Source organism: Struthio camelus, chromosome 1 (genome assembly GCF_040807025.1).
Source record: "Struthio camelus isolate bStrCam1 chromosome 1, bStrCam1.hap1, whole genome shotgun sequence".
NCBI classification, from domain to species: Eukaryota; Metazoa; Chordata; class Aves; order Struthioniformes; family Struthionidae; genus Struthio; species Struthio camelus.
Window position 1 is genome coordinate 126,791,210 of NC_090942.1, and position 131,372 is coordinate 126,922,581.

The 131,372-nt window shown below is 40.9% G+C and overlaps 1 protein-coding gene and 1 long non-coding RNA gene across 12 annotated transcripts; one reads left to right on the plus strand and one right to left on the minus strand.

Moving 5' to 3' along the window:
- Nucleotides 1–11,188: 11,188 nt before the first annotated feature.
- LOC138065802 (uncharacterized) lies at nucleotides 11,189–19,619 on the minus strand. Its single transcript, XR_011138870.1, has 3 exons — nucleotides 19,448–19,619; nucleotides 16,534–16,685; nucleotides 11,189–11,480 (listed from the first exon to the last, which is right to left on the minus strand). It is a non-coding gene; the product is annotated as an uncharacterized lncRNA (long non-coding RNA).
- A 102-nt stretch (nucleotides 19,620–19,721) lies between these two features.
- Nucleotides 19,722–82,687, plus strand: EFHC2 (EF-hand domain containing 2). Of its 11 annotated transcripts, none has more exons than XM_068916000.1 (16): nucleotides 19,879–19,957; nucleotides 20,294–20,393; nucleotides 29,311–29,499; nucleotides 36,004–36,154; nucleotides 43,534–43,757; nucleotides 46,076–46,327; nucleotides 47,904–48,014; nucleotides 48,315–48,453; nucleotides 56,683–56,848; nucleotides 57,824–57,966; nucleotides 62,868–63,064; nucleotides 66,948–67,081; nucleotides 71,114–71,311; nucleotides 71,922–72,014; nucleotides 79,695–79,800; nucleotides 82,370–82,687. In XM_068916000.1, the coding sequence occupies exons 3-16, from the start codon at nucleotides 29,368–29,370 to the stop codon at nucleotides 82,463–82,465; spliced, it is 2,142 nt and encodes a 713-aa protein (XP_068772101.1). In that variant the 5' UTR covers nucleotides 19,879–19,957; nucleotides 20,294–20,393; nucleotides 29,311–29,367; the 3' UTR covers nucleotides 82,466–82,687. The 11 variants fall into 11 exon arrangements, 10 of the variants coding, with proteins under 10 accessions (XP_068772093.1, XP_068772129.1, XP_068772171.1 ...); XM_068916010.1 differs by having other exon boundaries at nucleotides 19,900–19,957; nucleotides 20,279–20,393; XM_068915992.1 differs by lacking the exon at nucleotides 20,294–20,393 and having other exon boundaries at nucleotides 19,722–19,957.
- Nucleotides 82,688–131,372: the final 48,685 nt, after the last annotated feature.

The window sequence follows — 131,372 nt, forward strand, 5'->3', positions numbered from 1 at the left end:
ATTTCAAAAAGCCAGATATCCCCGTGCAGTGGGAGGGATCTCAGCAGCCACAGCATGATGTTGCTGTCAGCCTTTCTCCAGTGTTAACTGTTAAGATTGTCCTGCTCTTAGGGTGACTTTCCTGGTCACTCTTTCAGCCTGTTTTAAACCTTGGAATACTGTCTATGGGATGGTAGTACTGCAGTCCCTTTTGGGTCAGTTTGTTTGGGCATCTTCAGCCAGGTACAAGAAGGATCTATGCAGTCTAAAAATATAACACAATTATTCACTGCCTATCACACGCAAAAGATAGCTAGGATTTAACAAGCTACTAGGTTAAGTATTCGCATTCCCGTTGCCCATGACTAGGCACCTGATGAGCCTTTGCTGGCCAGGCAGGCGGCAGTCAGGCCGGGAAAGGTTGGCCTCTGCAGCTCGGGGGAACGGCGCCTTGGTGTTGCTGAGCTGCCTCTGCCACCGGCTTCGACAACAGAGATAACACCAATGACTCGACCCAGCGATCCCATAGTCCCTGACCAGCCCCCAAACAGCCTCATGATCTTTCCTTTTCTTAATTTAGAATTCAATACCTTTCCCTGCTGGTGTTTTCCCTCTTGAATCCTTGAGCTGCTAGCAAGCCCATCTCAGCAGTCTTTCCTCTGACTGTAATTTTACCTTTCTTATCTCCATGCAGACTTTCTCATGACTCTTTCTCAGCAGCCTGACTCAAGGTTACGCAGCTGTGCCGTATCGGAGCTGGGCCTTGGATCCTTGATACGCAGGCAGCTAAGCTCCCGGGGGCAGGTTAAAAAGATAGCGGGGTACAGAAGCCCATAATCTCTGTGCTACCTGTGTCGCAGCATGCTATTTTGGGAATGACAGCTAAGTTTACAAAAACATGTTTTACTCCTCAGGTCATGCAACGGATGGGCATTGCTCTCATTTCCTATTGACTTGGGTTACAAGTTAGTGCCTACCACTATCACCCCTCCTCACTATTCTGAGGAATTACAAAACATACAAAACTCATGTTTTCGGAGAGAAACTTGAGCACAAGTGTTTCTACAAAAAGGCTAAAAGTGATGTCCTTGCTGTGCAACTCGTGTTAGTCTTAATTTTGGTATTGACTTTCTTTCAGGCCCGCTCAGCTTGTTCCCTGAGCTCTGTAGAGCATTGCTGTGAGGCAGGTGGCTCTGGGCCCTGGAGAAGCTGCTGCCAGCCACCCCTCATTTTTTGCTGAAAATGCCACCAGTTATGGCTATAGAGCCATAGCTAGAGCTCCTCAGCTGCTCTTTGAGAGCTGGTCAGTTCTTTTTCCAGAGAACGTAGAAAAAGACAAAGACAGCTTGCTCAGCTGTCCCAGCTGGGAGATATACGCTTTTGTTTGTTCTTTACTTCTTTCTCAAACTGATCCTCTTCAAGATAACAAGCAGTGACGGACTTGATCTCCCTAGCTCAATAATCTAAATTAGAATGGTAGCATTAAAAATCCACAGTTCTCATGTTGCTTTCTAAAGGCTGTCAGCGCTTCTCCAAGATGAATGGTAATATTGCAAACTTACTCTGGATTTAAGACAAGGTTCCTGTTCCTTGACAAACAGGTTTCATTTTTCAGAAAAGGTGAATTAAGTTTTGTGCAAGAGGTTTCTTTCTGAAGAGAGAAGGACAGACACCCTTGTACGTGCATATGTGCAGCCTGAGGTTCATACAAGGAGCTAAATACACGTTACTAAAGTGGCAACATTGACTCTGTCTGTACGGCTGAGAAAATGCTGGCTCTATAGCATTTTCTCAAATAGGTCTGTTTTGATTTTGTTGATTATCATCTGCATTGCCTGTCTTAATCTCCAGCTTTGCAGGAAGTGGGAAGTCTATTGTGTTAATATCCAGATTACCTAATATAGCTTTCCTCGGCTCAGCAACTAGTCATATAGGCCACCGCAAGTTCAGTAACGGATCAGAGGCACCAGTCACTCAAATTCTCCAAACACTTTTGTTGGAATAAAATTGCAGACCTTTATCTCACTGGAAGGATTTACAGATTACACGTGGCACTGATAAATAAGAGTATCAGTTTAATGTCTGACAGGTCGCCTCTCAGAGGACTAGAACTCCTGTTTGCAAGAGGGATGGAGATGGTTATCAAATGATCTTTCCTGTCTCTTTCTTTTAGGAAAACTGGCTATTTTGTGGCCAAGTGGAACAAAATGGAAGTAATTTGGAAGAGTTATTCTAAGGCCAAAAACAAGTTGTCAGAAAATCTGTCTCCTAGTCTTCCAGTACAAACAAGGTTGTTATAAAGAGGATTATGATCAACTGCTCATCATGTCCACCAAAGGAAAGACAAGAAGAAATCAGCTTAAACTGAAGTAAAGAAGATTTAGGTTAGGCAATAGAGAGAACTTCCTAATGACAGGAGTCATGCAACACTGGAAGAAGTTCCCTAGGATGTTTTTTTTTTTTCACCTTTTCAAAGAGAAGATCGAGCAAATATCTGGCAATGATTGATAGTTCAGAAATGCCCAGCCCTGCCTGAGTGCAGGGAACTGTAAGGGTGTCCCTTCCGGTTGTGAATTCCTATGACCCTAGGACGTGCTAATTTAATGTAACAAGAGGCTTTTCGGGTAGCCTAGTGCTGCTTCAGGCATTCTGCTTTCTTAAGCATACTAAATTTTCACCTGGTGGATCTCTTTTGTAAAATGTAATATAGGCCACTGCAGGCCTGCAATTATTTGTCCAGGATATTGTAGATCTGGGTGCCACCTAATTCTCTGGTGAGGCAGGAGAGTGGGCAGGACTCAGGTGCCTGAACGCAGGGGTCCAGCACCTTTGGGATGCCTCAGGATATTGGTGCCATCCAGATGGAACCCTACAGGGTCTTTTGTCATCTCTGCCTCTTTATGTGGATGAGCTGGGTACTGAAGGGTGTTTCACATGGGACTGGGCGTCTATGTTCACATAAGCCCTGAGAGATCCAGCTTGTCTCTATGGCTGGGACTCACACCCTCGCTGCTGCACATCCTCTGTTTGAGAATAAGCAACAAACTCCTGGCCTGTCTTGTTCCAAAGTGCAGAACTGCTGTGGCTGAAACGTTTATTTAAAGTGAGTCTTTTTTTCCCTAATATCGTCACTGTTACTCAAACCTCCTGCAAATAACCTGCAGCAAATAATGCAAATGTTGCACGCCAGGGAGTCTCTCAGCTGGTAGCAGCTTTCAGGAATCATGGCTCCACAGACGACCATGCTCCAAATGGTTTCATTTGGATGCCGCTTTCCTTTCCCAGTACCTTGCTTTGGTATGATATGATATCATCTGAAAGACAGACACTTTCTGTGCCCAGCTCTTGCCAGCAGCTTGGCTCTGCAAAAATCTTGCTTTAAAGTACTAGTTGCACTACGGCAATCCTGACCACAGCTGAGCTAGCATCGAAAACACAGAAATCCGTGGTCAGTGGTAGCGCAGAACAGAACATGGCCTGTTTGTAACAGACTGACATCACGCTATGAGCGACTTGTCACTTGATGTACAGACTGTGAAGCTGTGATTAACGTTATATTAAAAAAAACCCTCACCTTTCCCACTTAAGAAAGAAACTTGACAAAAACCAAAAAAGTGTGATTGTAAAACTATATAAATTAGCAGAGGGATCCCAGGATCTGTCAGCTCCTGAATTTATTTAGAATGATTTTTTAACTGTCTAATTTCAGTTTGATGGGTCCCTTTTTGACAACTAAGCAGGTCATGTCGCTAAACTAAGCAAGAGCTTGTCTTCTTTATGCACTGATTGTGAGTCATGTTTATACTCAAAGGGAATAGTGCCATGCATTAATTGAGTCTCACTGGCTTAATTTTCGATTGATGAGTAAATAAGCCTGGTTCTTTAAAAATTATGCAACAGAAAAAACCTCTCAGTAATACTCTGATGACAATCTTCTCAGGTACATATTTTTTCTTCCCAGATCAGCACAAACTGCAAATGCAGTTGATATTGCATCATTCTGTTTCAAAGGATGTTACTACATCCTTTGAATTAATCTGATAATACTGAGTTTTGGCTCTTATTTACAGATAAATTAATTTTACTTATCTAATACAGCTGCATGTTTAACACTCAACAGAACTGCTAACCATTTCAGTAAATCTGATTCCGTCCCAAGGCAAATTTCGTGAAATCTGTCAAACTGCCAGCTGAGGAATCCAGAAAAAAAAGCAGTATGGACATAGTTTAAGGGTCAGTCTTTCCCAGATGTTTACAGATGCAGAAGACAACGTAAGCCTCTTGATCTCTACCCAGGGAACAAGAAAGTGGGTGTGCTTACTTCCCTGATTATAAAGCCTGCAGAAAAATCATCCTCTTCTTTTGCAGGTTATGAGCTCCATGCTAGGGGTAAGGAATGCTGGTGGAAGACTGGATGTGAGAGGGGATTGTGGTTGGGATCTTCGGTGTGTAGATGTCCATCCGTCACCCTGCCTGGGTAGCACAAACCAACGCAGACCACTTTTGCCTCACCTGCATATTTGTTTCATATTAGGAGCAGCCAGGACAGGGAAATTCATGAGATGGCATTGCCCTGAAAACAGAATTTTTGTAGAAGCCTTGTAGGAGGGATATTTAAGGAACAAAAGTATGTGTAAAAAAACAAAGTGCCTCTTCGTTGGGGTGCTTGGCTCCAGAGAGCTGTGGGCTAAGAGAGAAAATCTTCTGCTATCTCCCCTGTCCCATCCCATGCCCAGCATAGCTGAGAAAAGATTGGCAAGCAGCAGTGAACATATCGGCTCTGGGAACATCCTGGGCTCTGCACAAATAAACTCCTTGCTAGCAAACACGAGGTCCCATCTGTGCATATATCCAACTGGTTGTTATTTTATTTCAATATGGCATGGCTTCTAGCAAGAAGACTGCTTAGTTAATCATGAACTTATTTATGTGCTTGGGATGGGAGTCTCACTGTAGTCTGACTCTATTTGAATAAAACAGCAAATGGCAGTGGTCATAGCGTACAGATTGCTGCTTCCTGACATCTGTCTGTCCGGCTCCAGTCAGCTGATGAAGAGAGAAGGCTTTGGATACACCTAACAGCTGCCTGCCTGTACTTACAGGGATGCCATCAAGAGGAAGGAGCCAAGCTCTTCACAGGGGTGGGAGGACCAGAAACAACAGGTGTAAGTTGAAACAAGAGATGTTCAGGCTGGTTAAAAGGAAAAACTTTTTCCTTCCGAGGACAGATGGACGCTGGAGGAGGTTACCCAGCAAGGTCATGCAGGCTCCGTCCTTGGAGGTTTTCGAGACCCAGGTGGACACAGCCCTGAGCAACCTGGGTTGATCTCAGAGCTGACCTTGTTTTGAGGTCAGCAAATCCAAGATTTGATTAGACTTCCAGGTCCCTTCCAGCTCCTCCCTACGTCCCTTCCAATGTGAATTATTCTGTGATCCTATAGTTACTTCAACACCTGCTGCTGGTAATGGAGTTCCCACAGGTGGGATCAGGCTGATTGAAGCTCTGCTCCACTGCCCCTCTGCCTGTGGCTGCAAGGCAATATACCCAGTGTGCCTATTCCTTCGCTGGTGCTGCTGTGCAAGGGGAGACCCTGATAAAAGAGCATTCAGAAAGGGTGTTCAGAAAGAGCCATCTCTGCTCTCTCTCCACCAGAGAAAAGTTATTCTCAGGCCTAGGTCACTTTCAAGGGCACTTGGTGTTGTGTCATAACTCTGCTGTTTCAAGGTTGCTTACAGGTTCTTGGTGAGTAGCAATACTTTGCATTTTAGCTTAGAATAAATAATATTCAAATGTCAGCATTGGGGGGAAAATCCCAGTTAAAAATTTATGGGTATTGGAACAAGATATGAAAGCGGAAAAAAGTATAGCAGGCCAAATCTAGATCCTTGTAACTTCAACCCTGTGATTTTAACCTTCAGTAAAACACAAACCTACTTCTCCTTGTGTATTTTATGTCACTGTGGAACATGTTTTGCAGGTCATCTGTGGGGTGAATTCCATTATGTCAGTGGAGTTGCTCTACTGAGCATATAATGGAACTGTCTTCTGCAAAAATAACAGAACTGATTATTGGCAAAAATGCCTCTGATTAGGGATATTAGTAATTTACTTCACAGTAGCAATGAAGGATCTCAGTGCTGTTTAGGTATATATGACATTCATCTCTGAAATTGACTGTTTTCACACCTCATTTTCCTTAAACAGCAGACTACCAAAAAATAAGAAACCTTTTCTAAAAAAAAAACCACACACTTTTAAAACATTTTGCTTCACATAGAGCATGTATGTTAATTTACTAATCTGTATGGATTATGTTCATGTAAGTTACTCAGAACAGTTCAGTATCTAGATTGATCATAATAGCTTAACTACGATGGCTACCAAGCACCACAAATTTTTACATTTCCAGATCTGTTCCAAGGATGAAGCAAACTAAACACAACTAGTAATTTTCCACTTTATTAAAGAAGAAGGCAGTTTCAAAACTCATCTAAATATGTCCCACATGTAGGGGTCTTTGAAACATTGCCTCTCTCCTCTCTTCTTCATATTTAATAGAAACAAAAATTTTATTTTTAAGTCCAAGAGAGAATCTTCTTCTGCATCTCTAAATCACTTCTACATTGTCTGCCCAGCAAGCTAGGACCGTTTGACATTTCATGGATCAGAAATGATACTACATTTTCTCTGTGCCCAGGTGGTGAGAGTACGCTTAATTAGAGACTGCATCCTTGATCAGAACAACAGTCCCACTAGTCCTGAGTCTATACTGACTCCTGAATGAGAAGGGGGTCCAGTAAATAATAGTCTATATACCCGTGACTAAAACTTGCATTGCTGCACAAAAGGACTTTAATTAGGGCTACATAAGGAGCCTTCACTAAGACACCCCCTATCTTTGTAACTTCAATGCTTTTCAGTCTTTTTCTTTAGATGTAGTATGAATATTATTATGTCATTGAACTGTATAACATGATGAGTGGTATTTGCAGTACTTCTTCATGACCTAAAAAAGAGGTGGGGTAGCAACATCTGAAGGTGACACAAGATTATTCAAGTTAGGCAGAACCAAAGAAGAGAAAGGAATTCCCAGAAGTTCAGTCCAGCCTGAATGTGCAGACAGTGAGGTGATAAAACTACGCTGGTGTTCATAAATGCAAAGTCATGTCCATTGGGTGGATCAACCTGAAGCATTCTGCACAGTGTTTGCTCCTAAATTACTGAGAACAAAGACAGAGAAAGATCACAGAATCACAGAATCGTTTAGGTTGGAAGGGGCCTCTGGAGATCATCTAGTCCAACCTCCCTGTTCAAGCAGGGTCACCTAGAGCATATTGCCCAGGATCACATCCAGACGGGTTTTGAGTATCTCCAGCGAAGGAGACTCCACCACCTCTCCGGGCAACCTGTTCCAATGCTCTGTCACCCTCACAGTGAAGAAGTTTTTTCTCAGGTTTAGGTGGAACTTCCTGTGGTTCAGTTTCTGCCCGTTGCCTCTTGTCCTGTCGCTGGGCACCACGGAGAAGAGGCTGGCCTCATCCTCTTGACACTCCCCCTTCAGATACTTGTACACGTTGATGAGATCCCCTCTCAATCTTCTCTTCTCCAGGCTGAACAGGCCCAGCTCTTGCAGTCTTTCTTCCTAGGAGAGGTGCTCCAGCCCTCTAATCATCTTGGTAGCCCTCCGCTGGACTCTCTCCAGGAGTGCCATGTCTCTCTTGTCCTGGGGAGCCCAGAAGTGGACACAGTACTCCAGGTGAGGCCTCCCCAGGGCTGAGTAGAGGGGCAGGATCACCTCCCTCGACCTGCTGGCAACACTCTGCCTAATGCACCCCAGGATCCCATTGGCCTTCTTGTCCACAAGGGCACACTGCTGGCTCATGTTTAACTTGTTGGGACAAGTTAAATTGGGACATTCACCTGGAAGCTCAGTGTAAAACAATAATCAAGTCACAAACAAGGTGCTGGGGTGCCTAAGGAACGGGCTGGAAAATACACCCAAAATTACAATATTGCAGTGCCGTTACAGTTTAATGATTCACCTAGAATATTGCATTCTGTTCCGGTTGGCATAAAGTGCTACAGAGACCTATTCAGATGAGCTAACTTTAGCCTAAGGAGGTTATTCTCCCTAAGCTTCCTCTACAGACAAGAAAGAGCTTTGGGCTCTCTTAGCAGGCATTTTAAGCACCTAGTGATAGGCTGTTGTTCTGCACCATCCTTCAGAATACTCTGTTTTTATCCATTTGGACAGAAGCTAATGTTAGCCCTTTCTCTATCAAGACACAGAGGAATGTAAGACACAGTTAATGAAAACTGCTAAAGTTGTGAAAAAGTAAATTACGATTAAGGAAGCTGTTTGATTTACATAGGAGAAAATCAGAAGTATACAAGCTAAGGAAGTCAAGAGGAGGTAGATCTGGCATTTCTACTGACTTTTTCATAATATGAGAACAAAACTCACAGATGACACTGAGAAGCAGGGGATGAGAGAGGAATGCCATCCCACACAATGTGGGGATGAAGCTTCATTGATTCAAGAGCCTCACAAGATTAAAAAATTATGAACTCCTTAAGTGATGAGAATACCAACGGTTATGCTAGTAAGAGTTAAAATACAAGTAGTCTAAGGCCTTAGGTAGTTGTGCTTCAGGTCCTGACTAAATTTCTTAATGAGAAAGCTGGATTTTCATATTTGCACTTCTTTCGCTAATGAGCAGTTTACTCACTGGTTACCCACTCATAAGGTTTCCATATTTCTCCCTGAGAGATCTGGCACAGCTATCCCTGGAGACAAAATATCCCAGTAGCTGGATGAGTCTTGTAATCTCCTATGCAGTCTGGGGTAAGTATACAGTTGGTAGCTGTGCACAAGAAAAACAGACCACAGAGACAAGCCTGAATGTGCACCTCGGAGCTGAGAGTCAGATCTTTGCCAGCGAAAGCCCACTGATTCCATTACATTTCCACAGGGGTTCCTGCCCAGCCATTACTGCAGATAAACATGTAACATCTGGAGTGAGAAACAGAGCTGAAAGAGACTACACAAACTCATTTACACATTTTCACTGACCCAAGGGTGGATCAATACCTAGCCTAAACCTAGAGATAGCAGGAATTTATCTAGCCTGTTCTTACAGGCGCTGGAAGATGGGGATGCTCTGGTCTGCAGGGGTGTTACACTCCTGTCCCTCACTGTCCTCACTACTAGAGTATTTTTCCAGTGTAAATACATTACTTCTTTTCTTATCCATTACGGCCTCAGAAAACAAATTATTTTCTTACTCTTTGCAACATTGTTGTCTATATCTGAAGACCATTACCATGCCTTGTGTTACCTTTTCTGAGTAAGCCCAGTCCCTGCAGCCTTTCCTCACCAGTTTTTGATAGGGCCTTGCAGCCAGAGCAGGGGGAGAGAGTCCTCTTCAGCAGAATTGGTCAGGGGCTTGGAAAAGGATTTAAACAGTTTGGCAGCAGCTTCCAGGCGAGGCGAGTGAGGGTATCTGACCAGAGAAGGACAGCTAGGGACATTACTCCTATAACATCTGAATGCCTCAAGATTATTTCTAGGAGCTTCTCTTCCCCTCTGCATTCTGATGACTCCTGTGTTTTCTGGGCCTTGCAATGATCTGGCTCTTCTCCATCCCCTATTCTCCCCGCTGCTGGGCCACAGGCGTCTGGAAAGAGTGTGCCAAGCACTGGATGCAGTGCTGCAGATAAAGCCTGACCATCACTGTAGAGAGTAAAAGATTAGTGCAGGCTGCAACATGCTGGCCTGCTTTTGAAAGTGTCATATGAGAAATTTTAAAAAGCTCTAATAAAACATAAACCACAAAAAAACCCCACAGCTCTGGGGAGATCTTTCAACCTTGGGCTTTCCTGCAGGCACCATCTTTCCCCATGTTGGTGCTCCCTTCCAGGCATTACGCCAAGTATCTAGGGTGTGGAAGCAGAGAGAAGTGCTGTCTGCAGTGGGAAAGTCGGCTTCCTCTTATCTACAAGGGTTTGGGGGTCTTTTCCTTGGCCACATCTTTTTCTGCTGTCCAGCTCTGAAGCACAAACATACACACACAGTTGCCTAATGCATGGCCCACACTGTTTCTCTTATATGTACAATGACTATTTCCTAATCACAGAAGGAAATACGGGGGTTTCAGTAAAAAACAAATCATGCCAAGCTGCATCTCATTTTTAAATTTAAGGGAATTATAAATTGTCTGATTATTTGTTTTAGTCTTTTCTCAGGAATTAAGGCGATGGTAATTATTTCTAATTCCCTGGCTCCACAACTCCCTGCCCCTACTTTTAACAGAGGCACTCACTATATTTGTCCTCTTCTAATCTTCTTCAGAAAAAGTACTAGGCTCTCTGAGCTTCTCAGCATCATTTGTCAATTTTCCTACCCATGGAGAAACTCTTCCTTTTGTTTCCAATTTTGATACTAATGTCCTTAATATACATTATTAGTACAATCAAAGAATATTAGAAGTCTTCCGTTTTGTGCCTCAGATTTTCTAATTTTGTCTCTGTATGTTCCTGCTAAGGGTTTTTTTTAACATTCATTTTTAGATATTTGACCTAGTTTCTGTGTTCTGTACACTCCCTTCTTGCACTCGAGATCACTGAAGAGCTTGTGACTTTACAGATATCTCTTACTGCATATCCTATCCTTTCTACACACCGGGTTAATTTTGTGATTCTGCTCCCAGTGTCATTTTTTTTTATGAACTACCAACTATTGCTGGAGCTTTTTTATTCCATAGATTTGATTCCCAGGGGAATCTACCTACCAATACCCTGTGCATTCATTGAAGTCTGCTGTCTTTAAAGTCCTTTGTATTCAGATTTATATTCGCCATCCTTCATTCCCTGAGGCTTACAAATGCTACAATTCTCTTACCCACGTTGTCCTCCACCTTCACACTCTCTGGCTGTTCCTCTCTATTGGTAGGAATTGACTCTAGAAATGCCACCTCGGAAGCTGCTTTCTGCACCTTCTGCATGACAAAACGCTAGTGACGCATTCACTGAGCAGGCTGTGCCCTAGTTTATCACTTTCCTCATATGTGTCGGGATAGTTAAAGACCCTCACAACCAATCATCAGCCCTGTTTTTTAAATGATTCTACTACTCGCTCACAAAAAAGCCTCGTCTACCTGAGTTTCTTAGTTAGGGGAAAGAAAATGAGCATAACAGACTTATTTTTTTACTGTTTTATTTTCTACTCCTAATTAGAGATCAGGTCTCTCTCCTTCTACGTTCTGTGTCTGAGAAGAAATGTATATATCTGTTTCTTCCTTGCCAGTTCACATTTCTTCAGTTCACTGCTTCCCATTTCTCCCTTACATATATAGTTTCATGTAGACTCTCCAGCACATCCTAATGGGAGGGGAGGGCAAAGCTGTGGTAATCACTGAACCTTCTCTGCATACAAGAAGTGAGAATCACGCAGAGAAGCGCCTCTTCACAGACAAGATGTTTAAGGTAGATTCCATCATCCCTACAAAAAATCAAGATATATAAATATTAGGCAGTAACATTTTGCCCAACCCAGCAGCTATAATTTGACTATTACGACTGTTGTATTCCCTGTTTCTATAACAGGCAGCTCTTCTTGATTCTAGACAGTTTAAAATTTGGTACTGAGAACACGTCGCATCACTAAGTTTAGTCTGATTTGATCTTGTCACTTTCATTACGAAGAAACCCTACCATCTGAGACAGAAACATCATAGCTACATTAAATATCGGTAAAATTACATGCAAATGCAAAAATCAACTCATTCTAACTTGACTTTTCCCTGCATGATCCCATCCTCGTCATCCACATAAAAATTATTCAGTCGCAAAAGGCCCTGGAGCATAACATGACATTTACAGCATCTATGAGTATTCCTTGTTTATTTCTCATAAATTTCCTTTGGTAATAACTTAGTCACTCAGAAACACTCTACAGTATACACATACATTACATGATTATCTCATATTTTGTACAACACATGTTAGAGTAATTAATTTTCCCAGGCAAATGTCATACCATTTAGTTCATCGTTACCAGCCAAATATTTGTGCAACCGTTTGTTACAAATATATGCATAACCACAGAATACTTCAGCTTTGTTGTATTTAACACATGTAATTTAAAGGGACACTCTCAAGGTTATTAAAGTCTCAACTTTCACATTAGTAGTTGTTCCACTTCCAGTTCCTTTAAGGATCCAACGTAATTATTTTATTTATTATTAGTTAAATACCCTGGCCACAGCATTTAGCATGCACAAACAGATGTGGTCTTATTGTGGTGTGGAATGTGCTACCAGCTGATCTTTGTGCCCTAGGATGATAGAAGGGTTTCATCTTTCCCTTAGACTTCCTTTATCCTTTTCATTCACAACATCTTGACTGCCTCAACTTTAAGGGAGAGCCATAGCAAGTAAGAATAGGTATCTGCTTCATAAAAAGAACTGAGTTTAATTAGAAGTAACCAAACTTCAAGTTAAGGAAAGAAATCTCTTTCTGTGCAACCACAGCTAACCTTAAAAATGAAACAAACAAACAAAACCCCACCAGGAGAGAAGCCCGATCCTCAGCAGATGGAAGACAAGTTAGTCATATATTATCTGGACTGACTCCCTTGGAAAATTACATCTTAAGGGCATGAAACCACTTGTGACAGATAATGAAGTCTGCTTCTCCCATCCCCTAAATTAGGTCTTTCCCATACTCCACACACACCACATACAGAAGTCCTTCATATTTACAGAGAGGAACAGCAGCAATGGAGCTGTGCAGTAAGAAACTGTGCTCGGAGACTTGATAGGCTGAATCAGACAGCTCCATCCAAGCTTACAGCCCAATAAATCCTACCACCTGCAGAGAGGTTATTCTTCAGCATGTTCAATCATCAAGTTTGGAAAGGGAGACCTGACACTTTTCTCACTGTTTTTGGCCTTCTATGAGAAAAGCAGCAGTGAAGAAAAGAAGCAGAACCAAAAGCAGTAAAAGAGGAACTGAGAAGTGGTAGGAGGAAGTGAAAAACTAAGAAAGCAGGAGAAACAAATATTGAGAAGACACAGCAGAGATACAGCAGAGAAAGGAGTAAATGAAACTGCAGAACACCTTGGTGAGACTTTCTTTAGATTACTGTGTATAGTCACCTGTATTCAGGAAAGATGCACTCAGACTGGAATGGGCATAGAGAAAAGCATACTAGGTTGTTCAGAAGAAACATGAGCTGTCATACAAATGCAGTGCCAAAAAGTCTGGTTTGCTAAACTTAGCAAAAAGCTGAAAGAAAACGCGATTACTATCTAGAATTATATAAGGAATAGGCATTAAATGGTAAAAAAGAGGCACATTAGTTAATGGACAATGAAAACACAAGGATGAAAAGAATAAATTGCCCATGAATGTATTTAGGCTGAAGTTAAGCTCCAACCCAGTAAAGCTCCTAATCAGTAAAGGAATTAAGTTTGGGGTAAATTTTAATTCCTAACTTATTCCTTGTTGACTAATTTCAGCCAGTTTTGAGAAGCAAGTATTGACCAAGGCTTTTGATCAGTACAGATGACCTCACTAACACCAAGACAGAGTTTGATTAGTTTATGAAGCAATTTCTCCTATGGTGCCTGTAGTGGCTAATGTATTGGGCTCTGTGACTGAGGGGATCACTGTCACTCTTGCACTCTTGTAGATTTTCTGTTTTTATTCTTGCAGGCTTCACTAGTATTGAGACCATCGCTTAGAAACTGAAAACGTACTTTCTGCTTTGATATCTTATACTGCCTTAATTTTTGTATGGACAATGTGCTATCATAGTTGAAGCAGAATAGATGATTTCTCAGAGCAGCTTTGATCTGTACTAGATCCTCAAAGCAACCCGCAAGGATAGCTTGAAAGCTTTTTATTTAAAAATGAGTGGCATTTCCTCCCCTCTCTATTTAATTGAAAAAGATGCTGAATCTAGGGCAAACTATATTGTAAGCTTGACTGCAGAATGCAAGTGTACTTTTAAATTAGCCTTGATCAATAGTAGTTTCTTGTAATTGACTGTAATCTAGCTACCTATTTATTGCCATGGGAATGTTAAAATTTGTTTTTTTAGTTTTATCCATCAGCTGAAAAGATTAAGTTGGAGAATGGAGAAAGAGAGTTGAGGGAGGAATTGATCAGTCAACTGATGGTATATCCTCAAGGCAACTTGCAAGACTTGGAGAAATGCCGACAGAATTCTCCTAGGCAGAAGGAAACAGACTCTTCAAGTCTTGCTAAGCAGAGCCAGCTCTGGGGCTTTAAAGTATCTTCTGGTGTCTCACTGGCTAGATGTGATAGGTTTTACAATAAATACTCAGGCTATAGGCAAATTAAACCACTGGTAGATAGGACCAAAAAAAAAAGTCTGTTGACACTTTTGCTGAGCCAAACCCCTCAGTTTTGTCAGGAAGAGAGCATGAAAGCAAAAAGAGGGAAGTCGGAAAATGTCAGCAATGGGAGTGGGTTTATCCCATGAATAGAAGAGGATACAGGTCAGGAATTAAAGTAAGGGAAAATATCCCTTCTTTATTGTTGCTATAAGTGTGGCCCACCGTACTGCAGTGTCCGATAATGTCATAAGGTTTTTGGACGATCGGGGATCATTTTCCCAATTCTTGCAGGACTGTTGGGGGGATGGCTGCCGGTTTAGATGGCTAGTGTTACAGTCACAGTTCTCCCCCTGTCAAGGTGACTTTATATTCCCTGGTGATTTTTCTTCAGTTTAAAATAGATGTTACCTACATTGAAGAACACATGTTTTGTTCTTTGTGCACTTGACAACGTAACTTGGAGGCCTCAATTGCATTTTGACGAATGGTTATATTGTTGCTGGGTGCTGTATTAATACTTTCCTCCTGTGGGTTTGTGTTACATAATGTGGGGTTTTCCTACTCTTCCCAGCAATTACTGCATGCTGTATTAAGCATGTGTCTATAGTTTAATTGCAAAAATCTGCATTCCACTTCTGCATTTAATTAGAGACTTTACTATCGGGTTCATTTTACTAGCATGGATGCATCTCAGATCAGGCCATGCTATCAGGGTGAAGAGGAACTCAACAGCTACTGTAAACTGCAGATGTCACTGAATATATGCAGCAGGGGCAATTCAAAGTTATCTACCAGGCTGAAAACCTTTCTTTTTCTCATCCTTTCAGTAGCGTGTGGAGGACTTATGAAAGCGGCCCCTTAGATTCTCCCTGACTTCAATGACAGGGAAGTTAGGCCAATACCAGTCATCCCTGTAAGGCTCTCACCATATGTAAAAGGGCTGCATATCAGCTGATGAGGAACTCCCAATCTACTGAAATGCTTTAAGCAGGCCTGGCAAAGTGAATCATGCCAATTCAGCTTGTTCTGTGAGCTAGTGAACTTTTTCCATTAAGTTTTCAGAGACTGATGCATTTGTGAGATGACTTAATGGGGTGGGGACAGAAGGAGAGGAAAACCTACGTGGCCTTTAGCATGCAGGCTACAGCAGGTAGTACCAATGGGAGTACTACAGTTCCCACCCTTCTTCCCTGTTCTTCACCTCACATTCCCAACGGGCACTGCAGGAAAGCCGCACAAGGCTATTCACATGCAAGCATGCCTTCAGGACTTGTTGAACTGGAGTATTAGCCACGGGCAGGTCATTCCAGCTAAGGAGACCTTCCAGTGAGACCAAGCTGGGACTAACTGCTTCTCTGTTCTCCTATTCTCTGCAGTATAACCAGAGAAAGAGGTTATGGGCCACGTACTGCTTGATACCTCGCTTTCTTGGGGTAGTGGAAAACTGCAGCAATGGTAAACTAAGTGACCTTGTGGTACGTGGCCAGCACAGACCACATAAATGCCACACAGATGCTGGATTTTTCCTGTGTGGGATGTGTGGGTTGTTTGGAGCGCTCCACAGCTGCAGCTAAAAATTATGGTCAGAGTGTTGTTTCGTGCCCTTTGAAGAAGTATTTTCAAATGCTACATGTTCATTGACTGGTGAAAACAAAATGAATGAGGTAATAAAAGAGATGGCAAAATATAAGGAATCAATATTTCTAAGGATCATTCATTGATTGTGATGGCACTGTGTTTGAAGAATGATAGTATGAGTTGACCCATATTACACTGCAGTGAATAGCCACTTCAGGAATTACCCTTTTTTCTCTTAAGTTAACTAGCTATCGTTAGGGCTGCAATTCTGCACGTGTGTGTGCGCGCGTGCACATGCTTAATTCTTCTATTCCTATTTCTGTGTGATTTCTGCGATGACTGTTTTGTGCTTGCCATTTTTCTAAGGAAGAACGTATCAATAGGCAAGAATTTTCCATTCTTAATTTTTGTTACCTACTTAAGTGTATGTTAGTTTCAGTTATGTTTAAGTCTGGGTGTGTGCTTGCCTGATAATCCATGCATGGCCATAATTCACTTTAAACTAGGCAGCCTGGGAACAACCTATTTTGGGCAGCCCAGCCTCAGCATGGCCTGTAAAACCAGTCCCAGGAAGAGGATGAAATAATATCTGTGACCGAAGCACAAACATACCTTTACAGTGAATAAAATAATTAAATAATGCTGATTTCAGTCAAACTTTCCTGGTGTATGCAAACTGACATAACTCCAGCAAAGATAAGTCTTTCCCCTTCACACTCTTGAATGATGTCCATTCCTGATGCAAGCGCAGATCACTGTTTGTTCTGAAGTAAAGGAAGTACAAATTAGGGAGTCATGTTCTGAAATATTATGTCATCCTAACTGAAAAACAAAGTGCTTATCACAGCTCCAATCAATACATGACTGGAACAGAAGTTTCAGTTCCCTGAAGAGTTCACAGAAGAGAGAGATATGAAACGTACTTGTTGGAGCTGGTCTTCCTCTCAAGTCAAACAGACTAAGAGTCCGGAAGTCTGGAGCCAATGACATTTGGTCAAATCCATACAGAAAGAGCAAAATGAGGCCTTTTCTGGAAAGTTGTAGTTTGCTCAGAAGTTTACAACTTGAATTCCTTTACTGATTTGGAGTTTGCTAGTAAATGTCAATTCCAATAAAAAGAGATTTGAATCTCTTTTTAACACTGAAATAATATCTTCCATGTTTTCTACAGCTTTAGCTTCCCTCCTGCTTTCTTCCTTCTTTAACTGTACAACTAATGTTGTCTTATGTACTTTCACCATTGTAACTATTATCCTTAAGAGTACTGTCAGAATATACAGTTAATTTACTATTGCCTACTGCTTGCCTTTGTTGTCATTAACAATCTTCATTTAATAAAACACTTTTATCAAAAATGGTTTTCCTGTAGGACTTTTATTTTTCCCAGAAAAGACATTAAAATTAATTTGTTTTCACTTGGTCTGTATTCTTGAGTGAATACTGCAAGGAACAAAAAAGATAACAATGCGAGAGAAACCCCAAAGGGAAGGTAATGTAAGAGAAAATGACTCAGTAGGATATACTTCCCCCCTCCCCCCACTTCTGAAAGCAAAACTTGATTGAAGTCTGGTAGAAAACATCACATTGCAAGCATGCTGTTGTGTACTGGGAGGATGCTTCCCTTCTTCACAGCTCCCTGTAGCTTCTTTATGGGATGAAGCAGAAGGTACTCCTATGCAGGAAAATTTGACCCACAAGTCAGGGACGATTCATGGGATTTTCTGTTGAAAATGCATCATACTCTCTGCTGATGCCATGTATTTCAGTATCCCTCCTAAAAAACTGCTGCTGTTTCCCTTGTACATCTTTCATACAGGTAGCCTCTGGCAGTATTGCCTGAAATCTTATTGCAACTGGTTATTATTGATACCAGAGGAGGACTCGGGCATTTCAACTGCCCTGCTATGTAATGAGAAACAAAAACTAAACAGGACATACTAGTTCTACAGAAAGAGTGAGGTGCAAAGATAGATACACTAATTTTTCACCACTGTGTGTTGATGATGGTTATTTTCCCAAATGAGAAGCTGTACTATTAGTGATATGGGGCTTATGGGGATTCTGTATAAAGAAGTAGCTATGCTGGTTCAAAAATCTCCAAAAGACATATACGTACACGCACATTCTAAAATGCTTTGGATCCATTTTATGAAGATCCTTTCCTTCTAATGAAAGCTGCCAAGCCGAAAGGTACTTTTTATGACTATGCCAGCAGTCTCCTGTACGACGTTTGTTAGATACATAAAGACATATTGGAAAGGATATTGGAGGATCACATGAACATACAAAGAACATCAGGAAACGCAGAAGTGGTCCACTGCTGAAGTACAGGAAAGTGTTGCATGCCCTGCAATAAGCCTTTCTGAATTTGTTTTTGCTCCTTCCTTTCTTCCTCCTTTTCCTCTTTCTTTCTCACTCTCTTTCTCTCTCTCTCTCTCTTTCCTCTTTTTGTAACTTATGGCAAAAATTGAAAATTTTTAACCGAAATTGCAATTTTTGATATCACAATATACTGACCACAGAACAATTCTGCTAGCAAACGCTGCACAAGTGCTCCATGGGAGCTTTAGAGGGAGTGCCTCCTAGACTCATTTAGACTGAATACGTTGCCCATGCTGTTCCACAAGCCTCTCTTCCAGGGAGGAGAGATGATATGTTATGGGAATTTCATGGTCTGATGCATCACAGAGTATGAAATATGGCAGGGGAGAATCACTCCATCTATGAGAATAAGGACATTAAGTAACTGAAGTATGGCTCCTCGGAGACAGCATGATGGCATATCAAAATTGAAATATTTGGGTTTCAGCTAACAATTTTGTCCATAAACTCATTTTTCTGTTAAAAATACTTCCAGTAGAGAAAAATATACACAAACAGCTTTAGGCAAAATGGAAGAACTTAACATAACGTGGTTGCTGGTCTCTGGAATATGCTTTGGAGGTGATCTGGAATGTATTTTCCCTTATTAACAAGGAAAATGTTAGTTCTATCAAAGAAAAAAACAACCCTCCCTTCCAAGCCATCCGTGAGGAACTCTCAGTATATTTTCTCTTTGAAATTTAAATTTGGGTGTAATACCACCCACTATATGAAGTGCATGTGATTAAAATGATGGTTCCTTTTATTTTCAATTAAAAAGTATTTTAAATGTTTACCTTTCCTTACTACAAATGCAAATGCAGGTGCATAATATAGCACTGGGAAACCAGAAAGTGAAAACCCACTGACCTAGTTTCCTGCTCTCAGTGGACTAAAATGCAAAAAACAAACAAAAACATGTAAAAGCATCTCCCCTCCTCCAAACCCGCCAGGGCCCCGAAGTCAAACAGGCGGTATAAAAAAGTCATGCAATGAAGAAGAAAAAAAAAAACACAAAAACCCACACATTAAAAATTAATCCATGCAGAAAACGGCAAACAGGGTGGGATCTGCCCCTCTCTGTGACCCTAGCTGCACAATTCTTTCGGGTGGAGGTGGTTTTTCAGCCAGACACGATTGCCCAGGGGAAGGAGGGGTCGCATACCTGCGCAGAGCATACACAGCTTTGGGGCGGAGGTAAGTTGGGGGAGATTTTACGAAGAAGCCGGCAGCGACATATGCCAAATAAACGCGCAGTCAGAGCCAACTCCGGCCACAGGCCGGCCGCGAACACCCCAACGCCCCCCCGGCGGGCCAGAACCGCCACCCTCACGAGCGCGGCCCCGCCCACCCTAGCGGCCCAACGGTCGCCACCGGGCAGCCCCGCCGGCCGGACAGGGGTAACGGCTGCGGGGCGGGGCGATCCCGGGCGGGGCGGGGATGGGCGGGGCCAGAACAAGCACCTCCCCCCGGGCTGGGGCGCGGCGGCCCCCTACCGCCCCCTGGCGGCTGGGCTGGGCGGGCGGGGGGGAAGGGAACTTTCTTCCGCTCCGCCCCTCGGTGACGTCGGCGGCCGGTCTCCGGGCAACGGAGCCCCCAACAGCGCGTGGCGGCGGCGGAGGAGGGGGCGGCGATGGCGCTGCCGCTCCTGCCCGGGGCCTCCTTCGACCGGAACGTGAGTGACGGCGGCCCCCGATCCCCCTTCCCGCCGCCGCGGGGAGGGCGCCGGGCCGGGCCGGGCCGGGCCGGGCGGGCGAGCGAGCGCTGCCCGTGGGGACCGCTGTGGCCGGGAGGCGCCGGGCTTTACCCCTCGGCGGGGAGCGGGCGGTTTCCGGCCCGCCCCGGCCTGTCCCGGCCCGCCCCGGCGGTCACGCCGCGGTTCCCCGGTGCTCCTGGCGTCCGGCGGTGCCCTGCGATGATGACACGCACGGCCTGGGGGAACACACAAGTTTAAAAAGCCGTGGTTTTTAAAAGTTTTTTTTTTTTTTTAAATCAGGCTTTTTTTTTTAAGCCTTTCACACATCCAGGAGATGAAAAGCAGGATATTGTTATACATATAAAATATCAGAACCCTCTTCCTTAATTTAAAAGTGGGAATACGTTGCAAATAGGTAAGCGTTGGATGTCTGGAACTCCTGCCGCATCTCTAACAAAGTGAAGTGGGGAGAGACAAGTATGCTGTAAATAAACTGAAAAGTTTCTGCAAAGCGGAAAAAAAATAGAAGTGATGATGTGGTTTTCAGAACTGCCAGTGCTATTAAGTACTCATAGCAGTGAATATATGAGAAGATTGTATTTTTATCGTGAGCTGCAATAGCGCCAAAAAAAAAAGGTTGCTATCACTACTTCAGGCTTGTTCAGCAAAAATAGCAAAAAATTTGCTGAATAGCATCTGCATCATTAAATAGTGCAGAAGGTAAGGAAGAATTTGGGCATGGCACTGTGGTTGATGCCTATGGGAGACAGATGAAACATAGTAGGCTTTCTTAATAATCTTAAAATGAAAGTATCCAGGAGGGAATCTCTTGTTCTCACACTTTGATCATGATGTGAGCATCGGAGCCCTAGTTTCTGCAGCTTGGCTGCTGAGGTGCTGCTGGCTTCTGAGTCTGTTCTGCTCAAAGAGTAAGATTATAGGGGGCAATAAGGTAATTGAGGTGAGATGCAGAGGCAGATAGAGTTTCCAAAATGATTTGTCAAGATGCATGTGTTAATGCCAATGATACCATGAGCGTGTCAGTACCCCTTTAATACGAGATGTCCCCGTGCTGTTAGCGTAGCTGGGAGCCCACTTTATGAGCAATGAATCCATCCACGTTAAGTGCAGTCCGGTGTAAAACCTCTGGCAGTCCTCTCTGCCAGCTGGGGGCAACCGTAGCTGCCCAGGTCACTGCTGCACAGTACTCATACAGGGAACGTGCAACTGTGTAGACACATGTGGACTCCTCAGCCAGATTTGGTGTGTCAGCATTGCATGGATGCACCCAGACACAGGTCCTCTTGCAGCAGAAGCCCAGCTTACAAGCAGTGAGGATCTTTCAAGCAACTTATTCCCTACAAATAGCAGGTTGGGTGCTGTTGATTTAGAAGAAAAGGCTGCTGGTAGTTGCAGCCCTCCTCTTGTCTTTTTGTTGCTATGTCCACATGTGGTTAGAAAATGTGTATAAGAAAATTTCACTCCTGTGCCCCTATTTTCCTACCCATTTTATAATGTTCTTCTCTTACCTGAGGTACTGAATCTAGTTGCTGTTCTGTTCTGTTCTCGATTCTTTTATTTTTTTTTTTTTTACTGGAGAAGACGAGGGGATGCTCTAAAAGCATATACATTTCTCACTTGGCAACCTTTGTTAAGTCACTTCCTCTATCTCTCTCGCTGAATTCAATTCTGTACTGTAACAAATTGGTTGTGTATATGATGCTTCAGGTAGTGGCCAAGTGGGCACATGAGTAACATTGAAATAGATGTGTACCATTGTGAGGTGCTGGATGGAAGAAGAATAGCTCAGCTGTGTTACCCAGGACTTTATTGTTCTGCAGACTTCATTTGACCTTAATTGATAGGGAGTTTATGGAGTGTGATGGAGTTGTTGCTGGAGCTCCACAGCAGCAATGAGTTGGTTTTGTCTCCATTATGTCTCTATTTCTGGAGGTATGGCTTAGTGCTTGGCTTCATATGCTTGAGAAAAATTACTTATGTATAGTGAAGGACACTCCATGCTGAATTACATAAGTCTCAAAACATGTATGTTATGAGAGCTAAAGGTACTGTAAAACCATGCTTATACTGTTCTTAGGGCTCCAAATTGCTCTTTTTGTGCAGTCCTTGCTACAGTAGAGTTAATACTGACCATTGCCCTCTCTTGAAAAGCATTTCTATTGCTTTCTTCAGTTGTTGGCTGTTGGATTTTTTTTTTATATTGTTCCACTAATGAGGGTCCAAGAAGTACACATTTAAAGAAAAAAATTTTTGTCTACTACAGATACACTGAATAGGAAAAAAGTATTTACATCTGTTAGTAATCTGGGCATTGCCATCAGTGCCTCATATATAACACAGGAGTAGTAGTGGCAAAGTATTCCTTTAAGAAGGAAGGGCAGGGGACAGGTGACTGCTGTTCCTGTCAGTTCTCGCTTTATAATTATGAGTATTAATTCCACTCTAGCTCTTATCACGGCGCCTACTACTGCCAAAATCTTTGTTTGTCTTCCTCTAATGCTTCCACCTGCCTCTTACATAGGCCTACAAAGAAGGAGGGCCTATGAAGAAGGAAGGCAGGGGGAGAGGTGGATATATCCATTTTGTCTAACCTGGAGGTGCTTAGTAAGGAGACTGTGACTTTTCTGGAAACTGAGCTTTAAGGTAGTTAGGAACAAGGAGTCTAATTTGATGGCAATAGGGATTGGCTTTTGCAAATGGGGACTGAGAAATCCTTTCACAGCTCTTAGGTCTTTTTGCCTAAGAGTCACAGGCCCCTGTATTTCTGCTCCGTTATTATGATTATTATTTCTAGATAGCTCTACCAAGAGTGTTTTCTCTGTCTTTAGCCTATGAGCAGAAAAGCTTCATTACAGCTGACTGCTTCTTTCTGCATCAGCTGAAAACAATGGACTGCAAGGCCGGGCAGCTCACAGCTGCCCCTGGTGCTGGCACTGTGTAAGGCAGAAAGCGCTGTCTTTTAGTTATTTTTTGACTGTTACTGACTGATGCCTCTTTCCAGTTCAGTGGCTTCCCCGAGAGCAATATCACTACTGCAGTTCTATTTAATTGTGACAAAATCTAACTGCTTCGGCATCACAATTAATTAGAACCGAGGGTAATATACCAAGGTGATAGACGCTTTTAAAATAGCTGGAGTGGTTCCTACAGTAACTTAACATAATGTTTCCTTTGCACTAAATGAAGAGCAGGGATGAAAGTGACAGGCATAGCAGAAGCATTTCCATGTTTGATGTTTGGTTTGATTGGGGAGGGAGAAGAATGATTGCCACCAGAAGGCATCTGAAGCATAAAATATTTACTGCCTACAAAGAGAGTAAAAGGAACCGCCCCCTTTCTTTCAAATCTCTCTTAAGTCAAAATTACCATAGTTTGGAAATGCACAAGTCCATCCATCAAATAACCTGCCTTCACCTCCTTTAAAATTCCCATTCCTTGAACACGAGTCCAAAGATAACATGCATTGCTGATGAGTCTACTGCAGCTTATGTTCACATTCACATGTGGGGTATCAGAAAATCTAACTACAGCAACCTGGCATAGTAGTGAGCATGTATTAGCCTATCTCCTGCTTGCTTGCTCGGGCTCTCTCTTCGGAGGGCTGGTTAGTAGGCAGAAGTGAGGTTTTTTCCCTTGGCCAAGGCTGTGGAGCCCAAAGACTGTCTTGGGAGTGATCTGATGCGCCTCTTTTAGGCTAGTTCTGTGCCCTGACAGCTTTGGAGAAATGGCTGCCTGGCAGTGGCACGATGTGGTACTCACACATGATTTACACTGTTGAACTGAAGAGTTTATTCAGTTGTTTATGTTCATAAACAAATGATAGCTTGTGGGTTACACGTATGAAAATGTGGTAACCTATAGTGGACCCTTGAAAAGGGAGGAAGAACAATCCTGCATTGCTCTTCTTTTGTTTCTGCTACTGAAGTCAACATTTAAGAGCCAAAGGGAGACCTAAGTACTATAGCAGAGCTGATATTGAAATTGTGCAATAGCAAGATTTTTATCTTTGTCCATACAAGTTATATGCACACCACTGTTTGCCAGGACAGAAAATTATGTATTGCAATAACCATGTTTAATCCTCTCTCTGGGGGAAATGTAGCATGTAATAGATTTGCTATATTGCCACAAAAAAGCGCGTTTGTGCGTTTGGAGTCTGTACTGGGTTAGATATGGCCCTGGTTGCAATACAATAGCGTTGTTACTTCCTTTGTTAGTGCTACAGTGCTACCTCCTGTTTTAAAAGGCAGCTGTCCCCTCTAATATGAGGTTAATGTTCTTGCCTTATATCAGCAGCTAATGGAGATGACTGTGTATTCATATGGGTCAGATTTACTAGGTTCTAGCCCACCAGTGTGTTCTTGTGTCTGAGGTTTGAAACCCCTATGGGAGGGAGAATTCTTTCCAACAATTCTGTGTGGTATTTCTCAGAAAATCAGACAGTGAGTTTACAGATCTCAAGGGGAAAATACATACTTGAGAATATCGGTTTCCATTGCAAACTAGTGGCACAGTGCAAATTCCCCATCTTCCCTGTTGGTTTATTGCAGCAGCTTGGAATTGCCCTCAACTGTGCTACTGTGGGCTGTCTCTGTGTTTCTTGGCGTGAGTATTTTCTGCTACTCAGTAATTATTGGTGCCAAAAGGGGACATTATTTTTCTTGACAGAGTGCTTTTCAACCTCTTCATAAGTAAGCTGCCTACTGTGCCTTCCTCTCCTCCTCGTCCTTGCATTCTTTCCTGAACCCTTTCCACTATCTCCTGCTCCTCAGCCACGCTCTTCCTGACCTCTGTCCCTTCACAGCCCCCAACTCAAAACTTTCCCCTAGCTTTCCATCAGCGCTGCATTTTGGACTATTTCACTTGTATCTTTCTGTTACCTTGTCTCAGGCAGTACTAGCCCCGGCAGGAAGAACAAGCTAATAACTCTTCTGCAGGCTGTGTATATCACTAATGTTAATTCACATTCTTCTGAGATGTATTACAGGGGCACCACACTCATTGGGAGCAATGTCTTAAGGTAATCATCTTTGTAAAATACCATTTACCTCTAAACATACTGGAATCTCTGCAGGAAGCTGGGGATGATACATGATTTGAAAATCAGTAGCTTAATTAAGACTTTTCGCTAAGAACCTAAGTGCTAACTTTGTGAAAGATTCGACTTACAAGTGTCATGGGAACTTCTGCTACTTGACTCATCTGTTTGTGTGCTGATGGGTGATCGGTGCCTTCCACAGGGAAGGGGAGGTCAGATGAATTTCACTGGCACAGTGTGCAGTATTTGCATTTATTTTCAGTGTTTAGCTGAAGCAACCAAGACACTGTATTAGCAGACTGAAGTAGTTCAGAAATGTCGCATTTCATCCTGATAGAGGATTTGAGCAGGACCTCCACAGTGCAGCTGCTGTTCTCAAGGTGGGAATTAAAAATAGATATGGGAAGACGTACCTGACTGCTACCAGTGGCTTCTGCCGTAACTCCCTGTGGGACTTCATTAGCAACACATGGCTCCTGCGACGGTGTGTGTCACAGGGCTTCCTCTTCACTCCAGCATATGTGGTCAGAAATGTCCAGCTGTGTTTGGCTGAGCTGAAATGTGCAGCTCCCTGATGGGTTTGCTGTGACTCTGTATCAAAGCATTAAAGATGCAGAGAGCACGAGACAGAGTGTTCCCCCAAGGACTGCAGTAGCTGAGTTTGCAAAGCCAATAGCTGCAGCCAGAGAATCGTGACCTTTGCATTAGTCACTATTGAATGTATCCTCAATATTTATTTCAGGCTCACCACACAGAAAACGGCCAGCTTTGTTCAGCAGGTCTACAGCCTGCTTAGTTTAGCTACATTAGCACAGCAGACATAATAAAAGCTCTTTTGCTGTACTGTCACAGATTTCCTTTAGAGCTCATTTAATATTGCTGTGGATGTAACATGATGTTCTGTCGCTATTTTAGTCTGGATGTGGTCTGAGTTCGTTAACTAAAGCTTCCCAAATGTCATTTTTCTCTTTTGTGATCTTCAGTTATAGTTACTCTTTTTCTTAAACTTTCTTTTGGTTTTTAAGGAAATATCCTGTTCAGATTTTTAGAAAAGATTATTTTGCATATAGATTTAGTAATTTTCATAGAGAAGGCGCTGATAAGTAATTGTGATTAACAATCTAAAATGGTCTTTCCATAGAACCCTAAAAAGTTACAAGAATGCCATGAAGGATTCTTAGTAGAATCGCAGCTGTCGGGCCATATATTTTTCAAATCAAATTGTGAACTATGTTGAGATTTGGCCATTAAATTCTGGAAAATTTGCAGCAGGAGCAAACCTGAATTATATAATAACTAACCTAAACCCAGAAACAGATCAACAGAAAATGCTTCTAGGAAAAGCTTTGAGGACATGTAAAGCTTTCCTTTGGCCAGGAAAACTGTCACCCTTGCTCGCTGTGCTTTGTTAACTATGCCTTTCTTCCTGACTCAAGCTTTGGCAACAGGGGGAAAATAATTAAATATTTGCTGTGCCAAAAAGTGGATCTGTTCTATAGATCCTTCAGTATAAATTAGATGTTTCTGCCTAAAAATTTTCCTTTTAAAACTCAGCTTGACTATATTTATTCCACATCTGAATGGACAAATGCGGAATGCTCTTTCCCATTCTTACTTCTCCCCAGCTCTCTTTAGCAGCCTACTGAGGAGCAAAATTAATAAAAAGAAAAGTAGAACAAGAAAGGGCAGCTCAGCAGTGCCCAAAAGAGAGAGAGAAAACGTTCCCGATTGCAAATCTTTTACAAAGAAGGTGCCAAACCCCAAACAGTGCCCATAACTTCCAGTGTCCTGTACCTGGAGAGGGCCTGTACTGAGTCTGTCAGGGGAGAGTGGGATGATCGCGTGAAGATCTCCTCCTAATGCTAAATGTCAGTGCTTCGAATGTGCACTGAAGCATGAGAGTTTATATCACAGGTCAAAAGGTGCGCTGATACTAAATATTTTATTTTGGGCATTATTCCTGCAAATACGCAGCTCTTTTAATCTTGTTAGATTCTTGGCTTGAGCAATGCTGTGTGGCAGGGGAGCCCACAGGCTAACTACTCATCACACGAACAAGTATTTCCTTTTATCGATTTTCAATTTTATTCAGCAACCCTTGTTCTTAAGGTATAAAAATTATATGGTTCAGGAGTACTTCTTTTCCGCTTTGTATTATTCTTTACACTTGATATTTGCCTTGTGCCCTTTTACTCACCTCTTTTCAAAACACTGCTTGCCTTTTAAATACCTTCTCTGGGGAAGTGCTTCCATACTCTCAGTCATTCCCACTTGCAGTATGTGAACCTTCTCTAATTTTGCAATATCTATTGTGAAGGATAGGTTGGCTAGTCCTGCTTTTGTTATCCTAAGCAAGGTATGGCCGCTGATTATTATGCTATTATAAATAATCAATCGTAAAAATAACAAATCATTTATTATTTTGCATACCGCTCTCTTTTCCTTTCCATAGCCAAACCAGCATTTTCAGCACAGATTAAAGTCATGTTTGAGCTGCTCATTACCAATGGCAGCTCCCCCCCTTTCCTGAGTCACTGAATTTAGACCACTGCAAGGTAGGTGAACAGTTCAGGCTTTAACCTTCAGTGTGCATTAGTTTGTATATATGAGCATTGAATGTTATGAGCCATGAGGCTAGTTAGCTGCCTTTGAAATTCCTCATACTTTTTCGTATTGGCAGGATGAAATAACTACTAAGTTACTTTCAGATTTTGCTACTTCACTGCTTGCACTCTCTTCCAGAACGTTGTTGTACTAAACAGTGCTGAGTGTATCATGTTATCTTTGGGGTACTTGAATGTTGCCATAATGAAAACTGATTGTTTGTTCCTGCTCTCTGTTTTTTCTGTTGGCCCGTTTTTGATTCATGATCATAACTTAGACTTGTCTACACTTTTTTGGGGGCATTGTTTTAATTATATGTGTGTGATAATTAGTATTGCTCAGTCTTCTAAAATCACCTGTCCTGCTACATTTAGCACTTTGTTACTTTACCAACACGTCTGCTTGGGTGCTGCTATTCCACCTCCACGAAGTCTTGCTGTCCAGCCTTTACATCTACCCAGGGCCGCCTCTGTGCTTACCCGTAACAGCAGCTTTCCCTTGCTCCAGCCTCATCTCTTCTTTTTGTTCACCCGTCCCATGCTCAGGGAGGGCATGACTGCTGTAGTCTTCCTCTCCCATTACAAGGTGCACCAGGGTGCAACTACCCAGTGCCTCTTCTCTGCCTTTGCAGACAAAGCGTTTTGGGGATTGAGAGACTGAGGAAGGGAGGAATAGCAGAGCGAGAGGAGCTAAGGAGACACTATCGCTGCTTCTAGAAGGAAGGGTTAGTGGAGCTTTCAGTTGGCTTTTCCTGTTTCCCTTTCCTCTTATGTGAGAATGAATGGTGTGTTGGGCTGTTAGGGGACTGCTGCCTGAGCACAGCTCACGCTGGCTGCTTCAGAAGAAGGGAGCAGGCCAGCAAAGCAGGCAGCTTATTAGAAGGGACATTCCTGCAGGTAGGACTCAGATTCAAGTGAGGCCAGAGGCTTTTCTGCATTGTTTCAAGACTGGCTCTAGCCCTAGCCAAGAAATGTGAGTAGGCAGGATGGGTTTCTTTGCAGCTGGTTGTGCATCTTTTTTAAGCACTCCATCCTTAATTGCCTGAAAACTAATAATAATATAAAGAAATCACTGCAGAGACCTCCTTTTCAAATAAGCCCAGATGGAATGCATATTCTATCTTCTGATTCAGGTCCAGCCTCCCAAAATTCAAGTGTATTCACTAGTATAGAGCTATGTATTTAGCACTCTGGGATGCAAATGTAAGTAAGATCTTTGACATAAGTAATGAGGGAGGGCCGTTCTCTTGGTACTTTTGAAGCATTTCCATTTGTCTTCAGGAGCACTACAGAAAAGGCTGTTGCTCTCTACCTTTAGGAACAATTCTCCTGGGTGACTCACTTCTTTCTACCACATGCCTCAATTTCAGGGAACGAGGTGGGGGAAAAAGGCCAGTATCATCCTGCTTCTCAGCCTGGGCAAACTGCTGAAATGTTTTTCCATTTTCGTCAGTAAGATGGGCCTGCAAATTAACCACTGAGAGATGTCACTTGAGCTGCAGCATTCAAGTTGTTACAGGTTTTTAGAGCCTATATTAAAAATAGTTCTAGAGAAGCTTTTCCATGATTAATCCCCCTTGCCAGTTAACTCTTATGGATTAAAAAACAACAACAACAAACAAAAAAAAAATGACCCAGTTGTTTTTTTCTTTCTTCTAAACTTTTGACAGTTAGGGAAAGAGAAGTTCCACAAGTCTCAGCTCTGGGGTTACTGCAATAAAGTGGCTATGCTGGTTGGAGAAGATAAACCTGGAATAGGAGGCGAACCGTTACCTGGACAGAAGCCAAAACCTAAATACAGTGTATTTCCTAGGGAGATAGGAAGTGATGCTCCTACTTGGGTAGCATTTGACAAACAGGTATGTAGAAATCTGTATCTGTTACCAAAAGATGTTTTCTATGATTAGATACAATATGATGAAGAAGGTATAAGGATGAACTTCAGTTAGTCAAATACATGAGAAGATTATTTTGTGCATGCAAAAATAGTTCCTAGATAAACAAGAGGAGTGGCAATTTTTATTTTTCTGTAATATTGGTGTGTTAGGCAATTAATATAAACATATATCATGCCATACAACAACATTTAAAGATATTTCTGCGCTGGTGTACATCTCCAAGAGGATATGATAAAAAGGGGGTGGTTGATGTACTGCTTTTTAGTGAAAAAGATGACAGCAAAGGAATTGACTGGCAGCCTAGGAAGAATTAATGGACTCCTTTGTGCCCCCTCCCTCCTTTGTTTTTAATAAACAATCAATCAAACATGTATTTACAGGGATGTAAAGTAGGCCCCAGTCCAGGAGAGAATCTGCATGGGCATACAGGGAACATTAACCACAGTGGAGTGCCATAGGCTCAGAATTTACTTATCTTCTTGCAGACATATTTTCTTGCAGAAAGTCACAGAATCACGGAATGGTTGAGGTTGGAAGGGACCTCTGGAGATCATCTAGTCCAACTTCCCTGCTCAAGCAGGGTCACCTAGAGCATATTGCCCAGGATCACATCCAGGCGGGTTTTGAGTATCTCCAGCGAAGGAGACTCCACTACCTCTCTGGGCAACCTGTTCCAATGCTCTGTCACCCTCACAGTGAAGAAGTTTTTTCTCAGGTTTAGGTGGAACTTCCTGTGGTTCAGTTTCTGCCCGTTGCCTCTTGTCCTGTCGCTGGGCACCACGGAGAAGAGGCTGGCCTCATCCTCTTGACACTCCCCCTTCAGATACTTATACACGTTGATGAGATCGCCTCTCAGTCTTCTCTTCTCCAGACTGAACAGGCCCAGCTCTCACAGTCTTTCCTCATAGGAGAGATGCTCCACTCCCCTCATCATCTTGGTAGCCCTCCGCTGGACTCTCTCCAGGAGTGCCATGTCTCTCTTGTCCTGGGGAGCCCAGAAGTGGACACAGTACTCCAGGTGAGGCCTCCCCAGGGCTGAGTAGAGGGGCAGGATCCCCTCCCTCGACCTGCTGGCAACACTCTGCCTAATGCACCCCAGGATCCCATTGACCTTCTTGTCCACAAGGGCACACTGCTGGCTCATGTTTAACTTGTTGTCCACCAGGACTCCCAGGTCCTTCTCTGCAGAGCTGCTTTCCAGCAGGTCAACCCCCAGCCTGTCCTGGTGCATGGGATTATTCCTGCCTAGGTGCAGGACCTTGCACTTGCCTTGGTTGAACTTCAGGAGGTTCCTCTCCGCCCACCTCTCCAGCCTGTCCAGGTCCCTCTGAATGGCAGCAGAGTCTTCTGCTCTGTCAGCCACTCCCCCCAGTTTCGTATGATCAGCAAACTTGCTGAGGGTGCCCTCTGTCCCTTCCTCCAGGTCATTGATGAACAAGACTGGACCCAGGACTGACCCCTGGGGGACACCACTAGCCACAGGCCTCCATCTTGACTCTGCACCCACCACTGACCACAACCCTCTGAGCTCGGCCATCCAGCCAGTTCTCAATCCACCTCACTGTCCACTCATCCAACCCACACTTCCTGAGCTTACCTGTGAGGATGTGATGGGAGACAGTGTCAAAAGCCTTGCTGAAGTCCAGGGAGACAACATCCACTGCTCTCCCCTCATCTCCCCAGCCAGGCATTCCATCATAGAAGGCTATCAGATTGGTCAAGCATGATTTCCCTTTGGTGAAGCCGTGCTGACTCCTCCTGATCACCTTCTTGTCCTCCAGATGCTTAGTGAGGACCTCCAGGAGGAGCTGTTCCATCACCTTTCCAGGGATGGAGGTGAGGCTGACAGGCCTGTAGTTTCCTGGCTCCTCCTCCTTGCCCTTTTTGAAGACTGGGGTGACATTGGCTTTCTTCCAGTCCTCAGGCACCTCTCCTGCTCTCCAGGACCTTTAAAAGATGATGGAGAGTGGTCTAGCGATAACATCCGCCAGCTCCCTCAGCACTCGTGGGTGCATCCCATCGGGGCCCATGGATTTATGGATGTCAAGTTTGGACAACAGATCTCTAACCTGATCCTCCTCGACCAAGGGAGAGTCTTCCTTTCTCCAGCCTTCCTCTCTTGTCCCCAGGGTCTGGAATTCCTCAGGACTGGCCTTAGCAGTAAAGGCTGAAGCAAAGAAGGCATTCAATAACTCTGCCTTCTCTATATCCTTTGTTACCAGGGCACCCGCCCCATTCAGCAGCGGGCCCACGTTTTCCCTAGTCTTCCTTTTGCTATTGATGTCTTGGAAGAAGGCCTTCTTGTTGTCCTTGACATCCCTTGCCAGATTTAATTACAAGTGGGCCTTAGCCTTCCTTGTCGCATCCCTGCACACTCTGACAGCGTCCCTATAGTCCTCCTGAGTGGCCTGTCCCCTTTTCCACATTCTGTGTACTTCCTTCTTCTGTTGGAGTTTTGCCAGGAGTCCCTTGCTCATCCATGCAGGTCTCCTGCCCCCTTTGCTTGACTTCTTACTCAGAAGTCCTCAGAAGTCCTGTTGACTTTTGTGTGATCCATTCATGTGTAAGGATACAGGTAGATTGTGTCCTTTGTAGACACAGGAATTTAAAATTATTGTATTTTTATTTTGAAAAGATATAGCAACACCTTTAAAGTTAGAGAGTAATCAAATAACTGTAGTCTATAGTGATTTGAATTTGTAGCACCCTGTCATTACTTCAGTGTTTAAATTTACATTAAATTCTTCTTAGTGATGTTTTATTTCTAAAGCAAAAAGTCTACCATCAGAGAAGGAAAATGATCCAAAAAAAGAAATCACTCTACAGATCATAGAAATGTTGCATGACAAAATGATTACAGTATTTAAATATTGGGAACGATGGCTAATCTCATAATTTTTGCTTTAAAGTAAAAGCCACACAGGTGATTGCAGTACAAATATGCATTTGTCTCTTTGGCAGACCACAATTACTACAAGCAAATGTAAGGCTTGAACAGATGCACATGACTTTGATTAGCCTTGCCTCTGAAGTCCTTAATATTTCTCTCAAAGTTTTCACTAAGTGAAAGTATGGGGTGACCCAAGTATGAATGGGTCTAATGTGCCACAGTGTTAAGACCTCAGCCAATCCTATGCGTGCTTCATCCGCACTTTTTTTTCCTGTGAGGAGGCATCATTGGTTTACAGGATTTGGACTCTAGTTTATGAAATAAAGGAGTTAGGTAAGAGACGGTGGGGATTCCTGCCACTGAACATCAGGCGGTTAACTAGGCTAGTGAGATGGGCCAGCTGGCCTCTCTTAGCAACTTCTCTACTCGGTGCATTCCTCTACAGAGAAATACAGAACAGGAGTTTATGGTTTCTGGATTGGCCTTGGGAGGGCCTGTGTCTTTGTAGTAATTGTAGACTGTCACAGGGTACTACCCAGCTAATTTAGCCTCCTCAGTTAAGTGCCTAGTATGCAGGTATGTCCTGCAGTGCTGCAGTTTGTGACTCAGTAAAATAGGCTACATGAGAAATGGCTTGAATAGGTGTTTAGTCTTTTCAATAAATTTACTTTGTTACCCATTTTTCTTTGGTTTCTAACTTTCATCTGTACCATTATGGTTGGAGGACAGACAGGCATGATATCATTAAGAAGGTTAAGAAACAGTTTTTTTGTAATTTGTTATTCCTAATAAGAAGCAGGTGGAAATTTAATCTCTTTTATAATTAAGTGCACACTTAAGTCCTCCTGGGCTTGAAAAGATGTCTATAATTTGACTTGCTACATTTACCAGGTAAGCAATGTGCCAACTTTATCACATGCCACAGAGTTTATTCAATATTTGTTGCTTCTGTGGCTTTTCTACATAGTTTATGTTTATGTTTAATTTTTTAAAGAAGAGGGCACTTTGTGCACAGCAATGTAATACAGATGAGACATGAGTTAGGAAGTGTTGAATGTTGACTATTTCCAAAATTAACTTTGCTTTAAAGTGGTAAGTAAGTCATCTTTCTGTTCTTTCCCTTTCCCTCTTCACCCTTCCTGAATCATTTGTTTTGTAAGTTGACTGCACATATTCCAGTCCTACATTAGCATGTTCCTAAGGAAGGATATACAGTTTAAGAACAAAAAAGCTTGCACAAACTTACCCAATGAAATGAGCGATGACATGGGTGAATGCTCAGTGCAGTGAATAATTACAGTATGTTTAGGACCTGATCTTGCTTGGAGATCTGTGCAAAGAGACCCTTCCCCTAGCTGGTGTCTCATGAGGCAACTATTCTGATTAAAGATTATTGATAGAATTAAAAACAATTAATAACCAAATAGAGCACTTGAACAATACAGTTGTCAAATGACTGTTCCCTAGTGAGACCGGCAGAATAGGGAAAAGAAGACAGAGCAGCTAAGGAAATTGCTTGTGGTTGCATGGCTAATCAGCAACAGGGAATAAAATTCAGCTCCTTGTCAGCTGAAACCTATGATGTTTAGAGTGGGATATAGTGGCTCCACCAAATAAATTTAGTACCTGTTAAATGCCCTGGAGTAACTAAAAAGATTAATTCAGGGCTCATGGTCCTTCTAGATGAGCAGCTGAAGGCCAGGCAGGGTTGCTTGGTCACCCAAAATGGCACTAGATTCCTATGTTTAGACAAATGAGGTTGGAAGGAAGAAGCAATGTTAAAGGGCGTTAGAGTTGTTTGTGTTGCCTTTGTTGTGTGCTTTCGGTCTGTCAGATGTTTTATCCAGAATTTTCATGTTTGGTACATAAAACACTGAAATCCACAGTTGAAAAAAAAAAAAAAACATGGCCAGAACAAATTTTTGTTTATTTTCAACTATTTGATCTGTAAATTGGTCAGAAACTTTCATGTTTACTACTTAAACAAGCCATAACAGATAATTTCTAGATTCTTTTATGTATGTATCTATATGTGTATAGATCTATATCTATATCTGTGTATAGATCTAATGCAATCAGATTTAATAGTCAATAGTTATTTCTTTTGGTTGTAAGTTGAATTTTATTTCTCTAATGGTGGCAGGTTAGTTGATGCCAGAAGCGTGTTTCTCATATTGTGTTTGATCCAGGCTGAAAATTGGTTGGACCTTAGGCTTTGAAATAGTTCCTGAAAATAAAAGTTTCCTCATCTTGTCTTTATCCTACCTGAGAGAGGGGAGCATAGCCTGTTGAGGAGTCTGACTGGGACACAGGGCATCTGTTTTTGTGTACTCTTGAGCAAACCACTAGCTCTATCTCCTAAATGTAGAAAAAGAGATTGTATGTGTCTGTTGGGATGTTTTAAGATCTCTTTCATTAGTATTTGTGGAAGTACTTTGATATTCTCAGAGATATGAGCTAAAGAAATGCAGACTATTAACAGGTCTGTTCCGTGTCATCTTGGGAACTCAAATAACTCACTAGGAGTTTTCAGACATTTTCAAGTGGATACCAGATGCTCATTGAAACATAGGGAATAGCTAAGTTTTCTTTTTTTCCAGTGCTTCATTTTGTATAATGAATCAAGATTAGAGGTTTTTGAATTTATTAAAGGTAACTATTATAAAAATGAAGCATGAATTAGTACTGATTTGAGCCAAATGTACTGAGAAGGAAAACCTTGTTTTTACTAACGCCTTCTCACATGTATTTGCTAACACAGGCATCCTGGTTGATAATGCATTACTAAATAGATATTTTTTGCACACTCCCTTTAACTTGGTCTCAGTGAATAAAGACCATAAATGATACCAAGAAGTGCAAAACTCACATAATGCTTTGCAAAGCTTGAGCTGGGATGTCCAGAAATAAAGGTCACTTTAGTAAACCACTGAACATCTCACCTATGAAGACTTTTCTTTTCCTGGGATTATTGCTATTGCATAATACCGTGAAGGCAAGTTGGCATATTCTCTGAAGCCCCCACCCCCTGCCCTTGCTGAATAGCAGAACCAGATAAGTTTTGAAATGACCGTCTTGCACATCTCTAAATGACTCCTGAAAGAATGTCATTTCTCTCTGATAGTCTTCAGTACCATTCATTAGACAGCTTGCAGAATCTGCTTGAAAAGAACTCTCCTCCCCAGTATTGTCAGAATACACTGTATTTTCCAGCAGTTCAGTGAATAGAAGTCTAAAATTTGCTTCAGGACCTAGGTAGCTCATTGTGCTATCAAAAGTGCTTTGTTCAGATTCTCCAAGCAGCCTGCTGATAGTTTTATATTTGATTTATTTCTTTACTTTAGTGTTGCAGCTCTGCTTAGATGTTGTGGTAATAAAAATGCCAACCAAAGAATTTAAAATTTATGTGATTTAATGTGGATTTCCATTCTTACATTTCTGAGAAATAAATCTACCTCATGAAATCCATACATTTAGTTAGCTTATAATCTATACAAGTTTATTTTATTGATGTGTTCTGCAAAAGCGTTGACTGAAGATTTTGCTTCTTTATATTTATTTATCGTTCTTAATAGGTATTGTCTTTTGATGCCTATTTTGAGGAGGAAGTGCCTGACAAAAATCAAGAGCTCTATAGAATAAGACATTGTAAAATATACTTCTACCTTGAAGATGATACAATTCAAGTGGTTGAACCCGAAGTGAAAAATAGTGGAATAACTCAAGGTATCTATTTTTGATAGCGCTGTGTTTTATTTTTTGCCCTTTATACCTTTTCTCAGTACAGTCTCAATCCATTCTAAAGGATATCTAATATGACTTCTTACAGTGAAAATGGACTGTAAGTGAAATACTGTGAATGATTTTTCTTGTTCTGGATGATAATGTGAACTTTTTTATTGTCTTAGTTTCTGAAGATCCAAGTTTTGTACGGCAGAATCCTGCCCCTGCTTCCCCCTTCTTTTTCTGGAGTATAGCTGTTCGAAATCGTATGATAGTGGGTCTTTTGTCAGTGTTTTGTCACTTTTGCAGAAACAATTATGTGTTCTGGATCTCCATTCTGAAGCCTGGTTCCTCCCCTCTTGGCACTGATTGTAAATTCTCTAGCTAAAACTCTGCGGTTGTTCATTACCTTCTGCAGGTTTCTCTGCCTTTAATAAAGGAGAGCACCTTTGGTGTCTCTGGCTGTTGATTCCTTTATGATTAGAGTATCCTCGGCTCAGTAAGTTTTCCTTGACACCCCTCAGCTAAGAGGTTACTTGCCTCAGGGTCACGCTGCTGCACTTGGGTCAGCCTGAGGACGTTTAGAGGAGGGTTTAGGGATTTACTGGGATATTAATGGACTTGGTTTACATTAGCAAAACGTGATGTGGCAATCAACCTCTTGCTGCAGAAGCGGAGTACAGCTGCTGCTTCTTAGTGTTTATGGGTCAGAATTAAAAAACAAACAAACAAAAAAACATTTCAAGGGATATAGTCCAGATAAGCATGATGTCTTGGGATGAGTATCTTGGGATGACTGCACCACCTAGTCTCCAGAGATTTTGTGTATATTCTAGTGTATTTTAGCACAGTAATTCCCCCACTCCCCAAAAAAGAAAAGAAAAACAAACAAACAAACAAACACTACTTAACTACCAGTTTCTTTATAGAGTAGGGATAGCATCTGAAGGCGTTGCCTGTATTATTACTGTTATACATGCAATACGTTTTCCAGGAATCTTTTCTTCTTGAATTGTTACTTAATGCCTTGCTCTCCCTGGGCTGAAAGTTCTCCTTGCCAGAAGTCTTGCTGACTATTCTGTAGCAGAGCTGATTTTGAATTCAGGGGAACCGCTTCCTCCCACATGGGCAAATGTTATTTCAAGGCCTGCAGAGACACATGTTGGAGCTCTTCACCTGGGAACTTACGCGGCAGTTATCCTCCCTGCCCCTGCCCTCATCTGTGTGAGGTTGGAAACATCATCAGATGTGAGTGTTCCTTGACCTGTGTGTCACAGGAGTGAAGACAGCTGTTTCTGGCTTAAGCAGCTTAGAACAAATGACCTTCAACAGAAAGGAAGTATGGTTAACACCAGAGATAGAGGTGACGTCCTTGAGAGGAAAGGTGGAAGCTGGTTTCATTATAACAGGATAAAGCACATTCAAAGCTGATCCCTTTGAATCTGTCTATAGGAACTAGTCATTTTCACTGTCATTGCAGTATGGGTTGTGCAGACTGCATCTTCAGGCCTGATGTTCCTAGCAGTCTGGTAATGTTCCCATGGTGACAGGTAAGCTCCAATTTCCCCTTATTTTCTTGGGTTAATGGCTGTTGGAATCATGTAAAATTAACTGGATATGCTTGTAGAAAAACAAGAATTCTTCCAGTGTCCCATGCAAGGATATTTTGAAGGCCTGTAGAGCTTTGTCCAAGTACTTATGTGGGATCAATGAGTATCCATAAAGCATTAAACTGATGGATTAAAAAGGAATGTTCCAGGATCTCAAAAATGCACTTAATTCATTTGTTGCTGGTACTGGGGCTGGTAAAGAAGTTCTATATATTGATTGTTTTTGTGAAAGAAGAGATACTGTAGATTGAAAGGCTCAGAAACCATTTGAGATATATTAAGGCTCCACAGTTAATGAGAAAGTCTATGGCATATACTTTATCTTAAGTATCCATATAAATATTCTTTTTATCCTGGAGATGAACATGATTTAGAGGGGAAAAAAGGTGGTAGAGACACCTATCAGAGAATTCTTTAGTCAGGTGCACTTGGGCAGTGTCTTTACTCTGCATAACTGAAAGCGTAAAAAGAGCAGCCATGAAGTTGTTATCCTAAAGGTAGTATGTATATTCAAGCAACAAATATTTAAAAGCACTATTTCTTAAAAAGAAATCCAGATGCATCAGCTGCCAGTTCTATTCCATTTTAGAGTAAAAATTATCCTGTTGTCTTTTATATTGTAATTATGTAATGTTATATAATAGTACAATTATTATCTCACACGTTATTCAAATTCCCTATCCTGACTGGGAATATGGTAAGTCTGAAAACAGCATAAGTGTAACTGTCTGCATGGTAAAGCTGGGAAGCTGAGACACAAAGGAAGGGAAGTTTTGCCCGTGATCATACAAGAAAGCTTGTAATAGAAAGAGGAATTGAACTCAGGCCTTTTATTTAAAAGTTCAGGATCTTAGCCATAATGCTATCTTCTGCAGCTCTGCTGAAATGGAGTATTTCGGGTAAATAAAATACAAGGCTTTTGCAGAGGAGAGTTCAGTTGTAGGAGACCTTGGGTTGGTGAAATAAGAGCACTGAACAGAAAAGCACAGATATGGGGTTGTGAATGATGAAAAAAGTGTGAGAATGTCAGGAGCAAGGCAGGCCCAGTCTGCATGGACGATAGGAGAGTTGGCAGTGACAGGAAAGGGGTTGCGTACAGGAGCAGCAGCAAAAAGCAGTGACAGAGAAAGAGCTAACTGGTCAAGTTTCAAAACGGATCTGTTGATGGTAAAAGGTGGTGGGGACCCTTATTTGGATGTTCCTGCTACCCAGATGGAAAAGATGTGAGAAACAGCTGAAATGGGTGTTCTGACTCAGGAGTTGTCCTGAAGAGCAGGTATAGCAGTGGTAGGGTAGCTCAGAGGCCGTGATCTGAGCTTGACTGGCTTATCCCTTGGGGTCACTGGATTACCAGTGCTTGTGCCGTTCCCCATAGATGAGAGCTTGATGGTCTGAATGGGTGTCCGTGGGCATGGTGAGATCAGGGAAGTGTAGCAGTTTCCTGCTGTAGTCTCCACTGTGGGTGGTACTTGTGGCTTTGCAGAAAAGGTCTTGCAGAGGCGTTCAGAGTGCGGGAAGACTTGGTGAAGAACAGCTGGCAAGGAAGCCTTTGTAACTTCAGTTATGAGTTTACGAAACTAAAACAAATTGGCTTCAAAAAAAAAAAGACTAGAAAATGTACTTTTACCAGTAATCAAAATCTCAGAGTGACAAAATAAATGATCTGTGGGAAATGTGTTCCAGTGACTTGAAAAACAAATGCTTTATGGAATTGGCTGCTGTACTTGGACATGAATTTGGACAGATAAGGTTGCTACTAAAAAACTGAAGTTTAAATTTGTTTAATTTTGGAAACTGCATTGCTATAGCTTGAACTTTGGAAAATATTATAAGTATTAGAAGAAATCTATCTAAACAGAAATTCAGTGCAAAACACAAAGGAATGCAGAGGCCAACCTGAACTACTGAGAAACCTGAATCAAAGCTAAAAATACCAGTACAATCAAAGTACACAAGAACTAATTAAAGATAAGAGAGTACGGAGTGAAGAGAAGGACAGTAAAGTCAACCACATAACAAACTCCACCTATGTTCTTCCAGAGCCAGAATGCTAATTACTCTCCCCATATAAAAAGAAACTCTTCCCAGAGAGCGCCTGGCTAGATATGGTGGTGCAAGTGTTCTGTAATTCTAATTCCCAGTTAACAGGACTGTGGCTGCCTGATACTCTCTTATCAAAAGGTCATTTATGTCCCATGGGGTTAACTGTATCTTTCAGTGCAGTCCAGAGCACAGTGGAGCAGCTGGCTGGTTTCCCCAAGGTCAGCCAGCTGAAAAAGAGACTGGAGCTGCCTGCTGGCTGGGTTCCCAAGGCCGGCTGGCTGAAGAGAAAAGTACAATCAGGAAAGTGAAGTTGCAGTCAGCTCCTCCAATATAACTGATTATCTAAGAGTTTAAGACCTACCCTGAGACCTTGAGATAACTGGGATTTTGCCATATTTAATGAAGGCCAAATCATGACCTTGCTACATACTCGCATGGGTGAACAAGTGAATGTAAAAAGTCTCCTCGTTTTTAGGGGCGAACTCTTTGCATTGCAGGAATAGTAATGGTTGCTTCTCCTCCTTTCTGTCCATGTGTTACCCATTCCCTGTAATGTGCTCCTGAGTTGTGCAGAGGGAGTAGGTAAGTTGTGCTGAGGAAATTCCTGATATCACTTTATTTCTTCCGGAGCAATATAACGGCGACACCAAATCATTTGCTGCCAGGCTTCATGAACTGCCTCATAGTGAAGAGTCCTTCACTACGATAAAAGACTCCTTAAGCTGCCACTGGACTTGCCCCAAAATTAGCAGCTCTGAGAGAAGAACAGATATCCTGCAAAGGGTGGTGTGGGAACTTACTGATGCCAGCACCACTGTCAGAAGGCAGCAGTACCCCAAATCCCCTTACAAGGGCACAGTAAAGGAGGTCTTTAGCCTGATAAGATGCAAATATTTAAAATAATTATTGGTGATGCTGCAGGATACCCTGCTGAATAAACTGACACCCTCTTAATTTGAAAAAAAGAAGCATTAGAATGGCCATCCATCCTGAGCAACCTGATTGTTGTACCTTGACAGGACTCCATATGACGGCTTCTGGCAAATTTCTGGAAGTAGAAATGTAATTATTTTCCAGAAGGAAGGGCAATTAACAAAAAGCTGAAACCTAACCTCAGCAGATTAAGTTTTATTACATTTCAAATTCAACAATATAAAATGTATCTTCTACCTGTGTAGGTCAGGCACATACCTAATAAAAGCAAAGGAGTGCTGGGCTTGATATTATCTGTACAAGACGTTTTCCATTAGGAAAGAAATTTTTATCCCCTCAGAACGAAGTGGGGATGTGTATTGTACTTTGAGAAATGGTATCAAAAACTAGCTGAAGGCATATTCACCAGTTCCAGGGTGAATACCCTCAGGAAGTAGCTCATATTAGAAAACTGTTGTCAACTATTATATCTTAACTAACACGATGATTCAACAAGATTTCTATTTATGTGGAGGACTGTTCTGATACAGCACCTTATCTGTTCATTTTTGCAAGAGTGACCCAATGGTTAGCTAAAACTAGTTAACACATTTTGAAAAGATGTATTTTTGTTTGTGGTAGTACTATATCGTCTTGCATCGTATTAAAATGTGCTAATTACCATGTTTTCTACCTAATATTTTTGTGAGGATGCATCCTAAACATGTGTATAAGTATGTTTAAGTAGATAGAAGCTGGAGTTTATTTTTACAGGCAGTGACCAAAATATTAGATGTGGTATCTGTGAAACATCAGGGAGCTGAACAGGCCTGGTTTTAAGGAGAAACGTAAAGTAAATATGCTTTGTTGGATTATTTCCTTGAAAAATTAAGGAAATGTTTTCATCACAGGAGTGAAACAATGTAGTAAAGGAATGCATCTTATATAGATTAGTCCCTAGGAGAGTAAAGCGAACAATAAAGAATTTCCATGGACTAACTCAGAAATATGGCCATTCAGACACCAAACAAAAACATGCGGGAGTATCTTTCTTTCTCCCTCCTCCTCTGCTTCTCTTTGTCCCGTCCCTCTCCCTCAACAAAATAGCAGTGCTGGAGAATCATCAAGAGGGATTCAGTGGGAACCATTACCAGATGCACAGCTGAAGGGCACTGGAAAGAGACCCAGTTCCGTAATGAGATATAATGAGATAGACCTTTTAGATAATTCTATCTCATAAACTGTTATTATAGTAGTAGGTTGATATTGGAACTATTTTGAATTTTGGAATTCTAGTATGTTTACTGTAGTTGTTTTAAAGTTGTACCTTTTATAACTACTGTAATTTAAAAGTTGTTAGGAACCTCTGGTGGCAAGGAATTATTATAATGGTATAGGTTGGTGGTTTCTGTCTGGCCTTAGCCCTGGTACCCTCGTTATGAAGCCATTGTTACAGAGGTGTCTTGAGTTGGTAAGCTCAGCAAAGGGGCTTAGATTGAAAACTGGACCATCTTTTTATTCTTACCAGGTTGTTTTCACAGAACTATATTGATGTATTGTTGTGGCAACTTTCATGTTGTCTTATTTGTCCTTTCATAATATTAAAAGCAAGTATTTAGTACCAGCTTTGCCAGCCTGCTATTCTTCGTGAATTCTAACTTAGAATAAATCATAGTTTATCATACACACAGCTGCATAACTTTTCCTTTAATGTATGTGTTACACGTTTGTATGTACTATGAGACTGTAGCTTATAGGTTGTTTCTAAAGTACTTGTAGTAATGAATACTTTTAAAGCATAGCCAATTCAGCAACATACGTGTCAGTTTTCAGCTGGTACACCAATAGCAGATTCCTCCTCTTTTAATGTGGTGAATATAAACAAAAACGTTGCTATAACGAGGAAAACTTAAGTGTGTACTAACTTTAAACTCAGTTAAAGATAAGATCTCCACTTGTTTTTATTTCTTCTCTTTTTCTTTTGGATAGTGTTCATTTTGGTTTCTTAGGTTTTTTTTTTTTTTTATGTTTGGGTTATGAGTTATTGGCTTTGTATTTTGGAATGGATCAATATTTTACCATTTTCTACTGGAATGCAATCAGCTCTACTCATCTCAGATGCCTCTACTTTCAGTTTACTCTTTCAGGAAGCTCAGTTGCTCACCCTGGCCTCCATCCTTGATAGGTTAGGCTTTTTTTACCTTGGTAGGGCAGGTTTTTTCTTTAACCTTGGTTATGTATGGTTCTTCTCACCCTGTAGAGCATACAGACAGTTCTTATCAGCTCCTCCCACAACCCTCTAAGAAATTTATGATTCGGACTGTCATTGCCCTAGAGTTTCTGCCACTTTTTTACACAACTTTTTGTTTTCTTTTCAGAAAAATAAATGATACTTAGAAGCGTTGAAGAGTACTGTTGCTTTTCAGTGAAGGTGGAAAAGATATCTCTTCTCTTAATTAGAACAGTATCTTTTGCTGCTCTTGTTGGAAAGAGTACTCACCTGTTATGTTTAGACCAATAAATGTGAATTTATTGAAGTGTTTTCCTGTTTGTTTCAGAAGGTGGTAATTTTCTGCACCAACTTAACTAAAGTACTTGAACTTTGTATTTGGCAATGATTTAGGAAGTTCTAGAAGATGGACAGTGTAAATAAAGTATTGTTGCTAGTGAAAAAGGATTGCATTACCTAATAGTTCCTTTACTGAATGAAATATTCCCCTTCCCCTTCCCCTTGCCCTCAGCATAGAAAATTGGTAAGACTGTGATTGTCAGTGCAAAGGATATTCACTCTATGGATTAATTATAATTCTTACACAGGAACTATTGTTCGACGTCATCGGATTCCACTTCCACCTCCTAATGAAGATCAGTTCTATACTGTAGATCATTTCAACATCAACATAGAAGTAATCCTTTATGCCCGAAGATACAGAATTACAGATTGTGACCAATTCACAAAAAATTTCCTGAGGAAGATGGGAGTTAGATTAAATCCTCCAGCATGTCGTCCAGATGACCCGTACACCAAAGAGCGACAAAAGGTCAGATAATAATGAATAATTGATTTTTCCTAATAATGAAATAATGAAATAATGAATAATGTAATAATGAAAAATTGATTTTAATAAAAGTGCCATTGCATGAAGTAATATATGTGATATTATGTTTCTCTAATATAGCAAACAGAAAGTATGTACAGCTAACTATTTCAATGTTACAAGAGAAATTACAAGAGGAATTACAAGAGAAAACTTGCTTTTTATATAATATGGCCCATTGTACAAACATAGCAAAGTCCCAAGCATAACTATTTTCCTGGTGATGTGTTCACACACCTTTTGCAGCAGAACAAAAATACTTGATAAAAATAAGTCGTGTGTGTGTATATTAGTTTGATAAAACTGATAAAGCTTATTTGTTTATTAAAACAAGAATAATATCACAGTATTAAAATTGTTCTCAAGGTGTGTGTGTATAGTAGTTGAACAATGTTACATTTACCATCTACCTAAGATGAATTATTTTTAGTGGTATATACAATGAATCAGATTTATTAGAATCAATGTTGCTCTCTCTTTTTGCCTATTTCCTCAAACTGTAACTAGCAGAATTGACTAGAAGGGGCACTGTCATGGTTTTTTATGTGTTATTTGATGTCTATAGATAAACCACTTTCATTTGTAAAGATTATTTGGTAGACCAATAAAAATTATATACAGTATTGTATAACCTGCTTAGACATGATTTTTGTTAAAGATATTTTAAAAACAATGAGCAAAACATTAAAATACTGTGTGTTTGTGTGTGTGTGTGTCTCCAGAGAGTGGAGAAGGGAAGAGAGAGGTTTGACGAATAAGAGCATCAGAAGACTAAAGCTGAATGAAACCTGTCTCTTAACATTCTCAGTCAGTTGATGGGAAATTCTAGAATGGTTATATAGCAAATTCTGGCTGCTTTATGCTCTCACGTTCCTGTGACTAATTTGTAGATGGTAAATTTTAATTTATTAAGTGCAGATTCTTCTGGACTTCTTTGAGCAAAATTAAATGTTTGCACCAAACTCTTAATTATGCAGATGACCAGAAGACGATGATACAAGCGAAAGGAGGAATGTGATGAGATGGGAAATGAGACCAATGAAAAGTGTGACAAGACTCTTAGATTCAAATTTCTGTATTGTTGGAGCTGATATCCCATAGATGGTGATGTTATCTAGCTCTATAGCTCTGTTTGCTTGCTCATTGCATCTTCAGGGCTCAGGAAGGAAGGAAGCTAGTACTGTGATGGTAAATACTGGGATTTTAGCATATGGACATGGTGATACCTGAAACAGAAACAGTATTGCAGATCAACAGGGACACTGGCAGGCAAAATGTGGTTCTGCTTTCCCCAATTTCAGATTTGATGTTCTGAAAGAATGGGTCTTTGTCCCTCCCAGATTTTTATGGCCAGAGGATACATCAGTCAACAGTTCTTTCTGTTCAGACAGCTCAACTTCCATTGCCTTATTGATGTCTATCACCATTCTCCTTCAGTAGCAATTGTATATAATTTCGTAGGTTAAAAGGACCGTCTGACCCCTTTAACCCACTACAGACATGATGGATTTTGACTTAGGAAAAAACACCCTGTCTAGAACGATATTTATGTCTGTGATTAGAACTAACAGTATGTAAATGCACTCCTGGGAATGGATCATCATCCTGGGATCAGATTTAATTCAGTGCTACTGATTTTGCAGCTACTATGATTGAAGACAGCATCTTGTCACACATCACATCAACTGGAATGTATCTTTAATTGGAGATCTGCTATTCCTTTTCAGATCTATAGGTGTATATTGAGAGGAGAATATACATAATCAGTACCTGCTAATTGTGCGAGGTGAATCAAAAGTGAATTAACTGTGTTTTAAAGCTAAAAGAAAGAGAACACCAAAGAAAAAGAGAAGGAATTAGCTCTTTGTTCCACAGTATTTGTATAAATAACTTTCAAGGAAGTCAGGGAGGGCGATGTTATTTGGAGTTGTAATCACCTGAACACCATGGCAATTTTTTGAAAATGTGAGCCATACTGTAAATATTTTAATGATTTCCTGATCTGAAGGACCTTATTGCAAGAAAACCAAAGATCAAAAACATTCCAAAATTGCTTTGAAATATTTTCTGACTGCCCAGCAGCCCCATGGCTAGTTCTTTGGTAATGGCATAAATATAGTTTGATGCGCTGTAATTGTGTGACATTATTTGAAACTCCTAAAAGCATGTTCTAAGATTTGATTGTACCATGTAGTTTGGTATCTTCTCTTTAAGAGCTAATCATTAAAATCTTTTTTTCTTAATTTCTTCTTTATATTCAGATTGTGGATAATATGAAGCCGTTGCGCCCTTATGAGCGCTTAGACACTTTGAGACAATTTCTGGAGTATGATGGACATGTTTTACGTTTTTTCTGTGTGTGGGATGACCCAGAATCTATGTTTCATGACCGACGAGAACTTGTCCTGCACTATTATTTGTCTGATGATACTATTGAAATAAAAGAAATGATACCAGTAAACTCAGGCCGGGATGCAGTTCCACTTTTTCTTAAAAGAAATAAGCTACCAAAGGTGAAGAATGAAAACTTCAGCTTATTTTGAATTCTTTCACTGGTTAGGAAAAATTACATGCCTCTTTTGGAAAATGCTATATTAGGATTGTAATGATATTGAGAAAGTATTATCCAAGTATTAATCATAATTGCATAATTTAGTTTTTGCACGCATATTTATATAATAACTGTAAGTGACAGAACAAATTAAGTATGGGCATGTCATGTTTAAAATAAAAGGAGAAAGAATTTTGGTAGAAACATATTGTACAATAATTTCCTTTCTCCCATATTAATGTATCAATGGAAATGTATAACTAAAGCTCTGTGTGGTATTGAAAGTTCACAAGAGTTCATTGATATTGGGATGTAAATTAATATAAAACTGAAGTGAAATCAGATTTGGTCCATATGACTACTTCTTGGGTCCTCTGGAAAATTCCAAGCTCGGTAACATTATTTCTTTGAAACAAATTTACAGTAATTTCTTAAATTCAAAGTCCTATATTTGGGATCTAATGCAAAGCTAGTTAAACTCAATGGGAATCCACGAATTGACTTCGTTGGATGTTAATCACATGATTATTAGAGAGATGGGAGTTTAAGTCCTCTGTAACCTATTATGATTATAAAACTAATGACTTGGATACACTTCAGTATCCAACACTATCTATCACTTCAGTTTCTATCACTTCAAGTGGTAGAAATAACATCAGCCCACAGCTGGAGTAAAACTCTGGGGAGTCTTTTTCCCTCCTTTCCTTCTAATACTGGTAATTTGTTTGTGATGCTATAGACGTACATGAGACTTCACAGTTAATACCTAACAGCCAAATATACACTGTTTTCACCTTATGTATCCTACTTTCCAAGACGCTGATGTAGGAGTGACGTTATGCTGACAGAACCCTTCTACCTGTACAGTGCATGTTACAATTTTAAGGGCTTGCACCTTCCTCTGAATTTGGGGGAAATTAGAGAAGGACCATCAGAAGAGAGCAGTTGGGGTGTTAGGGAAGGTGGTACGTAAAAATAACGTGCTTCAATTATCCTGCATCACCAGTTGATCATTTTTAAAAATTGTAATGTTTTTATATATTAAGATGTTGATATTACTGCAATAAATTGCTAGGGTAATTTTGAAACAAGTAAAGTAGAAACAAGAATTCTTCTCCCAATAGAACCATGCTGAACTGAATCCCCTGTATTTGTGCTGTGTGCAGCACAGCAGGACTCCAATCCTGAGTGGCTGTTTTATGCGTTTTTATAGTTATTACCAATCAAAATAGTAGTCTTTAGAGCAGAGGTTAACAGGCATGTACTACTTTGGGCGTGCTAATCTTTGCTTTTTGTTTGCTTCTAAGAAAAAGGAGACTTTATTCTTGGATACACAATAAGATTCTGAACGGATCTTTTGACATGTGTACTGACTTTTAGGTTCAGTAGCATAAATATACCTTAGAGTTGGCTAAAAATTCTTCTGAGAAAACACTGTAATAAAAATCAGTCTGTAAAAAATCTGCTGGTTCTAAGGTAACTGAGATCTTTCTTCATTGTTAATTGTGTTTCTTAATAGCTGGTCTCTTTTCTTGCAGTATGCTCCCACTGGGCTGTATCAGCCGGGCACAATCACTACTCGCTCTGTTCTCAATGTGTTTGGAGAGTTAGTAGGAAACAAAGGCCGCTACATTCTGGACAATCGTAAGGTCAGATTATTGAATACCACCAGCTGTTGAATGTCCTTATGGTTGTTTTTGTAATTTCTATACTTGTTATCTTCTACAACACAGAGAGTTATTTATAAAATTGCATTACCACTGGAGCACTGCTGAAATTTAACATACCATGTTTGTGAAAGTGAGGTAGCTTAGCATGGGATGAAAAATACTTGCAAGTGGAATATGAAGTTTTAAATCACATGCACGAAATGACACAGATTTTAAGAAAGGTTGTGTGTGAGTCTGAGATTTATGAAGCTGCTTTGTAAATACTCTCTCTTTTATTAGACAGGAGCAGTACACCAGGAATTTTACAAAGACTGTGACCTGACAATAGGGGCAGTAATTAATGTTTGGGGAAGGAAGATAGTACTTTGTGATTGTGATGAATTTACTAAAGAGTATTACAGGACAAAGTATGGAATCAGTAAGTAGTGATAATTATCATTTCCTTATGAGCCTTTTTATACTTACAATTTTGACAGAACTGCCTTCAGATTTTATCACTGATAAAACAAGTTCATTAAAGCCTTTAGTAATAATAGTCTGTTTTAGGCTGTTAACAGCAAAGCAGTAATTTTGCAGGTGATCCAGAAGGGTTTTCTTCTATGTTACACCTTCAAACCAATACATAACGTGTATGTTCTGTCACCGACTGCCTCAATTTTAAAACTTGAATGACAGAATAGTTATATGGATAGACTGCCATTTCTTCTCCCCTTCTTTCCCCTCCCGTTCCAATATCCATGTTTGCAGTAAGAGAATAATAAAGAGTATGTAGTGAATGGGTAAGTAGAGTGGGCCTGAATATTCCCCATTATGCCATGTTCCATCTTATATGGATAACAGAATCCTTATATAATATGATTTTCTAACACAACAATGGTAGTCTATCACGCTACTGCTTTTTAAGTAGTTTTGTGTATTCTGGGCCGCTAGAGTATTTATCCTGTGAGATTTCAGCATTGAATTCTGGAAACATTTAGCAACTATGTCCATAACGGAAAAGCATTTTGGAAATGTATAACAGTAGGGGCTTTCGTTTATCTGTCTCTGAATTACCTCGGTCAGACTTGCTAATGGTTCTGTTATGGACTTAATCCTGCAAAAACAGCTCAGTTAATTTCTGTCAATTTGTTCGTTCTGTAAATACAACTTACTTAGTGATCAGAAGAATCCTTCTATGGCCTTTCTCTGACATTGTGAAACAAAATACCTAGGTAGATTATTTCTTTCAGCTTGACTTGTGACCAGATAGAATGCAGTGTTTGGATCAAAGCCTGTTTGCTGCATTGGGGGAATTAAGTAATGTAGTGCTGCCATTATAAACACTGAATTTCTTAATTGGCAAAACATGTCTCAATAGGACTTTTTTTATAATAGCTTGGCATGTCTGTACCAAAATAAATCTTACCTTCTTTTATTAGCCAGTGCATGAGGAAACCGTACTCAAAAACCATAGTTTTATCTATGATAATAATGAGTCTAAGTCCAGAGATGCATAACAAGGGGTTCTTCCCTCGAAATTTTTTCAGCCAAGACTGCTGCCTCTGTTTGGCAGCAATATCTTCTGTCTGAGCAAAATATCCTGGAACAACGAATGAGGATTTCTTACTCACAGCAGAGAGAGAAATGAAACACAGCTGACCATTCTATATCAACCAAGCAATGCAATCAAGTGTTACACAAATGCAAAGGTTCTTCCCCTCATATAATGCTGGCTCAGTAATTACTAGTTATGTCTCTGGTTGTTAATCTGGGTGCTTAGTAAGTTAGGAGAAGTCGGAATGGCTTATTGTTGTATGTAGAGATACAGAAGATCGGGACCATAGGAGGTGCTTTAGTCCATTCCCCTTGTTCTGAGGCGGGATAGTGCGTACATAGACTGTCTCTGACTGATGCCTTTTATCAGCATTCTCCAGCAGAGCAGATTCCTCCACCTCCGCCTCCTGGGGTATCTTGTCCTAACCTTATAGTTAAAGAAATGCTTCTTAGGAGCAACCCTGAAGCTGTTCTGTGCAAACTGAGAGAGCAGTTTTCTTGTCTTGCCCTTTGTTGGACATGGAGAACAACTGGTCAGTATCGGGGTGCAATAACATTGCACATATTTGAACCCTATTCTAATACCCCTTCTTACCACCCTCCCTCCCTTTTAGGCTTTCTTCTGCTAGGCAAAACCCAATTCTTTCAGTATTTCTCCATGGTCCCTTCTTTTGTGTCCGTGGTGATTTTTCTAGGTTTTTTTTCAGTGCTCTTTCCAGTTTATCCAGCTCCTTAATGTATGACATACAAGAATATACTCTGTTGGAGACCTCCACAGAACTGGCTAGCGCTTTGTACGTAACTTGAAGGGTATAGGGTGGCAGAGACTGGCTAACAAAAAGCACCCATCTTGATGCAGCCTGTCTTGTTCATAGAGAATATACACATTCTTAGAGCTAGAAGATATTTCTGATTTGCTCTGAACTTTTTGCCTGTTTGTTTTTCCCACCAGCATAGACAACAGTAGGTATGACCTTTCAGTTAGAAGGGGCTAGGAGTAGAATCAGGATAGTTTTTGGTTTAGAAGCAGTTCAGGCTTTGAGGGAGAAAGGGTTTGCCTTTTATTGGTAGTGAGTTACCAATTTTGTTTGAATCGTTCGATGAAAACAGCGGCTAGGTTTGATCTAAGAGAATGATAGGCAGGGTGCATGCACAAGGTACTCTCAGTGGGCTCAGTCACACAAAGTGCCCAGCATTCTGCCCTGATCCAGTTAAACACTGAAACATGTTTAATTGCAGTTTGAATCCAGAGAGGCGATTTACTTGAGTAAGAGTGAGCGTGTGGATAAAGGAATTTATATGAAGGCAGAGTGCTCCGCACCTCACGGCATCAACTCTCCTGTTTGTTACTGTTTTCATGTTACTCCTCTTCACTTTACACTCTTCTGCCAAAGCCATTACAGAAGCCGACATTTATTTGACTCTGCTATTTCATGCATAAATTGCTTGCTGGTGGAATTTGCCCTTTAGGAGAACTAAGGGCAGTTTAGATTTCCCTTGAGGTGCATGATTATGATATTTGATGTATTTCCAATGTTACTTTTGCCTGTTTTGCTCTTTGTATTGTTTGTGAAAAGCAAAGGAGAGTTTTTCTATGGGTAAACGATAACTAGTGTCCTTCAATAGGAAGCTAATGACATTACTGTTGTGTAGCGCTGCTGTGAATGCAAGAGAAAATACCGTAATTGGTGATAATCTGTCTAGTTTTGCTAATGCAGCTGCAGAGAGGGAGCAAAATGTTCTATAGGCATGTAGGCGTTGTGGACGCCCAGATGAAACGTGGAATATATTGACATGTGATGGGGGGAGGCCGATACTCATTCTTTTAACTAAAGACAGTATCCCAGCACAGAGTTGAGTATTAAGTGTCCTCTCTTAAATAACAGATTGTTCCAAAAAGGAACAAAACCAGTAAAATCTGGTTTCCTTTCTGATTTTTGTTCAGTGTCCCAGTACCTCCCAAGCCTGTCTGTTCTGTCTACGCCTCTCTGCAGCACCCTGTGATCCCTCCCATGTCGCAGTTCTCCTCGCCTTCCCACCCCCTCGTTTCTCAGGCTCCCTCTCTGACCTGCTGCCTGGGCAGAGCGGTGTGCAGGGCCATCGGCTGGCCAGTACATGTGTGCTTTTGGCCAGGCAGCTGCTGCTGGAGAACAGCTGACTCCTTGATTTTCCCTCAGTGGGGGTATTAACGCTTGCTGCCAATTTTCACTAAACTCATTGGAGATCAAAATCTTTCTGGCCTCTAACCCCTCTGTTAAACGTGGTTGAAACTGAGCAGAGGGTTGTGAACATGCATGGGAAGGACTACGTGCATTTACAGAGGCCTTTTTTCCTTAGGTAACCAGAAAAAGCATGAAGTGGGACTGCGTAAAAGGAAATTTTTCCTTCCTATGACTCAAAATAACATTGTCACGTTTCAGCTGCAGTTTTGTCAGGACTAGATTTTCTTTAATACTGCTTGTGAAAGTTGTGAAGACGATGGTATTGCCTTCTTATTTTACCTTTTACAAAAATGGTGAAAATGGCTGTCACTAAAAATAAAGTTGAACATAAGGCCATGTTAGTTTTATATCCCTTTCTCGGCTGTTTCTTATTCATCTCCCCTTATGCATAAGGAACAGCATGTTAAGAATGTCATACCTCCAAGCTAAATCAACATCCTATGTTGCCTAAGGCTAGTGGGATTTCTCTTTCCTGTTCTTAGCTTCAGTGCTCGGAGGTGTCTGGCTTTCCTGCCTGCTTGTTATATACTGATACTCTACATGGTTATCGCTGTAACCCAGGATATGTGTCACTTGCCTCTTCCTTGAAATACTGAAAAAAAATAAAAATAAAAATAGAAAAGTCTTTTTCTCTGACACGTAAGTGTTTTACTACAGTTCTTTGACTGAGGGCAAAAGGTAAAATAGGATAGGATCAGCTATTATCCTTGATATACTGTACAGGGAGAGTATCTCTTTGTAATCTTAAAATGGATATTGAAACTGGAAGCAGGCAAAACCTCATTGAAGCTGGTTTAGTGCTGCCTCTGTGGCAACAAATTATTTTTGATAAATTTAGTTTTCAATGCTGAGGAGGCTATATCTTATTCAAATTGTTTGTATACTGAAGGAGAAGCGGCTGGGGCTGTAGTTGATTTTTGTTTCTTGCTTTTCCCAGTGCTTGTTCAAATCTCACTTGGGCTTTGCTGTCATGAGAAAAAGTTACTGGAATGTAATAAATGTCTGGTATAATAGGTGAAATAAATTTCATAGTACTAGCTCATCTCCTGCTGGGCACCAATTGATGCAGCGAGAGGGGGAAAACTGTCCATGGGGAAAATATCTGTACTGTCCCTTATGAGAGTAGAATTTTGTGATCTAGGACTATCAGTTTACCTTCTCCCCCTGTAAATCCACACTGAAAATGTTGCAGCATAAAAAGAGAGCATTGCTTCATTTTCTGGAATGGACAGAGGTAATTTGCTTAAGAAGCAGTGATATCCTTGAGAGGGGTGTATTTTATGTGTAATTGCAAGTTGGCTGTCTGTTACTACCCTAACAGTGCATGGCAAAGCGAAAATGAAATGAGTTTTGAACTCAGGCCTGTTTTTTAGTCTAATGCACTGAGATGGCTGTTCAAAACTTGCAGAAATAAGTTTTTAACTAGTTTGATAAACTATATTTTTCTGTGTCAAATTTTTCCAAAGTTTCCTTATTTGTAGGAGAGAATCTGAATATATAATCCTTTAAAATTATGGAAACTGTAGATTGCACAAGACTGGATGTTTGCATTGTTCTCTGTAGTGAATCTGGATGAAGCAAGATCATTTTACATTGGGGAAAGAATGGGAACCAAAGCACTGAACTGCTCTTTGGATTTAATTTACCCCACGCTTGGGTTGTGAGGTGTTTAGCATACTGTCTGGAATTAACACAATCATCACCTTAATTTGTAGTTGCCTTTCAGTTTTTAAAGATAGTTTTCATCTATATGTGCTAACGTATCTGTAAAGGGAAATGCTTCAGCATTTCTTAATGAATGCCTTATGCATAAGTGCTAATGTGCATATACTGTGACATGCATGTAAATGTGTTAGGTTATCTCTTGCGTTTATCATTTCAACTGAACGTCCTTCCTTTCCAAACTGTTTTGGCAGGAGGCATGTTATTTACAAATGTACTAAAGTTTTTTTTCTGCTAAAAGGCGTTGTTACAAACCTCTAGACTTTGAAAGAGAAAATACTAGCATGGATTAGCAATGTCATTAAAAAAATTAATGATAAGATTAATAAGTAACACTAAGACCTTAATTACAGGTACCTAAGTTATGGACCACTCAGGAAAGCATATGCTGTTACTGCCTACGCTGACTGTGTGTTAGGAGATAAAGGAAGTGAAAAAGTAGACAACGATGTTCTAGCACAGTTGAAATCCATGCATTTGATTTGCATCATGACTTATTAATACTGTTTTTGGAGATCAGAGGCTGATTGTATGACCTTTTGATTACAGGTTTTACTGCCATCTTAAAAATAACCTGTTAATGCCTGATAATCAAGAGAATGAAGTGAAACTGAATAGTTATTTTTGTCTAATTTACCACATATGCACTAGGTGGCACTGTTGGAGTGCAAGAAAGCTCTTAATCAAGGTTTCATCTTTTATATGTATTTGCTGATTTCTATGTATTTTCTTCATTGCTGAAGAAAACCTGTATTATGAAACGAACATTTCTTTCTCTGTTGATCAATACAGGGGTAGTCGTGTAATAACTCAGCATACACCGTACACCAACTCAACGTATACCATCAATACCAGTGCATACCTTTTTTTTTTTTTTCTGTCTCAATAGATGTGGATTTATGTATGCAGTGTTTATTGTAACAGGAGCTACACATATGAGTTACAGCATAGCACACAGAAAGTATCTCGAGAGGTAATTTTGTCGCGGACAATATTTAGAAAGTAATATTTTGGTGCATATTTACCTATCAACTTATTCTGTGACTCCGTAAAGACTACTTTGAAAATTTTCCAGTGGACTATCTTTTCTATGTGGACTTGAGATTTGTGCTTCTTCTGAATTATAGAAAGGGCATGTGCAGTTTTTTTCTGGAAAAAAATACTAATGTGGTTTTGCAGAAACCTCTCTTGGCTGACTCGAGGCATTAGCTTTTTCCAATAAAACAATATTCTCATAAGAAGTAAATGCTGCAGAAAATTGCATTATGCTTTTAAGTTAAAGAGAAACTCTGACATTGAATTCTTTCTAAATTTTTCAATTTCATATTGCTGTTAGGCAGCTCAGATTTTAGTGAGTAGGTTACTGTGATCTTCTGATATCCCCCTATTTAAAACTTTTCAATAACGAACCAGTTCAGGAAGAGTTTGAAATGACACCAACTCTATCTTTCTCTTCTACTTGTACTGAAACCCAAGCTACAGTGTAGGTTATTCATATCTCTCTCTTCTGGGTAGAAAAGTTTAGTTTTTGAAAGAAAAGACCTTCATTTTGCGAGGTCCAGTTTTATACATTGCCTGCTTTGCCTCTCCTTGGCTCCTGGGCTGTGGTCTGTGATCCATCTTTCTGTCCAATTTGCCTCAGGTGTCTTTTACTTACCAGACTAGATGCACAGCCAGGAGATTTAGGGAGGTGACTGTCCCCTGCTGCTCGGCACTCAGACCTTGCCTGGGCACCATATCCAATTTTGGGCCTCCAGGATGGGAAAGACACAAACAAACAGGGTGAGTTCAGGGGAGGCCCTGAGACAGTGGGGCTCTCCTCTCCAGTGAGGAGAGGCTGGAGCACGGCGCCACTCAGCTTGGGGAGGATAGTGGCAGGGCCACCTTGATGGGAAGGGCACTGAGACAAGGGGGGCCAGCTCTGCGCAGGGCTGCTTGGTGGGACGGTGAGGGATAACGGACATAAATGTAAACAGGAGCGGTTCAGGCTGACGATGGGGAAAACCTTTTCCCTGTGAGGTCACTAGGGCGCTAGAGCAGGTTACCCAGTGAGGCCATGCAGGCTCCATCCCTGAAGATTTTCGAGGTCAGGCTGGGCACAACTTTGAGCAGCCTGGTCTGAGCTAGACCTGACACTTGTGCTGAGCTGGAGGTTGGGCTAGAGACCTTCCCAGGTCCTATCCGACCTGAATTATCCTGTGATCCTATGATTTATCACTTAATTTGCTTCAGTTCTGCCTATCCGTTTTTCCTATTATACAGGTCACTTTTCTCCTCTCACCTTTTTCATTTTCCATGGACCTTATTTAACTAGAAGACTGTATCACTCTGGTGAAGTTTTATGTGAGCCCTGCTGGCAGTTAGAAATGGTGTTGCAGTGAAACAGCAGTTCGGGGAAACAACGAGGGGCCAACTGGGGCCGGCAAGCTTTTCACCAATAGAGAAATAAGGAAGGATCTTAGGGCAGCAGGGCTTTTTGGAGTAACATATATTGGAAGTGAGAACAGGGACCTGGCGGGTCATGTTCCTGCTGAGATAGGAGAACTCCTGCTGTATATCTGGGATATGTCAAGACCATTCAGCACTGTGAGGAAAGATTTGAGGGTAGGAAAAAGAGTAAAAAGAAAGCTTCCAAAACTCTGGAGATAGTTGGGATGTGGACTAAAGCGATTGGCACCATATCAAGATTTACATAAACTTTTAGAATTCTTCTATGTATGATTTATATAATGAATGTAATTTTATTTATTTACATATTTGTTTTCCCCTGGCAAAAATTAAAGGGCAGAAAACTCATAAACCAGGTATTTACATAATGATGTTATCTCAAGGGATAAAACTGAAACATTATTTTAGAATAGGACTGAAACTATTATTTTATAGTTTTGTCCTATTTTGAAACTGTATTTGTCTTTTTTGCCTGTGTGTCTTGTTTAATGGTTTTTGTTGAGATGAAATTTCCAAATGCTTGAAGTGACAATAATTTTGGTGTTGGCTGCTATGGAGCCTTTCTTCTACCCTGTAGCTGCAGGAGGGGGCCTAGTTTTACTTTGATCAGTGGTGCTCCGTTATAGAAATAGGCTAATAAGCCTTCATGTTGGAAAGGGAAATCTGTAGGGGAATGGCACCATCAGAACAACAATAAATAAGTTTTACTGTCTTTGTTATAGTGGATTTCACCCCTATTCCATATAAGGCTCCACTGCCTCCAAAAACAGAAAAGACGCTTCCACCATATACTGGATTTGGTTCTGAAGAGGATTCTCTGTGTTCCTGCCTGGGTCTGCTTCCCAAGCCTCCCCAAAAAGATTTCAAGAAATTCATGGAGAAGGACAGGTATTTCAGTGAAAAATAATTCCAACCTTTTGTATTATTATTCCTTTTTGTGAAGGAAATGGGCATTAAGTAGGGATGTCATTTTTCAGTAAGGTATGAAGCTCATTGGACTTATAAGGGACAAGTGTATGAGGACTGGTTTAGTGATGTGATATTCCACTTTTCTCTGATGTCAGCAAAATTTATCTTCTAAGAAGGCAAATATTTTGACCTCTCTCCCCATCGCTCTGGCTGCTTTCCTTCTGCTGTCTTCAGCAGGAGTTGGATGGAAGTCTTAGTCCAATGGTAATTTTGAATGCTCCAACAGTCCATCACTGATTTGTTTTTCTGTTTGACTTTCTGGCATTTACTTTTTTGTCTGCTGATTTTCATGCACAGTTTACTGTAGCAATATTTAAACATTAACCCTTTAATTTCCGTTCTGACATGCCTTGTCAGATGAAGAACTTCCATAAAAGAAGAAATATATTAGAAAAAGACTTGACTCTATATTGCTAGTGTATATAGCAGTACTGTAAATCATTTTAACATAATCACTTAACAAATACCCAGCTAGTAAGATCGTCTGATGGACCTGATTTTATGGGGGTGATCCTAGTGTGCATTGTTATTCAGAATTTGATTTGAAAATGTACACATCTAAATGTGTTTTTCCTTTATAAATTTTCTGGACGCAAACTTGGATTTGATTTGCAACTGAATTTGAATACAAATTCATTCCAGACCTGTAGCAGAGAAGTAATTTTCCCCTGAAAATAATTCCTTTCTATCTGGCTGAGTTTGGTTGATTCTGTTAATTTAAGCTCAGAATGGTTTTTGACAAAGTAGGAACCCTATCGCATTTCCCTTCTTAGTCCAGGAATAACATAATTAATGTATTTTACAAAACTCAGGAGAATGCAGCTCTTAAGTGATGGAAACTTTCCTCACACTCTGTTCTTAATTTCTTAGCTCTTCTTTTTTTTTTTTTTTTAGAAATGGTCTGGAAAGTAACATACTCCGCTTTCTTGCAAAACTTATTACTGATAGCCCTATTGACAAGGACCGGAAATTCATTATTTCCTATTTTCTGAGTGATGACACCATTTCGGTTTTTGAACCTATGCAGCGAAACTCAGGTAAGAGGTAGCAATGATTTGCAATCAGTCCCAGTTGTCCTGCTCATTTAATTACTATTTACAGTAAACATTGTGGCCAGACTCAGCACCAATAGAAGCAGGATGTGGCCTTCTAAGTGCAATGGGAGTTGCATCAGCAGGTCTACTGTTGCATAGTTGCTTATCATAATAATTTGTAATCTTCATCACTGAGCACAAAGCTGTTTATTGTACGACAGTACTTCACAACATCCTTTGGGAAGTAGAAGTTTAATATATTAGATTTTTTATTATTTTTTAATTTCTACATTTGACCTTTGAACATTTGCTTTTTTTGTAGGTTAAGTACAGGAGTTGTATGGTAATCGGTGTTAAATAGGGACAGGCAATTTAAGACGTTATGAAAGAAAGAGTAAGTCCTTTGTTTTGAAGGATGGTGTTATGGTACCTATATAACAACCATTGTATAGAAGCATCTCATGAAAGTAAAACAGCTGTGATATTTTTTAATATACAATATCATTAATAATGAACTGTTGGGCATGTAAAGGGAGAAGATTGTTCTGTGCGTGTGTGTGTGTGCATGTGCGTGTCTATGTGTGTATAAAACTGATCTGAGTTTCAGGAACCAGATTGCCAGTATTTTAGCAGCAAATACTTTACTGCTCCTCAGTTGTTCACGTTTATCCTATTGCTGGACCATGGTCCCCAAATGCTGTCATAGTTAAATTCCTTTAGTCAGTGTTGTCTGTTGTAAGTTGCCTCCAACTGAGGATATGAGGTTCTGTGATTTCCAAGCATCTCTTATTTCCTCTCAGTGTCATGTGTGTGGATGGAAGGGTACAGCACTGGGAAGTAGAGCAGAAAGCCATTTAGTAACTCAAAGAGATAGGGGAGCCTTGGTTAAACATGTTTCCGTTGGAGAGAGAAGTGTATTTCTCTGAACAGAACAAAACATCTGTGGCAACAGCTTCAGAGCGGTTTGCATCCAGAAGTGCTCTCAACTTTCGCAAAGGAGTGACTCTTTAAAAAAAAAAAAAAAAAAAAAAAAGCCTGCTGTCAGTCTCTGATAAAATCCTAGGGAGAAAAAAAAATCAGAAAATCACAGTCTCTCAAAGATAAGAGAGAAAGAGTAACAGACGGTTTCCTTAGTTCTGTTGTCAGGCTCTTGTAGAACCTCGTGACTCGTTCTTTTGACGCTACTTGAATTGCTCTATACCAGCCGCTTGGTACAGAGTGCCTTAGTATGGTATTTCAGGTACAACGGTGACCAGCTCACAGTGCTCAGTACTGACCTATTTGGTACTCCCAGAGCATTGTCTACAGCAATGACTGTCTTAGGGAGGACTATTCATTCTTCTTTGGTTCAGGCTCTGAAGACCTTCAGCTGGTGGCAGCAGTTGACATTCTGAGTCATATTCAGGTTAGAGTTAAGGGCTGAGTATTCTTGCAACCATATTCTAAGTTTTTACTGAAGATAATTTCTGATATTAATCCATGTCAGACCTGTGATGAACATCACATCCATAAAAACTAAAGGTGTGATGAATGTCTACACCTTATGTATTCTTAGAAAACTCTTTCTGTGCCAGTGGTGCTACTAAGTCATTTTGAGTGCAGTAGGTTTATAGGAAGGCTTGAGCCTTTTCAACACAAACAATTCCTAATGGTATCTGTGTATATTATGAATGCATAAATAAGAACCTCACCCTCAACTTGAATACAAGCAGTTCTCTGAGAAATGTTTCAAAAATGTGTAGAGCATCTGCCTCAGCTTCCATGAGCGTGCTCAGTTAGCCCTGCTCCACTGCAACATAAAGATTTAATACTGTTTAGGGCAGCAGTGTCCTGTCATCATTATTTTAACTAGTTTCTTGCCATCCAGTGGTTAGTAATTTATGCAACTTCTTTTAAATGACTGGCAGCTGTATGAACAAGCATTCAAAGAATAGTTGCTTACCCAAAAGTGCATGTTGCTTTGACATACATGCTGTATGTGTATGTACATATGTATGTACAGATACATTAGTATATGGTATATGTGTGTATAGAAAAGATAAACATGCATATGTATGCGTTTATTAGAAAATGCTGCTGTGATACTCAAGAGCAGCTGAATTCTGCGTTAGTGAATGACTTGATGTTTGATTGGCTTTCTTTACTTCCAGAGACATGAAGGATGCTGAGGGTACATCTACACTGCTAAATTAAAGACCAGGAAACAGCTTGAGTTTTGGACCCGTGTCATCTATGTTGCCTAAATGTTAGCTCACTCCTGGTTCTCCTTCGGACCATTCCAACTAGACAAGGCCCCAGAGAGCTCAGGGCCCCTTCTGGTGGATGCTTAACGAGATTTGGCTTGCTTTGCCCTTATCAGTCATCTAACACTATGCAAGCGCATTTTGCACACTCAGACAGCATTCCCAGACCCAGGGGTTACAATACGTTCCCTCAGTTTCATGCTATAAAACATCGGATCACAGCACAGCCTTCACATACCCTCAGACATTTTAAACATACAAAAATAATATCTTTGCCTTAAGACCTCAGGATTATCACATAGCACCCATAGCAGACCCAAGGCCAAGCTCTATGGAGTGCAGATGTGGTCAGTCAGTCAGGCCCTCGATAGCATGGGTGTGAGGCCAGAGGTTACTCCCTGGCTTCCTTTTATTTTGAAATGAGAATATATGCTAGGATTGCAGCTGAGTTCCAATTAAGTATTTCCATTCACCAAAATATGAAACAATAAACAGGGCAAGTTTGCATATCAACATAATTAATGCTTTAAAATATATATGAAAGGCAAGCACCAGTAAATGAGTTTTTAACTTTTCAGGGATGTTAAAGTGGTTGGTGTAGCTGACTCTTTCAGAAATGGTAGAAAGGTGAAGTGGCAGAAGAGCGAAGAGATCGTTGGTTGTGGCTAATAACTGACTGTTGGAGAGCTCAGTGAGAACAGCCTTGCAGAGGCTGGGTGAGAGGTAGAGATGAGGGGAGAAGAGCAGAAGTTGGAAAAAGGCCTGAGATTGCAGAAGATTCTTTGTTCCCATTTCCTTCTTTTCTTTCTTCTCCCTCTCTCTTCTCTCCCTCTGCCCTCACTCCTTTTGAATCATGTCTGAAGGAAAAGAGAGTGAGTTTTTTTGAGGTTAAGAATGAGAAGGCTTTGCAGAGGTCAGATGTGAGAGGATAGAAAAAAGGGGTAAGGTGGGCAGAATGGGAGTGAGAAGAACCTTGTGTGAGGAGGAAAGTGGTGTTGAAATGGATGGGGCAGGAGAAAAGCAGAGCTGGATTTGAAGTGCACAGCGTTGGACATCTTGAAGCACTTTTAGAGATGGGGGTGAACCCATGAGAACTTTGGCTCCCCATGCAGGAGATCCTAACCCCTTTTTTTGCTCTGTATAAGACCAAGCTAACAGCTGTGCAAACACCTGCAAAGACTGATCTGATCCTAATGGAAGTGGGCCTTTGAATGGGGTGTTTATTTTGTGCTTTGAGCCTGACTCTTATAGATTTCCATCAAAATTTCTCATCAGATTTCAGTGTAAATTCTCTAACCTAATGTGATATGTTTGGTTAATACACTTGAAATATACTAACCGAGAACATTTAAAACATGATTATCAGAGGTATTAAGGTAAGTTTCCAATCAGGTTGCACAAGGGCAGGAAAATACAGAGGCAAGAGCGAAATGCCAATCTTACAGAGACCAGTTTTGCTTAAGTATTACAAAGAGTTGCCAGGATTATATAACCTAAAATTTTGCATTTGCTTTAATACCTAGGTGAAAAGGAATGTGTTAAGATTAGAGTTACATTAGTGATTTGAATCATTTTTGAATTTAATCTAGATCTGACTATTACCTTAGTATATATTTTTGTCTTTTGCTTTTATGGTGCTAGTGAAGCAATTAAATGAGATATCTGATCCAAACGCTGGTTTAATAACTAGTTTGGGTTTCACATTCATTTATAATTTTGACCATAAATGGCATTTTATTACGCTGCTCATCAGCCTTTTATGGGACTTACATCACTAACTAATATATAAGACATCATTAAACATTACTAAAGTATGCTTTTTGGCTTTTGGCTTGGAAGCTCAAATATAAACAGGAAATGAACACTAGGCACTTCATAGTTGGTGTAGGGCACATATCCTGATGAAGCAAAATGCTTGACAGACTGTTTTCTAGAAAACTTGGTAAATGTGGTGCAATCCTGTGGTGCACCATAAGATACTAATGGAAAGACAAATGTTCCTTTTCGTATCTTATATGCCCTTAAGCAGTGTGTGTAGTTTCCAGTGGCGTGAATAAAATCAGTATAACGTGAAAATAAATAATCTGACATAACAAACTCACAAAGGAAATAACAGATTACAATTAATTTGCATTACAAAAACAGTATGTGGAAGCTAGTGTCATGTCACTCTTGATTTTTCACATTCAAAAGCCCTTAAAAACAAGTTAGAATTACAGTTAGAATTATGAGAATTACCGTGCACTAGAAATCAGGTTCATAGTAGGACTGTGTTATCCTAAGTTGGAGACAGGTTCGGCCTGCATGATACATTTCTCAAGGGTCAGTCCCAAGGCTGGCAACAGGGTTGTGGGAACCATTTGAAGAGGCAAATTTCTGTCGCGTATTAAAGAAAAGAAAAAAGGGAAGGTGTCTGGTGAGCATTCAAATGAGACACGTCACAGAATTTGCACAATGTAACTGTTGCTGTGGTCACTAGCAAAGACAGTTCTTTTAGCAATGAGAAGGTTGGGGAGAATATATTATGAGACAGGGAACTTTAGGATGAAAACTAATATTTAAATACAGACCAGCTGCTTTGGGGTTATTTGTTGTTTTCTTCTGCGTGTTTTTTCTTGCAAGCAAAGCCACAATTAATCATTTACAATTCTATTCCCATAGGGATACTTGGTGGGAAGTTCTTGGAAAGAGGTCGCATTAAGAAGCCTGGGCAGGAGCTCTTTAAGAGTGAGCCATCTGAATACTTCAAGGCTCAGAATCTCTTTGTTGGAGCCAGAGTTTGTTTCCATGGTCACAACTTTCTTTTGGTGGATGCTGATGAGTATGCTTTCAACTATATGGAGAAGCATGCAAATGAGGTGAAGCTGTCTCTTGCAATTTTTTGTTATCCAGAACTGTATCTTATTTATATTTTTTTCAGAATCAGTTATACCCAGTTTCTTCACCCCGAAGTCCAGTTAATCTTGAAAACATAGGAAATGCCATGCTGCATCAGGTGAATGGTCCAGTGCTCTGTCTATAGGGATGGATTTAGGAGATACCGGCTAGGGAGAGCATGCAAGCCTGGCGACTTCTTATAGTGCATTCCCTCCTACTTCCTCAGCATCCACACTTATTGTATTAGGGGTTGTTAGAACGTATATCCCTTCCTATTCATTCTAGAGACCTTCTATGGACCTATTGTCCCTGAACTGGTCTAATTCCTCTTTGAATCTGCTGATACTGTCTGCTTCCACAGCTTTCTGTGGCACCAAGTTGCAAAGTTCACCACCTACTGTGTAAAGAAGTATTCGATAAAAGAAGTATCTTTTATCTATTTCAAACCTACCTGCTACTAGTTTCAGTGACAGTCCTAGCATTGTGGGGTTTGGTGAAGATCGTCATTCGCTTTATGCACCACCCTCATGATTCTGTAAACCTCAGTCATACTCCCTGCTCAGCCTCATCCCTTCCAAATTTGAGTCTCTGCCTTTTTAGTCTGTCTTTGCAAGGCAATTGTGAGATGCAGAGACCAGAACCGTGCACAGTACTCAAGAGGTGGGAACATCCAATTTAGAGTCTTTCTTACTAATGAGGCTGTTTCCTTTTTTGACTCGGTTTATGTGTGTTCATACGTAATTATCTGTCAAAACATATCATTTGTGATATTGGAAATTCATTTCACAGCCGGGAATTCAGGCTTACTGTTTGTACTGAGTTTCCTTGCCTTTTGCTTTTGCCTTAAGAAGGGAGAGCAATAATTAACAGAGACTTGGGTATCTTTGGTGATATATACTTTATGTTACCAGTCAATACACAAATGGCTAGTAAAATAGCCTTCATTAGCCAAAAACATAAAAATATTCAATAGGAAGTAGCGTGTTGTCCTATGACAATTGTCATAGAAGTCAGAAAAAGAATAGATGCAGAGATGAAGAACCACAGAGAAGAGTCACGGAGGTTTTGTGGGATTTTTTGTTGGCTTGGTAAGAAATGTAGATGTTCCTTTTAAAAAAAATTTTTTTAAGATGCAGCTTTTGCTGAAATATTTGAATAAATGTAACCTGGTATACTTGGGAATTCCTGTTATGTGCAGTTCTGAACCAGTCATTCTGAGACACATCTTAAGAATGCTTCAGGTCAGGAGCCAAGGAATTTTTGCATTTGAGTCCTCACAATGTGACTTTGAACATCGCTCTATGGGCTAGACTGTGTTGTGAGGCCTACTTGTCTTTGGGGCAGTGCATATTCATTGTTTACGGTGGGGCTATAGCATGAAATGTGCTTTCAGCAGACCTTTTGGCTCACAGATTCTCCAGGGCTGCCCTGCCCTTTTCTTTAGCTGTGTTGATAACAGCTCTGGGGAGAGTATCCAGGAGAGTTTAACAAGCTACAAGATACTCTTCTCTGCTCTTTTTGTCCAGACCTTTTGTAGGTAGGCAGAGGAGAACGTCTGAGTTCAGAATCTGCTTGTTTCCTATCTGCCACCTCACCAAATCCTCCAGGATGTCAGTAGGTCTAGCGTAGCCTTGGGGACTGAGGGTGTCAGTCTTGATGCCATTGTGCTGCTGAGGTAGAGGTGGATGCAGTCTGAGCCTGTATTGCCTTTGGGCCGCAGGTACTGTGCTCACTCAAAAGAAAATAGCAGTCCTGTGTTGTTTCTTTGTAAAATAGTGGGGGTTAGCATCACCTGCCTTCCTTGGAATAACGAAGAAGGACTACAAAATGCTTGTTGATGTAAAACACTGTGACAGCTAAATGCTTTAAGCAATAAAATACAAAACTATATTTCCTTACTGCTGAACTCTGTGTACTCACCATGCAATCAAAACTGAAGGTATTCTCCAAAACGGAGAGTGTACAGTTAAATTGTAAGTGTTCTTTGTAACTGCTGTTTGCATTGATTAATCTCGAAGCAAATAGATGAGATCTTATTTTTTCAGAGTGAGTAATTGTATTTTGTGAAAATTACATCTGCAGGATGTGAAGAAGCAGCACTCAAAAACAGTTCTTTAAAGTGAATTTTGAAATGTGCTTCACCCAGTTAAGATTTCAAAACAGCTGATGGAAAAAAAAAAAAAGCAGATTTATTCTCCTAATGATAGATGATTTATTCACATCCTTTGAATAGAGTTCCAGGGGTAAGGACACACCTTGCTTTCCTCAGTTCATCAGGGGATTCTGTGCTCAAATCGCAAGAACTCCAGAAAAAGTTAGAGAAAAGCAGAGATGAAAAAAGGAAGGTGGTTTGAAGGGGAAGTAATTCTAATATGACTATTTAACACTTTTTTCTGAAGTTAGAAAACAATTCTTTTACTTTTCCTTCTGAACAGACGGAAGATTTCCTTTACTTCTCTGAAAACTGGTGACATAAATTCAGATGGAATGATTTTCTTCTGGAAAATGCCATTTTGCCCACATTTCTCTAGGTGTATGTTGAGTTGGACAAAAATTTGATTAGATAAATGTATTGAGGTGGGAAATGATTTTGCCGTCATTGCAACATTCCTTTGACACTTGCCATATGAAATATTTGGAAGTTTTATTTTTCAATTTCCAATTTGTTTTTATTTTATTATATTTATATCAAAGCGGGGGGCGGATGGGGGGAATCAGTGAGTCTTTTCATTTTGATTGTGACCTGATATGAAAATAGCATGACAGATCTAATTTTGAGAACATTTCAGCACTCTTAGTTTTTTTTCCATTTTGAGGAAAAAAAGATATATTTAGAAAATGTAAAATTGCTTGCAAAACAGAACATTTGGGTTCTGCACAAGGTCTGAAGAGGATTGTTTCAGAAGAGGCATCAATGTGACTCCTTGGAAATGAATTCATTATCTCTGAAACTGTCTCAATTGTTCAAACTTTGTAGTCTTCTGTTGCACAGGCACAGAGGTTGATTTTGCTTCCATTGAGGTCAAGATAATAACCACTGACTTAAGCATAAACAAGACAAAAAAACAGATTGTGACTGCTAGAATGACAGCCATTACATGGGAAGGGGTGAAAGTGGGTAGGTAGTTATCTTCTTGCTGCTCAAACACTAGGTATCTATGTAGACTTTTGGAATAAGCAGGTTAGGAAAAGGTGTAAAAGTATCTGCTTTGGAACTGTAGAGCAGGCAAGTTTTTGAAGAGACAGAGTACTTTGTCCCTCTTTAAATGCTCTGCTGGTTGCTTCTTTTTGGCCAGTCTTTTCTCAGTCTCTGTTCCTTGCTTTTTTCAGCAAAAAGATGTATGCTTACAACCCGGACAGTAACAGCTTTGGAAGAGAACTGAAAAAGTTGGCATCTATCTGACTTTTTGGTTGTTGGTCAAGCTGCTCCACACCACTGCTTTGCATGTCATTGCATGCCAGTGTTGTACCTGGAATAGTTCTGGCATGAGCAACAACTATCTCCTCTAAATCTGAGCATGTTCATACTGTTCTGGCAGTGTTATAGAGACATTAAACACCTTTTAAAGATCATTACAGTACAATGCTTGAAGCAAAAGGGAATGTCCATTTATATATCTGGAATAAGCTTTCTGAGGGTGCATGATCTGATGATTTTTGTTTAGTTTTTCATATTCTCTGTAGGAAGAAGTTTTTCTCAGTAGCAGGCTTCCCTCCAAACTTAGTGTGGATTTACGCATTTGAAATGAGACAATGAAGAAGCTGGTAATACTTAGCAGTTCAGCATCTCCACAACTCTTGCTGGTACATGAATTGAATATTGCCTTTCTGTCTAATCTGTATTTCTTGCTTTCCTCTGTTAAGTTCTCTGTGGCCGATATCAGTGTCATCCTCAAGAAGCTGAAAGACATAGCAGAACCTCGTTCCCGAGAAGTCAAGCAGATGTTTGCAGCCACTGATCCTGACCATACCAAGGTGATTGAGTATGACCCTTTCAGGTAAGATTGGTAGGTTTTGCTCTTTAATATTTAGTGGAGGCACAGTCTCCAAAAATGCATGGGGCGTGACTGTTTTGTTTTCTGCATGTGTTAACTGAGAAGTGGCACGCATTTGTTTTGCATTTACTTGGGGACGTTATGTGGAAAAAGAAAGTGAATCCATGGCCAGGAAAAAGAGAAATGAGGTGGTTTCAAGTAAGCTGAACAGCACAACTAAAATCACAGAATCACAGAATAGTTGGGGCTTGAAGGCACCTCTGGAGATCATGTAGTCCAACCCCCTGCCCAAGCAGGGTCAGCTCAAGCAGCTTGCCCAAGGACCATGTATAGTTGGGTTTTGAATATCTCCAAGGATGGAGGCTCCACAACCTATCTGGGCAATCTGTTCCAGTGTTCAAATCTGTCTGCTTTTTATGGTGCTAGAATACGGTAGTGTGAAGAAAGACGATTATGCGGTAATGCATACACTAAAGGGTAAAGGAAGGCTCATCCTGACAAAGTCAACCAAACTAATTAGGAGTTTTGAAATTCAGAAGGGAACATTTGAGTTGCCTTCTGAGAATAGTGTAATTTGGGGTTTGAATCATTGATAAAGAAGATAGTCTTCCCAGAACCAAGGAGTATTGAAATTATGGGATATAGTAATAAGCATCTTTAAAAAGGATTGGAAAGCAATAATGAGACCAATAGTAGTTAATGCCTGGATAGTAATTTAAGCAAAGATAGGATGAAAGGAAATCTGGATTCTGGTAATGGTCCACATATGACAATGGGCAAATGTATAGACACATAAAAGAGGAGATGAAATTCAAGAGCAAGCTGAAAGAACTGAGCAATGAGCTGTGTTGGGTACTGGTAAAGTTGATGTGGAACAGAGGAGTTTTTTATGTAGAAGCATTTTGTTTTTTCGTAGTGGTAATATACTTTATATTTAGGAGCTGTCATAATAGCTGAGGTGTATAGGTAGGTACCTGTATATTGTGTGGAATGTCATCCCTAAAGAAACGTTAACTAAGGCAGAAATTACTGATGAAATATCTCAGGGGATATATACATCAGCAGAAGGTCTTCCAGCAATTCAAAGTGAAAGTAATAAAAAAGGAAAAGCAGCCTATATTCAGAAATGAAAAATAAGTGATCGGAGAGGAAGGATTCAAACCAAGGGAGGCCAGAGTTGTTCACAGCTTTTGCTGAAAAAAAAAAAAGTTTTGTTGTCAGGTGTTTTACTAAACAGAAGCAAGATTTTGAATTGCTAACTGTATTAATAAGAAATCACATTGCTAGAGTGAGAAGGGGAGAAAACTGAAAGATCAGGTATATCTAAAGACAGTTTATAGAACCTGGGAAAGGGTTTTTGTTTATGTGTACAATAATTGTTTAAAATTAAATAACTTAGTCATGATTTTAAAGCAGATGATGCAAAAACAAGTCTCAGAACGTTTACGTCACCATATTGGCGGAATACATTTGAGAAGGGATGATTGTGCTTTTACATTGTAGGAAAAGATTTTTATTTTTAACTCTCTGCAGCTGTGAACAGCCTAGCAGCTCAGCTTAGCATAGAGAGATTCTGTGGCATGGAATAAGGTATGTCTTATTCTATGCTATTGAGGCGCTTGGTTACTACTCTTTCAGCGACCAGGATGCAGTAGCCCGCTCTGAGCAAGAGAAAAAACAGGAGAATCTACATAACGTTTTTTTAGCTCCAGTGTTCACATTGACAAGTCTGAGCACCTGCTAATGGTCTACATGCCTCCTGCAGTGGGACCTAAAGGGGTCTACTAGGAAGCATCTAAGCTGCCAGAGGAAAGATTTGCTTCCAAGGAACACTTCACTTTTGTACTTTGTAGTATATTTTGTTTCTGTTCATTCATATGGTATCTAATAATCTAAAGCCTCTTTTCTTTTTTTATCTATGTACCTTATTTTTTAACAATAGAAACCTTTTTTTCATGACAAAGGGAAGAGAACACTTCTTTGCCTCTATAAAAAGTCACAGATATCTACTTCTTTTTTAATTTTGTATTTTCTTGTATACATTACCATTTATTTTTAATCTGTTGTGGCATTTCATGATTATAACCAACTACAAATAATTATTTTTAGTACACGCAAATACCTATGTGACAGCTTCAACTAGCAAAATAATCCTCTTTTCTTATCTTAAATGCAGCTAACGCTGTACCGTGATCTGAATTTTGCTGTTCAGATTTCTTCCTTTCTACCGATATAATTTTACATGAGCTACATTTTTAAAGATACACCCATAAATATGATGTAGAGAAGCATAATTGTAATTATACAATTTACTTGGACCATCTTGAGCACCCGAATTTACAGCAAATCATTCAGAAAGTATACACATGGCAAATACTGACATTATCCCCTGAACAATAATTAAAACCATTGAAAGCTTTGTTAAAGAGAGAGGAAGATAAAATATGTAAAAGTTAGATGCCTGCATATCAGATTGTCCTACCCTGAATAATTTTTCTCATAAGCTGCTGGCAAGACCATTTGCTGTTAGAGACAAAGAACCATGTCAGTTTAGCAGAGATGCCTATCTTTAATTCATCTTGTGAAATAGCTCTCTTCAGCAATTAATTATTATTTTTTTTTCCTCTATGGAATTCAGATTGCAATCTGTCTTATTCTTCTGGAATAAAAAAAGTAAAATAAAAGATAACTAAGCTGTGGGAAAAATTGTTGCAGCTTGCTTCTTTTTGTCAAGAGGAATTTAGACGTAATTCTCTGTGTAGATCCTGGGTCTCTCTCATCAGTCTCTAGCAATCATAAGAAAACTCCTTAATTCCCAAATGAGACAATAATTTTATCTGGGGTTTTGGTGACTTGATTGCCACTGACTGGCTTAAGAAGACGTAAGATTTTAAAATCCCAACTCTGCAAGAATTTATGCCATGTGTGGAAATCCAGTCCATGAAAGTATTCATATGGGTAGGACTATGTACGTGCTTTCAGCTTTGTAGGCCTGAGCATTTAGAAAGCCTCCCCTCTCCCTCCTCTACAAAACAGAGAGATTGTTCTGAATTATAATTACTAGTCCTGTTTCTTAAACTGCACAGTACGTATATCCTTCTGCTGATATCTCTACAGATGCTTTCAGGGATCTTACCCCAAAATCACTTCAGTGCTATTATCAGCAACAAGTCCTTGATATCAAGAGGAGCAGTCACTCAGTGTCAGCACTGGCCCTTCACACAGATCTCAGGAACATTTCCTCTTCCTGGGGTTGGTCTGATTCTTCTGGCAGTGCAGGCAATCTCAGGAGAGCCTGAACTGCATAGGATTAGGTTGTCCCCTGACAGTGTTCAAGCATCAGCTGATCTTGTCACTGCCTCCTATCCTCCTTTCTTGCCAGGAGCGCTTGTGATTACAGGTCGGGTGTAATTTTCTGCCTTTCTCTGTGGTCAGTTCCTATTTCCGCTCCCCCAATTTTTCCCTGAAAGCTGACCAACAGGGCCAGCTTTCACAGTGCTTTATGGAGTGTGACTTGACACTTGATTAATATTCTGTCCTTTGTTGGTATCTTCTGCCCCGCTTCCCCTCTGCCTTAGGAAATCCTGTCTGTACTTTATGCAACAGTTATCGTACATGTTTCTTGTTTAGAGATAACTAATCATATGCTGCAGAATGCAAAATATAACTAGGAACAAAACAGTATAATATATTGTATAATTGGCTATCTTGCTGAATACATGCAGTGACAAAATGAATCTCTTCTAATGTTCAATGCTGGTAAAATATTTGCAGGTAACGGGCTTCAGTCATGAGTATTACTTATTTTTGTGTATATAACCAACTACAGAAGAAACATGGACATCCTCCAAAAGTTTAGAGTAGGGGTAGTTTCCAGAGTACCTCCTTGAACAGACCTGGATTTCAAATTTAAGTGAATACATTTAAAAACAGCATTTTATGCTCTATTTGTTTCCACAGATATTTCGCAACTATTAACTGCTTTTAACTCTTCTACTTAACACTAATGTAGGTTGCTGTTATTTTTGTGAACAGAAATTTGATAGTGAATATCACTGATGGAGTGCTGTCGGAACATGAAATTATGACTCTTGGGCGCTGCTACAGCATGAGAGATGACTCTGAAATGGACGTCCACTTCCTCCTTGCAGTGGCTCAAGAACAACTAAAGAAGAAGAGTTTTGAGAATTTTGGACAACTATCTGCTGTGTTTGTATTCAATGACCGCAAAAAGTAAGTTTCCTGTATTTAACCTAGGCTGCGATTTAGAAAGGTCTGTTTTGAAAACTACGTACTTCCTGGTTGTTATTGACCAAATGATATATTGCAGTCAAGGAATATTACTTCTGATGTTAGCCCCTCTCCACACTTGAAAGTGGATAAAGAAAGGATAGCCTTTTGTCTCATTTTCATTTTGTTTGTGGACTTTTTATTATAGCTGCTATACTGAACATCCTGTGACATAATCAGATGCTTGGTCACAGGCAAAACACAGTATTTTAAATCAAAGAGGAAAAATAGTGATTTACACCCCCCCCCCCCCCAAAAAAAAAAAAGGATTTGTAGTTGATGCTTTACACGAGTCGTTTGTCCTTTTTGTTCTCTGATGGCCCAGATTAAGAATCTCAGACGATCAATCAGAATCTCCGAGTGAGAGAGAGAGCGACTACCATGTGCACTTCATGTTTCTCAGTTTTATAATACAGAAATTTCATAAAACTTGTTTTTGCTACCTCTAGCCCAATATTCTTGATATGTTTTCTTATTCACAGCAGCATGCGCTTGAAGTAAACCTGGAAAATACATAAAGTAGACTTCTGCCCCTCTGTTTCTGTTTGTTTAGACGTGGAGTGCTGCCTCATGAGATGTGCAGGACTATTTGCAAGTCCTTCAGGTTGCCACTGGCTGATGATCTTCTGCAAGCTTTACTGACCATGTAAGTCAAAGGTGATAGTATGACCTGCATGCATGGGTGTAAAACAATATAATATAACATATGCTCACTAACAGGTTGTTGAATATCTGTTGTGGACATATTTCTTACAAATTTGTCGTTTATATAATTTTAATGATTAAATGATGCTGATTATGTCCCTTTACACATGCAGACCTTCTTATTTATAGAATATTTATAATTAAGGTACATCCTTCTTATCAATGTTACTTATTTTTGTCTGCTGAAGAGATCATCTGGATTTTCCCTGAATTCTATGGAATTAGTTTTATGGGAATTAGCTACTGATATTTATCCTTATCAGTGAGATCCACATTTTGCATTAGTTGCACCTGTGTATATGTAAGGAAAAAACAATAATCTTGTGGAAGCACATTGTGTAAGTTTTAAGAAACAGAAGATGAATACAGTGAAAATGTCCTTTAGTCGTGTAGGCAGTATTAGCAGTAAATGAGAATGTTTTGCTACACCTATTAACCTCACCTGAAAGATATGTTTTACTGAAATTTTTAAAAGGGAAAGGGAGTTTGTCAGTTCCAGTATTTGCATGATTTCAGTATTTTTCTATAGCACATTTAACAGATTTGAGACAAAATGCTTGGCTAGCTGTGTTAGTGGAAGAAAAAGTGAAAAGAATTAATATTCAGTGCTGTCGCGGGAAGCTTGGGTGGGGCGGCTGAGCCCACCGCAGAGCATCTCAACACTTTGGTCCCCACAGCCCTCCACGCTGCAGGAAAAGGTTCGGGGTGGCAGTAGAGCTGTCCCTGTCACTTGTGAACGGGTTCACAAATAACAGCCCAGAACAAATGACAAAGTGCAATATGCGTCACCACTGGTAATAGCAATTGAGAACTAGCAATAGCAACAACAACAACAACAATAATATACAGTTAATTAATCAACAACTATACATTCAGACTCGACACACAACATGGAACAGGGCTGGTTACCATAGCTGCAAGTACCTCTATGTATATACAGGATCTCAGACCGGTTCACTCCTGGGTTATGCCAGAAGCGGGGGGGGGGGGAGGGGGGTGAGCAGGCAGCGCCCGGAGCAGGGGCACCGCTTCACGCCCAGGGCTGGCCACGCCGGGCACGGCGCGCTGCCGCCACAAGTGCTCCCAAGGTCAGCAGGCCACACTCAAGCCTTGAGAAAGGCTGCCGAGGCTGCTGCTTCCCAAGTTGCTGGACTTTGGTGCATTCAGCTCTTCTCTCCTCCGCTGTCGCCGTCACAGAGGAGCCACCACTGTTGGAGCACGTGTCCCTGTTATACCTATCCCGCTTTGGGACCGCAGGCAACTAATGCTCAGTGGTTGGCTCTTACTGGTCCGTTTGCAACCCCTAATTACAACACGGACCTGTTTGCAGCCTCCTGGGCAGCGCCACCTTCTTTCTGGAACATTGCTGCCTGAGTGACAGGTACGGGCTTTTAAAGTACGTGTTAGCCCTCCACCAGTGATTTTAAATTATGGCAGCGGAAGATTTCCGCGGGCTAACTGAAAGGACAGGGTGATTGACACCTTATGCCAGTGGTCTATAAAACCCATCTCCCTAACTTTTCCACTAGACCAAACCTTCCATGACAAATGCACTCGTATCAAAGGCTACAATTCAGAGCAACCTGTAGTGTTTTGAACACTCTTGTCATGATGAGTTTTGTTTTCATGGCCCCCTTTCCTCATAATAGGTTTAAATAAACGCTCATCGATCTCTTCTTTCCTGTATATGGGAAATCATTGCTGGTACCTTCACACTATGTAAAATGCAGGAGCATGTCTTATCCTCTGTCACATTTAGATGCTTTCAGGTGGACAAATTTCTTGATTTCAGGAGGAATTTCAAACAAAGCTTCTGGATTTATCATATAATGAAAAGACTATTGTCAAGCAAAGAAATATGGAATGCTTTTGATAAAGCATTTACATACTGCAAGCAAGACTTCTTACTTCAGTCAGTGTCAAAAAGACTGCTTTAAGAAGCCTAAGGGTCTGTTTTCTGCAAAACCCTGTTCCCTTCAGACCCAAAACTCTCAGAATAGTTCCCTGCAGTAGCCAGATAGATGACTTGGGCAATTTGTTGGCCATAGATCACTTCTGACAGCTGGGTAACAAGCATTAGTGATCAGAAGGATGTCTGAATTTTAGCATTATTTTAAAACTCATTTTTCAGAACTCCCACTAAGCTGCCTAACACAAGAAGTGCTGGAGGACAATTGAAATACAGTACTAAACAAGGAGTTCTCATAGTTTCCACTTCATAAGAACTGAAAATGAATAGATGCAACCAGATGAAAGTCTGGAGGTTTTCCTTTATGTACTAACTCAATGCTGATGAAAAACAGACAGTCCTGACACATCACAGGCTCCAGAGACGTATTTATTGTTTGTGAATTTATACTAGGGAAAGCTTTTGTGAGATGAATCTCTTAAAGACTCTCAGTGTAGGTAGTTAAAAAGAAAAAGCCCAGTACACTATAATAAAAGTTAGAGATAAGCTTAGAAGGCAAGGAGGGGACTTAGGCCTGATTTCAGAACTTTTCACCCAGCTTTAGGTACCCATGACAGCTGAACTAGGAGGTAACTGCTCTAGATTCTTTCTGTTGGCAATGGAAAAGGAGAGAGGGTTATCTCCTCAGCCTATTTAAAAGCTAGATTTCTAAATTGCCATTCTTTTTCCTTTGATTCTAAAGGGGTTGTGGGCAATGTGTATTCCACATTTTTGTATGAGAAAGTTAAATGGGATGAACCTGGGCCATAGTATTCAGTGGAAGAAGTACTCCACACGATGAAGTATTGTATATCACGGCAGTTGTAAGTTACAGTATCAACTGCTTTGAAAGATTGCAGTGTATGTGATGAGGCACTGTACTGCAGATAATAGGGAAAAATTTGCATTCTTAGTAATGAGTGCAGTTGGCCCTGCCTGGTAAGGCCACAGACGGAAAAGATTTCATGAAGTGTATTTGATAGGGTTTAGTTTCCATTCATCTAGAAACCAAACAGTAGAGTTGGCTGAATGAGATTTAGCACTTTTCTCTTCATTCCCTCCTGCTTTCTCTAGTTCTTGTTGAGACTGAAGAATCATGAAACAGGCAGGTGCTGTTAGTGAAGAACAGTCTCAGTCCTTGGGAATTCAGTGTGTGCAAAATTCTTCCTCATCAATAATAATCTTTCCCTGTTTTTAGAGGAGGAAGCATGTGATGTTATGTCCATTGATGCTTCTGAAGCAAACAGCGGTAGTGTTTCTAGTGTATGAATCTGAATTTATGAAGGAGGAAAGTGGTACAATTAAAGTTGTTGGATCAGTTCCCACAAAATCAGTGTCTATAGCTAATGCACTAGCTGGATCCTATTCAGCTATAAAAGGGTAATAGACAATGTGATCAGATAATAGTTGAAGACTGAAACTATATGTTTATTCAGCTTTACTATCTAAGATTAGGTAGCAAAGATTTTCTGTAGGGCTTAATGGTTCTGTTTTTCCATTTTAAAAGGTAATACCCTTAAAGTATTTATTATTTAGTTTAGTAAATTACGACACCATAATCAATCCCTTATTGAAAGCTGGAACTAGGGGTTACTGTCTGATTTTGTGGTCATCACCTCCAGATGACCCAAGATTTTTCTCGTTTACCCTACTCAGTGAGCATTCAATTTCCACTGAGTGCAGGGGGGAGTTAACAAAAAGAGTGGGAAGTTTCATAAGACCCTTTCAAATTGTCTGCCTAGAGTAAACTTACGGTTTTAATTGTTTTGGGATGGTGCAGTAGTAGGATTTAGATGCCCAAAAATGTGTCCGTTTTTTCCACTTACCTGAGCTGGCTTATTGAAAGATATTTTCCATCTCCATCAGCCTTGTCTCACTGTAGTTTTTTAATTACAGTGCAATGCAGATTTTTAATCATAATGTATTAGGCAATGCAGATGGTACACATTTGTTTCTGCCAGAAAACTGCAATAGTAGTTATAAGCATTTCTTTAAATTTATGCAAGCATAATGACCAATTATAGTTTGTTTAATAAACAAATGTTGCTAAAGTGCTTAAGTAATGAATTTTAGCATTTTCTTTTGCTGTCATTTTTATTTACTGCAAAGCTAAGTGAATGCTAACAAGGACTTAAAAAGATGCACTCCCTTCCCCAGAGGGTATACAAACAGCTGGCAGATAAGGAAAGAAAAAAATGGAGGGAAGGAAGAGGAGTGGATGACAAGTAGACAAGTATTATAAGTTGATGCTTGTACATCAATTTAGTTGTTAAGTATACATCTCTATTTTTTAAAATATGTCTTTCAATTGCTATAAGAAATGCCTGGGTAGTTCCTCTCATCTCCACTGTCCTGAGGTGAGTCTGATGAGCTCCTGCAGGGGGGGGACTTGTAGTTTTGAAGCTGTGGGACCAATTTGTGGGGGAGAAGCAGTGAAAAGCTGATCCTGTGCGTCTCAGGTAGCAGTGCCCTCTAACAATGGGCCTGCTACATGTTCTTCCCATTTCTCATGTCACTACTAGGTTAGGCCAGAAAACTTCCATCCGCTCAGCTTTTCCCCTGTATGTGGCTGTATGTTCCTTAATGATTTTTACCTCATGGCCTGCCTGTAATTCCATGCTTTCTAGGGTTGACCTGTTTTTTTCAAGCAACTAACCGTCTTCTCCTGCTACTGCAAGTGTCCTGGTAGCAGACAGTAAAATCAGAAATGGTCATGAGATCATTCTCCTGTACTCTGTCCTTTGCTCATTGTGTCTGATGCCTAGGACACCTTATTCCATTTGTGATGAAGACTCTCTAGCATCGACATTTGGAACTTCTTAAAATTCTTTCTGTCTCAAGGAACTGATGTCTCAATTTATTCACGTTCAAGACACGAATAAATGTATATACAAGACAGCAGCCATTACTTAACTGATACTGATCAGCTGCATATACTGGTCTGTGCTTAAGTCTTTTCATATGACGAGTTTGTGAACAGTTAGGCATATACCTTTGTTAGGCAGGGGCTATCAAACACGTTGAAGCATCCTAACGTACTCTCTAAGGTTAAAGCAGCTTAATATCTCTCCTCTACTGTTATCAGATTAACTTTTTAATTTCATCAGAACCAAGGAATTCAAAATCTGTACATGTACATTAACACTTGACATAAACGTTTGGGTTGCAGATTTCTTGAATGGAATGAAAAAGTATTTATAAGCAGGATTTACTCAGCAAAGCATCCTCAGGAGTTGTCATGAGGTGACTTAAGTAGATTTTTCACATCTGGAGTATTTCATTGGCGTTATATTTTTAGAAGCAGAAATGTAGTATTATTTCTGTAATGCCAAAGAGAAAAGAAAGCTCTGCAAACTGTGGTAGGGATGGGGGAGTGATTTTCATAGTCTAGTATCACATGCATTGGTGAAGTCATAGGGCAAAACTGAAGAGGGACATAGTTTCAAGAGATCTTTGTTGGCGTCTTTTTGATAAGACAAATCTAATTTCCTTTAGTGAACAGCACTGTTATTTTCAGTTGTCTTAACTCCAGCCATTGAAATGTATGATATCTCTGTCCTACTAATGCAGAAGTTGATAACATCTCCTCATTTTATCTGGTGCTCTGGGCCAAATTAGAAGTATGTGCATTTAGTAGGTGGGTGGGTACAATAAGTGGCAGTAGGAAAGACACCTAAGGAAAAGTAACTTTTTTCTGGATTGTTGTAGAATAATATTTTCGGCTACTTTCTGTAGCTACTTAAATATGGGATATAGAAGTCCCATTTCTGGTGCCTATGTTGAAAGCTTTGGTTATAGTTAATGATACTACTTCATGCTTGTGGTGTTGTCTCAGTTTGCTAGTGCTGTCACATCAAAGGACTTTGCTTCTTGTTAATGTTTACTGAAAGCAGTAGCAATGCTTTCTTTGACTTCATTGCTTCAACATAAAGGTTTAAGTAATTACTCACCTTCACTTGTTTCTTATTAAAAAAATCCTACTCACAGCTGTGCGTCTCAGCAGTGGACTTTCTTTTGACCTTCCAAAACTAGAAAAAGATAAATTATATTCTGCAGACATACACAGTTTCAAACATTCTATTTAATGAAAGCATAAATATAAACAAAATGTCATACTCCAACATTTCTCTAAAGATTTGAATTCTATCATATGTATAGTATTACAAAAATTTGTCCTGACAGTTCTGAAATTCTAAATCTGTGTGCCACAGTGTTTTTCCAAGAAGTATCGGCTTTTTCACTGTTTTGTTACTGCTAATGCAAAACTCCTTTCTCTCTGCATTTACCTTCTGCAAAAAACCCAGATGAACAAAAACCACTTAGAAGTGGGAATGGTATTTTTTGTGTGTATTGGACATATTCCACAAAAGGAATTTTCATTTCTTATGAAAATGTTAAATTGCAAGTGAGGTATTAAAAAGAAGAAAACTGTAATAGGAGGGTTTCTCATGGCAATGTTTTCAGGCTCTCCCTTAATACTAGTAACAGTAGCATTCTTGGTCTGACTTTGCTCTCCTTTTCAGCTTAACTCACTGTGCTTAACATTTATGTTTATCAGTAGCATCTCTGTTTATTGCTCTCAGTATATTTTATTATTAGCTCTCCTGCTGACTATTAAATGAAAGGTGTGGGGGAAGGTGAGAGAAGATGAGTTGCAGTTTATTTCAGTTTTTTTTTTTGTCACTAGGTTTATTTATCTTCTCCAGTATTGCTTTACCAGTTGGTGTTATAAATTCTCCCTTAAAGTACCTTCATGCTTAATCTTTACCAGAACCTTCCCCAGTGACTGTATGGGTTTTGAGGTGCCTGTTCTGTGCAACGTTATTTCTTGTAGGAAAACATAAAATAATTATTTTCTAAAAGACCTGTTTCCTGCAGACGACCATGTGTAGCTGATCATCCTCCTACATGTGAAGTAGTGTTTGTTTCACGAGAATAGAGGATAGAATTGTTTCTCCTGACTTTTTCCACCAAAAAAAAATAGGTATTGAGTCTAATTGGTTATATACATCCCTCCATAGACACCAGAGAAGCACAGACACTTCCAGGGGACCCTCATAACTGACCCAAACGCACAAAACAACTACCAAATGACAGGGGTTGTGATTTTTAAGTCTGACTGTTAAGTGAATGTGTAGAGAACTGTATACTTGTCAGCTGAAAATTGATCCCAAAGTTTGTGCAAAAAGCATGTTTGAAGGATTGCTTATGTTTAAGAAATGGCTATAGAATGACTATAGGTTAATTGTGTTACAGCATAGTTCTCTTGTATCTTTCCGCCAGTTTCTTTCTATCCAAAGGAATTTTACACTGAGTCTCCCAACTCTTTAAGGTTGTCAGCAATTGTGAGATTCCAGTGTTAAAAAAAGGTTGGGCTATGGTTAGAAAGTAAAATTAAATTAGTTGAAATCTAATCCATTTCTTAAAGAAATGGAATTTTAGTATGCGATACAATAACGAGCAGTAAGTATTTATATGAAAACGTAGTGTACAATATAGAAGTCCTGTCAGTTTTGCAGTGTTTCCCTTTGTACTCTTGCCAGTGCTTGATTCTATAGGTGTGAAAAGTTATTATCTAAAAAGTAATCTGTTAATATGATGTAAGAGAACATGATACAACTGTGTTAAAAATTCCATTTATATTTGTGTCATTGTATGGATATTCTGCTATAGGTTTGAAGACGGTCACGAGCAAGTGGAGTATGAGAAGTTTGTGGATAAGCTGAACTGGAGAGAGAATCAAATCCCTGCTTTCCAGACAATAAAGGTTCCTCTCAAGGTTAAAAAAAAATATATATATATATATATATATATATGTGTATATATGTGTGTGTGTGTGTGTATATAAGTGTATATATATATATATATATTTATATATATATATAAAATAATAATTTTGAATAAAAGGAACAGTATATCCAGGCCGCTGGGATATTGATGTAATTTGGCCTAACGTAGTAATATGAGTGATATATCCAACAGAGATTACAACAATATATTCGTGCTTGTTTTCTTCAAGTAATTTATTTTTCTGGGAGGCTTAGAATGAAGCAGAGAAGTGACACAGGCTACAGGAGTCCTGTAATTCACCTGGGCCTCGTATGTATCACATCTCTGTGATGTTTTTCTGTAAGAAAAAAAGAAGAGATAGGAAAACAGGTGTATTTGTTCATGAACAATGGGTGTGAATACCGCTCCTCCTACAAATTTTGTTGTCACACAGATGATCTGTTCAGTTGCTAGGATAGCCAGGAAATTCTTTAAACTCCATTGACAATACAGAAAATAGGCTATATATTTTTTTATAACTCCATGGAAAATTGTACATAATACACCACATCCTTGGTAGGCAAACAGGCAGGAGCAGCATGGAGGGATCAACTTTGTATGTCTCCATCAGCCTGCTACGTAGGGTAAATAGAAATACTCTTTCAACAAACTGCATATATTAATCTCATCTTGCCATCTTGTGCTGGATGAAACATTTTAAAACAGATTGTGTGCTGGGCAATTACGCTAATTTTTAAAAATCTCAGATCAATTCAAAACTCTTCAGGCAACATGTGCTTTTGCTATTTTGGCCTAGCCAATGTGTTACTATGGTTATACAGAATATCTTTCACTGTATTCAAACAGTTTAGAAGTATAGTATTCTCTTAAATTCAAGTTCAGCGTTAGCATCTTTCAACGAGTATTCTGCAAGTACTGTGGTATTAACCTGACTACTCTCTCTTACTCAGCTTACAAGCCGTTTCTTCTGTAACATCTCAAACTGTCTGTGGTGTCTAATGAAGGTCCTGTGCTGCTGGTTTGCTCTGCTTTACCTGGTGGTTTCTTCCTCATTTTGTAATGGAGAAGAATCTTTCCATCTTGTAGAGATAAAATCAAAGCCCTTCCATGTTTTTTATACAGTAGTCTTGTGTTTTGAAATATCAATTAAGTTTTGTTAGTGGATGTTCTTTATTTTTACAGACGAATTCTGTGCTTAAGCTATAGCTGAATATTTAAACAGTGACTGCTCTCAGGAGATTTTGTCAGGATAAGGGGCCACATTGGGCCTTGGTATGGCACACACAGAAAGAAAGTCAGAGCCTGTGCCCTGAGGATTTTTGCCTTGAAGATGATGCAGAGCTCCATAACAAAAAGCTGGGGTGAAAGAAGCAGACACACAGATTCATTTGCTGTTTAGTGTGTTTGACATTTTTTTTCTCCCTCAGCTGCACGGCTTGTCTAGCGATGGAGCATGACCTGATTTCTGGCAGGGGAGGGAAGGAGGCTCCCAGCAGGCGAAGGTGGGGTGCAAGTGGTGGTGGAACAAAGCAGCAGCATTCACAGGTTGAAGGCAGGGAGGAAAAAGTGCTTATGAAACAAGCAGGAGGTCGGACCTGACGTTCTTGGTGCAATATATGTTCTGATCAGCGTAAGAGATGAGGTTGTGCTTGGATAGGAAGGAGACATTATCTCTGCTTGTGGATGGGCTTTAAGGAAGTGGCTGATGCCTGAGAGCCCCAGGTAGAGACAGTACATGGGATTTCTGTGAGGAGGGTTACAGCTGAAGTCAAGAAGGAGGGAAGTGTATTAGGAGGAAACATACTTGTTCATCTGCAAGCTGGGATAAGTTCCTCATTGGCTCCAAAGCCTTACTATAACTGTTAACGCTGACATGTAGTGATGTTTTTTAATAAACTGTGCCCAAATTGGTGGCAGTATTGTTTATTCAGTTTTATTCACTTTATTTTTTTGTTAGTTAGCTCCAAAACCGAGACTGTCTTTGGTGCCACATAAGAGTATTTTAATGAAGACATCAATAAGAAATGAAAAAGATCAAAGAAAGGAAGAGATTTAAATATTGGTGAATCTTTCATCTTTAGAATCCAATTGCCATTCTGTTCATGACCTGCCATGAATTACTAGTGATAATTTTGGGGTGCAATTTCTGTATTTGACAGACAGATTTCAGCAGCAGAGTTGTAGTTGTTTAATAGACGTTTTTCTACTTTCTTTCTGTCTCATTATTTTGTATAATTTTTAGTGTTGATACATAGATGACTTGCAAGACTCGCAAGACTTTCAAGTATATGTGCCTTGAGAAGAACAATTAATTCTTTAATTTGAAAATTTCTGCAAAAGTGATAGAGTACTTTTTAATAAAATATTCTGTTAGATTGATTAAAAAAAAGTGCATGTAGTAATCTGTTAAGAGGATGTGCTTTATAAAGGTCCACTTATTTCACAGAGGATTTCTATGCAGAAATAAGACAGCTCATTCAATCACATATTGTGCAGCTTTTAATTATTGTTGTTTTCAGTACTATGTTCTAAGTTATTCTCTGGGTTACTAATTTCAGTATGAAGATGACTGGAGTGGACAGCTACCATCCCTTCCTGTGAAAAGGATCAAATACTTAACTCTTCTGGAGGATCTGTTTGGCAAGGAAGAATAATCTGATGTGTGCAAGTCGCTGCTTTTGGATTAGTGTTTCAACTCCAAAGCTTGCTTGGGCAGATACTGACAACATTCCTTGTAAAACAAAAAAATCAAAGATGCAGGTTTTATTGCACTGAATTTCTTTTTCTAACATAGATGTATAGTTCATGGGGTTTTGTAACACCTTCACGGTACTGTCCTGAACTTACACAAGCATAATTAAAACTGTACCCGCTAATATTTGTGTTTGGTCATATGAAGAATGTACAAGTACTAAGAAATCTTTAAGTCAAACACAGCAAAACATGACTGACACTGCTTTGTTCCACAGACGAAAGAGGTTGTTGGATGACCTCTTACAATATCAAGTCAGACTGTATTAGCACTGTAAGGTAATTCTGTTCCAATTTCCTCTCTTGCTTTTTAGCTTATATCTGTATTTCTGCCATATCCCTATACTGATGCTTAAGTGCTGTTTATGTCAAAAGTTTGTTATTTTACAGAGGAAGTAATAGCAGGGTTTCAGCACAGTATAAATTTGCTCTGGTATCAGAGATAATTATAGCCTACTAATACAGAAGTAAATATCTTTCAGGCATGGTATAGAACCTATCAGCTCTTGCTTTTTGCTTTAAATATGACCCAGATTAGTCGACACCCAAATTTATTTGGGTGAGACGTGTATGAAAAGAAGGTATTTCAGTACAGTTTTAATGAGCAGCTTTCTTACTGTAACACTATACTTGTCCTTTGGAAATTAATTGATACCTTTCTCTTTGATCAAAATTGTGAAAACTAAGTGGAGCTTCTGTTAGTGTTTTTATATCTTCTTAAGCTTGTGCCAGCTCAAAGCCATGGTTAGATCTGAATTTACTCCACGCCCTTGTGATAGAGGTAAGCATCCTAATTTAAAGAAGGGAAGAGCTGAGGTGAAGCAGGGAGCTGACTCTCATGATGACCCCGTAGGTGAAGGGGACGATTTGTGAGCCTCTGGCTGGTGCTGGGGAAATGACAGATTCATTAGAATGAGAACCCTGGACTTTCTGTAATCTGAAATTATAGTTCAGTGATAAAGTATTTGATTTAGACGGATGAGAGTTCAATGTATTTAAATGCTTGATTGAGAGAAAGACAGTAGTTCAGAAAAAATTAAATTCAGCAAATCTGTATTTTTTTTAAAGTTGGAGATCAATTTTAAATTTATTATTTAATTTTAGAAAGTGCACTGTATGATAGTGTAAATTAAGTTTCTGATTATACGTCATCGATCTAGGCCCCCAGCTCCTGAGAAGAAATTCCTTTCACTGTATATGACAACATATGAAGCGTTAGTCATCTTTTTACCTTTTTCTGTCAGCAAAAGAGGACATGAGGCAAGGCATAATCATGTGTGCTGCTGCTGCTTAGGAAGGTGTTTGCAATAAAATGGGTAAGTGATGGTCTGTCTAGAGGGTCAAAAAGAAACCTGTGAAAACTTGGTAAAGCACTCCAGGTTGTAGAAAAAGCCATATACTGCTTTTTAATACAAAAAAGAAAAATAATTTCTTTCATGACAAGAAAATGTGAGCATTGGGATAGTGTTGAAAACCAAAAAAGACCCCCCAAAACTGGTATTTGAAATCAGTTTGAAAGCTGAAGATTTTTTAAATGTGCCACCAAGACTGAGCTCAACACTTTAAGTGGATGCAGTTGCCCTTGTAAATGTGTAATATTCTCAAACTTCAGGATGTGTTTCATTAATGAAAATTTTGTACATCTGAGGGATTCCAAGAAAGATTGAGTGTGAACATTTAGAACTTTCCAAGTAGCTTTAAGAGACAAAAAATTCATTTTACTTTTTTCCTTTATGAGCATAGGACAAAGAACCTCTTTTCAATAGGAAAATTAGTATATGGAATATGAGAGGGCACATCATGCGGAACATTATGTACAGGTCTGGTCAGCCATGGTCAAGAAAGGTGATTTCAAACTAGAACCAGGGCTGAGAACTGCAAAAGTGACCAAGAGAATGGAGATAGGAACAGAGACTGGAGGAACTTAGCTTATTTAGGATAACAAAATGAAGGCTGAGTGCTCTCTGTAAATATATTATGGGTATATATGCCAGGTGAGGAAAAGATCTATTTCAGTTAAGGACATTGGTGGCCTGAGAACAAATGGATATAAATTGTCATGAATATCTAAACTTGGCATTAAAAGAAGTTTCTAACTCCTAAAACAATGAGGTTCTCCAACAGCCTTCCAAGGGGAAACTGCCTAGTTTGTTTTAAGACTGAGATGGCTCATCTGATGTGATTGATTATATGATGTGATGCTTAAAATAGTGAGGATTGTATCTGGTCTCAAAAGATGCCTTTTGATGTTTGAGCCCATGGAATGACGCTTGTTTTGTTTTGTTTTCCTATTTAAAAGAAGTATATGGAATTATCAGATTTCTGATGTTCAAATACTTCCTAATGAGGATCCATATATTTTTATTAAAACCCTCCTGAATTTTTCTTCCTAATTCTCTGTCTTTCTCCTCCTTTTCCATGTATCTCACAAAACTCTGATAAACACAAAAGGATCTCCTAGGAGTAAGGCAGACAGGGTCTGAAACATATTTTCAGTGCTTGTCACAGTGCTCGTAATGTGTCATACACTGTGGGGTGATGAGGTATAAACACTTTTGATCAGCCTTTCTTTTTTACAAGCAGTAGTGCTTCCAAAAGAAAAAGCCCTAGCCAATCAGCAGTCCCATAATACTCTTTGTATAATGTGACTTAAAGCATATGCTGCCCAGAATACTTCAGCCTATCCTCTAATCCTGCCACCAGCTTCTTCTCTCTTTTCACATTGCTGATGAGGGGCCTGAATGAAGACAATACCACAAGATTATGTTTCAAGATGGCAGGAGGCCACAGCTTTAAAGCATGCATCACATAAAGGAGAAGGCAGCCTTCACAGTTGCCATTAATCTCAGCTCTCGATCTCTGTAGGGGAGCCAAAGATATCTTCTTTCCACAAGTATCTGTGCTGTCTATGGAAAGAGTGAAGAGACTCACATTACGGTACTGGCTCCCCATCTCTCTGCTGGGGTCTGCTGTGTGTTCAGTGTTAGTTTTTGTTTCCTCACCTTAGGGTTTGAGAATAAGAGGCTTAATGTTCTCTGGAGTAGCTGCTGCTGCAAGCAAATGACAGGCCACAAACAGCAAAGGTGACCTGTCCCTGTGTGCAGGTAATGCACTATTTAGCTCACAACCTGCATCAGCTTCTGCTCATGGCCGATTAAGAGTGCCTGCTCTGGTCACCGGCAGATGGGCCCCCCTCAGACATGGTGGCCACAAGCAGCCGTAGATAATCTAACTTGCTGTGGCTGAAAATAAAGTTCCTTATCAGGCAACTATTTTTCTGTGTCCTCCCCATCATACCAGTACTTACTGTATTCTCCAGATAGAGCCATTTGTATCAATGCCAGATCAGATCTTTTTCATCTATGTAAATGAAAAGATGTTGAAGTCCTTCTGCATTTTTTATCTCATATGTTGATGGGAGTTGATCCTACTACGTGACAGGAAAGCTCCATATAGAAGAAGTCTGGGCCCCTTTTGAATCCTATGTCTGCTCTCTTGTCTTGTGCTCTTAGCACAGGAGACAGTTCTGCCTCCTGAAAAGCAAATTTTCCATCGGCAACCTGCAGGGAGTAATGCCACAGTTACCAAGATAGAAGTTTTCAGTCACTTGACAGTGTTTGGAGAACAGTAGTACATATATCACTAACAATAATTTACTAGCCTGTTGCTTGCCAGATGCTTCTACAGGTTCCCATGGGTCAAGACAAGGAATTGTAGTCATTAGAAAAATTTCCCAGTGGTTTAAATCTTGTAGTCAGGTATAGGTTATTCAGTAACATGAAGGGTAACATTAGTTCTTTATCCATAATGTCCTGCACCCTCAGTAACCTATCCATTGCATATCTACCCACTTACAGCACATTTTTTCCTCTTTTGAGGTTGCTTAGCCTTCCTTTCTCACCAGACCAAGAGTACAGTTAGGACAAGCACAATGGAAATATTTGGGGTGGGAGGGGAGACAAAATGGTGCCATTTTATCATGTTTGTGAAGAAGTTACAATATCGGGAGGAAAAAAATACCACAATCTGAGCTCAGTCAGATTTAAAAAATATTTTTAGATTTTATAGAGTAATATAGATAACATTTGGGAGAGAACCATCTTGAAATAAGATTTTTTTTAAATTACTATTTGCTCTGAATTAATTTCTTGGTTTTTTGGTGACTAAGATCCAGTCAGATTCAGCACTCCTGTTTTAGGCAATGTTCAAATAGTGAGGTGAGGGTGTGGGGAAAGTCCATGCCCCTACCAGTTCCCAATGTTAAGTTTAAAACCAATGAGAGAGCATAACCAAAAAGAGGAAGTAAGCTAACATAGGTAAAAATATTAAGATTATAGATTATATAAACTTTTCCTCTGCACAGCTGGGCATTTCTGAATCATTTGGAAGTTTTTTCTGGTATGTATTATATATAAATAAACTATCCTCGTCTGCCCTTCAACATAGCCATCTGTCCTCTTTGCTCTCCTCTTTCATCAGACTAGTTTCATATTAAGAACTATGAACAAAGAAAAGTAAAGGAGCTGATTCATGAACACTTATGAAACCTGATGCTGATCGCTGGCAAGCAGCACGGTAGGATGATTGGTAACAGCATAAATTTATTGTATCACTGAACAGTACTTCAGAAAGCTCCTTCTTTCAAAAGCAAATCTGTCAAAGAATGTCATTGTCTTAAAAAACAAGGGAGGATGTTTTACGGAGTTGTTTTGGCAGGGTGGGATGCAGCCTCCTCTATATGAGCATGAGGTTTACGGGTGAGACTTACCTCCCTAGTCTTCCTATGTCTCCCGTGCAGAGGTCTGCACCTGCACTCGCTCTGTGGACACCTAACTTGCCAAAGGGAGGGTCACCGGCACATCTAGCCTGACCTTTTAAAAATATCCACAGGAGGATATCCATCCAGTGCCACTTTCTCTGCGCTGTGAAGCATTTTTAAACAGCAAGCTACATGTAGATGTCTGCACTGGCGTTGGGCAAGATTAATCCCACCCTTGGGGTATATCAGCACTGAGTTGCAGCATGGTGAGTGCTTGGTTGCTTCCCACCCTCTCTGCAGGAGCTGCCGCACTGCAGTGGCCATGCTATCAGCAGAAAGGGCTGAGCTTCAGGTGCTTGTGGGTACTTTGGGTTTTGGTGTGACTGACTTGGCCAGACCACACAGAGAGGAACTTGTATCCATGCTGAGGTGTTGAATATGCATACATGCATGCATGCAGTCTTTCTCTCTGGGGAATTCTGGCATTTAGGCTGAAATGGTTTCTTAGCAGAGACTTAGGGCCAGTGCTTAGCAGGCTGACCTTGCTGTCTTCAGTGAACTTGACTCAAGCTCTGACAGGTGGCTCTCGGTCAAATTTGGCTCCAGTTATGTAAGTGGGAAAGCTTATGTTGATTTAAATGGCAGCAGGTTTTTCCCTGTTAGGGCTCTTCGAGAATCTAATTTAGCAAAATATTTAAGCTTATGCATAAGTCTGTCCCTTTTATGCAAAGCCATTCAAGTATGTGCAAAAGGCTTGCTAAAACCAGTGAAATGAAGCATTAGTTGAAATGCTTTTCTGACAAAGAGGGGTTCCTGATTCGAGGCATTTAGCAATCCAAGCATTGTAATAAAAAACCCACCATATGAGAAGGTAGCAATAAAAGGAGGTAATATAGACTCGTTCGGACATATTTACACAGGCTATAATATTGCGTGTTGTTATTGTAGTTCTTTTGCAATATAAGCTAGCAGTTAGCAATTAAATTCCCATTAGGGGATCATGTTGGTAATTGAGATAAACTGTAAGTATGTAACTGTTTTAAACCTTTCTTTTAACTAACCCAAATACTGTAGTACTTATATAATTTAGAGATAATATCCCCATTAGTAGAGTTTATGACTCAATAAACAGCTCCCACAAGTTAATAAAAACCAAAACCGTAAACACCAAGACTATTAATGCAATAGAATTTCTGTGCCTCCCTCTTTTCTTGGTGGTCTAGATAGAGCAAAGGGAAATGCTATCTCAGGAAAAACATTTATTCTGGCTATATAAATATAAATGAATTGTCTTAAAACCCATCTGGAAATTTCCTATCCTCCCCATGTGCCAGGTGGTCTGGCAACAGGGATGCATTTTGCTTTTGTCTGCAGGCAAGAGAAAAAGCTTCCATTTGAAAAAATTTGCATGAAAGGATTGCATGTAAAAGGGCTAATGGTATCCTCACCCCACCTCTCCCTTCTAGAGAAATGGGAACCAAATCTCCTCTAGAGTTAGGATTCAGTGTACTTTTCTATGATTATTATTATTATTATTTAAAGGACAAGTATCATCAAAGCACCTGGACTTCACAGTTCTTGAAGCCTTTTACTGCTGGCATTTTTTTCCAGTTTGATAACTAAATGAATTCTAGGGAAGAGGAGCTTTTGTGTGCCTGCAGGTTAATACAAGCAGAGCTTTTGTAGCTCAAGTCTCTCTTCATTTGGAGCTGAGGGAAGTGATTAATTAGGCCATTTGAAACAAAAATCAACCTTTTCCTTTGTATAAAATAGCAAATGCATTGAACTTTATTTTGCAGTGTAGTAGGGCACCAATCTGTTGCACACTGAATCATCTCACTTGACTTATTTTTCTTGTCCCCTTTTTTTCTGCTGAAGGACATTTCTTCCTGAGTTCAATATGCAAACAATGCATATTGTTTGAATTAGTCAAAATGCATAAAGATTTTGTCCTCTCTAGCTGGCCATGTTCAAACTGGTATGAAAAGCTAGGAGCGTGCTATAGAGCAACTGCCCTCTCCTTCCCTTTCCCAGTAAGTAACTCCACTAAAGATGAAATGTTTCATTGTTGCATCTTGTCTTCTGTTTTTGCCGCTTTTGTGTGAGAGTTTGTTTTGCAGCGTAGGCATCTCAAGTGGCTGTTGAGATTCATGTCTCACCTTTTCACGGCTGTGTTCATGACCTTTACGCCTAGGAGGTAGTTTGGCCTTTAGGACCCCAGGAAAGCTCATTTTCACAAGACAGACTCTTAGATGTTTTATTCTGTGGAAGTGTGATGAGTAGTGAGCAAATACAGTCTCTGTTGGGCTTCATACTGTTTGCATTTGACTAGCCTTCCCCATTTATTCTGAAGTTTTAAGTTTCAATAACAATTGTATCAAACAGGGAGGCACTCCCTCTAGGTTCTTGCCTGTGCATTTCAGTTCTCCCCTCGTTTAACACTCAGTAATGTTTTGTGGCCTCTCAGCGGTGCAGAAATGTCCCATTTGATTCCCTGTAGGCAAGAACATTATTAAGACAAACCAATACCTGAAGCAAATCAAATATTCTGCTTAGGAAGACTCACCATCTTAATGAAGCACAATTCCTTGTAAGAGGCAGAGTCTTGAAGGACCTGAAACAGCACGGCTGAGTCAAGACAGTTTTACTATTGATTTCTGTGGGAACAGAGTTTGTTTTTACTTTATGGGAAAGGGGAATTGTTTTGCTGCTTCCCTACCATTGCACACAAAATCAACTCTTTTCCACATGCCTCAGCCACAGCAAATAGATCCTAAAACTGGATCAGATCCTGGCAGCTCAAAATGGAGTTGTGCAGGTTTGTAGGGGTGTTGTACTTCTTCTTCTGCGGCTGCAGCATTAGTGGCTCTGGTTCTGAGCTCCTGATGGGATGTAGAGGCAGGAGGAGCTGTGCCCTGTGTCCTAGCAAGAAAAGAGGCTGGATAGAAACTGCCTGCAACGAGAAAGACAGACTGCGATTCCAGTGCCAGCTCCAGTTTGTGGTGAGGAAGGTTTTACAAAGTAATTCTAGAAAGACTGCACAGGGACATGAAAAGCAGTAATTCCTAGTTAGGGGATAACATACCTAATTGCTGCATAAATATGTTAATGAGCAGGACAGAATCTTGAGATTCTGCATTAAGGAAAAAGTCATGTAATATTGTCTGCTTGACCTATTACATCTGGTCCTGGATGTGTAAACAGAGGGGATTGATGAAGTAACAGAGAAATCTTCATACAAACCTCTGATAAGAAGAGAACTGAAGACTATTCATTATCTTAAAGTACACCTTAATCTAAGTATGCAGGTGGGCTGTTACTAGAATTACAGAGAAGAAAACTGGACTTCTCAGGTTTTGACCTCAATTATATACAGTTAGGAAATGTTCCAAAGCCTCCTGAGAGATTCACGTTGATGTGAAGAGAGTGCGATCAGATCCTTCTCTCAGGTTAGAAACTCTTTGTTTGAAGTCTGTGGGTGACTGTAAGTCTTGTGGGCTGCACACGTCCCTGAGTGCAGCTTGAGTGGCAGTGGGGGGACTGTCTTCCCAGAGCAGGCCCTCGGTGAGGAGAGGCTAGAGCTTTTCATGGTTCTTTTCCTTCCTGGATTGCTCAGCTCAGTTGTACGAAATTACAACTTTCCCTTGGTAAGAAGCAATATTCCCTTTCTCATGGATCATATAGTCTTCCTCCTGCTTTATCAGCTAAGGCTTTCAGAGGTTCTGAGATTGTTTAGCTGTGCTCTGGAAAGGCCTCCGCCTGAGATTTCCTTATTAACAGTATGTGGAGAGCTATAGAAAGACTGAATAGTGTGAATATTAACACCCAACAAACAGAAGGAAGAACTACACAGCCAGTATGTAGCTGCTGCTGAGTGCTTCCCTCCTCTCACACTCTTTTTATAAAAATGTCTCATTGGTGGCATTTGAGGTATCTCTGCCTCACTGTGCCAAAAGCGTCTCCTATTGCAGGAGGTAAACCATAAATCACGGGGTGAGAAATAATGTCTTGGATTTAATATTGCTAATTTTAATCCGCATTAGTTAACGCTGAGTATGCATCACCTAAGGAAAATAATCAGTTGGCCACCCCTGGGGAGCAGTCTCAGAATATTTTCAGATTCAAACGGTGGTACCTAAGTTTATACAACAGGGCATTTCCAACACAGGTTAGTGAAAGTTATTCCTGAGTGAAGTGGTATGCTGTTGCTTTTATCTTAGTGGAACAGCTAATAAATCAAATAAGACACCAGAACAAATAGACTTACACTAAAATATCATGACATCCTTTCTTCTGCATGCCTAAATACCCAAATCAGAATACTTTTTTTTTTTTTTAAACTGTGATAGTGTTGCAGTAGGGAGATATTTTAAAACATAAGAGTGCAGCCATGTAACTAGGTGAAATAGAGATGTTTAAAATGTGCTGCAATGCATCCTTGATGGTTATTGTTGTTCTGGGAGATAATGCAGGATTCAGCAAAAGCAGTTGGCCTTGTTCAGGAGCCTGGACTACATCAGTAAAAAAAAAAAAAAAGGTGGTAATGCAAATAAAAGATAGCTGGGCTTATGAGGATAGTAATGGGACTGTAGCCTCTTCCTTCACCCTGTTAGCATCAGTCACTATATGTGCTCTGGGATGGGCTGCAGGATGTATCAGGATGCATCATTTCTGAGAGTCAGGCCATTTTAGGGAAGACAAGCAAGAAGAACTAGGAAAGACGACCTGCCACACAAAGATGGTTATATTTAGATGAGTAAACCTTCCTATATCCACTGGGAACTTACGGCTTTTGTTTCAAGAAAGCCAGTGTATGTCAAATGGCTAAAGGAATTCATTAAACAGCACATGCAAGAATGGCATTAGTGCTGTAGGGAGAAGGATCAGGAAAAAAGGACATTTTTTCAGCTTTCCAAACACCAAAACAAAGGGGAGAGGGAGGAGAGAAAGGGAGATCAACATTTCTTTTCTTTTAATAGTACTTGAAATCAAGCTTTCCCTCCCCTCCCCAGGCTGACTCCTGAGGTTCATACACTGCTTGAACCTCTGTTCATGGCCTTTATTGTTTTTTATCCAGGATACCCACAGAACTGGGCTCTTCCACATAAGGAGAAAGCTAACATTATCAGTTAGGTACCTATGTGCTCCAAGGAAGGCTATGTCTCCACAGCCATGCAACATCTGCCATTTAAGCGGTAAAGATTTTGATCGGTATTTTTTTTTTTTTTTGATTTAAAATGTGGTGCTCTAATGTTGGACTGAAGGGAACACTGTTGCATATAGTTGCTAGGGAAACATCTTCAAGTTCAATTTCCTTTGAGTTTTATCATTCAACTCACAGTGTGGCCATTATTGTTCTTTTAAAAGTGGCCATGAAGAGATGCCAGTCACTGATATAAGAGCTGGCATTGACCAGACACTCTGCCTTGAATCTTACAAAAGGTTTTGAGGTCAGCAGAGAGGTTTCTGCAGGTGCTAGAGCTGGGAATATAAAACAGCATGAATAACGTGTTAAGAAATCCCCTCAATTATACTTGCAGCAATGATTCATATTCAATCTTATATGCTTAAAATGTCTTGCTAGATTTTTCATTTACATTTAAGTAGCCTTTTCTGCCTGCAGTGACACCTCTTGTTTTGTCAATGAGTCTGATAACAGTGTATTAATAGGCTCTGTAATGAAAGAAAATGTGACAGAAGTTATTGACACAATATTCAAAACTGATCAGAAATCCTCGTCTAAAAAGGAACTAAAATGACAAGGATTTTATTATCGTTCGACCTTGAAGATCATTAAACTCATCCCTTTTCAGCTTGCAACAGAAGCAATGATGAAAGTTGTAAACCCCAACCTTGTAGAAGAAGAGGCATGTGAAAATAGGTGTACCTCCCAAACGTGTGTATGCCCCAAACCCTCTCCTGAAGAAATAATCAGGCACAAAGTCACTCACTCCTCTTTATGGACTGAGCTGAGGCCTAATTTTCTAATGGACAATTTGAAGAATCGGACAATTTGAAGAACTCTGAGAGCAGAGCAAAGCAGATATTTTGGAAGAACAATTGCAGTTTTGTCATCATCTCTCTGTAATGCCTATGTATCAGCAAGGTTTTAAGTGAAGCCTCATGGTCTCATTTTACAGACATACAGCAGGAGCCATTGCTATTGCCCTCAAAGTAGGTCAGACAAAAGTTGGGAAGGAGTCCAGAGAAGTGAAGCAAAATGACACATCCAAGATTAGCATGGCAGATCTCAGACTAAAATCTTGGCCTTCTGAACCCCTAAATAGCACCCTCTTCAGTGGGCTGCATCTTTTCCTCCTCCCCTCCTTTTTTTTTCTGGAGGGAGCACCTGCAGCCCTGGGCTGTAGGTCCCCGGCAAACCTTCTGAGGGTCCTGGGTCCCCACAGCCCCCAGGGCCACACAAGAGGGTGAGTGCTGCAGGGCCACGAGCTGCTGCAGGCAGGCTTGACTGCTTCTTCCTCCTGTGTCCTCAGTCTCATTCGAAGTCATGGGTTGCCAAGCGTAGGGAGGTTTTTTTGGAGTGAGTTGGGATCGGGGGCGTTGGGAGAGAAGAATGATCCAGCACTGGCTCTCTTGACCCTCTCCCCCCCTTTGATAGAAAGTTGGGTTAGTATTGTTTTTGTTTCTGCTTCTTTTTCCCTTGCCAAAGAAATCAGTGTGACTAACCCCTCATCGTATGTGTTTGACAGTGTTTCTGGGATCAGGTCCTTCTCACGAAAACAAAAATAATCTCTGTTGCCTTCCCTCCCAACTATCCCCTAACATATGTAAGTGTTCAAGAAAGCTAGGAAAGTATTTTAATTTAGATCTTTATTAATAAGTTCAGGAGCCATGAGTTTTCCCCTCTTCATTCAAAATGAATTATGTCTTGGGAAAAAATATATCCATTTTACAGTTTTAATCCAAAGGGACACCTCTTAAATTAACCGGTGAAAAGGAAATACTTGTAATAAGGGTGCAAGGCAAATATTTGTACCGTGTGCGTTCTAATTTATCACAGCCTTAAAAAAGTCCATAAGGTTTGTTTTTCTTCACTGAAACATGGCGCATGTAGATATCACTCTCATTTCTAAACTAGCAAGTGCCACTGGCCATACTTCCTTGTGGGTTAAGGGTACTGGCTTGTGAGAAGTGTACTGCGGCTGAGAGAACTGCAGAGTGAAAATGAGTAGTCCTGAAATGCAAGGCCCAAATTTAACATTACCCAAAGGCAAATACAGCCCTCTGACTGTGCAAGGCTGCACAGCCCTGACGTAGCGGGATGTGGAAATGCAGTGTAGCGATGCTGCTGATTTTGAGGGAAAGAGGTAAAAGCACCCATATTCCCTCCATTAATCTGCATTAGTTTGCCGTGCTGTTTACCATCATTACCATAATGATACTCATTAAAGCCCTGGGTAGGCAAAATGTTTAAGCATGAGCCTATTTTTAAAGCACCTGAAAGCCTAAATTAGCTTCACAGATATTACTCTTTAATATATCCTCTTATAAATGCTTTGTTAGCTTATGCTTTATTGGCATACTTTCATGCTAATGATATACTGGATGTTATCTCTTCATTGCTATAGGGAATTTACACTTATTTTAATTTTATTTAGTATTTTTTGAAAAAAAGACAATTCCTTTGTCACACATGCCTTTGTTTATGTATTTACCTTCTTTGTCTACTGTCTGCATGAATGTGCATGCAGTGTTATGCATACACATGCACGTATGCATACTCAGATGTATAAGACACATCAGTCAAATATAAACTTGCACAGTCACCCTATATTATACGTCTGACTACATTTTAAAAGGGTTTGATATGCAAATTTCTACTTTGTAAAACTGGGGGTAGTCATGCTGAAGGAAAGTATGCTAAAACAACAAAAAATATGCACAATTATTCCAGAAAAGGAATCTGAACAAGGAGAGCTGTACCAATATGACTGAAATTATACAGGTCAAATAATGCTTGTGCGTCTCCCAGCGTAGGAAGACTCTAATTAATGGTGGTCTCAGACGGCAGCGTAATTGCAGATGCCAATCTGTCCAACAGCTTCTGAAAATTCAGTTGATACATTCTGTTATGTTTGACCCACAATAGACCGTAGGAGCGAGACTGTGAATACAAAGCTTGAGTTCATGGGGAAAAAAAATGCCAATGCATTTTGCAATGCAAAAAATAAATCAACATTTTATTCAGGAAACGAGAAATTTGGAAAAGCATATTTCAGATATTTTAACTGTGGGCATACTTTGGCCCAATTTATGGAAGAAGTTATGCTTTTAACAGGAAAATTAGCAAGGGCAATTGAACTTGTCCACAGTGAATGTTGATTTTCATTTTGATTATTAATTAAATCTCACATACAGCATTTATTCCAATATACTGACTATATTTAGAAATAATTCAAGAATGAACATGAGAACTACAAACTAATATGTCTGCCTTCTGTACCAGGCCAACTATTAAAAATTATGTCAAAAACTAGAATTGATACACACGCATGAATTGCATGTATGTGGTATATTGGGAGAAAGGAAATGTTGCTTCTGTAGTGGAAAGTCATGATTAACAAATCTCTTAAGGGCCTTTGCAGAAATAACTAACTATGTGGCTAAGCATGGCATCACTGAGAAAGTATACCTGGCTTTCCAGAAATGCTGCTTCCCATCAGTTTCATTGGAAAGCCAAGCTGTGGAGGGAAAGGGCCCAAGTCCTTTCATGGAGCTGCTTTAATCTAGAAAACAGTATAGACATAAGTGGTATAATCCTGTGTATTCATCAAAGATCTGCAAGAGGGGATAAGTAGTTGGGTAACTCAGGTTTGCAGATGCTGTAGAATTATGCAGAACAGCCAACAGCAAATAGTTGCAGGAGGATCCCACGCTACTGAGTGACTGGGAGATAAAATGTCGGGAGAAATCAGTGCTGATAAGTGCAAAGTAATGAAACACAGGGGAGGTAACAGTGTTACTGGAGCTTACGTAACAATTGGCTCTCAGCAAGCTATTGCTTTTTAGAAAGAGCTGTGGAATGATATGGAAAATCCTCTGAAAATATTGGCCTGCTGCTCAGCAATGGCCAAAACAACAAGGCCAAATCAAATACTAGGTATTACCGGGGAAGGAAGTCATGGTAAAAATCACAGATTCAAAGCACACCATGCTCCACCTCTCAGACGATGGATACAAGAGAGCCAAAGGAAGAAAAATCCAGTGAGAAGGAAAATCAAGAATCATGAGGGCTGTGACAAACCTTGTACAAGAGGAGTGAAAAATTGCTTGGGAAAACAAGGTATGAACACCATCAGTGATTGGGGACAAGGGAAGACTTATCAGTATTTCTCATAATAAAGAGCTAAGAGCCTCCCAATGACATTAGCAAGTCTAAAACAGGGTCAAGGAAGTATTATTTCACACAAAGCATAGCTCCATTGAGGAGCTCTTTGCCACAGGAAGCTATGAAGGCCACAAGGATCAGTGGGTTCAAAGGGGATTGCACAAATTCAAAGAGGATAGGGCCACTGGTCACTATCAAATACAGTGGTCCAGATGCAGCTCCCAGCTCAGGAAGTCCTTGAATTGCTGAGCTCTGGGACCCAAGGGGGTAAATCAGGGAAATGCCTCTCAGCACTGGCCCCATTTGTTCTGTTCTTTGCTCTAAGCATCTGCTACTGGCCGCTGTCAGAGGCCGGATATGGGGTTACATGGACCTTTGGTCTGACCCAGTGGAGCGGTTCTTGTGTTCCTTTCTCTCACTGAGAACTACAGATGTGCTATGCTGACATCCTAATAAAATAAAATAAAATAAAATAATCTAACTCTAAATAAACTGAATGTTCCTCTTGTACTAAAAAAAACCCCAAAACAAAAACAAAACCAAGATAATGTTTATGCTGGGAAATGTGCATTTTTTTCCTCCTGGATAATTCAAAAACAGCTGTAGGGGTTTTATTCAGACTTCCCCCCTAAAAGTTCATATTTAGGTTGAGACAAATGTTTTCAGTTCCAAAAAAGACATCTGAATAAGGCTGTAAGTGAGAAAGAACAGGGTTAGGATGCAAATTATATTTTGCTTCAACCTTAACCAGTAATCTCACAATCTGCAGTAATTTTGTTAACATTTGCTTATCTTTAGGAGAGAATGGCTCTGATTTAGAGGAAACTGTGCTCTACGAGGAGGATAAACAAAAGTCTTACAGACTAATTAAGATTTCCCAATGTTTTCTCATGGTGATTTTAGGGAAAATCTCCTCAAAATAGTGCTCTTGATAGTACGACTGAAAGATTTGATAGAAACTTGATAGTACTTAGCAGCTACTCACGTAGGCCCTGTACATGTCACCAACCTAGGAAAATCTGGAATTAATCTTGGTGGCATGCTCAGTGGGGAATTTTGCCTTCAGTAAAGACAGGATTGCCTAACACTTCTTATTATAAGCTGTTGCTTATGCTTTCTTATAACATTGGCAAACTTTATCTGTTTGGATGCACATAGGAAATCTTTCACTAGCTTAAAAATTTGGGAAAACTTCAATGCAAATGGAACGTTCTGAGAAGGAGGAGAGAGAAATGGAGGCTTCAAACCCACCTCCCAGCTCATTCCTTTAAAAGTTGCTAAGTCCCTCTGAAGGTGCAGGAAAGACCTGAAACGCAGCAAGGGAACTGGTGTCAAAAAAGCGTGTTTCCTTGCCTTCAGTTAGTTAAGTTATATGATGCTCTACATTCCTGTTCATACATGCTCAGAGATTAGCAGTGAGATGCTGCTAACATTGCTGACTGCTTCTTCTGGAGAGTGTCAGCAGTACTGGTGAGCGTGGTCCTAGACAAGGGGAATTATCCTGAACCGTGTCTTGGGAGCTAGGATGAACCGTATGCTCTGGTTTTGACTCTTCCTCTTGTGAATAGCTAACAACTGTTTTTATAAGAGCATCAGTAGTGTAACTTCAGGCACTGCCAAGTTAGGAAAGGCAGGAAATAAGGCTGTATGTGCAAGCTTGAAGGAGCCAGGCTTTAACAAGAAAGTCAGATATGATTTCCCAGATCCCTGCCCTCTTTCAGGCAGGGGTGACTGGGTGCTCCGGTAGTAAAGGCAGAGGCAAAATTGTGTGTTAGCAGCACTGGCTCTAGGGCTCTGAAGGGGAGAGGAATGACCAAGGGTGACAAGACCCAAAAAGCTGTTGACATGCATTCAAGACTTTTGAAGGGACATTGGAAATCTGAGTTTCCTGTCCTGCCAGAGGCACATTTGATGAAACTACCATAATATATATGTGGAGAAAGCTTGAATGAAGGGTCATTATAGGTAAAATTAATTATATTGAAAAAGCACTAAAGAAAACAAGAACAGGAGAAACCCTTCAATCCGTGAGAGGATTTGTGTGATGCCTCAGAAAAATGTATCTTCATGTTAGCAAGAGACCTATCATCCTTGAAGGGTCACTGGAAGAGAGCCAGGGCCTTTTGCATTCTCTGCATGTGCAGTGTAAAATAGCTTTGCATTTTCTTAACCATCTTCTTCATTATATTACACAGCCTTGAAGAAAGAAAAGCAAGCATCGAACCAGTGATTTATAACTTGATATTTACTTGCTGTATCCGGGTGTGAGACCTAGTCCAAGAAACAAAAAAATATTGTGAGCCCAGAACAAAAGCTACACACTTCAGGACTAAATGTATTTTTCTTGGAGGGCTCTCACCACTAGCTCTACTTGGAAAGCCGACCGCCTGCTAACCTTGCGAGGGTTTCCAAGCTCGTGTGCTTCCACATTTAAGTCTCTCGCTCAATGTTCTTCACACTTGGCTCAGTGGACCTAAACCTCCATTCTCACTGCTCCTTGCTGAGGAGATTCCTGTCCCCCTTGGCTGTGCTGAGAAACCCCCTCTTTAATAAATTAACATAGAACGATGGGATGCAGGAGCATCTGGTGCTCCCGGTTTTGATTTATTTCTGCAGCAACACACAAAACATCAAGTGATAAATGATTCAAAGTCAATGGGCCCTTGGAGAATAGGCCATGATGAATAGTGAGCAGTTGGCATCCCACATAACAGTGTGTCCCTGAGGGCTACCTAGGGAGACGGTAAGGGGAAAGCAAAGGCTAAAGCCTTTGAAAGAAACAGCTGTTTGGAATGTCTTCCTCTGAGCAAGAGATCACTCTGATTTTTAAGGCCTTTTTTTCAGCAATGGGAAATGGGATTATAGTTGGCTGGGAATAAATAGGAACCACTAAACGTACTTTCACCTGTAGCCCTGCCTGATATAAGATGGCAGCAAAGCAGAATATTGACTTACCCTAAATGAATTTTTCGTTAAGGAGACCAGGGGCTCCCTTAAAAGATATTACTGATATCAGAGCTGTCTTTTGTGACTTTCAAAGTAGGAAAATTCACTATCTGTGCCTCACCAGTAAAGAAGCACAATGTGCTTATTTGGTATGGAAATCAGAAATGTTTTGGAGACGGTATTTGAAGACACTGGAACAAAGGCCAGATAAAGTAAACACTTTCTGGTTGTCCTGGTTGAGTAGAATTTTCACTGCACACGGGGCAGTGGAGAAACCTTTCCTGAAAGACCCTGGAGCTTGTGGTCACAGTGGAAAATCTCCAAGTGAGGGAATCCAGTGGCTGGAATGACTGCAGGGGGTTCCTAGGCTGCAGCTGCCAGGTGGCCCCAGGGGATGAAATCACTCCCTGTGCATCTCTGGGATAACCTGGGAGGTGGGACAAGCGGTAGACCACACAGAAGACACACAGTCTGTCACAAAAGAGCAGTTCACTGAAGGTTTGTTGTAAATCAGATTGTTGCAGCAGCATTTTCCAAGCCTGTATGTGTTGTGAACTTCACTTGCATCCTCTGAAGCAAAATATGCCTATATCCTGCATACACCAGTGTGAGAAGTAAAATGAAACCTTTCTCCAGAGGTGAAAAATTGGGGCTAGAATAAGAGCAGAGAGAGTAGTGCTCTGGGCCCCAACTATCCCTGCCTGACTTCTGGGACCACTCCCAGCTTTTCCTGCTTGCTTTCCTTCTGGAAGGGCTGAACCACCAATGCAAGTCACCATGCCTGGACATTTGTGCAAGCACTTTGAAAATATTGAGCTAGTGCTTCAGCCTGCTATGCTTTATGAATGATATGATTCTTTATCTGTATTATAACTGGCAATCAAGGTGTATCCCACAGACTTATTTGTGAGTGCTGCCATTTGCGTAGGCTGTATCTGACAACTAGGACTACCTTCATTTTGGCACCAACATTCTAACTTTTGTTGCCATAGAAGCCATCAAATCCTGCACCCTCCTTGCTGCTTCTCCCTCAGGGAGCTCTGTTTTCAGATACGTGAGTCTGGGGGAGATGTTCACATGGATATTTACCTTAGTGAGAAAAAGGTCATTACAACATTTTCACGTTCATTTTCATCTGTTCGAATCCACTTCCATCTTGTACCGTAGTGGGTATTTTACCAGTAGTTATTATTCAGCAGCTGGGGAATTCCTTATTGGTAGTGTTTTTTCTGTTTTGCTGTTCAGCTGAACTACATGTTTTGGAAGTCCCTAAAAATTGCTGGTTAGATGATTCTTACAAATGGCTATGAATTACTCTAAACATAGAGACAGAAATACCAGTGTAATTTTTAATTGCTTTTTGGAAACCATCATAACCTTTGCGTGGGTTTTTGTTGTAACTGTGAATTGCTCAATGGGCCGTTTGTTTAAAACAACATGGGCGATTGCAAAACTGCAGGTGTGGATTAGGACCAGCTGCCCCAGGGACAAGCCAGCGCAGGAGCAGCCTGTCATGTACATCCGCCTCGCACCAGCAGAAGCTTAGGGCATAGCTACCTGCCCTGAGAGTGATGTTGTGTAGACTGATGGAAGCTTATTTCAAATCAGCTAGCTTACGGACCACCAAGTATGGTTTGGAGGAGACTAACTCACGTTACTTCTCTGGAGGGCTTCACAGAGCTCTGGCTGAGCTCTGGCTGAGCTCTGACCTGGCAGAACCAGGTTCAGGCTGCTCCTGTGTTTCAGATTTTTGTCCCCTTCTACTCATATCCCTAACACTGTACCATCACAGCTGTCACAAGGCAATGGCTACCCAGTGGCCCATATGACGTTATTCAAAGAAAGCCATGGCAGGATGTTTCTGTGTGCATTTAAAACCTTACTCCCTTCCTCTTACTCTCCCCAGCTCTTGCCTTGTGGATTTCCAGCCTCTCTTTTTCCTGTCATCACACTGGCACAGGATGGCCACGTTTCCTCACCTTCCTTCCCCTCCATGTTTAAAGCTCCAGCAAAGAGACCAATAGCTGAAGGGGCATTAGAGGTGATTGAATTACTTTCAATAATCTTTTCTCTTTGCAAGGGCCTGTACTCCACCCAGTGAAGCTGGAGTCAGCCTTGTGGGCTGGGCAGCCCCCAGTGGGGGTGTAGCTGATATCTGCTCCACTCATACAGGACGCTGGTTTCTCTATTGCTAAACTGTGGTAGTGCACTATATGAAAGAAAAACACTACAAAAGTATGCAATTTAAAATACCTTATTTGGAATAAATTCCACATTGAGCAATGTAAACAGCGTCCTTATTATATTGTGAGAACAAAACATTTATTCTCTTTACTCCCCATATGAACAGGGGCTTATTATCACCGTTTCCACTCCTATATTCCATATGTGACTCCAGATCACATCCTGCATTATTTCATCTCCTGCCTGGCAGGGTCAGTTTAACATATCAAAATCAGCTTGCCTTCATCTGCTTCACAGATCGTCACTGGCATACTTTTAAAATTGTTATATGCCTATAATGACGCCTTCCTCCCCTCCCCCAATGCTCCAATAATGTCAAGATTTATTGAATCTGAAGGTCTGATTGTGACCTTGGCTCTCACTCACTAAATCTGAATCTCTGGGGTCTATAAATCTTCATGCACAGTTCAATTTATAGAAGTGAACATCTGCTAATCATACACTATTTAAGTTGCAGGTGTATTCTACTAGTAAAGTAAACACATGAGTTCACAATTGCCTACGCTATAGGACATTAGACAGATGTTGGCAAGTTTGTGATGGTTTCACCTGTTGGAGGAGCCCTTCCGACAAAATGCACCATTGACAGAGCTGCTGAACAATGAGGTGGCCGTCAGGGCTCTGCTTCACTGAGGAGCGAAGGCAATGTAGGTTTTACCCAAAAACCTCAGCCTAATCACTGCTGAGAGCAATGTCTGACTGAGATGCACACAAGTGGTAGAAGGGAAAAATCTTCCTGCCTCCGCAGCTTCTGATCTGGGAAGCGTCAGCCCATGTGAGGATTATTAGCTTCCTGAACAACCTGGGGAATGATGCAGAGTGATGACTATGTTTCTTTACTCACATGCTGAAAAAAGATGATGCACACGAGAACTCAATTTCAGAGCATGAACAGAGAGACAGAGAGAGATAAAAATGTGAACACCTGAATATGATGAGAAAGGCTAAAAAGTCCGGCTCCACAGCAAAAAGGAAAGTGTTCCTGACCACAGCTCATTAGAAAAGGAGAAGGAAGTAGCTGGTAGGAGTGAAAAAGAGGAAGGAAGAGGTGACCAGGCTAATGCAATCAGGCTCAGTCAAGGTTAAGCTGGGAAACAGAAGGGTAGCTCAAAAGCAGAGTGACAAAGGAGATAATCTGAACAAAAGAACTTTGACAATAAGGGGGGCCGGGTGAGGAAGGCAGTTTCGTTAACAGAAGGAGATAAAATGAATGGTTAAAGTGACCTGAGAGACTGAGAGAGTGAAAACCTGCGCTACTTTGGAAGGAAAAAGCTGAGCTCCTGAAGAGCATCAATAACTCCCAGGTCCTTCTCTGCAAAGCTGTTCTCCAGCTGCTGGGCCCCCAGCCTGTAGTGCTGCATGCGGTTATTCCTCCCCAGGTGCAGGACTTTGCGCTTCCCTTTATTGAGCTTCTTGAGGTTCCTCTCTGCCAATTTCTCCAGCCTGTTGAGGTCTCTCTGAACAGCAGTACAATCACCTGCTGTATCAGTCACTCCTCCCAGTTTTGGGTCATCTCTGAGCTTGCTAAGGGTACATTTGATCCCATCATCCAGGTTATTAATGAAAATGTTAAACATGCTGGCCCTAGTATCAACCCTGGTGGGCAACACTAGTTACTGGCTTCCAGCTGAGCCTTGTGCCACCTATCACAACCGTCTGAGATAGTTCAACCAGTTTCCATTCCTCTCACTGTTCATTTATCTAGCCTGCACTTCATCAGCTTGTCTCTGAGTGTGTTATGGGAGACAGTGTCAAAAGCTTTGCTAAAGCCAAAGTAAGCAGCATCCACGGCTTTCCCCTCCTCCACCAAACCAGTCACCTCATCATAGAAGGCTATCAGGATGGTTAAACATGATTTCTCCTCCGTAAATCCATGCTGACTACTCCCGCCACCTTTCTGTCCTTCATATTTCTTGAAAAATTAGTTGCTCCATCACCTCCCTGGGACTGAGGTGAGGCTGACTACTAAAGGCTTCTACTAGATTGTAGTTCCCTGGATCCTCCTTCCTGCCCTTGAAGATAGGAGTGACATTTGCTTTGTTCTAGTCCTCAAGAACCTCACCCTGTCACCATGACCTTTCAAAGATAATCAAGAGTGGCCTGCCAATGACATGGGCCTGCTCCCTCAGCACTCATGTGTGCATCCCATCATATCCCATGAACTTGTGTATGTCCAGTTTATTTAAGTGCTCCCTAACCTGATTCCCGCATGCTCAGTCAGTGTCTCTATACTTCTGGGTCACTTGTCCCTGCTCCCACCTCTTGTACACTTCCTTTTTATGTTTCGGTTTAGTCAGGAGCTCCTTATTCATCCCTGCAGGCTTCCTGCTGCCTTTGCTTGATTCCTGATTTTTGGAATGGACTATTCTTGAGCTTGGAGGAGGTGATCCTTAAATATCGACCAGCTCTCTTGGACCCCTCTTCCCTCCAGGGCCATATCCCATGAGATGCTTCCAAGCAGGTCCTGAACAGGCCAAAGTCTGCTTTCCTGGAGTCCAGGGTTGTGATCCTGTTCTTTGCTCACAGGATCCTGAGCTCCACCATCTTGTGGTCGCTTGAGCCAAGGCAGCCCTCGACTTTCACATCCATGATTAGCTCTTCCTTCTTTGTAAGTACGAGGTTCAGCACAGCACCTCTACTTGTTGGCTCCTCATACACCTGCATCAGGAAGTTGTTATCAATGCACTTCAGAAACCTCCTGGATTTCTTGCCCTTGCTGTGTTGTCCCTCAGAAGATATCAGGGTGATTAATGTCCCCCATAAGAACTGTGAATGTGAGACTTCTTCCAGTTGTCTAAAGAACGCCTCATCTACCACTTCTTACTGGTCAGGCAATCTGTAGCAGATACCCACTACGTCACCTGTGTTGGGCTGCCCACTAATCCTAACCCCTAAGCTCTCAGCTGGCCCCTGACCTGTCCCCAGGCAGAGCTCCATGTGTTCCAGATTCTCTCTCACGTCAAGGGCACCTCCCCATCCTTGCCATCCCAGCCTGTCCTTCCTAAAGCCTGTACCATCCATCACAGCACTCCTGTTAACCTGAGCTATGCCACCATGATATCTCCATGATCCCAGTGAGACTGTAGTCCTGTAACTGCACACAGACTTCTAATGCCTCCTGTCTATTCCTCATGCTGCATGCATTAATGTACAGGCATTTCAGAGAGGTACCCCAGTGTGCTGGCTTCCTAGAAAGGGTGTGAGAGCTTTCCCTGTAATGGTTGCATAGGCACTTCCTTATTTATATGCATACAGTTAGGGTGATTCCACTTCAGCCCCATTTTGTTGATTAAGAGGTCCCTTCTGTTCACATCACCCCAGACCCTTTGGCGGCCAAGCCCATCCACCACTTCCTCACTGGATCATTGGTCATTCGTTCCCTCTCTCCATCTTTCCTAGTTTAAAGCAGTCCTTACCAGGTTGGCCAGCCTGTTGACAAAGATATGAAGTTTCCCAGCTCCCATGCTGGAGTGCAGGGCTTTCTCCTTCCAGCTAGCAGCTACCTGCTTGGGGAGACAACAGCTCTCGCCAGCTGTGGCAGATGAAGATCCACCACACAGGACGATGCTGAGCTGAGAAAGCCATAGGGTGTTGAAAGCCACATAGTCGTGTTAGCAAGGTGCTGGCCCTGTGCAAGGTAGCTCAGCTTTGGGGGAAAAAAGAAGGAGTACTTCTGAAGCAGAAGCCTGAATCTCACTCCCATTCCTGTTCTGCTACAGCCCATGGCCAGCCACCACACTTATCTATGCTCATTGCTGCTTTGGTGAGCCACAGCATGCACATGGCTGTGGGAAAGCCCATGACACCACAGGAGCTACTCTCATAGGGCATACTGAAAAGGCCATTTACTAACTGGATGGGTTGGACATGATGTGACGATTGCAGTGGGGCTGGTTCTATTTTACTTCGTTTTTATTCCCACGTTTCTATGCATAAGGCAGCACCCTGCAGCTAAGGACTGCCTCAGCAACCTATCTGTTGCATGTGTTTTGGAGGATGACCAGCTCAGTTCAGTAAATTACCAGTGATGGAGAGCACCTAGTTAACATAACTGGAAGCACCTGAAAAAAAAAAAGGCAGTGAAACATTTTTACTCTATTTCTATCAAAACATCTATTAATATAGTTCAAGACCTTCCATAGACCTTCCCTTCAGGCTAGTCTAAACCCAGCCATAATTTAGTATGAGGCATGAATATCTTCACTTATTTTACCCATAAAAGAAGAAAATTGGGAATTTGTTCAGACTGCCAGGAATCTGGAATTTGTTGATGAATGGACATTTGGCTGAACATAGCGAATTCCCAGCTAATTGAAAGCAGATAACAAAAGTAATGCATTTACCTTGAAAAACATCACTTTCTTAATAAATAATTGAAATGACAATCTTCTGAGAGATGAAATAAGAAAAAACACTAAATAAATTCTGGATTAATTCCTGTCATATATGTTATAGCATACTTAACAGTCATACCTTTTGAGGAGATTAAAAACTATAAATCTTTTTTTTCAGCACAGTCCCAGAGAGTGCTTTGGTCTAGAAAGTGCCTGGGCCATCCTGTTCAAGGGAGGGTGGTTTCAGTCATCATCAGGCCATGTGTTTGTCTCCAGATATTGTACCTACTGAAAAGAATGCAGAAGCCAGGGGAAGAAACCTGTCTCAGAATAAAGTAGGCGTTGCTGATGTGGTTACAAGCAATTGAGTTAGCATGTGTGTAGGTGTTCACCCTCCTCCTCTCCTTCCTCCTTGTGAGGACTGGCCAGGAACGCTGTTTCACTTTGCGCTGTCAGAGAACTGTGTCTGTGTATTATACTTCAGTCAAGGGGCAATGATCTCAGCTAAAGGGAGACAACATCTGAAAACATGTTAACTTGAAGTACTTGCAAATGATCTGCGCACACCCTCCATTTTAAGCAAAAATTAGTGGCGGATCCAAGCAAAAGCTTATGGGTCCAAATATCCCAGTTTGGGTAGGGCTACAATTTGGAAACCCTTCTGAATCTAGAAGCTGGTTCCTCCCGTCTTTATACAACGGGACAAAATTAAACTGCAGATCTGAACTCCATCAAAGTGTAGCGTTTTCAAAATATAAAGGTAGATTTTTATAGCTTTAGCCTGGCAATAATAATTTGTTGTGGTATCGTGATTTGAGCAGAACAAAACGCGCACGAAGAGACTTGAAATCTCACGATTTTTAATCTGTGAAACCTCAAAACTTGGCCATGCTAATTGGAAGTGCTATTAATCTGGGCTAAGTTTGGAATTAGTTTTGAATGAATATGCAGGTTGTGGTTTTGGGCAGAAGCCATGGAAAACTTGGTAGTTTCACAAATTTTTAATGGGAAAAAAGGAAAACAGTGGTGATTTTGAGCTTGGATTTAAGCTTTTGGACTTGGTCAAACTGATGGTCCACAAGAACTAAAAGAACAAATCCTGCAAACGAAAACTTTCTCACCAAATGTAGGAAAGCTGCACACAGAAATACTATCAGTCAGATCAGCTTTTTAGCTGATGAGCAGAAAGAGATACATTCAGCTTCAAAATAAAATCAGTGGGCAGGAAATTCTACCATGCCACAAAAAGAGCTGAGAAATCTGCAGAAATGGGATAAATGGTTTGGAACTTCTAGCTTCATACCTATTAAATGTTCACTCATTTCCAGCATCTGTGATTCCCACTAGGCCTGGAAAATTGCTATACATTCAAGGGAGTTGAAAGAACAACTGCAGAAAAGCTTGACAGTGACTAAAAGTGGTGACTGGACTAGCCAGGAGGTCTTTTATTGTATGTCTGTAAGAGCATCTAGCTGGTACAAGCAAACAGTAACTCTGGGAGTGTTTCAGTGCTCTGTTGTGTAAGGAGAGGTCTTCCTGGTTTTCCTAAGCGTGAGATGGTCTGCTGGAGAAAAGAATCATTGAAATTAAAAGTCATCACTGACAACATGTTTCTCAGATATTTAAGATAAGCATAAAGCAGCGGGTATTCTAGACAGACCTTCTTCACAACGCAGCCTGTGGGACTTACCCCCGGGACCTGCCTGGGCTTCTCCCTGCTTGAAATTTCCTGCTTTTAAAGTTTTACAGCACTAGTTTTTGGAGAACCTCCAATATTCATTTGAAACTGACAAATAAAAAGGAACCTACTGGTGAGTAATTCTGGCAGTTAATTATCCTCCCCTCTGAAAAACAGTGTCTTATTCTTGTCAGAATGAATCTAACTTCAACATCTAATCAGATCTGTTAAACATTTGTCCAACAGATGGAGAAGCCCATCCTTGTGAAAGTTCTGATCTCCGTGAATGTAACTACATTGTGACCAAATCATCCTTGAGCCTTCCTTTGGATATGGCATATAAATTGAGTCCCTTGAGTCTCTCATAGAAAGGCATGCTTTCTTACCCTATAACCAAGTTAGTGGTTGTTCTCTGAATTTCTCCATTTTTTTTTCAGTATCCTTTTCCTGAACACCAAAACAAGTGTAGCAGCCATAGAGGGCACCTTTCTCCTTAATGGACCCTGGCTTGCTAGCACAGCCAAAGGCTGTGTTGGCCTCTTTGGCTGGAGTTGCATGGGGAGCTCATGTTCAGCTGGCTGTCCACCAGGACTGGGAGATCTCTTCAAAATTACTGATCTCCTTGCTTGGTCAGTTAGGCCTCCTTTGCTGTCTCTTACTCGTGCTGTCTCAAAGTTATGGAACAATCTAGCTCCAGCTCTCAGATTACCTGTTACATCTTTGTTGTTCACCACTTCTCCAACATTTGTGTTATCTACCAACTCCATCAGCAGGCCAGAGAATAAACGTAAAGGAGTGATGGGCCAAGAACCCAGCTCATGAGATTGGCTGATTCCCCAAAGACATTTTTGTTTGAGGACATATCAGTTAGTCCTTTAAAATGCATTTCAAATGGGCCATTTCAAGTCTGATTTTTTTTTTTTCAAACAGACTTGGGATGACTCAAAGTCACAGGCTCTAGAACAACAGTATTGTTTACATAAGCACTATTACCTTTACCAGTTAAACTTGTAAATGCTCCAGCATTATAAAATTATTTGGATAGGATCCATTTTTAATAAGGTCGTGGTCATTTGTATTTAATTATATTATTTTCCTTTAATTCTTAATAGAGTCCCCAGATAACCATTCTATGACTTTGCCCAGACTGATGTCAGGCTGACAGGCCTATATTTATTCATGTCATCCTACTTACTCTCTTTAAATGCTGGCAAAACATTATCTTTCCTTCACATCTCTAACTTTTCCGGCATTCCAAGACATATTCAAAATCAGCAGCAGGGGTTCAGCAAACATCTTTGCCTCTTGGATGCAAATTATCCAGGAACTGCCAATTAAAAATTTCTAACTTTAGAAATTATTGTGGGAAAAGAAGGATTTTTTACCCCCTATAAGATGCAATACATTATTTGTCTTTTTCCCAAGTATAGGTTGGGAATATTTACTTGACAGTTTTACTTCTTTGGAATTATCATTGGCAGTCAGCATGTCCATTTATTAGCAATGTAGTACCTTTGTGATGATCTCATTTGTACCTACCATACTTTTAATAGTGCTGCTGACCATAGATTTCTACTTGTATCCTTTTCTTATTGTACTGTGATAACTTTCAGCCTTTAATTTTTATTTATTAGCATCAATTTACTTTTCTGTTAGTGACTTTACTGGACAAACGTATTCAGTACAGGTTCACGTCTTATTAGAAATCAGAAGACCTACTCCAGAGAAAACCCATATGAGTATCTAGCAGGGAGCAAAGTTTTGACCAAGGCTCATGCCTTATCAAACACCCAGAGTAACTTAATGGTGAAACACATTCCTTGGAAATCAGGATTCATTAGTCCTAGTAGTCACTGACCTGCTGTAATTAAGCAATAGTCAATTATTCATGCTTCTGTGTTTAAATTTTCCCTTGTGATATTTTTAGCATTCTGAAGTTACTCTTTTCAAAATGTCTGTTCCTGGCTGGGGCTATATGATAATGATGATGACCCCCGACAAACATTATCCAGCTATGATGGCTTTTATCTATGCTGCTGCCAATTTTTATTGTCTAATCAGCTAGTAATCTGTAAAGACAAAATCTAATAGATATTTCCCTTATGTTACACATCACATTTTTTAAAGTTATGAAATGTCTTCTGTATGTCTGGATATTTCATGTATGTTTTGGTACATGCAGTGGGAGGTCTCTCACTTGTACTATGCAGGCTGCAGCACCCACGATAATGCAGTTTTTTGTCCGTATACGTCATAGTCCAGTGAACTAATTTCACTCTTCCTTGTTGGCTCTAGAGTTGATGCTGGTGGTACCCATCTCAGACATCATTTCTGAGGACACTAATCCATAATCAAGTGAGATCATTCGTTCTGAGTTGCTAATAACTTGGAAGCAGGCCAAAACGCTTTTCACAAACAGTACACTTCCTCCTTTGCTCTTGCTCAACTGATTCTTCTGAAATACTCAATAAAGATTAATTTAACATTCAAACCATGGTAATCTTCCTGTCAGATTTCAGTGATACTAAGCAGGTCAGGCTTATGTTTCTAAAGGAGCAAAAATTGTTCTCAATTCGCTGTAGAAGCAATGATAGAACTTCTGTTGGTACATAAATATGTTTTTCCTGAACCTTCTGAGTTTGTGCTAAATGAATGATCAGATCTTCTTTGTTTGTCATCCCTTTGCTCCACCATGCCTCAGGATGTCCAGTTCCCTGGCCTCCTGAGATGGAGGCTCTGCAGCCCACCGCAGCCCCCTCACCATAGAGCAGAGCCAGCCGAACCACAATCTAATGATAGATCCTCTTGGCATTTTAAATAGCCAGTGGTAATTTTGCTTATGAAACAAAGTTTCTGGTTGTTTGTCACGTAGCACAGGAGACAGCCTGTCTCAGTGCAGATTGAATTATCATAATGAAGCAATCATCCTTTTACTGCCAATCTACTCTACCCTGACGGGGTTGTGCCAAATGATAAACACAGACAGTAGCAAATGAAGCTAAGATATTGGCTAGTTCTGTCCATAAAGCCCCCTCAGGTCTTTACAGAGGCATGGAAAGAGGATCTAGGTTGTGCAGATGTTCTGTGATAATTAGGATGAGGGTAGAGTGAAACATGAGGCCATTCTTCTGTGAATGTCTAATTCATTCATTAGGCTTGTCAGGACAGTCTGGCTCGCTTTCATGTAGATTTAATGGAAGTATTTCTTGACCTTCCCATATTTATTTCTTTGTTGATGTTTGGTTTGAGGTGAAAAAGCACAGAAAGAATAAGTTAACTTGAAATAAACTGATCATCTGATAGCAAGACTGTTAGGCTTGCTGCATGTGTTTATTGGATGATGACGGTGAGGCCGAGGCCAGCAATTCTAAAAATCATTCTCTGAAATAAAAACAAGTTGCACTTGGGGCTGATGGCTTACTGTGACGGCAGGGTTGGAATCTACCTAAAGGAAGTAGTCACCCAGAAAAGCATAAACCTAGGGTAGAATTCATCACATCTGGGTTTAGGTTACTAGAAGGTGCATGCCCACAAATTGGCAAGGCATTCACACTGTTTTTGTCATCACTGGAGAAGAGCAGGTTTGCGTGAGGCCCCAATCTTCTCTTCTAAAGCAGATGTCCAAATAGGCCAGACTGACTGTGCTCTGCCAGCACCTGCTTTTCTTTCTTGAATCTAAACGGAATTGAGTTGACTAGCTCAGGCAGGGATGTCTGACAAAGGCCAGGTGAAATGAATCCCAGTCTGAGTTTTCGTCTCTGATACCAGTAGAGCAGGCTGAATCCATTTACCTTACCTGTGATGTGCCACCAGGGTCCGGCTGATTGCCAGGGTGCTATTCCAATGCCTTTAAAAGTTTATCTATAATTTTTATCATTATTACGCTCTTGTCAAATGGGGATCAGGGTTACCATGTCAGGCACATGGTAACCTTGGTCCTCATTTGACAAGAGCCTAGCTGGAGGAGGTGCTGGGGGGACAGTGTCACGGTGCTGGAGCTCCAGGAACTGCTCCTGATTTGCCCCAGCGAGATCAGATTCGGAGCTCAGGCTAGGGCTGGGGACTGGGGCTGGGTAGTGCTTTTCCCACAGTCTCCCACTGACAGAGAATGCTGAAAAATAATCCTGGGTTGTCTTGTAACAACTTTGTAGGACTTTGTAACCAACACTATAAGCTGCTTTGGTCCTCTATAGTCTTAAATTTTGATTAGCCACATTTACTCATTCTAGGTAGCATCAAACATGATGGGCAGTGCTGGTTCCTTCAACGAGACTGCCCAAGGAGTGAAGTCCTATCTGAGCTGAGTGAGGCTGGCAGAATGCAGGCCTAAGCTGGCCCATTATTTTGCACTGACTACGTGGTAATTCAACCAATTTCTTTGGATTTTAGAGTTTGAGAGAGATTAATACAATCCTGGCAGCTCTTTCCTTCTGAATATCCTGCCTGACTGGAATGTTCCTCAGCCATTTGGGAAGGTATTATACTTGCAAATCCATTTATTACTTTGACTTTGGCATTCTCATTAGAGCCCTGGCTGAAAATCTGAACTATTACCCCGTCTCGGTTTACCTTCTTGTAAACTTTGCTGATATGTGAAGTGTTGGATGGGTCCTGTGTAAAGCATATTGTCCTATTAAAACACATTTAAAGAGTCTTGTAAACCCTTGAGATTAACCCTAATGTTTATGGAGAGTTATAGATGCTAATTTTTGCATGCTTGTCATTCCAGAGCATGGCCTGGTGGCAAACATTCTTTCTACCCCACAGCATTTACGTCAATGGGATTTGTCCATGTTCTGATTCCTTAGGATAGAGAAATGAAATGGTGGGAAAGTAAGGAATATGGATCCTGGATTACATTAGTTGGTCATAAAAATCCTGTAGCTATCTCGTAACAGGAGACCTCAGACTGGGGGATTAAGGAAGAAACTGCCTTAGGGGAGAGTTGTGGTTAAAAACATATCAATGAGAGGTTGTCTTGTCCTGTTGGAAGAAGGATTTTCTCTTTCAGTTTTTGCTAATATTTCTGTGATGGGGCATGTTTCTGTACAATCTCCTCCCCTCCCTGCCAAGCAAATACAGCAGCAGCAGCCCCGCAAACTTTCGGCTTCCTCACCAGCTGTAGGCATCTTAATCTGTCCAGCATGGCCATCAGTTTCTTCTCTTCTGGATTTAGTAGGTTTTTAACATTGACAAACCTTTGTCTGGTAGTAAAATAGTAAATAAAAAAGTGATGAACTCAACTGTTTGGTACATATGGGTGTGTCTGTATGCAATTATGCTGTGTGTGTTCAAATAAATATATATACATAGGGTTCAGTGTATTCTTGTTTGTGGGTGTGCATTTGGTAGATACACACATACAATCTGGTACATATTTATATGGGTAAAATAAAACCGGGCAAATGCCACTTACCCGAGGTAACATCTAACTACATCACTGTCTCTGCTGATACTTTAGACAAGTAACTTTGCAGATTTCCATAAAGCCAGTCCTGCCAACTTTTTGACTGAAGTGCAAGACATTTTGAATGGTAAGACTTCCTTAGCGTACAACCAATCATGATACCCAGTGGAGACCTAGCAGCTCAAGAATCTGAACTTTGAGGGTAGACAGACTTTTTTAGGAGATCAGAAGTCTGTGTGAGAGACCACCAGGAGACCCCACAAAAGGAGATGTTGAGGATGTAAAGGATGCACTGGACACAGGGACAGGAGCACTGGTAGTGAAGCTCTGAGTACGAGCTTTGGGAGTAGCGGCTGGCCAGAAAGGATGTGAGGGGTGCCCACAAGGAACTTCTCTCCTCATTTGATTATTCTTGTCTTCAAGAAAACAGATCTTTGCTTTTTTTTTTTTTTTTTAATGTGGTAAACACGATGCCATCAATGAATCAACTGGCTTTATTCTCTTCTTAATTTGACAGAATCTGCTGGACTTCAAATTTTATCTGACCATTGTGATCAAAAAGAGTGAGGCAGATGGAAATTAGTCAACGTAAGACCAGGCACTACAACTCAAACCCATTTTTTGGATGGAAAAGGATCCTTGGAAATTTGAATGAAAAGAAAAAGTGCTCTATATAGTTGGGAAACCAAGAGGTAGTAGTAAGACAATTAAAGGAAGCAGATCATACAATCCTTTCTGGTTAGACTGCTACTTGTAAAGCTGGGATAATATTTGTCGCAAAAAAATCAATCATCTGATGAAATTCATCTCTATTTTCATTATTAATATGTTTCCAAGAAACCACTATTCTTTCAAATGCATGCATTAATCAGAAATATTTTCTGGATAACTTTTGAAAAATATTTCTTAATTTCTTGGCCTAGAGCAGCTCATAGTAAGTATTAGATATTTAAAATGTTTTGGATGCACGCTTAGACATTTAGCATGCTTCTGCTATTGACGTTAATAAGTGCAACTTGAAGAGTCAGGTTTCTGGTAACTGTGTCTATGACCTACCTAACTGATGTAGCATAGAGCATTTTCAGGTGAGGTACACTCACTTGTATAGGAACATTTTACGAACAAAATAGATGCTAAAAACCCTCCTCCCTTTGGCTTTTAGAGCGTGATTAAGGTTCCTTGTTTCTAGAAAAATGTTAATCTTGGAAAGTCCTTGCCTTGCTGCGGCCACTTTCTTTAAACATAATACGGTTAAGATAGGTGAGTGAAATAACTTTTGCCTCCATGATGACCTGTATGCATGTCCCTAACATTTTATTATGCTCACAAACGAGAAACCTAAAAGAAAGCCCCTGTAAAGGGCCACAGGCTCCAATTGGTGCCACGCATAGCCATTTTACAGCTTTGCAGCTTTCAGTTAGTGTGTTTTTTTCCTAACCTTTAGTTCAGTCAGAAACACCTGCCAGCTCTAATCTATTTTATGATTACCTGGTGCTTTTGAAGGCAAGATTTGTCCTGCCTTATAAACTAATTTATATATAAAATATTTATATGTATTTATAAATATTATAAATATAATATAAATATATAAAACATGTAATACATATAATAAATAAATCAATATGATATAAATATAAGTATAAAATTTATTGATGTTTAAAAATATTTATACATTAAGACACACATTTACAGTTATACACTATTATCATGAATATTAAATACATATATATAGGAAGAGATGAGCAAAATGTCGTAAGGAGATCATTTCTTAATGTGCAAAGCTGCATCTACAGTAGTGCAGAGCAGTTCTCTGGGCACTCTTGAGAAGAAGATTGTCTCCTGGCTGTGCTATAACCTTCAAATGAACCCTCAGGTTTGATGCTCTTGTAAACCCTGGGAGGGAGCATGGGTGCATGTGGTGTTTCAGGCCCCGTTTATAGTGCGCTCAACTGAAAATCTGTGAGCCCTTTTTCCCCATTAGGCTTTTTTGCTATCCTTTATAATTGCATTCCTCCATGATCAGGTGTGCAGGCACTGTGCAGAAATGTTACCGTCAAAGGTTGAATTTCACCTCTTGCCCTTCCATAGCATCTCTGGGCTGATACTTTCTCACTGGTCACTCCAGTGGAGGGATACCTGGAGGGATATTCATTTACCAAACTTATCTCTTCAAGGAGCAGTTTATGGGTCTTGCTGATCCAAATACATGAACCCAGAGCATGTGGCTCAAGAAAAATGAATCCATCACAACAGCAAAGAGCTAAAAACAGTTTTGTCTTTGGATCACTGGGGAATTTGAGTGTGTTATCTCAAATAGTTAAAACATGGAGTACCAAAATTACTATATCTTGGAGCAGTGCAGAGTTGGATGTAGGCAGCTTCTCCATAGAGGGAGAACAGGAAAAACTCCCCTTCCCAATCATTTATTAATTTCATGTCTGACGTGGGTTTGCCAATAGCTTCAAACAACACATCCGTTTGTTTTATTGCTTATCAGAGCTGAACTGTAAGATCTTACAGCGGAGTGTGGGCCAAGGCACCGTGTGCATTTCCAGTGGCTATGCCAAGTGCCACTTAACACCAGGGCAAAGACAGAGCTTGGTCCCTGGGGCTATCAAAACAGCAGCAAGGCATGGGCTAAGCGTACTGCATGAATAAATAGACAGACTCTCAAAAAAAAAAAAAAGAAGTTATACAACTGGTAAAGGGTTCAGTGACAGAAGGATGGCAATTCTTTTTCGTATCCTACTACCAATAGGATAGCAGTACTACCCCTCAAGAGTGCTCTCCCTACTGATTTTCACTCAATGGACTTATTTAGACCTTTGTTTTCCAAAAAAGACTTATGCACAGGCCCTGCTTGGCTTCAGCAGGTGATTCTTCTGTGGTTACAGGAGCTGTCCACAGCAGCAAGTTGGGGGCACAGGAGCTTTTGCAGCCTAAATCCTTGCACGTGCCCAAAGGGAGTGCAACAGCCCCCACTCTGCTGTGTGGAGCTCCCTTTGCAGGGGCCTAGGCCACAAAATTTGATGGAAAGGGGAAAGGCTAAGGTGAAAGCCCTGAAGCATCAGGATTTCCCAGTCACACCTTGACTGGGTCTGGTTTACTACTTCCACAGTGAAGAAAAGCAGAGATGGTCTTGACCGGATATACAGAGCAGTCAAATCAAAAAGAAACCAGTGGAGCTGAGCAGCTCAAAAGCTAAAGTAACAAACAGCTATTGAGCTTGGCCTGGTTGAATGACTGCTTGATTATGTGGTTACTGGAAAACATGTGGTTTGAGTGGCTTCACTGGCAGTACAAGCGGTTTGTCGCAAAGCCTTGGGAGATGCTGGATTCCCAGTAACTATAAGCTCTCTCACATCTGTTCATGAGCGCTGAGCCCTCAGGGACACGTGAGGGAATGTGGACTTGGGGACGTGGCAGAGCTGGGAACGGAAAGTTTGGCCAGCCCCGGCATAGTGGAGGATGCGCAGCGGGCAAATCTGCTGCTATGCCACCAAATGAGCTGCATGCAAGTGCTGAAGGACAATGAGGACACCAAGAATGCTAGATGCCCCTTGAGCCTCGCAGTGGACGAAAAAATGACAAAAAATTACATTTCAAATTGGAAATGCATGCTCATTACAGAAGCTAAGTGTGCAGCATCACTAAACAAACAAGTGGCAACCTCAAATAACAACCATTTGGTGTATTAAATGAAATTAATACAAGTTTCATGCTGCTTAGATACATTCCACTCTGCTTTTCCACTTGTGAGGGAGTCAAGATTATAGTCAGCAATGACTACAACAGAGGCGCCAACCAGTAGCTCATTGTTGGAGAGGAAGGTCTCATGATATTGCTTGTTACTGTTACTGTGTGATTGACCGGTGAAAAAAAATCTGTTGCCTGTTTTGAAAATAGCATGTTTCTCCCGTTCCTGCACCCTATCTTCTGGTGCAGGGCTCTGGCCGGAGAAGCATAGCAAAGAGAGGCTGCTAATAGTTTTATTTTGCTTTGGCGCTCATACTCACTCCAATCTGTGTGGGCCTGGGAGCACACTGGATGGGCCGTGACTTAGCGGGAGCCACCCGCGGCTGTTTCTCTGATTCAGCTCAGCACGGGGACTCCTTCAGACAAGCAGGGCTGGAGGGCCTCATAAAGTCAGCTTGTCTGGTCCTACCCTCGAATGATGTTTTCCTGTTTGGATGAACACAGCAGAGCAAAGAAGGTGCAGATCATGGGAAAACAGTGACAGCCTCCCTAAATGAGCCAATTACTCAGACTTTCCCCCTCTGGTTGTGTCAGGTGCCTCTTTTAAAAACCTTAGCTTGCACTATTAGCAGTTTAATTTTAGGCTTATGCCTCCCACGTATGCTTTTATAGTGTGGGAAGCCTTCAGACATATCACACTTAATCTGTTTATTCTTACTCATTTTCTTGCCATGTTTGATATTTGTTTTTAATCAAGAACAACTTTTCCATCTTATGCTTTCATTCGGCTATGTGATAACGTGCAGTTCTGCTCCAAGAAGTCACAATGTGCTTCTCATGTCAGTTCAGAGTCATGCTTGCTGAGTAGGCTGACAATATGGCTTTTCCTCCTGCTGTCCCTGAGCAGCTGGCACAATCCCGTGGCAGTAAAATGGAATATATTTGAGTTTGGGCCTCATCAAAAGAAAGAGTAAAGAAATTCTGCATATGTGACAAGCCCTTTGAGGATGTTCAGAGAACTTCTCGTACGAGGGGAATGAGTAAAGGCAGAAGATTTCTGTCTGAGTGAAGCTGCATATCTGCTCATGAGGAAAACCGCAACGAGTGGAAGCTTCGCCTTTTGGAAGACAACAAGAGCTTTCCAACAGACTTCCAGAAAAACCAGGAGTAAACTCACCTACTTTTTAGCACAAATTAAGCAAATTTTGCACCCAGTACATTTTCTCTTGACTTCACTAGTAGCTGAAATGGGTTCTGAATCTGAAAGATGGTAGTAAACTCAGAGCCACTTTTAGGCAATGATATGTTGCTTGAGAGCCTACACTGTCATATAGCAGTTGATGTTACCATGGCAGAAGCATTTGGAAGATGAATGCAGGAGTTAAAGCTCTCTAAAACTCAGGGTCAAGTTGGAGGAAGACATGGACTAAAAAAATACATTCTTGCTTCCCTTACAGCTGTTGAAGCCACAACAAAGAGAAAGCAAAATGCTTGTCCTCAACATGTATACATACCATAGGAGTTTGAAGTGTATTATAGTAAATAATTTCTGTGAAAAGACGTGTAGAAAGATAAGGAAAGAAAGATATATGTGTATAGATATATATGGTTTTCTTGTTCAGCCGTCATGCTTTAAACTGCACCTTCACTTCAGCTGGTTATTGCAGGTAACACGAGGTGTGTTTGGGAATATCTGACACACACGTGCAATAGTTTCCATGTGAGGATCACCATTTAGAAGATAACAGGTTTTTCACTACTCTCTTTTATCTGTTAGTGAAATAGATGCATGAATGAATGAATCTGTATGCCTGGGAAAGCTGTCTGGGTGGGATGGACGTCCCATACAGACAGGCTCCTTGTAGACGTAGCCAGTCACCAGCAGTTAAAGCTGTATGTCCTTGCTCTTCCATTTTTGAGCCCTTCTCTTACTGCATGCGAAATACTGTACACTCAGTACATGGCCCTGAGGGGATACGGGTTGGATGAGACATAATCATATGCAGTTTCTCTTTTACCCTTCCACTTTTGCAAAAACCCGCCTCCTGGCCTCACCTTTTAACATAGTCCCTGCTTCTGTTTGTAAGGGGTGTCTTTTGGTTGGCAAGCTTTGCAGTGCCCTATGGCAAAGTCAGGTTGTTTCTTTTTTTCCTCTTCGGCATACTAGCTTGGACACAGGCAACTGAGTGGGGCTGCAGAACAGAGCTGCGGTGTTGCAGTGCTGGTGCACGTGGCTGCGTCGGACCCACACACACACTGCTGTTGCCCTCAGCTGCAGCTGCAAAGACAAGCTAATCTTTACATACCTCCTGCCAACGCTCATGGGTATACTGCGAGGGAGCCCAAAGCCCTGGCCCGTCTTTGACCTGCGCCAATGAACTGCTTGGGAGCAGCAGCCTCAGCACGGATTTGATGCTTGTGCAACTCTGAGGGGTGAAGGAGAACAAGATCTCCCTGGGTTTTACTTTTCTGGAAGATGCTACAGTCACCTGCAGTCACTAGGAAAGCAGTGATGTGATAAAAGCCAGAGCATGACCACAGAGCTGCTGGGCAGGGAAGAGATGCTGAGTGAGATGGTTTGCTCTTTTCTGGGCCAAGATTTCTTTCCTGTTGCAGGGGTCTCCCGGTATTAACCAACAGCGTCTCTCATTATGGCAACTGGCAGTTTGCGTTTTGGTTTCTCTTAGCTCCGCCATAATTCAATGATAGCATAAAGCTTTAAACAAAAGTAACCACTAAAGATACAAACTTTCCAACATCCTTAAGGCAGATGAAAGAAATGGCAAATAAAAAAATCTGTAACATCATTAAGACTTCAAGAACAAGGATGAGATTTCATATTTTTTGTATTTTAGATAGAAACTGAAAAGATGCATGCCTTTGAATGCTGCTCTTATACATCATTTGCTAAAGCAACTATAATCCTGAGTTAAAATAAATATCCTTCTTAAGTTGTCTTTAAGTTAGTCTTAACAACGTTGCAGTCGGATACTGAAGAAGCAAAATAAACCAAAGAAGTTTTTCAGTCTCACAAATCAAAAATCCTTTTTCATCATACTAAAGGTTTGTGCCAGTTTTTATTTTACAAATAAATATACACATATGCTCTGCCTGAAATACCCATAATTGTCAGAAAACAGAGAGAGGCTTTGAAGGATTAAAATGGAGCACAGGACCTGCAAATAGAGCTTGACTAATGAGGGTTTTTTTTTTTTTCAGTTTATTAGCAGCACTGAAAGAACCAAAACACAGTTTGTTCCAGGTTGCCCGAAAATGAGAATTTTCAAAGTGTTTTGGATGAAAAGAAGAGTGAAAAAAATCATTTGAAACTGAAAAAAATGGCTTTTTAATGCCTGAAATCTAGCACTTCAAATATTTAAGTGACTGCTGAAACCCTCTTTTCACAAAAACTAAGCTTTTCATCTTAGAAATATGTAAATTAAACTTTTTTTTTCAAAATTTTGTCAGGGTTTTTTAAGGTCTTATTTCTGACCAGTCCAATTAGGCAATTTTGGACATAAATTAGCACTTTTTTTAACCAATTTGTGTCAGCTTATTTCAGGAGAACACTAGGGCCAAAAATGACAACCTTCTTTCAAGCCAGCAACCATGATGTGTTACCTGCTTCTAATTTGTATATGTGTGATTTGCTATTGGCCTGCAATTGTTATGAAATAATCACGAACTCTCAGTCTTACAGAAGAAACCTTTCATCCTTTTGGAATAATATTCTATTGAATTAAGAAAGAAGATAATGAGTTCCACTCTCTCTTTGGAGTATTCAAGAAATAGAAAGGTTTTTCTCTAAAACATCAGCTTCACCTCCCAATGAAGCTATGTAAGTTGTGGCATCTATGACACCTATGTGGCAAGAACTAGTTTGTAGACCCCAAGAAAACAAGTTCTTGAATGATGCAATCAACTAGCATTTTTAATGCTGGGGAAGCTTCCATCTCTGAATGGGCTCTTCTCTGAAATATATTATGCAACAGACTTCTACCACCCAACCTTGAGGTAATGCAGAAAGCTATTGAAAATGCACATTACCTGTTATTTTACATATTGATATTTTGTTGTATAGCACGTTCTGCATTATTTGGTCTGTAAAGACCTGTGGCAAAATACATATTGAACTTTGTAGCATTTTTTTTTTAATCTGCAAAGTATATGACTGTTGAAAAGTCAATGCATTATCTATGACAGTCTTTCATTTGGGAGCTAATGCTGGCACAGAAAACTCATATAATGGGGAATGAATATATCTGTCAGCCTCATAGTTCTTCCTGGCATATTAATACACCTCCCAGGGTGAGATCCTCCACTGTGGCCTGACTGAAGATTGGACCCCTGTGTGTTTCCTCTGTATAGTATACTGTGAAGTCCAATAATAGTAAGGCAATAATGCAACAACAAACCAAACCCACTAAGCCTGGAGCAACCAATGTTTCGTAACCCAGAATATGAACACAGTGGTATTGCCAGGACAGTCAAAGGAGCTGTGCAGAAAAAACCCCCTCCACCTTCCGGGGAGTTTTACATTGCACCTCAGTCAATGGAGATAAGGACTTTATGAGAGTCAGCATTTGTGTTAATTAGAATGCTTGTCTGCTTTTTCTTTTGATCTGTGTCATCCACGGATATGTGTGCTCAAGCTAGAGAGTGTTCCTCAGACAAGGAGGTCCGCAGCGCTTTTTGTTTCTTGATTTTGTCCTGTAGGACTAACTCCCTGCACACAATGGAAGAGGATTTTTAGAGGGTTACTCAAAATCTTTTCTTGGCTGGAGACTGTGTACACCCCAGGAAACAAACACAGAGGAAGGCATGGAAAAGCAGCAGGCATTAAAAGCACTATCACATATTTCTTCTCCATTCCGAGAAACCCTGGTAGCATATTCTATTTCTTCTCTATGAAGAAAAAGTTAAGGGCTCCGGGGAGTGTCTTTCAAATTAAATGAGGATATAACTTCTCTCTCTCCTCCTCCATGAAGGACTGGAGTCTCTTAAAAAGAATCCAGAGAGATGCATAGTCCCAAAAGGATGTGTTATTGCTAAAATATGATGCTTTGTATAACTTAAAAAATGTAGAAGGCATGTGCCTTAAATCATGTCCAGTGATGGGAAGGACGTTTCTACCCTGGGTAAGACTACATCTTTGTTTCTGCAGATTTACTGTTCAGCCATGGGAGCCTCCGAGAAAGGCCTGAGGATTCTTGTATTCACTGTGTACTGGAGAAGGGGAAGGCTCACACCTGCCTCAGGCTAGACCCATGTCAGGGGGCAGGGTTATTCTGCAACACGATCCCGTTCAGAGGAAAGTTGCTCATAAAATGGGGCTGGAAGCAGCAATTTGATGAAAAACCTAGACACTAATTATTAAAAATATATATATATAATTTTAAGTTCCAGGCAAGCCTAGACTCCTGCAGTTCGGTTCCTCAGGAGCTCTGCTCCTGTTACTTATTCACATCATGTTGCTGCCTGCAGATCCCACCAAAAGCCCAGTAATCCGATGTGGTCAGCAAGTTAGCAGTAGTCCCAGTTGCAGTGATCTGCTGGCCAGCAGTCAACCAGAGCGTGAGGGACAAGTGAAGGGTCATACAAAAGCAGCCAAGGCATGGCACGCAGGTAAGAACATCTCTGGACGTGTCAGCACGTGCAGTACGGCGCCCAGCCCTGCTGTACTGTGCCCTGTTCATCACTAGGGGCATAGTGAACGAACTGCATGGCCGCATGGCCATTTTCCACAAAAGACCCGGGTAGAGAGGCATGTTGTATGAAGCACAGCAAAGGTAAATGGAATTTTGGTTTTCCAAAGAGAAGGAGGCAGGATTCTGCCCTCTCTATTCCTTCCCCCCCCCCCCCCCCCCACCGAAATGAGTGGAAATCAGCAGAGGTAACCGCAGACCGTACCAAAATCAGCCGGCAAAGGGGAAAGGCAGACCATCCTCACTCTCCAAACTGGTTTCTGTTCATGTGAGGAGAGTCCTGAACAACAGCAATAACCTTCCCTCCCACCATGCGCACATTTTTCTCGACTGACTAGATTAATTGTTCTTGTGGAGCTAACCCATCTGCAGACTTTCTTTGCTCTATAGCCAGAAAGGATTTGCTATAGTCTTGTTTGTTATGGTAGAATATGTTTCCTCCAAACCCGCTTAGCCCCCTGGTGTGCTTTGTGCAGACAGACTGACAGCAGTGTGCTGTCCTTCCCACGCTGCACGGCTGAAGGTCATTTTCAGAGCGACCTTATTCCCTTTGCCTCACCTAAGAAAAGTCGTATGTCAAAATGTACAGCATGGGGCTCACTCCCCTTTGCTCCTTTCACCAGCATAAACTCACGGCACCAGTTTAATGGAAACAAGTAGCTCTAATGTATTTGGGTTTCAGTTAAGAAGAGGGTGGAAAGGTGAAGTCATAAACACCCGGGGCAGGAAGGTAGCCCAGGAGGCTACTCTGAAGCAAGCCCAGGTGTGTCTGGATCACCCCAGCTGATTTCGGTGGCCTGCTGGCTCCCAAGCGTTGTGCACCAGCTCAGCACTTCAGTGCTGCAGATCTCTCACAGGTCCCCTGCGTAGCGCCCCCGCGACAGCAAGTTTGTGAATTTTCCTCATTAATCACGCATTTAAACTTGCAGCTCTTCCTGCTCCCCTTTCGTACGCTCTCCAGGCCCTCTGCAGCCTCTGCAAAGGCCGATGCCAAGAGCCGGCCGCTAAGGCCTCCTCAGTGCTGAGCAGAGCAGAGTAATTGTTTACAGCACTTGTTAATATGTCCCAGAATGACATTTGCCTTTTTTGCAACAGTATCACATTGTCAATTCATACTGAGTCCCTGGTTCGCTCGGACCCCTAGATCTACTTGCACAGCGGGGCTATCTTTCTAGCCAGCAATCCCTTGTTTTTCTAGTTATGCATTAGTTTTCCTTCCTAAACGTACCACTCTGCATCTATCTTACTGAATTTCATCCTATTGGTTTCAGAGCTGTTTTTCTTTCCTTCAGGACCATTTTGAATTCTATTTTCATGCTGGAAAGTGCTTTTCAGGCCTCTCCAGCCTCACTCTGTCAGAAATCTTATTAAAGCCAAGCTATATCACATCTACTGCGCATTCCTATCCACCAGGCCTGTAACCCTATTAGAGAATGAAATTAGGTTTAGTTTGACATAATTTGTTCTTGAGAAATCCATGCTGGCTGTTTCCTTTCACCTTATTATCCTCTGAGAATTACAGATTGATTGTTTAATAATTTGGTTGAGTACTTTTCAGGGTGTTGAATTTCGGTTGGGTGATCTATAATTCCCCAGGTGATCTTTTGCTTCCTTTCTAAAGCCAGGTACCAGGCTCTGCCCTCAGTTAGTGAAGCCCGCATCTCAAAATTTATTTGCATCTGACTTATCATGTGCACTATCACTGGGATTTAAAACAACTAAAGGAGCACTAGCAATATAAAATAAGTAATCAGTCCTGTAGGTAGACCTATGGATCTGTATCTGTCAGTTTTCAGCTAACCATGTGTTCCTAAAAAGCACTTTACTGCTTTCCATCATACAGCAAAGTGCTGTCATAGGAGCAAAGTCTGCTACAAATCAATGAGGTCAAAATCCGCCGTGTAATTCTGGGAGCTGAATTTGTCTCATGATAGGAGGATCTCTATACATTAATCTGTAAGGGAATTATGCTTGTGCTGACCAGCAGAACTGCTGTCTGTTTCCATTTTTTTGGAAAGTGTCGCAGGGAATTAGGTCCTCCAAAATTTAAAAAAATGTTGTGTAACATCTTCCCTTTCAGCTCTATTAAAATGTCTTCTGGTGGAATTCTCCCCAGTTCCCTTGACATTCACTGCTAAGTTTTTAGAATTTGGGAGTGATGTAATTTCCTTGATCTTAGTCTGGTCCCCCAGCCACCTAATCCAGTGCTACTTGCACCTACCCACCTGACCTAAATCTTTGTGTGATACCTTTTACAGCCGCCTTCTTTAAAGATAAACATATGTTAGAAAAATAGTAAAATAACACATTACTCTTGCAGGCCTTCACACTTGTTAACGCTCATCTGGATCTTTGCAACCTCATTTTTATGCCTATAATTTTATTTCCATAACTTTTAAATCCATACCCAGGCTTTGGGATTTACCCACAGGTAACTAATGCTTTTCTTTATGAATCTCACCGTTGGTGCACTTAAATGTAGCGTATAGTACAAAGTGCAAGAGAAAATTTCCTGGGGACCATATGCTAAATGTATAAAGTTCTGACATAATGCCTTAGCCCTGCAGACTACCACAGTCAATAAACTGCTGTTAGATCATGGGATAAATATTGACAAGTTCCAGAGTATTGTTTGAGCCCGTTGCTATAGTAATTTGAAATTTTATTCTGTCAACTGCATAAAAAAGGGGATGAAACAACACGTTGTTATTTAATTCTTCTAAAATTTGCTGTGTTGGCAACACATGATTCAAAACAGAATCATCTACTTTTCTTAAGAGGAACGTGGAGCATGGACATCTCTGGACCAAGCTTCCCTGCATGGGCTTCCACCCTGGAAGTCTATTATTTTTTTGATATTAATAAAGATCAGGCTTTTTCCTGCTACCTCAATTGATGCTTTAAGGTTCAGAGCTCCAAAACAAATGACACTACCTATTTTTTTGGGGCCACATAACTTCATAATTTCATGTGGAAGATAAGTGCTTTAATGGGTAGTCACAGAAGGGCACGGGGTCATGCAGAGAGCTTTCCTGAGTAGTGAGCACTGAGGCTCTTAAGCACAGTGCAGGAAAGAATATATCATCCATAATGGATGGACTACCCCAGAGCAGACCTTTTGCAGTGTGAAAAGATGGTGTGAGTGCGTAAGGGAACAGCAGAGCTGAAGGTCAGAATCCTGGCCAAGCATGACGGGGCTAGATGAATTGTAGGATGTGACAAGGGATCAAGTGTTGACTCTTATCCAAGTTACTTCTCAAAAGCCCAGAAACTGTGTGAGAAGATCATGTCCCTTAACAGGACCCAGCAAATTGACCGGTGAGATTGTTTCCTTTTTCCTTATGCTGTTCTTCCCATACCTCTATGTTCAGTGCAATCTTCTGAGACTGCATCAGTTCCTTTGCACAGGTATAACAAAATGCAAAGTATGCATTATTCGAAAATAAGTTTCTCTTGTGTTTTCTCTGAAGCAGATAATCTTTTTCTGCCCCTGTATTTTTACTGTTACATTTATACTCTCCTCAAGGAAGCAGTTAAAGGGATCTTGTTAGCATTCTGTAATACTAAGGATCTAGGAGGGTAAAGGAAAGTGTTTTTCAGTCTATGGTACACATTGTGGTGGTCTGTAAGGCAGCAGATGGGTGGTCTGTGAATGGATTAAAGAAATAAATAAATCAAAGAACGCTCATACACATCTGAGAAACAAACTAACTAGGGCGGGAAAACAGATTTTAAAAAGAGCATCCAAAGTTTCGCACCATGCGCATTTGCCTGCAAAGGAAAAGTAAACTGGCAGGACTACACAAGCTGACCCTTGATTTTTTTTTTCCCCCCAAGATGATGCATAGCTTTTGGATTAAAGAATGTTAAAAAACACTGTTGGACAGTATTGGCTGTCCTGTTGCACAAAAATTATAAACAGTGTAACATTACCACGTCCAATTTGGTAAGAGCCTTTATCTATATGTCTGAGAATAGCAGTGTCTGTTGCATCTTTGATTTGGCACCAAACTGCACATTTTAAGTTGATGGCAGTGTATTAACATCTCTGTCTGCCACGGATTTACTGCATAAGGCTTTTGTTGGTGAAGACTGAAAAAAAGTAATCCTTATTGGCTCATACAAACCAGAATTTGCCACTCTGGTGAGTTTTGGCATTTGCCTGGACATACTCCCTGTGGTTGAGATTCTCGGCAGGAGCAGCCCTGGAAGGGTTAAATCTTTTCACTGTCAGCTACTGACTCATACTTCTGGGTCCAGTCTTTCTCCAAGGAGCAGCCTTTCACCCTTCTCCGTATTCAGAAACTGGAAGGCTGGCGACCTGCCCATGGCTTGTTTGTCAGAGACTGGGATCCTTTCTTGTTTGAACTCGCCAGTTGAAGAGCAGCAAGTGTGTGCCTGGCCTGGCAATGGCTTGGCTGGCTAGGCTTGCCACTGCTGTTCAGGAAATGTTTCTCATGGCTCTGGTGACTCACTGCTTGTATGGTGACAGCTATCCAGATTCACCAGGTGACATCTTTTTGTTCCCCTTGCAGCCCAAGCAGGTACAAATCTTTTACTTATGGCTCGTTACGCAAACTTATTTGTGAAAAAGGGTTTCCTCCCCTCCTCCACACTGATCTTGACACATGGCACCCAGAAATGAAGATAGTCTGGTTGAGGCAGTGGAACGAAATGGGAGCAAACACTGTCCTCAAGCTAAGGGCTGCTCAGCCTCTGCAACGGCAGCGAGCATCTCCGAGGACTGCCCTTGTACCTGAAATGCAAGGCAGCTAAAGAGAATTCATGCATTCTTATTTGCACCTGCAACTCATCTTGAAAATGCCAAATTGCAGGTGAAATAGAGAGGTTCAGGGACAGTTTTTTAGTAATTTACCTTAAAGCACCACTGCTTGGGCTGCTGTCATAACCGCTAGCACAGTAATGGGGCAGACAAGTGCTTTTGCACACTTGTTAGACCTCATATTTGCAGATTTCCAAACTTAGCTTTCCTCTGGATCCTGACACACGGGTTTATACATACTCAGAAGATGACAATCTAGTTATTTTTGCATGAGTAAGTTGTCTGGGCAGTAGTCAACTATAGCTGCTACTCCATCCTGGAGACTGAAGTATTTTGTGTCCCCTTGCCTCCTTTTTCCATGGGAAACAATGGCAGACAGTTTCATTCAGCATTGCTAACAATGTCCTGCCCCAGGTGCCATCTAACCCCTCCTATGAAAAAAGCATTCAGGGAGCTTTCTCAGAGCTGCATGCTGTGGTGTGCAAATTTGTCTACTTGCCTACATGATGCAGCCATCTTGAAGCTTTCAGTGGCTGCACGGGAGCTGCCTCTTAATCTGCCCAAGGTGTGCAACCTATTGCTGGCTATATTTAAGAGCTGCCTGTGATTTTTTCCAGTACAGTACACTTTCTGGGCCAAATTCTCTGTCAGGGACCCAGTTAACCAAGAACAGTTGTGCACGTGGAAGGACTTACAGCACAGGATAGTTGCAAGCTTGTTCTCCAAGGAAAGTTGGACAGAGCTTATTCTACTGAATGCTGCCCCCTCCTTTGAGCCTACCTTTTCTCTTGATTGTAAGGAGAAATATGTTGCAGGTAGCACTGTCCGTTCAGTATTTGCTGCTGACAAAACTGAAGAGGAAGACCCCTTACGGGAAGCCATGGGCCCCCATGCTTCCCTGGCAGCTTGCCAAAATGCATGGATGAGGAAGCCATGGTCTCTGTCGCTGCGCAGAGGTGAGACCTGGTAGCTCCCTGGCCCCCCGAACGCCAGAATCACTGTCTGCCCTCAGGACTTACAGGAGCTTTCTCAGGAAATGGTACAGCTGCAGGTTTGGGGTGAAGGAAGAAGAGGAACATAGGTCATTAAAAATAAACACCATTGGGCTCACTAAAAATCAGAGGCCAAATTCTGCAAGCCGCACCATTCTGCTGCTGCCAATGGCAGCATCTGTGAGAGGCAGTGAAACATTTGGCCCAGACAGTGAGGCAGGAGCTTAGAAACGAAGTAGAAATGACTTGGAAAAGCAATGCTTGCTGAGGCCACGCTATTTTGACTGAGAAGAGCCAACTCAAAGAAAATATGAATGAAAGGTCTAAGAGGACTGTTTGCTTAAGAGTCTCAGAAAGGTATTGGGCACCCTTAGCTATCTAGCACATCCAAAGAAGTCTTGCAGGAGTTTATAATACATTATATTTTTCCTTAAATGTGATTTTTTTTTTTGCAGTCCTTCTTTACAATGCAAGGATGGTCTCTGAAGCGCCTCTGCAAGGAAATAACTCTATATATGGTATTTGTGAGTTTAGGGAGGGAATGTGAACAGACAGATGTAGGCATCCGCTGAAGAAAAGGCTCTTGGAAAGTGAAGAGTGACCCTGTAAAACTGAGACGCTCTTTAATAGCTAGAAGCAGTTGGCAGGTCTAAGCATTGGACAGGGCTAGAGGCAGGCATGCATATGCAAACATGAAAACAGATATAAAAACAGATAACATTTATTTTCCTTAATCCCTGGTAGAGGCACATTCCTGAAAGTAACTAGAGCACCCCATCTCTCATACATTTGCAGGAAAGCTATTACTGCAGCTGAGACCATCCCTAAGGGGCATATGCCCTCAAAAATGCAGGATGATCATATTCATAACATAGGCTCAGGGCTGTGGCTGGTGCTTTGAGTGCAGAGAACAGAGCATTGCATGGGAATCATCCAGCTGGGACTGGGCATAGTGGGGAGAGCAACCGCTGCTCACATACTGCACCTCTGCCCGTGCGACTGGGTGGTCTCCGATCCCAGGAGTGAGCTGAACCGCAGTGTTGTTCCCCTGAGGCTCTGTCAGTAGAGCCAAACCATGGGAGGAGGCAAGAGCTGACGCTGGCTACTTTCCTTTGAACCAAGGGCTGGGAGCAGGGACTTCATTGTAGCTCTCTAAATCACAATTTGCTTTCCATTCTGGTATTTTTAACCACATCTGTGTTTTTGCACTGAATACAGGCCTGGGGCACAGACCAGGACACACAAAGTGCCTTGACTCTATGTCCCGTGGCCCAGGAGAGCATCTGTGTGGCACATGCATGGCAAATTCTTCCCACAGCAGCCCTGAATACCCCATCATGGTGTGAAAGGCTCAAAGCATGTGAAGGTTAGCGCAATAATGCATTTTGCCAGGTTCACAGACAGAAACGGTATCTTTCTTTAGGCCAGCTGGTATAGCTGGGAAAAAAACTCAAACAGATAAACCGCTGGGCACACAGATCTTTCCTCAGGACTCACAAAGAAGCAACATCTTCCAGACTAAGTACAGGTTGGAAACAATAGCTCTTTGTTTAACTCGATTATGTTACCTGACTGGACAGCTTGAGAGAGAAAGGGTAGTTAGAGTCTGTGGAGTCCAGAGAGGGTTTTAGCAAGGAGGGAGGCAATAACCTGTTTATGACTTCAGAACAAAGTGAGGGAGAGGAAGGTCGGCAGGCAGCCTTTGTGGAACTAACATGATCTATCCAGACAAAGGGAAGACTGAAGCATGCCTTAAATGCAATGTCTTTGTTGAGTTCCTGATTTTTTTTTAATCTGTCAGAGTCAAGCATTTCCCTTGTCAGGCTTGCCTTTTGAAGTTATCTCGGAAGTCTCCCTTCACGATGACTCTCGGAGAGGTCAGAGGGAACATTCAGTGTAAAATATTCTCCACGTGGTAACTGGATGCTATGGTCCTTTATTAATTGTCCAGCAGAGTTCACACCAGTGCATAAGAGTTGTTCAACTGCATAGTTTCCATAAGTCCTTTAGTGTATGGGATACAGTGTGTCATGTTTCATGGCGAGCATGTGAAGGCTCCCTGGATTGCAGTGGTGCTGTTTGGAGGGCAGTCATTGCAGCGGGTGTGGAGATGGGCTTCCAGATTTTTTTCCTTTTTTTGCTATTCTTTTGTCAAGGGCAGATTCAGTTTCATTTGTTTCCGATTATGCATTTTTTGAGGTTGGAGATTGTTTGAAAGTTAGGAAGTTAGATGCTGGGCAAAATTTCTTTCAAAACTTATGGTCTTGCAATGCTAGTTGTAGTTGCTTGGTGATTTTCGATGTGGATTCCAGTATGGTGCAGTATGTGAATATGGAGGGGCAAAGTCAGTTGATTAGGGTTTTTTCTTTGTGTTCAAGTAAGCCTTTGGCTGCTCATTCAATGAAAGGTAAGAGTAGTTTCTCAGATGGGCAGCTTTATACTAGTGAAGTGAGTGTCATGAATTCTCTCCTGCAAGTGACTAGTGGTATCTGAGAGTGTGCTGTAAGGCACAGCATTTCAGTGTTTTGAATGCTTGCCAGCTCTAGCTGTGTTGATCTGCAGGCATTATTGTTCCTGGTAGAATTTAGTGTGTCACTTGTAAGGATAGTCTCTGAAGCTGATGATGGTGCAAGAATATTTCAAAGCCAGCCTGATGGCATTGGTGATTGCTGAATTTGTGATGGGAATTATTAACAAAGTACAGGTTTCCAATCCAGATGGTGGGGGCGTGATTTCTGAACGTTAGTTAAAGCATAGGCTTGATGACAGAGTTATCTTAAAAAAAAAAAAAGTCTTCTGTGATGTGGCTTATGAAGAAGCTCATATATGTTGGGGCCATCGAGGTGCCTTTGGTCTGAAGGATTATCGGTTATTGAAAACAAATTGGTTATGGTCAGAGATGAAGTGGGGGAGTTTG

Excerpts from the sequence above, each read along its gene's own strand:
- EFHC2 (XM_068915992.1), top strand. The coding sequence starts at position 19,916 with ATGGCGCTGCCGCTCCTGCCCGGGGCCTCCTTCGACCGGAAC. Across the intron at positions 36,155-43,533 it reads AAATAGTGGAATAACTCAAG|GAACTATTGTTCGACGTCAT; the intron begins GTATCTATTTTT and ends ATTCTTACACAG. Across the intron at positions 72,015-79,694 it reads CTGCAAGCTTTACTGACCAT|GTTTGAAGACGGTCACGAGC; the intron begins GTAAGTCAAAGG and ends ATTCTGCTATAG.